The 128,053-nt window shown below is 37.4% G+C and overlaps 2 protein-coding genes across 3 annotated transcripts; one reads left to right on the forward strand and one right to left on the reverse strand.

Moving 5' to 3' along the window:
- Positions 1 to 3,854: 3,854 nt before the first annotated feature.
- Positions 3,855 to 82,461, forward strand: LOC135799097 (limbic system-associated membrane protein-like). Of its 2 annotated transcripts, none has more exons than XM_065312115.1 (7): positions 3,855 to 4,355; positions 24,073 to 24,395; positions 75,338 to 75,507; positions 77,146 to 77,247; positions 79,506 to 79,632; positions 80,657 to 80,947; positions 81,450 to 82,461. In XM_065312115.1, exons 2-7 carry the CDS (start codon positions 24,323 to 24,325, stop codon positions 81,563 to 81,565), a joined length of 879 nt encoding a protein of 292 aa, XP_065168187.1. In that variant the 5' UTR covers positions 3,855 to 4,355; positions 24,073 to 24,322; the 3' UTR covers positions 81,566 to 82,461. The 2 variants fall into 2 exon arrangements, with proteins under 2 accessions (XP_065168187.1, XP_065168188.1); XM_065312116.1 differs by having other exon boundaries at positions 79,524 to 79,632.
- A 340-nt stretch (positions 82,462 to 82,801) lies between these two features.
- LOC135799095 (zwei Ig domain protein zig-8-like) lies at positions 82,802 to 95,293 on the reverse strand. The gene is made up of 6 exons (XM_065312114.1): positions 94,360 to 95,293; positions 85,848 to 86,047; positions 85,412 to 85,513; positions 85,126 to 85,234; positions 84,608 to 84,892; positions 82,802 to 84,179 (listed from the first exon to the last, which is right to left on the reverse strand). The coding sequence occupies exons 1-6, from the start codon at positions 94,466 to 94,468 to the stop codon at positions 84,049 to 84,051; spliced, it is 936 nt and encodes a 311-aa protein (XP_065168186.1). The 5' UTR covers positions 94,469 to 95,293; the 3' UTR covers positions 82,802 to 84,048.
- Positions 95,294 to 128,053: the final 32,760 nt, after the last annotated feature.

Here is a 128,053-nt window from a genome sequence, read left to right on the forward strand (position 1 = left end):
GCCCCTACACTTTGGCGACTTGACTTACACGCCGAACGTGCCCGCATCGCATCGGTTTTCTACTTTTTCCTCTCTGCCGGCGCCCGGCGCCTCCGCAATGTAAAGCTTTCGCTCGCGTAGCGATCCAGATGTTCTCATTGCTCTCTGCGCCTGCGATGCAAAAGGATTGTACTCGTCGCTAGTGGTTACCCTCTCTTTATAAATATTCAAGGCGTGAATGCCGCCGTCATGGTGTAACTAAACATTTCGACTTTCAAAGACGCTCGAGTTTTATTCGTTTAGTTAAGGCAATTTAAACGTTTTTTTCTTCTGCTACATTTATAAACAAATAAAATAAAATGTAAAAAATTCCAACAAGGTCACGCAATCACCTAATACATGGCAATTTGCATTTCATGTAATTTTTAAAATTAGCACCGCGACTTTTGACTTGCGGAAGCCGCGGTGAGGTATAAAGTTGGTAAGCATCCAACACTTTGCAGCCAATGCCACCGCTTTCTTTTAGTCTTGCGCTGGCTCCCGGGAGCGGTGAACACCGCGCAGAGTCTTGATTCATGTTTAGCAAAACTGTGAGACGGTGGCGCGCGTCCCCCTAACTGCGCTCCGTAGAGTAATTTAGGAAAGCGTGCGTTGGCGCACCATGCAGCGCTTTGCAATCATAAAATTCAACCTCGAGAAACTTTCACGGGGATTAGTTTAGCGGATGGTTTTTCGACGCCTGCCGGCTACATTTCTCTAGATGCAATGTCACTTATTTTAACCAGAATTATTGTCCGAGACAAATAATGACCGCTGGGGCCGAAAGTTTTCCACAAACTTTTTTGGGATTGTTTCAAATTAAACGTTATTTTATATATTTTAGTGTTAATAAAATACAAAAGAATCAACATTTGTTGGTGACAAGTTGAAAATGACTTTAAATTTGTTTCTAACAATTTAATCCCGTTTTCTTAGCCGGTAGTTTCTGACCCTAGAAACAATTAATCAGTTTTAATTGCAATGTTTGTCCCTTCCGTGTCCACTCTCCCAGAAATAAGGTACGACTTCTCATTATTCTACTTTAAGTAAACTCCCGCAATTGTTGTGAGTGTTTCGAACTATTTCACTGCGAAACCCGAACGAACTCATGATTACATTCACGACTAAGCCGCTTGAATTTTACCTCATTGCATACCGGATCTTACCAGAACTAATAAAATTTATCTTGGATTAATTTAAAACCAAAAACTTTAATATTAAGACATCTTAAGTAAAAAGCACGTAATTAACAGTTATATAAGTTAGGAGTTTTTTTGCTGTAGGGAATTTTATTGGTCCGGTTCTGATGCATGAAGGTCCACAAGGGTTGAGTACACATTCCCTGCGCATTCCAACGTCGTCGTTCGTCCATCCCAAGCGTGGACAGCCGAACAAACGCAAACGGGTTAAACGTTGAAATGGCACGAAGGTCAATTTGCAACCAATTTCCATATAAATGAGAATCCATCTCGTGTCCCCGATGATGTGTACCCCTTTGCCTTCGTCATGCAAACGTAGGGCATGTCTGCCCTGTGTCCTGTGACATTGACTGAGCGTTAAAAAATTACCACATTATTTAACTCCAGACACAATTAAATAGTCTGTCTTCTCAAATTAAACAAAAACCGAAATAAATGATTAATTTTTAATAAATAAACGTGATTTACTTGTGATTGATGCAAACACTCTGTGAGTAAGCACTTAATTCTAGTTGTGGACGCGTTTGCATTCGAGAAAATTCTATATAGTCGAAAGTTATCAACGTTGTTCTGTTATCCTTTCGTCGGTTTGTCGCAAAGAGCTCTTTGTTCGCGCGCGCAGAACTACACACCACTAGCCGAATTCACACCGACGCGTCCATTTATTTGCAACCAAATTAGATAACTGCGCGCGGGTTTCAAACGGATTTTGCATACATTCACTGAGTATTTACTTAGTACCACAAATTGAGATACTCAATCCGGGCGCATTCAGCACTTCCAGGGATGCGGATATATGTCAGCGTTACAATGACTGAACAGTACTATAGTGCCAATATTACGATTCTAGAACAATATAAAATAAAAATAGCAAATGCGTGTTTAGTTGCCTATATTATTTGATTTATACGATTGAGATAAAGAAACCTTTTCTATTGGTTTTTTTTTTGCGTGCAGAAATTAAACGTGCGGTTATTTTTAGGATTGTGATAAACACGTAATTGCAATTTCATAAATGACAGGATTGTCGCGTTGTTTCGTATTTTAACCATCGATAAGCAAGTTCCGTGACGCGTCGTTTAAATTGAGTTTCGACGTTTTTAGCGCAACATGTTCGCCGCCTTTCCCCCGGTTGTTTAATCTCGTTTTTTTTTCCGGGACCCCTTCAGGCGAAGGCTTTCCAAAGAGGGGATTGGAAAAATGAAATTGTTATCTAAATCAAAATCTTGAATTGCTTTGTTTCATTCGGGGCAAATGCCAAAACAAAACAATAAAAAATACAAAACAAATAAGATAAATATTCGATTTTTTTGGTGTGTTTCTTCATTAATTTTCTAATGTTGGCTTTGATAATCAATTAATTAGTCGATTTTGACACGAAAACAGTCGATATGAGTGAGAAAATATAAAATTAATGATTAATCGTTTGGCGCCCCAATTAATTCCGGATAAATTAAATACGTTGTGCAAATATTAACTCGATATGACATTAATTAGTTTTGTTTGTTTTTAATTCAGGTTAAAATCAATAAAAAGGAGTCGCTGTGTCGCACATTAGGAAAATAATGAGTTTTTGATAATTTTTGCTTAATTGAGGCATATTTACATTAAACATAACCCAACTTAACACAACATAACCATAAATAAACACTAATTATAATAAATATAGTGTTTTTAGTGAAATAAATTAAGATTGATCAGATTGTCGTGCAAGAGGAAAACGAAAGCGGATTATACGACCCTTGATCGACATCAAAACGACGCCCTTTCACTATCTACATCCCGCCAGATACTGCAAGCATTTTCGACACCTTGCCGCACATGCCACAAAAGATGCCGAAGACGAAAATCGTCTCATCGTCATTGTCACGTTTTGCATTTCGAATTAATCAAACACGTTCCCCTATCAACATGATTCACTGTAAATAGTTTTGTGCAGCGTTTTACCTTCCCGCATTCAGATTCTCAAGCGCAAGAAAATTCCGATCCGGAGAAATTGTGAATTGTGCGCCGAGCGTCGAATGTAAATTACAACCCATAAACACTTTTGTTGCCGCGACTGGCAGCCGGAGCAACGAACGACTGAAGGAAGTCAGGATGTTAATTATGATTAAAGGGCTTCATTTGCGTTGCACGCAGTTGTACGTGCTGAATGGTCGGTATTCGGTTTAATTATTCTTTGCGAGCTCGCGGCCCGTCGAGCGGTTGCTACAATGGCATCCTGCTGTGAGGATGAGAGCAGCGCCAGCGCAAAAGGACAAAGACTTTTCAAAGCGCACACACCTTTGGTGATCATTTTAATTATGAAATGCTCTTTTGCCCCCTTCTTATAATAATTTAATTATTGTTTATCAACAAGATGGTATGTTAAACGCACAGTGTTTTAATTCAAATAATTTTCCTATGCGATAATAAACAACATCAAAAACAATAAATAATATTTTGTTTATTTTTGGTATGCATGAAAATTGCGCTGCGTAAAATTCCAGGCTCCAGGCAAAGGCGAAAGGGGTACACACACAGCAGCAAAAAGAGAACGCGGTAGGCACGGAGGTGGTACGCGCCGCCGCCGCACGCCGCCACCGCGGCGCTGACGCCGCGAGAGGCTGGGCCGCGCCAGTTGATCGCGGTCCGTCGCGTATCACGTTCGAATTGCCGCCGAGCATAAACCGCCGCCGCTGCCGCCACCACGAGGAAATATCAACCAAAAAAATTCACTTAAAAAACTGTGTCAATCAATTAATCGCATAAAATAGTGAATAAACTTAATCAAAATACAAATTATAATCTACATCAATAAATAAATGTTTTGATATGTGTGCAATTGAAATGTGTATTGATAAATGTAAGAGATGTATAAAGACATAATTGAATTTAACTTTTTATGCAAAGAAATAAACAAGTTCCACGCCGGTCGTCGTCTTGGTTCTTTTGTGTTCAACTTTGCCGTGCACAGAATTCTGAAGTGATATAAAGTGTTAAAGCCCTGAGAGGAACAACTATTTCAATAAAAACTTTTTTCGTTTTGTTGCTATAAATAAGTTTGTGATTTCTGCGAGTTCGGAACTGAAAAATTGGATTTGAACAATTCCTGAGGCGACTAATATTTTGGATACATTTTAAATTTTAGTCACGCTGGTAAGTAATTTATATTTAAATAATTCTAATGCGGCTAATATTAGTTCTCATCTTTGTAAAGCAACTCTTGAAAGTACAACTTGGCTATTGGTTAATGCCAGCCACAAAACGAATAGTCCTACAAAACGGATGAAATGAATGAGTACGCAAACGTGTTTTAATTAAATTACATACAGTTATCTAACGGTTATGTGGCGCACATCTCTTGAACTTTTTGCTCTGTATTTATTTTAATTAAATTTTCCTCGGGTTGAACTAATGTTTGATAAATTTTAATTTTCAGCGAATTTCAATAGAATCATGTATGTAATATGTAATATAAGATTTATTTTCACAAAATAGAGAATTGAATTAAAATATTTTATTTAATTGAAAATTGATCAATCAATTAGCTTTAATATGTGTTGAAATGGACTTTTTAATGACTCTAAATAATTGATGTGCAATTAACCGGAAGGGTGTAAATTCAATTATCTCATCTGATTTTGATTGGGATGAAAAAATGAGAGTAAAAATTGTATTTTGCAGCAGGTAATCAATAAGTCGTTACGTTGTTATTGCCGGCATAACATCGTTACGCGTAAAGTTCCGTTTCTTCACCTCGTTTGCAACACCAGCGCCGACATTAACACAATCATACAAATAGTTGAAAAAAGAGTGCAGAAATTGTATGAACATTTCCTGCGCACGACATCGAAGCATCGTGGCATCGGATTAGCCATTAAAGTAAAAAAATAGAAACGCACACATGCGAACATCCGCGCGCACTTCTTCTAGATTGGGTAGTTAGTTGCGCTCGGCGTCGAGGCGAGTAATGATTGATGACTTTTAAAACGTTTCCTTCATTCCGTCGCCGACGCCTGCGTCGCGAGAGGCGAAAGCTCGACGGATGTTGAAATGTTATATAACCGACCGTGTTGCCCGGCGCCTCCACTATCGTTTCCTTGCTTTTTTATTAGTTTTTTGGTTTTAGCACCACCATCAGCGAAATAAATGGCTTATTTAATGTTTAGAATATAAATTTCAACCATATGTTTCAAAAATTTTAATAAAATATTTAATAATATTAAATATACTATTTTTACATTTTAAGCGTTATTTTAATTTGTGACTAGAAAAACGTGGTATAAATGTGTGAAAATTGTTATGGACACTTGGTAGATGCGTATATTACTTTGCACACTGCACAGCTTAATAGTTCGTATGTAATTAATTACATGGACGTTTCAGTCATAACGTAAATATAATAAATGATGCGTTATCGCAGCTCGACCCTATTACCAGCTCGGCGAATGTATCATCACTGCATTAATAACATCCCTTGGCTATTCCATACGATTCTGATGTGCAATATGCATGAATTTAAAGCTTATTTTGCATTCAAATGAAATTAAATTGATTTTTTTAAATAATTTTAGGCCAAATGCGGATTAAAAACATAAAAAAATATATTTAGCTGTCTAGATAAGAAAAATCAATATTTATTTTCGTAAATATTTTTGTAAATATGTTTAGTGCAATTTTGGTTATGTTTTGATATAAATAAATAATTTCATTATTAAAAATACATTGAATATTTAATATTTCATGTAAATATATGCAATATTAATGTCATTTTATCTATAAATGACAATTTTTATTTAATTTCAAGTTCTATTAGGTGCTACAATACCAAAATTCTTTTTTTATATTTCCTGCTTGAGCTTCTGTTGATTTTTCTTATTTCCGTCTCCCATGTCCTGTTCTTGTTTTTGTTTATTAGATTAAACCACTCACACACAAATCCTCGAAGCCCTTGCAGATTGACCCCTAGCTCTTCTAACGCTGATGACATTGCGAAAGTAAACACACCGCACGATTTCCGGGAAAGCGACAAGAAGCAAAGCAGCAAATGGTGCGCGGCTTGCGGGCATCGCAGCGCGAGCAATAAATAAAACGCGTCGAATGTAGGTTAATTGGTTCTTTGACACATATTCCTCCCCGGCGTGGCGTATATCTGCGCGCGTATGCGTTATGATGGTATGTGGAGGGTGGCGGCATTTCTACGTGCAGCGGTCGAATAAATAAAGGAAGCAGAGCGAGGGCGATAAGCGCGCAGCGCTCTCGATTGCGCGATGGAACGTCAATAAAAATGTCGAAATTCGATAGAACTCGAATGATGTCGCGCTTGATTTCACGATATCATGAACACACTTATCGATACTCGAATGAAGAGTATTTCTGCAAGCGTAATTAACATATATTCGGAAAATAAACAAGGTATCAAGAGTATAAAATTATTACTTTTGAAATATATGCAAAAATATTACTTTAAACGCTTTGATATTTAAATTTTATGGTTGTGATACTTCAAAACAACAAATTTACATAAAATGCATAAAATTTCGCGTAAAACTTATCACCTTTATATTTATTTTTAAAAATTTACAAAATCGACAATTTTATTTGTTTAAATTTACGACAATTAGTGTTTATTTTATAGTCCGTGGCTCATTGTTGTAAGCGCAAACCTTAAACGTGTTCAGTCATCAGCGCCCAGCGTGTTGCACCCCATCCCTTTGTGCTAATCCGCATGCCAACATGCGTATAAGCGTACATGCTCAACATGATGTTCCGCCATGGTCGACCACCGCCAGCATCGACCACCAGCATCCGTCAGCTGGCCGTGATGATTGATTGATTGATGTTTCGGGTATTATGACGGCGCGAAAGACTAATGTGCGCCAAGAACGAAGTCCCGCGATGTCGAAAACTGGCCGAAAGCAGTTGTGTTACTTGGTTTGACAATTACCACCATATAGGTATTAGATAAGCGACTCAAACGACGTAAATGGCAAATCAAGTAAGTTTGGCCACGGATAATTGCGTGTGCAAGTAGATTGATTAGCATCAAAGCAGAGCTCTGAGCAAACAGTGTGTCAAACGATAATGTGTATCAGTATATTAAGGTAATGGTAAACACTTTGATCATTAAACATTGCTAGATATACTATTAGTGATAATTAATTATATTTTAATAAGTTATATAGTATAAGTATATCAGAATTCTGCTTTGAGGTGTCGGAGTAATGGATATAGCAATTACTATGATTGCGTTCTTGTCCACTCACGTTTGTAACACAAATATTGTGGGCGTCCAGCTAGATGCAAACGAGATTTTAGTCAGAGCGGATTTAACACGTTGTGCGGGCAGTGCTTTACACCTCATCGTGTAATATTCCATTAGTTGCTTACACCTTTCACAGTAGAGGACTCATCTTTCAAAGGAATTAAATAAAAATTATTTTATTCATCAAATTAAATCAAATTTCAGCAAAAATACATTTATTCATGTTTGTAAGTTTGGTTGCAGTAAAATAGAAAATATTTATAGTTTGTGTAGGTGTTCATAGATGGCGCTACATGTTTATAACCAATTTTATTAACTATTTGTCCAAAAATCACAAATATTTGAATGAAATTTGAATTAAGTGTTTCATGTTTCGCTTTGTAAAGCAGCACAAAACCCTCCTTTGCGCCACTTGACTTGAATTAATAATTTGTCTTCCAAAGTGAGCACAACATCTATAAGACATTATTAATTATTATAATTAATGGCGTATCCAGGTCTGTGGTACGGCTTCCGGTCTCGGCGTTTTCGCTTCATTTGTTCTCGTGTGTGAAATACCCGATGCATCGTGCTAGCAGCCATGTTCGCCGATGCGTGTATTGTATATTATATTGTTAAATCTGCTCGAAGTAACCGGCTCGATGCCGTAAGCTTTCGGCTGGCTGGCTGTGCTGGCAGGTGGACGCGCCGGGGCGCATTCATCGCGCACGCATGATTAAAACTTAATTAATGACACCCACAGCGAACTCAATATCGTCGCCAAGCAAGCAACCACTCGAATCATACATTATGTTTACATTTAATTCGCAACAGTTAAATTTATTTAGTTGTATCTGTTTAATGTTACAATTATGAGTGAATTAATGTTGGGAATGATACAAATTTGAAATAATTTCGTGGATATTAAAGGGTTTCGAATTAAATTTCACAAAACAGGTAGTATTTGTATTTAGCTTGGTAAAACAGTCTGTTGTTATATTGGAGCACTGCCACCTGATACAGTAATTGGGTGTTCGTGAATGCCGCTTTTGTGCTGGTCCTTGTGCTGTTTAATAGTTTACAAGCGCAACTGATGTGCTGCCTATAAAACAAGGATTTGATCGAGGATGCATGAAAACGGACGGTTAATTTATGATGAAACTTTGTACATTTTAGATGCATTAAATTTTTAAGGCATCGAAACATCAAAAATATCATAAAAATTGATTTAAACTCAAATTTATTTTTTTTTCTGGTAAAAATACATCGAAAAAATTGATCCAGACATTTTATATTATTTTATTCATACATACAGACCACAAAAACAACGTGAATGGTAAAATTGTGTTGAGTTATTTCACAATTTTTTAACTTTTTGTTGGAATATTGACATGACTCTTGAAGCGATGCACAAAAGAGAAATGAAGCAGACATCACGCACACGCAGCCGCTCGCCGAATGCTGTTAGAGCCTCCATTAACTCGGAAGACTCTTTACAAAGTGTAATCACGTTTTAAATTTCTTCGCCGCACGTCAATGGCACCGCGGTGCAGAGGTGATGGTTTCGGGTGCGCCTAAACGTTCGCTATCGGGTTACACATTATAACTTGCCATTCAGAAAGTTGCGTCATTCATTCTATTAATTGACACATTTTCATCGCGTTCGTTTGCTTTCACCCTACGCCGATCTCGGCAGGAAATTTTAATGGGTCTAATAAAATTACCTACTCAACGACACATTACCGTAATGAATTGAATTATTAATCAATCGGCAATTCTGTACTATTATTAAAATGTCCTATACTCTTGCTCAAAAACACATTATTTATATTTTGTAGGTATCTTAACAATTAATTTTACGAGGCGTGCATGGACGTGATAGAAATGACGATGGTTTAGCTGGCGGAGCATTAAAGTGCGGATAATGCTCCAATAACTTAGCAAACTATCGTTGCAGAGCGGACGCAGGATGCACAAACGACTTTCCATCGCCGGCGAAGAACATAATTTCCTGAGATCACTTGCGGTGGTGGTGGTTCTGTCAGCCAGCCATGAACAAATGAGCTGCGCGTTTTTAATATCCTCGTGTGATATTTACGAATCGCGACGACTACACCGACCAAAAAAAGCATTAAAAACAGATTAAGAAAGGCGCTTGAGCACTCGATTTGCATTTGCACGCTGGCGGATCGCCGGAAAGAACAATCTGCCATTAATGATCGCGACACTTTCCGGTGTGCGACAAGCACCGCTAAGGCTGCCCGATTGCGGGGGCGTCTATTAACATTCTTAATTGTGAGGCGGAGGCGCCGGGCGATGTGCAGCGCGCATTAAATCAGAAATATGTAAATTTTACGACGCTACAGAAACAGCCAGCAAGCGTAACGATTCTTCAGCTTTGTAAATGACCTGCGAATTTGACAAATTGAAAAATTTTATAACAGATACTTATGTATTACATTCTGTAAGTTCATGTAAGTTAATTTTGCATTCGAGCGCAATTTTAAATTAAAGCACTCGAGTAAGTTCAGAAACTTGAAGCAGACTTTGACTAGCGACGCATTTAACTCAGCAAATCTCTGGAGAATTTGGTCGAATGCAAGCCTCAATGATAATCGGCGAAAATCGAACAGAATATGGAAACCGACGGCGCGTTTCCCCAAATTTACGTCCGCCGCGTTCACCAGCACACGCTAGCCGCCTGCACAGGTAGCGTGTGCGTGGTGCGCTGGTGAAGGAAACTTGCAAATTGTTCCAATTCTCGGCAAGTACATTATTGAATCGATTAAGCCAGCGTTATCGCGACCGCAGTCGCCGAGTTAAGTTAATTAGCGATTGGCGGAAGTCGTGCCAAGGAATTGAAAATGAGGCTGAACAAAAAAGTCCGTCGATTCGCATTGGGATTAAAATACGATTTTTATTGCGACGCACATGGAATTCTGATGAAAATACAGTTTATTATTGAACGTTGAACCTTTAGATGGAGCCACATATCAACCGATGTGCGAATTTCGATTTTTGAGACAAGAAGCAGTCGTTGCGCGAGCCAAATAGTGGTAATGCTCGTACAATTTTCGGTTTAACGCTGACAAAAGGAGGCTATTCGGCAAGGGGCATATATTTACTGTGTGTGGATTTTCCGCCCGTTCGATACACACATATGGATGGGGTTAGGCGAACAAATCCCAGAGTTGGCCGGTGACCAAATCGTGTAGTTTTCGTATTATTTTTTATTTATTCCGGTCTTATATTCCGTTATATTCCGGTGCCAGCCGCAGGGCGACTCCCATCACTGCTGTCCGCCGACGAAAATAAACAAAATTTATTTATATTAATTACGATTTTTCGATTTCGTCTTTTCATCAAAAGCAGAAATATTTATTAAACCCACACAAATTATTACATTCATTAAATAAGGCATAACGAAATGCAAATTAATTTTCCAGGAGGTTATGAAAATTTTATACACCTACTAACAATTAAAAATTTATTATCAAAACAGGCTAGTAATGTTCATATTGTAGGAACAAAGCAACAACGCAAAAGATGCGTTTGAGTCACATGTGTGTATGTGAGTACAATAATTAATAAAACCCGGTCGCCTAGTGCGCAGCCCATCTACCTACATATTCTCATTGTCCTCTCGGCGTCCTCATCGTCCTTGCGCTCATGTGTTCATATTCATAAACGTCCTTTACGATGGCCTTCTTTGCATCATCACACATCTCATAACCTGTTTGTGCGTCTCTGTCCTTCAGCATTTCAGTTCTTACATACGCGGGTGGATTCGATACTGGCGCCCGCATGATTGCTCCCGGGATGTAAGCAAAAGTGTAAGCGGGGGTGGACGTAATGGTGATGTGGTAATGGCGCGCGCTCATCGCCACCGCTCGTAAACTTCGTTTGCTCCAATTCGTGAATTTCTATTAAAATTGAACATTTCGCTGTTTTGCGTGTCAGTTTGTGTTATGATTATTCATAATTGCATTTCGGATCGCAATTTTAACCATGCGGAAGATACAAATTAGAAATAAATTAATTATTACTTATTAATACGCATTACTAATAAGTATTTATGAATTTAATTTAAAATAAACATAATTTTTTATCGTTTTTTTTTTTTGGATTTTTTCCCGATTAATTTAGTGTTTGTTATTTTATTAGAAGTAATTGTGATTCATGATACGTTTTTATATTTATTAAACGTGCCTTATATGATTATGACGCACCGGTTCACATGCATGCTGCTTTGATGTCGTCAATTTAACATCCTGCTTTATGGACAGCAAAAGGTTGTAAAAGCTTTATATTAGCGAGCTTTATACGCGCGTCAAGTTGATACGCCCAATGAGCAACGAGTTATGAGCGAATTACAACAAAAAACATATTAGATCTTATCATGATTTTTTTCTCCTCCGAATAAATTCCGTTTAATTGAATTCTGATTGCACTCGGCTTAATAAAGTGGTATTAAAGTTCCTTTAGACTAGTTCCGACCTCTCGACTATTTTGATGAAAATTCTTCTTTTTTCACTAACGCACACAAAACGGGAATGTTTTCCACGATCTGGTTGCTAAATGAACAAAAGATTTTTATTAAAATTTCATAAAGCGCATAAGCCCCCCGCTTGTGGATTCTGCACCAGCATTCATCCATGATGGCTGGATATAGGGTGAGCAGATGATAGGCGTGGGATGGATACTGGCACCGGCGAAATGCATTTCGTATGAAATTGGAAGCTAAGTGAAGAAACCTTATACCGTGAACGCAACTACTACATTATTCAAAATCGCTTCGGGCCGCACGGTTCAACCGACTTCCATCTGGACTTCCATCCCGCTTGCACTCATTACAGGACTCATCTCCGAACTGCTGGCCAGAAGAAGGCATTCAATAATGTGCGTGGATAACACGGATAATTCCCGAAGGCGGCCGCACCCCTGCCTCTTTTGCAATTCTATTCAATCCGGTTTTCAACCCCTCGTCCCCGCAAATAGGCAGTTGGGGGATAATTCATTCGTCTATTTTCTATTCTATAAATTCAATGAATTGGTGCTTATGGCATGACGATGGCGATGTGGTGTGCTAAAGAGGGTGATTAATTTCCGAAGACTCCCTTGACATTTATACACACCTCAGGACAGTTCTCCAATCGTGGTGGTAACCTAACTTGTTGGGAGTGAGGCCTCAACCCTCAAAACTCATTGGAATTCTACACCAAGGGAATTCGGGAGGAGTTGAGGAGTTGAGGTTGTTCCCTAGTCAGTACACGCACTGTATACCTACATATTATGTCGGAAACTAGGTTTCTTTCCTTTGTACGTCCGGTCTAGTCGTGTTGGTGAAAGAAGCGCCAAGGATAAATCATGATGCGTTTGGGTAGATGGAGTAGGAGGGTTCGGACATCAAAAACCGACAATGGAAGCAAGCAAGAAGGAAGATGGGAAGTCCCTGCTTCAATCCCTCCAACCCTACTTATACAGAATGTCTTTGGGATCAACGGTCTTGCACTTGATACTCCTATCTTCATCTTCATCTTGAATCAGATAAATCTCCACGGTTAAATGTCCAACCAGATTTCTTCAAATCAAAGCACTTCTGTGGTTCTCATCAAATAGAAAAACACTATTTGAAACATTTGGTAGAAATACAAGTAGTAAGAGTTGATAATGTATTGTTGTGGCTATTGTATCCAAGCTTGGATGGGCCAGTGGAAGAATAGAAAAGGGTGTAGACGAAGGCATGCGTAGTTGTGGGTGAAACAGAGGAAATGCGTAAATAATGGGGGTTCGCGGACCTTTCGACTTCGCTTAGTCGACGATGAAATATTTCTTTCGCGGCAGCAAACCTGTGCCGGTCATGCTTTATTGAACGAATCGATGAAATCCCGGCTAGAAAGAGCGTGCACCAAAGTCAGTCGAGTAGATCAACTCCGGGCGCTCTCCTAACCTCGCTTTTATTTTCCATTTTATTCTGGCGCGCGCGACGGGTTGTCTGCATCTTCGATAAATTCCGAGATGGACGAAGGAAAATTGGGTCGTCATGCGCTCTAATTGAAAAAACAAAAGAATCCGCGCTGTGCAAATAGTTCTTGGAACATGTTCAAGGCGTTTGCAGTGTGCAAACAGACATTACACATTGCACATTGCAATCTAACAAAAAATTATTTTATTATGTCATAAAATAACCCACTAGGAACACTAGGAATTTCACGACTGTGTAATAGTAATCATATTACGTTTAATTTTAAATTTTATTTTTTATTATTTTACGCCTGGATGTAGTGAAGTTGTTGCAAAAGTAATTAAATATATTTAATTAATGCAACGCCATTAAAATAACCATTAAATAATTTCAAACGATTTGAGTCAAACGTGTTTCCTTAGGTGCTTCCTTGCTTGGCATCGTTTAAATATAACAAAAGCCGTCGTCGTCGCCTTTGTGCCTTTTTCCACCACGCCGTAATGCAATGCGCTAAGAGATAATGTCTAGGTGTCGTTATCCCGTAACAGCAACATTGTCGTCGCATTATAATCGATGCTTACACAACGAACTACCCGTGCTACGAGCAGCCCCCAGCTCACCAAGGACACGCTACATTAAATCTCTCATTTGATAAACAATTTTCCTGCAGGATGCCGCTCGGTTGCGCTGCTGCCTTTCAAAACACTTTAAGCAATCTCATCTCAGCATGCATACAATAACTAACATAACGTATAATAATAAAAATAATAAAATTTAACGCTTCATGCAGAATATTGATTTAAATATTTTTTAAATTTATTTTTAATTTGTTTGTTTTGTTTTTAATTTGTGCAGAAAGTTTGCAGTGAATTGTTTCGTATTTTAAATTTGCTTATCTTTGGTGGCCAATTAAAAGTTTCCACTCAAGTTTATTTCCCGCTTTGTCGTCGATTGTAAAAGGTTTCCAGCTGCGCGCCACCTCCACAGAAACTATTTAACAACCAAACATAAACATCAGTATACACTGTGTTCGGTATAAATTAGTTCATTTGAAAAATATATAAACAAACATAAAACTTTTAACCGAATAATAAAAGTTTTATGTAAACGTATTCATCAATGAACGAAAAAGTCATCTAGGACGTTTATTTTTCTACCTGTGTTGGCACTGGAAAAAGTTTCGGAAAGTTTTGCCTGCGCAACGTTTGCGCGTAATCAAGTTGTATTGGAATTTCCCGATTCGGCAAGATGCAAGGACATTTATTTAAACGGCGTCCCCAATGTTTGCATCACAATCGCGGAGGGCGCGAGCCGCGTACAAAAACAACCCTTCTTAGACGCTGCGCGCGGAAGAAAATTGAACAATTGGAAGACTCGTTCCGTCTCTGATTTGATTCTGTTTATTCCGTATATATACAAATAAAGTTTTATTTCTATTGGTTATACGAAAACAAAACGAATTCGGCGAGTATACCCCAGATAGCAACTGATAAATAACACTTCGTGATTTTCTTTTTATTGAAAACATTCTAATTTCATTTTTTTTAGTTTTTATATTGATTGAAGCACGTGTGAGGGTATCATATGTGGAATTTCCGAATTTGGAATAAAGCGGGAATGTTATAAAATCGAACTGTCAATAGTTTTCCATCAGGATTGCATTGTCGCGCACGTCGCAAACATTTTCCCTGCTTCTGAATTTAGACTCCAGCCACGTTTGCTTCTGTTTTATCCTTGCACGCGATTCGTAAAAGCGCATTCATATTTAATAGTAAATTGTGTTGCATTTTTGCTGCTGACGACAAGCACTTCGGTTTCATTCTCTCCGCACATGTGAAATAATATTATAAATGTGAAAATATATGTTTGTGCTTCAATATCACAAAAACCACTGAATAAATTTTGACCTAATTTTGCAATGTTATAGATTATTAATCAGAATAACACATAGGCTATTATTTGTGGTAAAATTTAAATTAAAACCGTGTCAAAATTAGAAAATTGTTTGATTTTGCAAAAAAAAAGTTTAGTTTTTAGTTTTTTGAAGATAATCTTTTAGTGTAATTCTCGTATGTATGTGTGGAGATGTTTCAGGATGTGTGCAAACACACGTTAATTAAATCTGTTACTCTGAGTGGAACCCAAGTTAATTACAAAGTGCACGCACAGCCAAACTAACAAATAGGTACAGCAGGGCGCCGTGCCCGCACGAAAATCCAAATTTCGAATTTGACTCGAAGTAGGAGTCCCAGTTCCGGGGCGCATTAATCGTACGCTCCTTACGTATGCATACGTTGTAACTAGTTGTTGATCTTCGCATGCACAAGAGCAATCCATAACTTGGACCGAGTGCATCAACAACGCGCCGACGGCAACGGCGACGTTTCCAACTGCAACTCGCTGCTGAACTTCCCGAGTCGAAAGGGTAAACTCTAGTGAACTCTTGTTGTGAACAACTAACTTTCTCATCTATTGTCCAACAGCAATTTATACAATTAAAACTTTTATTTTTACTTCATCTTCGTTAAAATTACAAAATCTGTCATTTTGTTTATATCCTAAACAAGTTTTGGGTAAGATAGGTATAATCATGCGGAAAATCAAGCGAATATATTGCAAACTTTGTGCGACTCAACAAAATTGAAATGAAAGACATTGAAACACACAGTGCGCTTCGGTACGTTTCTTGCATTGAACCGTGTCGCGTCACGCTTCACCCGGCAGGACTGAAATTGTCCTGAGGAAGAAATTTAAATACAGCCACTTTGTGCGTATGGTGCACATCTGTTTTTCAGCGTCAGACTCACGCTCGGTGAGTTTCGTTAAAATTTGTCTATCTGGCAACCATGGAAAAAATTAACCTAAATTTTTATCTATTAAAACATTACAAAACACATTTTTGAAGTAATTATATCTTTAAAAATGTCAGAAATCATCTGAAAATATGTGAATTGCTGGAATTAAATTGTTGGAATTGCAGAGAATGGTAAAAATGCTACAAAGAATGCAACGTTGTACAACGTTGTACGACTGCCATTTAAAGCGTGTGAATGAACTGCTAATGGAAAACGATTAGATACTTATCGCAAATGTAATTTTCACATTGAAAACGCGCATTACCACCTCGGCACAAAGACTCGCATTCCGCATTTTTCGCGTGAAAGTGGGAAATTGAGTTCGTTTTAATAATGTCATCATTTTTCAGACATTCCGACATTCCTAAACGGTATAAATATGTTATTAACTTGACAAGAAGCAAGCAATAAAATATTTATGAAAGACATTATATGTTCTATAGCTAATACCTAGTTATTTATTATGCTCTTTATTTTTTTGTGGAATTTTTTGCTGTTGTGCAGTGAAATTGGTCAAAACGATGATTTGCTTTGGGAATACAAGATTGCCTTTTGAGAGTTTGCCAGACATTAGACGAAAACTCATCAAGCTCTAAGCATGAGTCATCGGTTAAAGTACACACCAAACACTACTTAACTATAAGACACCAACTCTAACAAAAATATCAAAATTTTAGATAATTTTATTTCTGTTTTTGGTAAAATAAAACTTTCCTTATCTTTTGTGTGAGCTGGAAATAAATGTGTCTGTGTTTCTTATCGCTCAGTATCCGTGCAAACAAATGTCGGCGAATTGGCGTATCACTCACTGGGTGCGCTCTAGCCGCCCCCGCATCAAGACCTGTCCTGTATCAATGTGTCTCGGCTGTCTCGCGTGCCTCGGCGGCGGCGTTAGTTGTATTAGTTTAGAAACTCGCGTGTGGTGGGGGAGTACGCGCGAGTGGCAAGTGTGATGAGCGCAATTTGTAACATCAATCACGGTGGCTGACGGTAATGCAGCGCCTCGCACTCGACCTCGCGCGCTTCAAGTGCGCATGCAGAGCTAGCTACGAACCGGGAGTTTCGGAGCGCGCCAGATAAACGCTGAGATATTGCTCCGGAGATGCGGACGAGCATACGAGAGGCGAGCGGTAGCGGAGGAAACACGCAATAAAGGAAAACTTAGCAACGACGGCGACGACGTCGAGGGGATACGTCAAAGTTGCTTTAATAGATTGGTCTTGGAGTTTTACTGCGAATTTTTACTTTTGCCGGAAATCAACACTTATCTTGACTTTTAGCTAACGTTAAAGAACACATCAGTGTATTCTGCGTTGTTGTACACATTATGTTTGTTAAATGTCTTTATTTTTATTTTACACATTCATAAATGAATACGTTTTGTTAAAAAAATAATTCTGTTTATTACTTTGAGGTTTTTGCCATCAAACCAGCTCATGTTTTAATTCCACAACTTTCATAACCATGCAAAGCCCGCCGGTGTCCATTACTAAAGCACCGAAAATGCGAGCAAAGCGCGACTTAACCGCACAAAACGATTTAAATGTAAATTATTAAATTAAAACGCGCTCAAAATGTAAAACTATTCTATGCTCAACACAAGTATCAAAACCCCAATAAAAAAGCATAATATTTATTTATATTTAATAAAATATTTACTTTTTAGGAAAATTTTAAGTATATTTTAATAAAGCATTAAAAATAAAGCCAAAAATAGCAATATGATACTTTAGGTATTTATATTATACCTACCAAAAATATGAATATCATTTTATGATGCCACTGGCGGTCGGTGATAATTCTGGTGAAAATTGCAAGAATAATGCATGCATTATTCACGTGAGTGCCCGGCACCTCCACCAAAACCGTCCTAAGCTTATCCTCGCAATCCCACCACCTATGCACACTATTTGAATAACTAAAACTCCACAAAAACTAAATAACTCGGAATTTAAAATGTGCATAACTTAGTTTTCGGGGCGCTTCAACTATTTAATTAAAATCGTATTTATTGCTTGCGGTATTTCGGCCGAGAGGTCATTAAAAAGAATCGGACGCTGTGTTTCTGGGCAATTTAAGCTAAACAATCGAGCCTTTCGCGAATGCATAAGTCATTTAATCCGTGCGGGAGAGATTAATTCCGCGAACATTAATAATTCGTACAAAAGCCCAGCGCAGCGCCACTCTGCGCAACGACGACAGCGCATTAAGCATTTAATGCCTGCTTTTTGTGCGTATGCTTTAGTAATTTTGAAAATTTCAAAATTTGATACATTTATTAGCTTGCTACGGATAGCAAGGAAAAAATTTAATTAAAATTGTTTACATTTTGCAGCAAATTCAATTAAATCATTTCGTAGGATCAATATTTTAATAAAATGATTTTTACAAAGAGAAAAAACAAAATCAATAGTCATATTATTTGTGTAAAAAATATTGACAAAAAATGACAATGAGAATTGTGCAGTTTTTTTTAAATTTGTTTTCTGGTTTAATTATTAGGTTTTTTTTAAATTTTTGCAATGCTGTACTTTGCTAGTTAAAGTTTCACATCCTGTAATATAATAGCCAGGCTCGACATAAAACAGCTAATTAAAACAAAGTTATGAAACGAATAATTTTTCTTCTTTATTAAGTGTCAGGATGAAACAACTAGAGCTTACTGTCATAAATTATACGCCAATATTTTCTACACCATTTTTTAACTATGAGATACTTTGATTCAAAATTTTTATTTTTTAATATATGAGACATTTTCTTTAAAAAATCAATAATTTTGCATTAAAAACGACATAATATTAAATAAAATACTTATAAATGCTATAAAAAATATGTTTATTATACAAATTAATCTGTATTATTAAAAAGTTGGCCAGATTTGTAATTTGGTATTGTTAGATTGTTATTTATTTATGTTTAATTTACAATTTAAATATTGATATAAAATTTATAACAGCAAACTATAAAAGTATTTATTTATATTATACTCAATTAACTCTGTTCTTTTTTTTAATATTTATAATCAAAAACCATAATACATAAAATAAAATACATTTATTAAAAAATTAATGCATCAAAATATAAAACTTTTAGTAAACAATCAACAAAAAAGAAATAATTTATTAAACATGGTAAAGTAATAAACTAAATTATAAACTAAATTATTCATATCCGTGTCAATGTTGATTTTTCCTGAAACAACGTATATATCGCTGATTGATGTAAACACAGCGAATTAATCCGTAGTAAACTTTCGGCTCTCGAAATGTGTAATTTGTGCTGATAAAGCTGGACACACTGGTTTGGGTAGGCAAAAATGCGCCCATATCTGTGGCAACCCGTATACAACACAGGCGCGCACAACCCCTGAACAGAAACGTATATAAATCAATAGGTTTTAATAGCATTAACAATAACAATTTTAATTGGTTCCGCACGTCGATTACGTTTTCCCACCGGCTCGAATAATGGAATGAAAATGCCGGTAGCTATCGCCGGACCGGGCATCCGTTATCAAAAACGATGCCCGGCGCCTCCACACGCTCAATTTTAGAATACAAATCAGTTCGTTAATGCAACAACACAAGGAATAACGTTAAATAATTTAATAAAATTTTATTGTATTGTGAATTTTGTTTACGCATCCGTAGTTCCGTTAATTAGTTGCGCAAGCTTAATTGTTCGGTTTGCATTTTCTTTTCATCATTGCCGATGGCGTCATCATCATTAGGCTTCGTCTTTGCGTCGACGTTGGCAAACGGATATCGGGGAAATTTTCGGTCCTCTGATTTTTATTCAATTAAGAAGCGCCCTAGGCTACAGGGTGCGAAAAGCTGCAAACAAACACGCGCCTCCACCATTCAATACACGAAATACATTAACCTGATTGCCCCCGTCGGGTTGCGGTCGTCGCAGTCGTCAACATCCACCGAACCAAATCAATATTAATGAGTTTCTGTGGCCCGTGCGCTACCTCATACATTTTACGGTTTTTTTTCGTTTCACAGAGAGAAAACGGAAGTGAATCAAACGTGTACGGCGAATTCATTGCGTCTGCAATATTCTGTTTGTATATTGTGCGCTTATAAGTCATAAGGGAGTAGAAAACGGAGTTTTACTTCGGGCGTGTGTTAATAAGCTACGATAAGAGACGCCTGAAGCAGGTGAATGCGGGTTTCGCAGAAAGTTAAAGGCGAAGGAATCAAAACACAAAGCCGAAAACACAAAACAGAAAATACAAGAACAATGTTAATTAATTTTCATTCATAAATTACATTTACATTTGAAAATTGTGTTTTTTGAAATAAATAGTATGTTTGTGCTTGTATAGAATTGATTCAGTTAGATCTATCATAATGGGCGTGTGTTGACTAAGTTGATTATTTCGGTGACGTGACAAACAAGCCTCTAAAGCATTCACAGAAGTGCGTCACTCCTCATTACACAATAACATTTGCTGGACCGTTTACAGTGGCAGCGGCTGGGCGAGTAAACAAATAGATATATCGGCGTGCCAAAACAGACGCATTATTCATCTTCGCTCATCATCCCCGCGGCGAATGTTACCGGAACCGCTTTACTTCTCAATATCTCCCCGGAGATTCCAGACAGAGATACTTATGTTGCTGACAGAGCCAATAATACGCACCTATTGCAATACAATACCAACATTGTCAACGGTCCTTCATCAAATAATATTAATGGGGTGTTGTGCGAGGGTGGAAAACTAGGCGTGACGGCTGACACGCGCCATCAAAATGTATATTTTGTGATGAAGGATAAAGTTGTGTCAAAATTTGACATACTTTTGTGATATTTTATTTTTGTATGCTTCTGTATTTTAGAAAGCTTTGAATATTTGTAAATATTCGCGATATTTCTGCTTTTCATGCATTAGCATGGCGTTCGCGCCTCTGAGATGGGAATTAATGAATATTTATGAACCGGCACGTGCGCAAAGACATATTCTGATAAATATTCAACCAATTCTGTATTCTACAAAATCCCTTGTCGCTATAAATAAAAATCTTTAAAAATATTGTTTTCACTTGTAGTTTTGGTAATGGTATGACATACCGTAAGTAGCTTTAGATGCGTGTAATCAATTTGAAGCATGTTTTGCTTGCATCCTCTTCTCTGGGTATAATAACGTTGCGCAACATTTGGTTGTGGTCTAAAACCCTCCTGCGTCGTATGTAAAATCCCACTCCACATTCGCGTTCCATTTTCGCAGCGTTTCCTTCCTTCGCCGCCTGCATATTTCGCTCGCCTGCTGGCCTAGTTTGAGTTTCACATTTCTACCCCCACTGGCGGAGGCGCCTCCGCCTTTGCTTTGAGTCATACCGCACCGCCAGCAATGAGGGCGACGTGGCGGCGTGCGTGCGAGGATTATAATGCGTAGATATCGTTCGTACATTGCATTATTATTGCGCTGATAATCATCTAAATTGCAAAGTGCCGGAGCATCATCAGGCAGGCAAGACGTCGCTCGTGGGCCGTCGCCCGCTGCCGCGGATAAGCGTATGCTAATTAATCCGGGTCGACGATTCAGGCGGGCGACGCGCCTCGAATCCGATATGAGCGATATGCGCTGCGTGCGATTATGCTCGAACGGAAGCAGCGCGCCACGGAATTGCGGGAGACGCTCTGCGGGGACAAGATGCTTTGTCATGTTCGGCGCTATATTGGCGCGTTTGTGCAAACGTATTGCGCCTACTAATAATCCGGCGTATATTACGATGAAATGCCGGCGAATCGTGATGCATTATCGAGCATTTCCAATCAAACGCGCCCGAGACCAACCTAGGTCGACTCTTGACTTCACCCAGCATGGTGTGAAGGCATTTTTATTAAATTTCCGAACCTCCTTCAACACTTTAATTCAAAAAATATTTTTTTTACTAAAATAAATGTGTTTTTAATTATTTATCAACTGTCAGCGACTACAGAAGTAAAATAATATGTAAAACACTTTTTTATAAGTTAATATAAATAATTTTATGGTATGCAACCAACTCTACGTTTATTTCAACCATGATGCTTATCTGGATGCTCATCTAACGGCCCTGGACGTTTTCGCACGTCCACGTTTTCGTTTACTACACTTTTACATCCACACTGTCGCATGTATACGATGTAAATATTCCATTTTTGACTAGGGCCGTAAAAAGTACGACGCCGGACGAGCGACGCATAAAAGGTTTAATAAATTTCGCATATTATAACAAAAGTATTATATTTTTATTACGTTTCGTGCATACCGAGCAAGCCAGCTCTTTTTACACTCTACAGTCGGTTCGAAAACAAATGCACCTGCACGCCGCAGACGCGCAAAAACTACGCACCAACTGAAATATCACACACTGTGTTACCGCACGCCGACTGTTTGAGGGCGAAACGAATGTGCACACGTTTTTCCACAATGTGGAAAACGATGTCGTAACTAACGCCAGAAAGGCAGACACGCTTGACAGCGCTGAGGAATAGTGGCGCTCGCCACCAGACGACTTAAATTAATCTTTATTAAAAAATGTCCTCTTTTTCTCCCGCAATATTCTTCCAGTGTGGTTTATATTTAATTTCTGAGTTTGTTTCATAACACAAACAAAGTATAATATTTTATTTACAATGTAGCTGGAAATAATATTATAAATTAAAATTACATCAATGAATAAATGCGGCGTTACGAGATGCAACAGTTATGACCTCTTACGAAAGTTTTATCTTGCAAGTGAATCCTGTATGATTCGGATGATGTAAGTCGGGTTGATGCGGTGCTCTTCGACGCTTGTGCAGAACGTAATAAAGTTTATTGTCCGCTGAGATGCTTTCACGTGCGGATGATGATGACGGCATCATGCAACGCGCTGAAAATGTGCTTTCTACCTAGACGAACATCAACTGCATTCACAGTGTGGCAAACTAGGGAAATTCACGAATATGCGAATAAATTATATTGTAAAAGCTGAAACAATGAAAAATACAGTTACAATGTTGAAATATAAAAGCAAAGTAATTCAATATTAATAATTGTTATTTATAGTGAAATAAAATCAGGATAAACACAAAATACATAAATATTTGTGTTTAAAACTAAAGATATTCATAATTTTGTATAAATATTTTGATTGAATCGTTTTCCTGTAGATTGGAATGAAATTATTTCTTGTTTTGCGGTTTTTACGTTTCACTATGCAAAAATGGGTGTTATAAGAGTGGAAATATTTGCGCATTAATGCATTGCATCGCGCGGCACCAAGCACAAACAAATGTGCGTGCATACAGATAGGCACGTTAGCAATAATTGCAGTTGCGGAAGCACGGCCGTTAAATGGCATGCGTATAATCGATGGATTTATTCACCGTAGAATGACGCGAACGAGAGGCGAGCGAAGCGCTTCCACATCATCAATATCCAGCGCAGCGCCCGCGCCTACTCTCTACAATATCCAACTTTAGCAATTTCAACCGATGATGTGCATGGGGATGATGCTGCCACAATATGAATTACGACCATGATGAGCCCGCTGCCGCCGACGATCAAATGTGCCGGACGCGTTGAAAACGTGCCGATCGCGCGCTCGCCGAGTCGATTAAAAATCGAACAAACAATTAATCGTACAAATTGCACGCAGAAAACCAACGAGTGATATTTGCCGCGATTCAGAATTACAATGCGCGCTGCCAATAGTTACGGTTATTGTGGATATCATAAATCGATTCGGTGTGGTTTTATGTTTAGTGTAATATCACTTTAAACAGCATTCTGGTGGAGGTAATAATTTTTGAATGTTTGTTTTAATGTTGCAGATTCTTCAAGTGAAATTTAGAAAGTCACTCAGCTTGAATTTGTGGTCGGAAACAGAGGGATAAAGGTGAAGTAATCGGGCGGTGGTTTTTTAGCGGCGTGGAAAAGTGTTGCCAAGAAAACGAAAGTGATTTCGGCGCAAATTTCTTCGCGCCAGGAGAGTGACATGAGTGAATTCCCCAGCTGCAATAAAGCCAACGATGGCGCGCACGCCGGCGTGTTAAATAAAGGGTAGTTGGATAAACAGCCGTCATGGGACTGGAGAAATGGCCCTTCCTCTTCGTCCTGCTTTGTTTGCGGATGCTGGCCACCATTAAGGCGCAAGGTTAGTGTTTCTACTACTCCGGTTGATCTCATTTTTTCACTGCTGGGTAAAGCAAATCGCTTAGTGGGAAATCTTTTTCAATCTTTACATTTTTACCTCAAGAAAAAAAAGATTTAAAGACTTTTTTTTTACAAAATTCAGAAAAAAACACAAATAGTATCATATTACAACATAAAACTGACAAAAAACTTAGGATTTTATTTTTTACAAAAATGTACATCCCATTAAACACAATATAAATCATTGTGTATACCATTCGCATTATTTATATAAAAATAAATGAGCGTTGTTTAAAATGTTTTCAAAAAGGAATCCGCACTCATTTACGCTCATTATTTGCAGTTAATTCTCCTATTCGTTGTTTTTATTATGTACGCTACAACGAAATGAAATGATGATCTCATTTTACTGAACGCTTTTAATTCCCATTTGGTAATGATAATGACGAGGGAGGCAGGCGGAGGGTCAGAGCGCTATGCAATGCGTTTGAATGTTGAGGATGTCGACCAAATCCCCGCTGGCAATTTGCATCAAGGCTCGCGCGCAGAGAAAAAAATTAATGCATTAGTACAAGCTTGGCTTGAAACACACCTAATGAATGTGAATATTAAAACGCAGCACATGTGCGGGAAATTCACACATGCTAATCAAAATACAAAAACAAACAAATTTCGTTTAAATTTAGGGCAAAGCCGACAAAATGAGCTTCGGTGAGCTTTCAGGACAAATTTTGCATGTTAATTACAAATTAATGTAATTAAGCGTTGATAAGCAACGCGAAAATTACATACACCGATTTAATCTTTAACATTTTGATGTAAAATTATGTTTAAAAAATCTAAACCGCCTCTGAAGATTTAGTCGTCGGTTTTGGGAAGGACCGGAGCTCCTTATAGAGATGTCCGACACCGGCGCCACTCCTGATAGTCGAAATTGCGTACTTGGCCAAACCAGAATCTAAAATCTCGTATCTGGAAGGACCAGATAGACAAACAGAGCGCGCGCTCGTTACAAACCCTCCGACATTACACCGACCGCCGTTGGCCAACTTCGTTTGTTGGTCGTTCCTCGCCCGCGCACAGCAAGGACAATTGTCTTCCGATTTGCATTGCCAGCGGTTGATTTATCGTCCGTTCTCTATTAATCCACCTCGCAGCAATGTGCACCGCCCTCGATCGCATTCAAACACGATGCGATGGTGGAGGCGCCGGGCGCAAACACGCGCGTAGTTTGTGCGCCGTATAATTGTTCCCAACAAATGTGTTGATAATAGTTTAATGAAGCCGTGTTAGGAGTAACCAAACTGTAATTTTAATTAGTAGTCGTATAAATACAAATTTAACAAGAAATAACGTCAAAAAATAAAAAAATTAAAAAAAATACAGGAAACGGAAGATGATATCCGTATACCAGCTTGGGTTTATTTTTGGCAGGTAACCGGAAACACATCAAAACCCGGAAATTACCTGGACCAACATAACCAAAAAGTTCATTTGGTAATTTGTAACTTCTTTAGCCTGAAAACAGAATTCTATGCGTGGAATATGTGAGAAACATGAAACAGCAACCAAATTTCAGCGCTGCAAAGACTAGTTTACTTTCCGCGAGACGTGCAGCATCCCCTGCACGTAAGACAATGCACGAACGTGTCGACAGCCGAGGCGTGCACATTATATTACCATGCACCATCTGTCATTGCATTAATTACCGTCATATGTTGCGCGCATATTTCAGCATCACGTCGGCGCCACGGCGTAAAGCCGTTGCACGCTTCCGCATCATGCGGAGCTTTCATTGCCTTAAGCTTCATGGAAGTCAATCTTTTGCTGCGCGTAAATTTATATTAAACTAGACATCAACTTTAATAATGCAGGCTGACGAAATTACTCAAGACTAAAAATTTATGCACATTTTTAACATTTTGAGAAATAAAATTATGATTTATTTTTGTTTTTTTAATACGAAAAATATTTAATGTTTTCTAACGTTGTTAATTTTCTAACTCACGTTTTATTACGCTGCGCAGATGTAGAAAATAATTAAGTAAAAAGTTTTGCCCTGCTCGAAATAAATTAATAGAATGAAACAAACGATTTATGAGCGCTGCGTTTGCGGGCCGAAACGTAAAAAAGTTTGCCGCGACTTCCGACGTTCGGAGAACCGAACTAATTTGTTCTCAGCGAGGACTTTCCACTGTTTGCGCGTTCACTGTTTACCCAGCCACCATATACATCGCGTAGCGCAGCTAGGCCAACGCAAAAAAACTTGAAACGCACGACAGTTTTCAAATTTCTTTTACTGCGACTGTGGAGCGCCGTCAAGAACGACGGGCGAGACGAATAAATTATACACGCTTGTGTCCTCAAACAATTTTTACTACAATGCTGGTCCCTTTTCTTTTTTCCGCTTCTTGTTTAATTCTACAACGTCGCGCGTTCACATGTTTAAACACCATACTTTCCCAAAAACTCAAAAAACGTAATTTTTGTTTGGCTGATTTTTTGCAGAAGTTTTATTTGAGTGTAGTAAAGTAAATTTAAAACTTTTCCTTTCGTTTACGATTGGAGGTCTAACGCCCGATCGTTTTTCTTCGTCGCATGCGCTCAAGGCAAGCAGTACGGTTTTCATTAAATATTTAAATGTATTTGACTTTCGAAGGTAAATGTGCCGAGCGGTTGCGGAGGGTATGCTAAGTGGTTGCTTTCTTCACGCATGTGCGCATATAGATTTTGTGGGTAAAACTCACCTTCGGGGAGTTTTCATTCAACATTTGACTTGAGGCTCAATGTGTATGAAGTTTGGAATGCGTATCTTCTAATAATAAACAAAACACATTATTAACCTCAATTTTATTACATATAGAGTGGAAAACAATGAATTTTTATAAATTGTAGCGAGAGATATTTTCAACACGCTGAATAATTGACATTAATTGAATTGGAAGAAACCGCATGCATATTTGATATTTGTTCAAATATGTATTCCACGCGTGTTCAATTGTTAAACTCGTACAAAAATATTGCAACAAATTGTTCACTGAAAATGCTGCACACTTTTAATTGTGACACTTTATTATGTATTTTAGTGAAATGCAATTTCCACAAGTTGGAATAATTGCATTGGCTTCAATTCATTAATGTTTTTGTGTTGGTATTAATTAAATTAATTGTTAACTAGGGCAAAACTACAGGCCATCCGAAAATATATATTATGTATCAATATAAAATTACAAAGTAAATTTTTAACATCTCCGAAAGCAGTCAATGAATTTTCAATTCTTGCGGGCAAAGTTACTTTTACATCATCCATGATATATTCGCGGACGTTGAAGGAGAGAATGTGTATGAGGAGGAGTAAAGCCTTGGCGGTGTTTTCCTTTATTTTATCTCTCGCGCTGTCTGGAATTTGCAACAAAATTGCCAATACACTCTGGCGCCCATATGCACCACCTCCTCACACCCACCCACACCACACCACGGCACGTATCTCTATCATACACTCTGCGAGTCAATACCCGGAGCCATCTCACATGGTCGTGATAAAACTCTCGTCTCGTATCCATCCGCATACAAACACTCACTCACTGGTTCGGCACAAGTTCTTTAAATCACCTCTATACTGTTGAATGTGGCACATGCACTCACACTGTGCTGTGGTTTTTCTTTCATGCTGGCTCTTTATTAATTCAAGCAGACAAAATAAATACTGGTTGGCGTCTCATCTTTTTTTATTTTTATTCATGTCGAGTTTCAAGATTCATACATATCAATGAAGGAGATATTAACCACAACGTTAGACTTTTGATTGAAAATAAAATTTTTCAAAATAAAAAAATAAATTTTTTGTTATTTTTATTTTGATTATAAATAAAACATTATTAATAATTAATTATAATTATTTTATGTGTAATATTTTTTATAATAAATTTGTCTATTTCTCTGACTATTTATGTTTATCATCGTTAGGAAAATTTGTGAACCGTTTTGTTATTGCATTTATTACGATATTCCGGCAACAACAGTAAGCAAGCGATGCATGCAAGATTTATGTGTGTTGTGTGTATTAGATGCCGGTGGCGAATGCCGCGACAATATGTCATTTTTCATATTTTCCGAGGGCGTCGCGATGCCGCGGTGGTGCCGAAGACGCGTGGTGTGAGCTGCCAGCGGCCGGCGTGCGATAACAACGTTTTGCTCGCCGATTCTGCAACAGGGCGATAACATTGCGCACAACAAATTCAATCATTCCACCGCACTGAAGCGATGTTTTTTTTCGGCGAACTTTTTTTGCCTAGAAAATTGTCAAGTCAAGAAAACTCATATCAAAAGCTTTTCACACTTTTTCACAAATTTAATACACGTCAAGGTGTAATACAATATGTTTCCGAATAAATATTAGTTCCACAACTGAAAATTACAAAAATTAAGCAGCGCGTATTTTTATCCGAAAAATTATCGTGCTTTTAATCTAAAATAGTAAAATACACAAAACTGCTGAAAATGGTATATACTCAATGAATTCCCAGCGCGATTTCGGGTTAATCACCCATTAAAACGCTGGGAAATTAATTTCCATCCGGATTTTTTCGTTTTGCATTTCGCATTCGTGCGTAATTGTGCGTTCCAAGCGCAATAATATGTGGTTTTATTTCGGAAAGCAAACGCATGTTATCAACACGCTCGCATCAATAGAGGGACACATAATAAATGCAGCAATAAAACAACGCGGTTGGAAATTAAGCACGACGACCGCCTTCGGCCAAACTTACACGCGGTTCATAATTGCGCGTTAATAACCTGCCGCACGCGACCACCTCGTTATTGAATTAATCAGCAATGGACTGTGGGCATGAGTCTCAATTAATGCGCATTCCTACCAACGGATTCCAATCTTTATTTGGACTAATTTTAGTGTTTCCTTTTTTATAAAACAATAAAAACCTGTCTATCTTAAGGAATAGTAGTTTATCTTTGTGGTTATGTCATTATGTCACATGTTTATGCTGTGTGTACACTGAATTAAGCTAAATTTAAATGCGACGGGCTCATCCATCTTGAAAACTACGCGACACGTATTTGTCTCAAGCACAAACATTACGTTGCGTTTTCCACCATCGAGTTGAGTTCGTTTTTTTTCCTGTGTGGTTTTTGCTTCCTTTCCCGACATTTTTCCATTATGATGCGCTTGGTATGTGAGGCAATTCTTGTGTTCGTTAGTCGGGTCGCGTTTCGATGTCACCGCCGCCGCCGCCGACCGCGTATTATCTGCTATCGTGTTCGTATGGCGCTCATGCCAAGAAGTGGCGGGTGGCGCGCGCTATGAAAAATGTGTGACAGAAATGTGAATGATAACAAGCGACATGCGGCGGACGAAACGAACGAAGTGCAAACATTCGCGCGCGCGGGTACATCGCACTCCAAATGACATGCAAACACAGTGGATGACTTTGTGGCATGCTCCTCGAGAGTTCTTTGCGGTATACGTGCGCCACATGCCATATTCACTCGTTTTTGTCGGGTTGAATGTGGAATCTCAATTCGATGAACTGTGTTTTTGCATGCGGAGGAAGAAAAAAATTGTCGATAAAGTTTTTATGTAATATTGCTTATTATAGATGATGCGTTTGTTGTTAACCGCTAAAAACTCGTAATCCTTAATTTTGCAAACTTTCGGTTAGGCGTAGGAGTTTCCGGGTTGGAAAGCGGTGGCAATTCAAAAGTATGCCCCCGAATATCATTGAAAATCTCTTCGGTAATTGCAAAAGTTTCAGCAACTATTGTTTGCGCTGCGGATTGTGTCAGCTCGTAAGTCGGCCCAGCCGACGCTTCTTCGGCAGCCGCTGCTGCATTCATTTCGTCTTTCCTGTTTCATTGTGCAGAGCACAGTGTGCTTTGACGCAGTATTATACAGCGTCGACCGCGGCCACTATACCGCGATGCCGCAGTAACTCTAAAGTTTATTTTGTTGCGTATCGAAAACTCTTCAAGCGCATTCGTTCGCGCAGAGTGCCGCAGTTTGGGTTTTCGGTTCATTACGCGCTGATTTCTGCACCACGACTCCTGAAATCTTTTGAAATGCCACTTTGAATGAATCCATTACGCTTTTTGCTTGGCTAATATTTAAATTTTTATTTTTTTGTTTTATTTTGTGATTGTGATGTCGTGTAGCAAAAAGCAAAAAATTGTCTGGAAGAGTCGCCTTGTTTGTGCTTCTCTTCCCATCGCATTCCTGTTTTTCATTAAAGGTGTGTTTGCTGAAGCGTAATAAGCAAATTAGGCTTTTGTTGTTTTGTTTATTAAAAAAAAGTTGAGCCGAGCACAATATCCCCTTCGCTGTTTATAAAATTAATTAAAAACACAATTGGATTATTCACTCTTATATCGCAGATTTTCCTCAGCGTTACACAAAATATTAAAAGAAAAAAGTTATGTGTAAAATGTCACCAAATGCTACCTACCATACGCCACAATATCTAATCACGACGCTTCGATTTTGGTCGGGGTATTAGGTTTTCTATTTGAAGAAAATATTAACAATAGGGATTGTGCTGGAAATTCTCGCACTGGAGCTCTTATCTGTTTTAACAGCGTGACGCTCGCTATAGATTTTTATTAGATTAACGTAGTTATCTGCGGAGCGTCGCAGCTGCGACGCCGACGGCGAACGCTGAAAACTGAGGCGGAAAAAGAAAAGACGTGAATAAAATGTCGACACTAGCAAAAGTGATGCGTGCGTACACAAGAAACGAGGAGCGAATGGAATGCCCCCGAGAGCACTCGCTTGATGCGATTGCAATTAAACGCAACAAGGAGAAATCATCGCGTGGAAATTTAATTTTCATTGGATTTTCCCTTCGCATTTGCGAGAAGTAGAAATATAGAAACATAAAAACATTATCGCAGCGAATTAATGCGAATTTATACCGGAAAATAGAAACAAAAGATTATTTTGAATAATTTCTCTAGAAGAAAACAAGAATTGAAAATTGCAACAAAAGTTATTGACCCGAATAAATAAATTCCAATACGATCCTTTTTTTCTTTGCCTGAGTCACGATTATTCCAACGACTGATTTCATGGAATAAAATTCCGGAAGTAAAGCGAGCAATTTCACTGATTCCTAAAAAATGAGGCTCGTAATAAATTAAAGCATAAAAACAAGCAGGAGTATCAAAAATAATTTAATTTCTTGCCGTTTGTAATAAGTTGGCATTGATTTTAATTTTTTTATTTGGTAAATATTTTCGCTTGGAATGCGACGCCAGCCAACAAAGCTTGACGTAAACTTTATTCCAATTTCGTTCGGTATTATTTTTTTATTATTACGCTTGGGTAAAGTCCACGTTTCTTTCGCTCCATTGACTCAAGATCATTTGAACAGAAACAAAAGGAATTGAACCAAAAAAAATATTATCGTGCGAGCAATCATCATCATACATTTCAAACCAGATTTTACGATTGGTATTTTTTAAATGTTTAAAGTTTTAAAAATAAATTGCATAAATTTTTTGCAAAAAAATTAAATTTGTTATTATTAAGAAAATTTTCTATTTTTTATACAATAAAAGAATGTATACTATGCAAAATTACAAAAATTGTGTTTGATGATGAATGAAAACGAAATAAATTAAGTAATATATATTTTATCGACCAGTAAAGCAACACAAAGCAACGAAAAGGCAACACAAAGTAAAATACGAAATGATGCGCCGTCATTCAGCAGATCTACCAATTTATTAAAAGCTGAACATTGCAAAAGAACAAACAATGAGTGGATAATAAGCAGTGAGTAATAAGTACCCGCTTGCAGTTATGAAATAAAGCACAATAAAACAAGCTTTAATTAAACGGTGAATATTACGGTGAAAAAGTTTACAAATAATTGCACCTGCTCATAGACGTGTTCAAATTGTGAAACGGAGGTGTTTTCATTGAAAGCAGAGAAGAGTTGAAGAACGAAAATTTCAATTACTGTAACTCAGCTCGAGCCAGCATTGGCAGTAAACCCACAAACAATTACTTCCTCGAATGGTGCGAGAAACGAACGTTGATTCCTATCCTGCGGGAAAACAGAGATTTACGCTTCTTGGATACCAACTGCAATTTTCCAACCTTCATAAATCAAAACAAAAATATCACTATCAGTAAAAAATTATAAAATATTATTAACCATGTTTAAAGTTTTCTAAACTTTGTTTTCTTTAATGTTTATACCTTGATCTCGGAAAGATTTATTTTGAAACTGGTTGAGTCATAGGATGCATCTCGTATGTTGTCTTCTTTTGTCGGATCAGAGTGAAGGATCAAGCGCTCAATGAGGCTATATCTCTGTGTCTGCATCTGCTCTGCCAGTGCAGTTTCTTTTAGATTTTCAAGCGATTTCAGAAAATAAAAACGCTCAGTTTTCCTCAGTAGTAAAACTTTTTTATAAAAAAAATAAAAAATACGATCTCGGTAGCAGAAGACGATGTAATAAACAAGTAAAAATATCTTCACTTAATTTTCGATTTCAAAGTGACAATCATAAATGGCGAAAAAGAAAACATCCGCTAACGAAGTAACCGATACACACGATAGATGGTGGCGGAAATAAACATTGTAACCGTAGACGGCTGTCTTCGTTACGCGACGTCAACAATAATCGATGATTGATGATTCGACGCGATATTATTAATTAAGATTGCCATTCTTTCATGCTCGTTTTCAGCGTTTCGCAATTTTTCTCCAGGCACCCAGCGTTGTTTTACACATAAAATACGAAGATGACATGAAACAAAGCGCGAGAACAACCAAAATGACTTTAATATTAATATTTATCCAAAATTTCAATTTAAGTTTTTATCCCTTAATTATTTTTTCAAACACCAGGTGTAAGTATACTCTGAATAAAAAAAACCTAAAAGACAACTAAGATACTCGTACAATTTCCTTGAATAGACGTTGTTGCCGTAGTTGGATTTAGTTGGGCCGGAAAATCCCATTTTTTGCGTACCTTCTCATATACGTCGGCAATATATTTGCCTCTAGCATAGCAAAAGTACGAGAACTCCGCGACGACTGTGGGCTGCTCAGAAAAAGTACACAATGTTAGATAATGCGGACCGTATACAAGAATATACAAGAAACTACAAGCCGCATGGCGATGAAAACAAGGAGACATCTTCGGTGCTGACCTACTTGTTCCCACCGCCTTTGGTTGTGGGTGCTTCTGGGAAGATCTCCGAGTGGATTCGCTATTTCGGCGTGGGCGGCAGGCAGCCACGTGGAGGGTTTGCACGAGTGGCCGGAAAGTGTAACGAATGTAACGAATAACAAGCGGGACGGATTATGTCCACTGAACCATAAACTATTCTCAGAGAATAATACCTACGTACTCCCTAGAAATGTAAAAAATCGAGTATATTTTTAAATTACTTAAATTGAGTATTTAGAGTTTTCTGCTTGGCGCTTATACCACAACTCAAAGCATTAGGCATAAATTATAATAAACCTAAAAAACACAACTATGTTGAGAAATAACATAATTTATTGTAAATTTCCTCCCAGGAAATGTAAAACACTCCCAGTATATTTTTAAATTACTTAAATTGAGTTTATAGAATTTTTCAGCTCGGTACATATACCGCAACTCAAAGCATTAGACATATTTATTGTAAATTTCTTTTCAGGAAATGTAAAAACTCAGAGTATATTTTTAAATTACTTAAATTGAGTTTTTGGAGATTTTGCGCTCGGTGCTTATACCGCAACTCAAAGCACTAGTCATAAATTACAGTAAACCTAAGCTATATTGACAAATAACATAATTTATTGTAAATGTAATTTACAATTGGAGCGTTATTAAGATTGACATATCCCGAATGCATGTTCGCAGGTTTAGTCCTGTATTAATTGCCTCAGACCGGCCGCAGGCAGCACACCTGCCGATTATTATGCAAATTAATGTAAATCAATTCGCGATTTTGCAATTTAACAAAGTTCAGCAAAATTATAATTCGCGAGATCGCTATTTATGCATGCAATGCGCCGTATTTTCCGTTTTAGTTAATTTGCCAGTGTTCATTATGCAATATAATGATAATTGTTACAAACGCAAAGCCGCGTCGAATGCAAATAGTAGCCAACCAACCAGTCAGCGTGGGTCTCCGGTGTCGTATGCGCTAAACACGCGGCGAAATTTAGTTAAACAGCGCGCGCTTGTAATCGAAGCATTGTTTGTTTTATTTCGCCACTCGAACATTTAAATTTCAGTTATTAGAATGGCAATTCCCAAATACAGCTGAAGAGTTATTTCAAACAAATATGTGCAAATTGGTATTCACTGCCGTTACATTAGTATGAACAGTATTCCAATTGTTATTTATTAGAGTGATAGTTATTGTTTATTAATAATACAAACCACAATGGTTGGTAAAGTGGGTTTAATTGTATGCATCTAGTAAATAAAACAAATTTTAATATATTAAGCTTCAAGTAGCTGCTAAAAGGAAAGTTTTTGTCACCCCGTGACTAAAGACCGTGACTAAAGTACTTTAAAACACTTTTTATGTCTTAAAACAGTGAAAATTGGCGTTTTAAAAGTAAAAATAGAAAAATGAAAAATAAAAACACTGAAAAATCTTTTGATAAAACTAAATTTCATCTAAATGGCTATAGTTAAAATCTTCATATCATCTCTTTCATATTTTATTATTCGGATTTATATTTGCGATATTGCCGGAGCTTTGATTTGCGACGGCCGGACTCATTCCGCGGTCGCTTCTTAGCGATTGCTGCGCAGCTCTTAGCGCAATAAAAATGATATGTTGCCCGCCTTGTCGTAATGCAAAACCATGCGCCCTACGTTGTTTTGTTAGTTTTCCCTGGGTATTTTTCTGTTCGGCTTGCCTTCATCCGTTCTCGAGGCTTGTGGCTCGCCCGAGATAAGCAACAAACAGCGAAAGTACGCCGAACGTGCACGTCGATATAATTCATCGTCCGGCCTGCCTCGGAATTCCACATGCGATGAGATATATATGTGGACGAGGAACATTTTACGATAGTTACGATTTAGTTTCGGTCGCGCAGAAGAAAGCCACTGTCGGGTATATAAAGTTAGTTATTACGCGACATAAAATAGTTCGGTTTATGATTCAAGAATCTGTTTCGTCGTTTTCGGCAAGAACAACGAATTTTTACGACAAACACGATTCATAGTTTTGCAATAATTTATTTTCATAAATTCAATTTGTTTAGCTGAAAGGTTGAAAAATGTCGAATGTTTGAGTTGTGGTATAAGTTTTGAACATATTGTTGTAGTAACGTGATTTTAGTTAAGTCAACTAGTTGTTTACTGGCTTAGTAAGGAACCCGTATAATCGAATAACAGTCTAATGAAATATTAAGATCGCGCCGTTTATTAATGACATTGGTGTACCTGAGCTTCGGCGGTTTCCTCGTAAACTTCGACATGAAAGCGCTAAATCTGCTTGACTAATACGCCCTTTCCGAAGCTCTTTATTCGGGTATTAGCGCGCGATAATAGTTAACTACATTGTAATGTTTCGAGGTTATGAACTAACTAATATCATTACATTTTTTTCCAAAGAATTTTCCTTTTAAAAAGCTTGTAAAGCTGAAGTGCGTGGATTTTTTTTCGGAACAAGTAAGTACCCCGTTTCTGGCACTTATTATATTTGGTTGTTAAGGATATGGGAAGCGATCTTCATTGGAAGTCGTTTGCGAGCAACGCTGAACTAAACGTCGAGCATTTCGTCCTTAAACCCACTCGCTTTGTCGACAGAGGAGCATATACATTCATTTCGCTTCCGTTCGCGTGCAGTCGCGGCGGACCGTTACGATGAGATATTTCCTTGCCGAAATTGAAATTTAGTCAAAGGTCGATAAAGAGATGCCTTCAAGGGCTTGAAGGTAAGATATCTAGAGCGAAAGCAGCCAAGGGGCGTGAGTATAAAAAATAATATGAAGTTGGAAAGCAGATGAAAATATATGGGACATATGTTATGTTGGCATTAATTTTTTTGTTTTCTTGATAAAAATTTTAATAAAAACAAATTTTTGATATTCATTAATGTCAAACAACAATGCTATCCATTTTCAAAACTCCGGTGGCATGTTCGATATTATTCCCTGGCGTTGCAACATGTGAATGCAAACAACGTTTGCAAAAAAAAAAGAACGAGAGAGGAAAAAATCCTCGGAGGGAAATGTGAAAAATATTGCTCTTTGGTGGCCTATTCGTTGCTCGTTTTTTGCGGTCCGCGGTGTGCGCTGCCGCAAATTATTTATGTTCATAGTCGCAACCAAAACAAATAACTTTAGTGCTTTGATAATGAGTTTTTAAAATCTTTGCAAAAACACTTTTTGTTGATTATTGCAGTTGACCTTTGTGTTTTCAATGAAAAGTGCAATAAAAAGGCTTCAGACCCTGCTTGAGGTTTGCTGGAGAAATTAGCTGTAATTGGGTTAAACAGATTTAAACAGTTTTGGGGTAGTGGAAGTTTTGCTTTGGAAATTACACCCTTTTTGGCCCCGGCTGGCATGGAGCGCCAAACCAAAACGATTCATTTGCATTACGTCTATCTATATCTAACATACGTAAAACATACATATGCATATCGCGTTGAATGTACAGAGGACTACAGACAACGAAGACCTCCAAGCGAACCCGCTCTCGCCGCCTAATGTCCTGTGAAATTCGCGGATTAAACGCGTTACTTTGCCGGGCGCGCAACTTTTGGAAATCTGCATGAAATGTTTCCTTCCGAGTCTGTGCCAAACCCAAACCCAAACGACTACAAGTACACGAACAGAATAATACAAAATAAAAAACAAAAATATTTATCAACGTTTTAAAAACTTAAAATAATCCGTTATTTTCTTAATTAGTGTTGATTAAAGGTAAGAAAATGAGACGATAATATCAAACGATTTTTCTTGTTTTTTTTTTGTTCAAAGGTTATTAGTTTAAAAACTCCAATAACCTACACATTGCTTGGGTTTCATCTTTGTGGCGGTTTTCAGTAAAGTCCTCCTACAGTCATCCTGCGGCTAAATACGCGCAAATCTTGTTTGCTGTAAAGCCCCACGCGAAAGAAAACTTCAGCGAAGCGCGCAAAACAAAAACTGTTTTGAAAACTTTTTAATCCTTTTCGGCGAACGAAGAGCCGTGAGTAAACCGAGCGGGAGGAGCACAGAAGAAGTAAATTTTGCTCACAGGACGACTACGGACTTTGAGGCTTTACTTTCAAGGTTTTTGAAAATGGAGTTTCTTAATAAATACACTGTGAACTCGTCCAAGTCGGACACTAAATAAAATTTATAGTTGATTGGAAAAATTGGAATGAATGTTGAGTCAAAAAAGTTTATTTTTTGCTTTTTACAGGTTTTTACTTTACTTTTACTAAAATTTTGTTACAAGGTGTGTTAAAGTATAAATTTTACCTTTATTTTGCTTAATACTTACCAAATATATTAATTATTTACGTTTTAATTATTAATTGGTAAATTTTAATTTGATAATGTTTGTTTACCGGTACAGTGTTTGATGATAATGCAAGTTTTATTACTTGAACGCTTAGCTTGAAAGTTTACGCAGCAGCTCGCGCAAACTTTCAAACAGAATAAAAGTGATTTGTCGAGAAACGAATTTAATATCCAATTAACATCATTGTTACCATGGCGGAAGAGTACGCCCGGTTGGCGGCAGTCATGCGAACGATCAACGCTGTCAAGTCTCGGCAAAAGCAAATAACTTTTATAAAGGTAAAAGTTTATCGAAATTGGATACATCTTAATTAAATCCGTACAATATTAAGCGAGCTTGTTTTCATCCATTGTTGCTTCACGCCGCGATGGATTTATTTTTTACATTATATTTCATTATGTGCTTTTGATTAAACTTCTTAGCTCCTGCAATTTTTTTATTTATACGGTGAGTAAATCTAGTAAGAAATGAGATTCTACATCTGCAAGTTGTAAGATGTGGATTGCGTCAAAGGAGTTGGTGGTGGAGGCGCCGGGTAGTGTTCGTGGTATTGCCGCCGAAGGCGCTCGCGCGCGGTTTAAATACAAAATGAGTTTGCATTTGAATAGGTAATATATGCGCGTCGACTTATTGAAAGTTCTCGATTCGAATTACGGCCTCGGAGGCGGTCGGATTCAAAGACGAATGCTACCGCCAGCGTAGGAATGAAGAAATAAAATTAAAGCAGGCAAACCTGATGAAGAAAGGAACGCGAAATAACACGCGCGGCTAAATGATAAAAAAAGGCAACACGCATGCGTAGCATGGAGACTAAATGTGACTTTTCGGTCGGCTTCAAAAGGAAATCGTCGTAATGGAAATCGAAGGAACGTGCAAATCCTTCCATTCGCGTAACGTAACGAGATAAGTTGCACACATCCAACATGTGATCAAGATAAATCGTTTCATTATTAAGTGTATATCTCCTCTACCTACTACCTCAGTGTGTGATTTTATCTCCAGAGATAGAATCCGAAGGATGAGGATTTGGTGGAAGCAGTATTTTTAACGTAACGACATTTTGAATATTGCGGTGTTCCGGTGAATCGTGTTTATTTTAATGCTGGGTATAGGAACGTGAAAATAGACGCAATCGGGCTGTAGGAGGGAAATAATCAAAGGTGGAATTGTGAAATCTGAAAGATATCAAAGACTGTATTTAGTGGCCGGGATTCGGGAAAACGGATAACGGCGGGAAATAGTTACGACGACCTAAACCTACAGTGCCATAAATCTAGTTTTCGCGTGCGCCTCTTTTCGGCGCTCAGCCCTGTTTCGGGATGTTCTTTGTCCTTTTATTCGCGATGCATGCGATCCACCAACATTGCGGGTACTCATTTCGGATCTCGTTTAGTTCGTGCGAGCGTTTGCAATACGCACGCTTGCTTTCGAGTTGGTTTATTGCTGAATTGTTTTAGTTTTGGTTAGTTTCACGCAATTCTATTGCTGCGATTGTATTCTTTTGAATGTTTCAACTGTAACAATTCAAAATTCATTTTTTTTGAATATAATTTTGAGGAAATTATTTATTATCTATTTTTGTTTGTGTATGTGTGATATTTAACGATATGGTTGTATAACTGGGTCATAATTCCTGCCAAGAAAGTTTGAATTCCTCGCAACAAACATAAATACGTCTGGCGTCCCGAGCATCCCCTGGCACGCGTTAATTTATTGTGTTTATTCGCGCGCGCCGCCCCCGCCCAGATCATCCGTCCGATCCGCGTTCAAGCGAACGGACAAACGTCCGTCTGTCTTGAGGCGTCGCTTCTTTTCGGCCGCCTTCGCGCCTTCGAACTTTGCCTCGTAATATTTAATGGCCGCGCATAAATTCGCGCTTTTGCAGGGGCCAAAAACACTCGAGAACTTTTGCTACCCTTTATTATTTGTGAGTACAAATTGCAAAAGTCATATGTGTGAGTGACTAATTAATTTATTTTTATTTAAAGCAAAAAGATAAAATATTACTCAAACAAAATTGTTTTTGCCGTATCATATAAATAATACAATAATTCAAGGGTTTATTGATGTTTAGTTGATATTTAATCATGATTAACGTATTTTTATAACCATTGTTTTACCTAAAAACACAAAAAATGTTGTAAAATAATAATTAAATGAAGCGTAGATAAAAAAAATTATTTTTATTGAAAATTTATGAATGCCATTGGATTTGAAACCAGTTGAATATCATTTGTGCACAAAATTTATGAAAAAGTGTCTGGATTAGTACATAATTTGTGAAAAGCATTGTAGTGCACCATTTTGCAATCGGACAACTGATAGGATTGCGTGCACGCCACAAAGCGGAAGGACTGCAAACGCATTGGCGATTCAAACACGCCATCGATTCGTGAATGCGTTTGCGGTACATATTCGCTTCTCGCCGCTTTACAAAAAAATGTTCAATAGAAGAGCCATGCGACGTGCATTCTGTTACAACATAAAAATGCAACTTCAAACTAGAATAAAACTAAAACTAAAAGCATCATACAAAACCGCACACAATTTTTTTTGTCAATTGTCAATTTAATTAATTTTACCCTGTTACAATGATATTTTGCTTAAAATTTTAAAACATGTTTTTTATCGTTTTATGCAACATTAATTATTTTTATCATATAAACGTCCAATGCTTTTAATAACATTTTATGAGCGATCTCCATTTACCGAATAAATATGCGTAAGCACGTCGCGAGTTAAATTCTCCGTTTTTGTTTCATTTCGAGTAAATTTCAACGCATAGGCATTAAATATTTTTGACAATCTTCTCTTGCTCCGGGCGATGTGAGTATCAAGCATATTTTGTTTATCAGCGTTTTATCCTGACGCAACACTTTGTATAGACACGACTTTGCGCTCGCTTCTAATACATGAGGGGCCGGAAAAAATGTAGCACAAATTTGTACACTGCTCCCGCGTCCGGACAGAGCTTATCTTCACATTTACAAAAATACGTGCGGCTGCGCTTAGGGCAAACAACTAAATAACCAACAACAGTGCAGCGGTGGAGGCGCCGGGCGTTGCAAAGTAAATTCGGAAGTTGTTTTTATCTTGCGCCCCGCAGAGACGTGAATAAAACTAAAAGAGTATAATATGTGTGGTGTAATATGCGCCTAGTTAAATATAGAGCAAAATTATGTTGGCATTAATACGCAAAAAATACGTTTTTCATTCAGTTAAGCAAATAAAAATTGTTTGCGTCTGGACAAGTCGTAAAGACACCACAAGTGCGCAACCTCGCTCTCGAGAAATGAAGAAAACACTTAAAGCTCATTTTCTCACTTTCGTTGAGACATCATTTTGCTTTCTGCAATTCTAGAAGCTCGAATATTTTAACAGCAACATTAAAGGTTTGCCTTTTATACTGAACATTTTATTATTCATTCTCTATCTGGGCTGTAAGTTTGCATTTTCGCATTCGTATTTTATGTCTGTAATAAAATGATTATTCTTTGTGCAGCGTCTCCTGACTTTGACATAATGATGTGGCCTTACTACGACGCGCTTCAGACAGCATTCGAGGTTTTTTGTGAGGTTTATTTGGTGAAATTTGTTGGGCGATAGTGTGACGATGACACGAGACATGAAGCGATGCTTATGAAGCGTGCTCCAGACAGTTTACACTACGTACAAATTATCCTACGTTTTATTAAGAAGCAAAAAAACGATAAAAAATGAGTGAAAAAAATCTAAGCGTAAATACGAGAAGAAATTTTTTTTCTTTGCTTTATTCTATATTTTAATGTACTCTTGACCTTAATTTCAACTGCTTGCTGCTGTGATTACATTAGTATGCACTTTGATATTCAAATAATCAATTCAAACTAAGCTAAAATTTTGGTTTCGAAATTATCGTATGTTTTACCTTTGCGAGTTGATTTATTTAACCCGTCAGCTGCCCGAGCTCATTCATCAATTCCCCCAACGACTCATGTTCATGTCATGATCGTATAAATAAACCTAAGATTTTCGACAAAGCAAACGGAATTTAATTAACGGTTTGCAGTCGACGGTCGTCGGAGGGCAGCCGTTTTCCAAATGCGTTTGCCTCTACACACACATAGATTTATCTGCAGTTTACTCTCGTGGGTGTTTGTGTGTTGGAGGTGGTTTGCGGCTGAATTTTCCTCCCGCGTCCTCGCACGATCTTTCGATGCCGTCTCCGACCGCCATTCACTCAATGCCGGCGGATTCCGACGAGTCCGGGACTGATCCGGGCCGGCTCTGACGAGATTAATGATTTGATTCTAATGGCATTCGACTGGCAGTCTTCTCGCGTCCGCTGCGTGTGCGTCGCTCGCAGCCTTTCAGAAGAATTCGACCGAACTCTACGCCGCCGAAAATTAACGTATACGCATTGCTTTGCTTGGAACCTCCTCGGCGATTTTCGTCTGGGTTCATCTCATTTCGTTTTCGATAGCAATCACCAATCACCAATCGTCTCTAATTCTGATAAATCGAAATATCTCAACAACTATCCATCAGAAAACGCTTTATATTAAATATATTTAAATAAAAATCTGTTTGTAATTAAAAAAATGAAGATTCTCCACACTTGGCGTTTGACACAAGCATGTGGGATATCATCGAACAAGAGTAATTGATCGTTTTTCGTCTCGCATTTCGAATGCGCGGCGTGAGCGCGTTATTAATGTCTTTGTTAACGCCTCGACCGACACCGTGCCCCGACCATAAATCAACACCGTGCTTCTCACTCTCAGCGTCTCCCAGAGCACAATGATGTATATTTGCAACATTCGATCCGAACTCCCGCCCTGGACTCGGTTCATTTTTCATCTGCTGCTGGGGATCGTCTCTTGACCTAACCTTAAAGTGCAAACAGCGTTCAGGACGATCGTGAGTAATAAGCTATAAATGACTAATAATGGTCTATAAAAATCTTCCCGTCCATAGGAGTAGTAATTAAAGCAAAATCTTGATATTAAAATGATTGGCTAGAGTATTGGCGAGAGGATGTAATTTATGTTTGGAGAGGACCACATTGGAGGATGCGGTTTTATCACGCGTTTTCTATCCGAACGATATCGGAGACGGTCGTAAATCTCACACTCTTGTCCTTTAATTCCAGCGCCAACAGCAAGAAGTGCTAGAATAAAGAAGATTTAGATTACAACTATTCTAAAGGGAATTAAACGTGATGTATTTTTTGAAATATTGATTAAATCGTGTGTGGGCTACCAAAGTGTGTGAACAGCAGGGATAAATTGACAAGTCATAAAAGAAACAAGCACGTATTTTCTACTGTGTGTTAAAAATAAAAAAAAATTTTTAAAGCAAAAATTTAAAATTTTGGCTCAAAATATGTTTATTGTGATTAGGAAGTGTTTTAAACGGTTTTCATGATTTTTTATTGTTTTCTGTGTCTAAGAAAGGTGTGATTCTTCTCTGTGGCATCACTTGGTGGAGATCAAAGCGTGTTAGACGCTTTGAGGCCTGAAAGCATTTCGCACGCTCCATTTACGAACGCGGGGTCCATTCGTGAAATGGCGCGCACGTCCCCCTCAAGGCGCTTGAGCATGCGGTGGAAAAGAAAACGCAAACGGCAAGTCCACGTGCACATGGACTGTAAACTCGCCATACGGTTTTCCGGGCTATATCACATCACCTACCAGCCTACACACGCTTCGAAACCTTGAAGATCTCGCTGGTGCTGCGGGTGGAAAGATGGCGGAAACATTATTGACCTCTTGTTACCACCGGCGTTCGGTTGTGGGCAGCTGGGCGTAGGGCAAACGTTGCGTGAATCCCTACGCGCGCGAATCCTTGCGTGTTTACTCTTCCAGTTTGCAGTTATCCGACTGTTTATCTTCGCTCTCGTCTTCCGTAACTAACAAACAAACAAGTCCGGCACGAGGTGCTCTCATCAGTTAGCAGTTAGCGCGCGAGGCCGCGAGAACTTACGGCGGGCGAGTGGCGCGCAAGTGGAATTTAAGAGGAGCATTGCGGTTTATAATTAAAGCGGGTCGCCGCCGTGGTGTCCAGACGCATGCGGAATCTTTACTCCTCGAGTGTGGAGTCAAGTGTGGAGTGCACTTGCCGCACACTCATCCGGGCTCTCTTCGTTCTTCTAACAATGTGTGAAGTGGTTGGACTGAAAATGGAATTTCAATCGTTTTTAATACTGGCTCTTCTAAAATATTAAAATATTAACAGTATTAACAGAAAAATATTTATTTGAATATTTATCACTCAATATTATCAAGAATCATTTAAGTTATAATTTTTATTCACATTTTACCATTTAATTACTTTTTGGTTGGTAAAAAAGTGTTTTTATGATTGTTTCAATGTGATTTTTGTAATTTTGAAAATTTGCAACACAAATGTTGGCAGAGAGATTGCAAGAAATGTTGGTTCACTTTGTATTTAGGAAGGTTTCCAACTGCAGCCGCGTGCTTCCCACAAATCTCGACATAATTTCGTCGCGCAATGATTTATCATGCTCGCGTCTGTGAAATGCTTAATCTCCATAGTAATTTACTTTAGTCAAGATGACACTGAATTTACGACCTACTGCATTTATGAGATAAACTCCATTTATCTTTTCGCAGCGAGCCCCCGGACGCCGCGAGAATGTGTGTAGTGCGCGGCCGTATGCTCATGTCTTTTTCGTCGGTTTTCCGCTTTCCACGCCCCCGCGCCAAGGAATACAATTAAGATTGCCAGCTTGATGGCGGCTACCATCGCGATTCTGTGACTCAAATACAATTCTAAATGTTGCCTGCGTTTAAAATTAATTTTAAACGTGACTTTAGTCACGAAGCAAGGAATTTTGTTTTCCTAACACGTCATAAATTACGAAACTTTTTTAAGCTTTGCGGAGAGAAATAAAAAAATACTTTGCTGACCTGCATGCTCAGCGGTTTGGTGCGCAACGAATTTCCGATCGTGTTCCGACTGCCGACTGAAAAACACTCGAGTCGAGTTTACTATTTCACTATTAATTCGCGGTAATTCACTCTCAATGTAAACCGGTTCCCATGCAAGTCAGCAAATTTGGAGGGCGAAATTAATTAAAGCTTTTTATGCGCTCGCGAACCAGAATTGCGAGCTCGCTTTTTGGCAAAAGGTATGAATTTAAATCACCTTCTCACTTGAAATTGCCGATGGAACATTTGATTATTGCCAATAGCTCTGATTGCCAATATCGGGCTCGTTTTATATTTAATTTGAAAAAAATCAGCCACGAGCTGCATTCTAGTCATTAATGTGCATTTTATACGAGTGCACGCTTTATTTTTGATTGCGTGTCGTCCGTTTCGTTAATTGACGATTTAATTTCGTCCTGTAATAATTGAATTTTATTGTAAACATGTTTCCCATCTGATTGTTATTCAGAATTCGATTGTGACAAAATAGGTTTTATTTGATTACGTAGTAAATTTATACAAAATAATTGATGGCGCAATAAATAAACATATTTTTTTCATATTTTTGCCTGAAATAAAATTAAATTGTGTCATTGCAAAAAATAAAACCCAAAAACTCTCTCCACGCAGAAGAAAATCGTTAAGGCAACTATTTGAGTGGTGAAGATATTCATTAAATAATGTTTTGCTCTAGTTCTTCGTCGACGCGTAAATCAATTAGTGCGACCCATCTTGCACCCTCTGCTCTTCAGCAATCTCTTTATGCAAGTGCGTTGGCGCTGATTATGACTGGACACGAAGGCATTTATACGACGTCGAAGTCGTTTATTCGAACGTGCAAAAACTGACCGAACGTGTCGCTTGACCGCTCCTCGGCCACGTTTCGATAAAAACTTTTCAGAGCGTTTAGGTTTTACAGCGGGGGCCGACCTTTGAACCGTCGAAAGCCGACGCGGCCGTTCGTGAAATGGACCTCGAAAACTCTTCCATTCCAAAACGACCAACACACATTTTTGCCTCACCCGCCGGGTCAACAAGATTTTAACTCGAAATGTTACGTGTTACTGTAACAATTTTCGACGAAGTTGACTTTTTATAGGGTGTGACAAAAATAATTATTTTGGTTTATGTTTGGTGTGTGAATAAAGCAGCGACAAGACAGAAAATGTATGAGTTTGCCGACAAAAACGACAAATTTGTATGTTCGTACTATTATGACGGTTTTATTATTCAATTATTAAGGATTCTGCTCGCATGCCGACGTCGCAGCAATTAATAATTTAGGATTTTGTACTCTGTTTTTGTCCAGAACCCTAGACGCGTTGACAAATTGTTTTTGAATTTCAGCAACAACATTTCACAACTGGTAATTACACTGAAAACATAAATATTTGATTTTAATTTTGTCACAATGTTAATTTATTTCAATTATTCCGCTTTTTTATGAAATAAAATTGTCGTTTGTGCGAAGATAAATGAACATGAAAAAAAGATCCGCAATTATCGCACTAAATCGTCTTGGAGCGTCGTGGCGTTGACAAAAATCCCTTTGATATTTTGATGCCTTTGAATTCGGCGTTTTCATGGCGCCCGACATAAACTTCCCTCCATTATCTTCCTTCCGCTCGCTTTCTTTTTTCCAACCGCCTGCGTTTGACCCTTGGTCCAACTGCGTCTCACTCGCGCTTGTTATTGCATTCCCCACGGCGACACAAAGCCCGATCTCAATCCCAATTTCATTCCGAACTCTCGCTGCGCTTTTCAATGATTTATTCGAATATTTTTCCTCCAAACGACAAACGCCGACGCACCCGCACACAGTGCGAACAATATTAAGCCATAAAATCGCTGCGCGCCCGAGAAAATCGTTTAAAAACAAACGAAATGCGAAAAACTGTGCGTTTTCATAAAATCTGAAGTACATCTCACAAACAATAAGTCCGGGATAGTTTCTAGGGTAAATAGACGCACTTAGCATAAACTTTATTTTACAACCGGGAGATAAAATGATAACAACCAGTTTTAGGCTGGAAATCCTCGGGTTAATTCCGGGCGTGCGCGAAATTTTTGAAATCTTTTTGCGCCAAGACAAAGTTTTCGTGGTGGTGCCACCGAAATTGCTGTTCGTGTCGGTGCGTCTCTTCGGGGGGTCGTAAAAATTATCTAAGCCGTTAAAAACAAGCGCTCGGAGATCGGTGCGCGCGGTTAAAAATTAAAAAGTAAAAAGAGAAATGAAAGCGGATCGTAAAATTTTCGGAGGGAAAAACCTTTTCCATCCGCGCACGCGCATTCCATCCATTGTGCGGATGCGGACGTTAATCAAATTTGTTTTATTTTCGTTTTCTCAGCGATGCCAACTTTTTCGCCTGCAGTCAAAAGGCTCAAAGAACTAGCGCAAAGTTCGTTCCATCTTTCATTAAGTTTTTGTTTTATGCAGTCATCCTCGTGCCATTCATTTAACTACATCCACTTCGTCATCGTAAAATTAACTAGTTCTTTGTAACTTTGTAATTTTTACGATGGAACATTCAGCTAATATAAAATTAAACTTGGCTTAGTTTTTAAAACACCGCGTTTATTTCCATTTTCCATAATTACATTTTAATATAAACTTCTTGGTTGCAAACTTTCACATCTGCGCATTCCCCTTCAATTAATGTTTAACATCGCATTATCTCGAGCGTGCTGCGCGGAACTATAATAATAGATATTATAACGAATCGAAAAAAACAAATGACAAAATGGCGAGAAATAAGAAAATGGAATAAGAGTGTTTCTCGCGTTATTAGTCCAGTCTCTACTACGTTTACTGCGTATTATAATAGTAACGTGTAGTGTGGAAAGTTTCCGTGTAAAAAGGACGATAGAACGCACTCACTCGCCAGTCATTGTCGCCCCAGATATTTTCTAATGTCCTGCACGGCGCTCATTTCAGTTTCATCTCACTCAACACATTTGTTCAACGACCGCCGTAAAAGCGAATGGCACTTATTACATACATTCTTTATAGAAAAAATTTCGCCACCAAAAGGCGAAAAAGTATATAAAGTTAGGGGGGCGCAACAAGATAATGTGCCAAAATGGACACTATGACACTTAGTAACCACAAAAACCAAAAGTGTCTATTCACAGGTTTATATTTCAATGTTTGTTTTGTTTTTTGTGGATTTTGAACACAAAATTTCTTCTTTTCATCAAAAATTTACTTTTTTTATAATTTCTTAAATATATGCGGGTAATTTGCATCGGTGATACTCCGTTAGCTCGATTCTAACATTGGCTACGTTATGTGTGGGATGGCGGTTTTCCCGATTTGTTCGACATGTGCCTAGATCCAGGCAGGCAAGGACAAGCGACCACGGCCAGCTGCACGAAACTCGGCTCGTCGTCAAATGAACTAGAACTAATCAAATTTCGTGCGGGTACTTAATGCCATTAAATGCTCCACTCGACTAAACCGAAACTCTCTAACTCGCTACCAATCATTGGAGAGTCGCTACCAATTTAGCTTCAAACGCAGTACGCACTACTTAAACACAAACAGAAAAAAAAAATCGAACAAAAACTAAATTAAAAGTTATATAACGTGTTATGTATTCTAGAACAAGTAATTTTTCATTTGTTTAATGTGGTTACACTACTTTTAGCTTGTTTTAATGTCAGTGGAGCAGAAAGTAATTTGCGTTTTAAGCTGCGCACTGCGAATTCCAGATGATATTTTAGTCATTCCATGGATGAAAGTTGGGGCGCTGTCTGTCTAGCCGGAATATTTTAATAGAGCCGCCACACTACGCCCTTCTTTTTCATCTGCTTCGCTCATCTTGGTGACGTACGAAGAGTGTCGGAAGCGGCAGAGGCGGCGAGGCAGTTGAGCTATGCAAAGTGCACTCGAGCGGGGGCGAAAAAATCACAAGACCATCATAAATTAAAGAACGCTGGCACATTTAGGACTCAAGCTATATGGGCACCGCCCCGGGGCATCGAAAAGGGGAATCAACTTAACCCTAACTACTTCGGAAGCTACTACCAAGCCAATTATAGCATAATCTTTACATGGTGTTGGAGAAATAGTAGCAAATATTTTATAACCTTACTAGTTTGTCTGAAAATACAAAGTTTTTTGCTGGTGAGTTCTTTTAGTGCGTAAATTTCGACAAATTTACAAGCGGAAGTTATAAATTAACTCAAAATATGCTTTTGAAAAATAACTGGCGGCGAGTGGAAGAGGACAATAAGAAAAAGTTGGCGGCGCAACTTGGCGCGGCAAACGATGAATCGGCAGAAATTGTTATGATTACATGGGGCACATGTCGGCCGAAGTCAAGGAGCTTATTATGGCAGAACGCCCTGATTTATCAACGTCTGTTTTTGCCCGCTCCGGCGCCTCCGCCAGCAGCTAGCACTGAAATATTCCGCGTTTTAAACTCTTTCTCTCGCTTGCGCGCACATTTTTTCCAAACATGTTTTTAGGTTAATAGAGTTTGAATATGAGAAGGTTGACTTACTTTATAAACTTTGCTGCTCGTTGTGCTTTCTGCCGCCGGAATAAGCTGGAAAAAAGTTTGAAAAAAAATGCACGGAAATGTAGAAGATGTAAAATGTAATTAAATCGTCACAAGGTACTTAATCAGCAGGGTAGTAGTAGTCATGGACCTCCTCTGGCTAAGTGCACTCTCTCGCACAGTGAGGAACAAAAAGGACATAAAGTGTGCACGAAAGAAGAAACACTTCTTAATTAGGAGCGTAGAATTAAGTACCGCTCGTGCGCAAGACAAGAGATTGTAAAAAAAATTAAAAACAGCGCATTGCAAAAGCAAACTTTCGGCGGGAATCATAAATTGTAAAACTCCAAATGAAAAACTTTCATGCAAAATGCTAAAAATTTATTTTTATAAAATATATTTTTAGTTTTGGTGTAAAAGAGTTGTGAAACTAGAGTTAATTGTATTTAAGTGAATTAAATGTGTAACCTTGCGCTCGTAATTTCAAAATTGTAATAAAATCCGCCCGAAGGATAGACCCTAAGCGTTTGCCGAACCGTCGAGGACAATTTGGCGACGCGTAACAGCCGCTATTAGGAAAATCTGAAAGCTGTGGACAGGACGCAAATATCAAAATTTACACGCAAACGCGTGGCCGCAGGGGGCGCATGATTGCGCCTAAATATATCCGGGAATGCGGTAAACAAGTCGCAGCCTACACCCCCGGGACTGGTTATTAACGAATACACTTGTTAACGCAACGCGGCGTGCTGGTTGATTTCGTCCTTTATTGGCAGACAACGGGTCCTCCGATGGGACGACTTTCACAATATTGAAATCCGGAAATCCGGAAATCTCCACTAACGCAGTGGTAAAAGTAAATTCCACTAGTACTATTTTGGGTGTTTATGTTCACGTGAAATTGCGAGGGTAAACCTTGGCGAGATTTACATTTTTAAGTGTGAGGGCAAATTTGTAGGCCAGATTACGGAGACGTGGAAACTCATAAAAAAACAAAAACACCGGAAGACTAATGCCATTTGCGATAAAAGAATGAACGACTTCATTGTTCCCTCGGCGGACTTAAAGGTTAAAAGTACAAAATCTCAAACAAAAATCTACCAAAAACTTCTAATCTAAAACCGATTCAAAATAAAAATAAAAATTTCACGCACGTATATTTTTTGCCTTATTTTTCCATTTTGGACAGTTGGTATGCACAGTTCCATCACACATAAGCTTTAGTTAAACTTTTGGTGGAGGCGCCGGGGCAAGCGGAAATTTACATATAGAGGAGTAATCTGGGAGCCCGCGAGAACTTCTTCTTTCTCAGCAGTTATCGTGATTTACACCTTAAGCCCTGAGCATATTCTCCCTTTGCGCCCGCCCGCATAATATAAGGTGAATGCCAGTTTCTCAATACTTTGGCGCGCCGCGATGAAAACCAACTTTGGTCGCGTTCCAGGGCGTCACTCAGCCGCCGACGGGACAAAAAATTTTAAATACAAAGGAGCGCGAAACGAACCGAAGGAAACACAATCTTGAAGTCGTGAAATAATGTATGGCGTAAAGTTTTTCCGCAATTTTCTTCCGGTTCTCATTCGCCGCAGCATCTTTTTTCTTTTATTTTTATCTTAAAAAATATGTTATTTTATAAGTTTGAACAAATTTAACTTTGCGCAACCGTGCAAGCGTAGAGCGACAAAAAACCGAGAGTAATAAAAAAATGTCCTGAATCTTTAAGAGAAAGTGGAAAACATAGACAGGTAAACAAGTTGGCATTTAGTGCCATTTTTTATTACAGTATTTTTATGTTTATCACCATCAAGTTGTTTGCGTGGAAAATGTCTAGTTTGTTTTTGCAAACACTTCGTATGTAAAGGAAGAGACTGAAATACCTGAGGCCATATTTGTGGTACTCTTTGTGAATACTAAAACAACGTATGCGTAACAATCCTGAGTGCGACCACATTTGAGATGCTTTGGGTAATTTTAGCAACATGTTGCTTATATCTACCATTATGACTCAGATAAAAATAGCAAAAAATGGTTTAAATAGCTTCCCATCGGTGGACAGGACGTTTTAATATCGGAAGAAAGATTTTAACCTCTTATTTCTTTATTTTTGTTGATCCGCTTTCGTGCGACGTGTGTTGGCGTGAGTTGGAACGCAACGCACTTGGAAAACAAACATAAAAACGTTTATATTGCCAATAAGAGGACCCAGAACCTTCGGAAGGCAATGAAAACGCAAACGAAAGCGAACGTTGGCGTTGTTTTCGAATTTTGACTTTTTATGAAACGAACGCACAATAAAACGCGAACTAAAACGCGTCCCGAACATAAAACAATATTGAATATCAAATAATCTTATTGAAAACAATAAAAATCGTCGCCATAAATAACTCATATAAAAAAGTGCAAGTTTTGATTTTTTTTTGTGAAAATTTTGTGATGTTTTAGATGAATTTAGGCTAAGATTAAATTAGTGGCTGTAAAATAATATTTTTCACAATTAATGATTGTGTTCAAAGGTTTGCACTTGAAGTAAATAAAGTTTGTTCATTTATTCACATTATTTCTTAATGTTTTTACTCACTGGGCTGGTAGTGTTTCAAGCAGAGAGCAAAAACACAAAATGAAAACTTATCGCTTGCGCACCCTTTGTTCGCCGCGCACGCACTTTGTCGTATTGTGCTGGGCGAAATAAAAGGAAGCGACACCACGCCAAGTTGCCAAGTTTATTGTGAGTTATAACCGCGGGGAATGTTTTAATACAAGTTGACACAAACGTGTAAAAATGCATGCAACAAAATAACAAAACATCAATTCACACTTTAAAAAAATTTAATATTAAACATATTACTTACTAATATAACAATACAAATTATTGTGTAGCTAAATGTGATTGTGGGGATTGGTATTTCCTTAATGGTCTATAAATAGAGCTTAAAAAGTTTATAATTACGCACTTGTGAGTGGATATTTTCGTGACTTATGCGCACGGCTCGAACTCAATTCCAGATGGCAATTTCAGATATTGCCAGAGTTTAAGACGACAATCGTCATTATTTATTTCGGCAATTACCTCCGGGGCCGAGTTACCGCGTTACACGAATGTAATTGAGCATTTACAACTCGCGCTAAAACATACTCGCATTCGCTGCAGATTCTGGCTGGATTTTACAACAATCAAGATTCAAACTGCTTAAAAGTGTACTTAAGACGCATTTGGGATAGTTTATTATAAAATATATCATATTCCTTCACTTGATACATATATTCTGCTTGATTTAACACCAATTAACTCGTAAAATGAACATTTTAACACAAATTGATATTTGTTTCAGGTAAAAAACGTTCTAAGATTAATTCGTGTAACCAGTGAGTTTTTCTTAAAGCATTTTTTCTATAATTTATATTTATATTCATCTAAAAGCAATGGGATGCAAACATGATGAACGCAACTAACGAATATTTGAGCAATTTGCTTGTCTAGACATCAGACGCGCCCCAATTTTGCGCGAATACGTCCCGCACACATCCATCACCCCTTAACGTTCTTTCCGTTCGGATCGCGCTCGCCCGGAGCTCTCGGAGGACGTAGCAATTAGCCAAGCAATTAGCGATGATTTCATTTATTGCGCGCTTAACACGTTTGCACTGCTGCTCACCATCTGTCTCTCCTTGAATCGAATTTTTTAAAATAAGAAATTTAAATTTATCAATATTAATTGTCTATTAATAAAATATTTGAGTTTAATTTAGTTAAATTAAATGTTTTTGTTTCATCTAATTTTTTGTTACGCATAAAGATATTTCTTTATATTTTGTCTTGTTTAGCTTTTTAGCATTTTATCCTTGACTTTTCTTGCTTGGCGTTTTGTGTTTTAAGGTCGTTTTTCTTCGATGCTTCTGACGATGTCCTTGTAGCTCTTTGCTTCCTCTTGCATTGCGTCGCATAGTTGTTTCGACAAGAAGGCGTTCGCCTTAATTAACGCTATTCGCCGCCATCTCGCTGGCGGGCAATTAAATTAAAGCGTATTTATCGTTAGTGTGCCTCTCTTCCGGCTCTTGTTTTGCCTTGTTTGGCTGCAATTTGTTGGCAGCATGTCAGCTATTCAAAAAAGTACTAAATTTTTACAATGAATACAACAAATTTCTTTACAAATCCCTAATTAATAACTCGATTATAATAATTTTCTGATTGTAAATTTATTTTATATTAAATTACACTAAAAAAACTATTAAATTTTTTTAACAAAATAAAACACACAAATTGTTTAATTTCTCTAAGTTACGAGCGGTAGTCCTCGCAAGATACATAATAATATATAAAGTAATTTGAAAGAAAAGTTATAGCCACTTTATTACAACGAAAAGTTCCTAATACAAAAGCTTTTATTACGCTTGAAGTACGAAGCCTCAACTTTGCAGCCGTAAATTAAAATGACGTGACACTATTTTACTCATGCTTAAACGTTGAACAAACGCTACGCGTATATTAACCACTTAAGTTATACGTTTTCCGCGTATTATTAACTTAACTCTGCTATTGTTTTCATTATCTGCTTTTATTTTGACGCGTCGAGTAACGCCACCAGCGCCAGCCTCCAACCGAGTGAAAGTAAATCTTCATGTGGAGCTTTTGTGCTACACGCCGCACCCGCGCTTTACACTTTTATGCATTGTACTCGTATCCTACATTTGTTTCTTGACGCCCGTGCTCCTCTCAACGTCGTTGAGGCTTCTATTATAAAGAAACCGTGAAACGTCGCGGGGAAGAAATCTTGTTCAGTTGTTCGCCGAGATCCGAGAATGTCGCGAACGTAATAAGGAAGTCGTGAAATTGCCGTGCGCCGTGTGCCGTGTGCAGGAGGACGATAAGTCGGTTATAAAGTAGGATGTGGCTCACAATGCGATACAATGCACGGATTTACGGTATAGTTACATTAGAGAGCGCATTGCATGGAATTCGAACTGCGGAAAGAAGAGGCGTTTGAAAACGGTTTTCGACTTGCTGTCAAATTACTATCACGTTACTACATGTTTATATATTACAGATATTTTTTTATACACAATACTGCTAGTTTTATTTGTTTGAATTTTAAAAATTTAAATTTTTTTACTTGGTGTAACGTTGCACGCATGTGGATGTAGGTTATGTGTGTAGTTCCGTGTAATTTATCTCAGCACACGGGCGATACACGCGGGAGGCAGCAGGCACACGGGCTTTATTTGGACGTATTTAGTGCGACGTTTCGAACGCCACGCGCGACGCCGTGGAACGCGAAAAAATACGCCCGACACCCGGCGCCTCCACCAACGCCCGGGTTATGTGAGAAGCTTTTGTTGCGCGTAATAGCTTTCGTTTAATCTTTTTTATGGCGTATATGGGAATTAAATGTACTTATTTACACGTTGGGTGTTTTGTGCGTACCATGCAATACATAACTCTAAAGATAATATATAAAAACATATTACGATGATGCTGTGTTAGACTATAACAGTGTAAATTAGGACATTTTAAAGAGAATCCCATTCGATCGTCCATTACTTAGCAGATTGCAGCCTGCACTTTAACGTAATCCAATCAAAATGAATTTATGTGCGCCACGCTCTCGGCAGTCGCGGATCCGCGAGCCTTCGGCACAACCCGGCGCCTTTGCCATTGGTTCTATAAAGCGTGCGGCCGATATAGCACCGACAGTAACGAACTACTCGGGCAAGTACCTTCCGAAATTGCAAAATTATACGACGACATAATCATTTCGTGTTGCCAGTTGCTGCCGACCGTCCTACATTTAACGTCTCCGCTTGACTCGCCCTCGAAACGCTTCATCTCGAAGCATTATCTTGAAAGGCAATTTTTACAATGTTATCAAACATTACACATTGCACAATAAAAAATTGCACGTGCCCAGAGTGTCAAGTAATGTATTTTCAAGCGTTTTTAGCCGAAGTTTGTTTCCGAAATTTTATTCAAATGATCCATTCGGAGCGCATAAAATAAATAAGGAAACTCATTAAGGCGTCGTTAAGTTTTAGTGGCGGATGCGTTGGCGTTTATTCATTATTACCCTTTTCGCTTTCGTTGAGCCGGTTAGCCTTCTTGAGATTAAGTCGTTTACTCGTTTATTCTGCAGTCGTTAAGACCGTCCACTCGTTGACTCACTTTTTAAGAAATTTACTTTTTTATATCCTTTTCCTTTCTAAACTCATGTAAGATTTATCTGGGCTCAAAATAAATGCGTGTTTTAAATTTTTATAATGAGAGCAAAATATTCTCGTTAAGAAAATAGCGGCAATCTGCTTTAACGCTTAGCATATTTTTGTGCGTCGAATTATTTTCACATTTTCCGAAATTTTCTCCATCTTCATTTTTCATTTCCCATCTAGTTACCTCGTTGGTTTCTTGCGCTTTTACGCACCGCCCAGCGTGTCCTTGAATCCTTTTTGCGTGCTAACCGAATGTAACATTCATCTATTCCGCTGCATAGCGTCCGCTCATTTTCGTTTCCTTCTTTTTTTCGCAGGCGTTTTCTTCTCGTTTTTTCGCTACCCTTGTCGCTCCACTTTTCGCTCCACCCTTCTGTATGCATAAGCGCGCGACTTTAAGCATTTCCATCCTTAATATAAGTGGCCTCTTCATCGTTCAACGTCAACGTCTCGACGGGACGATTTTTTATGTCGCAAAGCCTAAGTCTGCCGGCGCCTCCACCACGCGAAAAGAGCATCTTTGCCTTTTTATATTTATTTCTTTTGCTTAAACATGTATTGCGCCCGTTTATGGATTTGTGCGCTGGCGTTTCCCGTTTACTCGTTTCGTTTCGTTCGTTAATATTGCGCAGCTTAAACGAAACGACTCTACTGCGTGGCCGGCTTTCGTTTACGTTCCTTATTTCGTTTGTTTTTATATCGACTTGGAGGCTGGTTTACGATGTGACGGAATGAAGACGCGAAACACACTAGGCAAGCGACAATCATTTTATGATTTCTTAAATAAATGGTTATCTGTTTGAAATAGGTATATACAATATGTTCATAGATGTCCGCTTTTAAAAAGCTCCAATCATAAAAATACTTGAGTAAATTGCATGACAAACGAGTACGTTTCGTGAGTATGTTGTTTTAAGTACTCACGCAGGGGTTTGTTTAGAAGCTTGACTAGTTGAATCCAATTGCGCGTATCATATGTCCGCGCACGCCACTTGGGGCCCTATTAAAACGCGGCACTTAAACAAAAGGGCGCTCCTGTCGTTCGCCATTATGCGCTTGTTGTTCGAGGATAAGTACGCATATAGGGGTTAGTCTACACAATTTGTCACTAACCTTGGGCATAATTAACCTTAGAAAAGCTTCATTATTTGTTAAATTTATGTTTGAAACAAAATTTAAAAAAAAATTGAAAATAAAACAAAATCTTTATTTTTTAATCAGTAAAATAGTGAAACTTTTAATCATTTAAATATCTATTAAGTATAAAGCTTAAATTTTAAGGATTTTGTCTTTGCTTAATTCTACTCTATTCTACTCTAGAGGCATGAATTTCATGTGATTTTTGAAAGGCCGTAAAAAAATCTATGAAGAGTTTTACCATCCATTTTTTTAACACTTATTTATTAATGTTTTGAGAATACAAAAAAAATAAAAATTGAAAAAAGTTCAAAATTTTAAATTCCAGCAGGTGATAAAGTGGGGGGTCCCAAAAAATTGGCACGTGACCGTACCCATGATTTTAGCCCTCCAAGTGATATGAAATGAAAAAAAAAAAGATTGTTAATCTAGAAAAATGTCGCAATGGAATGAACTACGGACAAGTGAAAAAAATTTTTTTTTACAAAATGGCGACTGTTTGAAAAAAAGTGATTTTTTCACCCTTGTTTTTTGATATACTAGATTTTTTTTGGAATATTTAAAATCAGAATTTAGGGATAAGCGTAGTTCATTCTGAAGAAAAGTCTATAAAGAAGACCCTATAAAAATTTCAAGTAAATCGGTTCAGTAGAAGTTGAGAAATCGTGGGTACCGTCTCAAAAAATACAGTTTCGAGAAAAACAAGTTTAAAGTTTCGCGTCAATGCGAACCAGTATGGATGCCGCGTCACCAAAACGGCTATATCTCGGAAAATAATTTAAATTTTGAAAAATCCTCTTGTACACGTATTCTTGAATAGTTAAACTTTGAAAATATCAAAAAAAAATCGATTTTTTGAAATCTCTAGAGTAGAATACCCTCTTAATACCAATATACACTTTGTTCATAAAATCATAAAATGTTCAATCTTTAGATACAAAAATCACAAACATCAGTTCTCAGTTTAGTCTAGATTTGCATCCCACATACCTATTGTATTAAACAAATATTATCTTTCAATTTCATTTAGATCCTTGTTTTTCTGCCTCTCTTGAAAAAGCGTCTGTTGATCGTTATATGCAACGCTTTGTTGTGTTTAGCATGCGTAAGTGACTAGAAAATTTCTGCGTGCAAACAAAATTTGCTCAGTGTGTTTTTATTAAAAACAAACGCGACGGCATATGCCTGCGCTGTAAAATGAGTCGTTTGCCGGGTCAAAACTGACAACCTACGCACATGCCAATGAGAAGGGTTGTTGACTGCGCTAAAGATGAGTGCTTTGTTGGTGCGCCGGTTTAAGTGGACGCATAAAAGCCACCACACACATCGCGCTCGCCTTTTATGACTTATAAATATTCAGCGCCACCCTTGTGCTCGTGATCTTGTGTCTTTTAAGTGTTTAGCCCTTCAATGCTTTGTCTATGCTCGATCATAGTTTAGGTATAAGCTGCGCAAGTGCATCTACTATATTAAACACGTCTGCACAAAATTTATGTTAAAAATTTGTACATTTTACACTAAAAAATGAGTTTTTAGTTTGAGGCAATATTACATGGATTAAGATCTAAATAATTAACCGAATGTATTGATTGTTTGTTTACTGATGCCGTTTATAGAAGATAGAAGGCAAAACCGTTCGCCACAATCTTGCTGTTTCGATGTTGCGCCCAATTTGCATTCACAAATCCTCTTAACGTACTAACTTTTGCCAGCCCTTGCGCGCTCCACTGCACTTGACGCTGGGCGGCCTTTAAGGGGCTTTCGGACTAAGGAAACCCGTTTTAATGCGAGTCCTAATAACTAAACATCTCGTTATCCTCCAACACGCAGCGATTCAAATCAAACCCTAAGATGCACAAACTCTAAAACACAATTATCTCGGCGTCCTTTTATCGCCCGCCATAAATATTAAACCGTGTGCACTTTGCAAACAAACTTTGAGTTGAATTTTTGATAAAAATATTCGACGTCTAGAGTAATTCGCATTCACCGCTGCTTGCCATCATAGAACACTCAAAGTTTTGGCGGACAATTTCCGCATGTAAAGAATGTCCCAGTTAAGAATAGAAAAGTTTCTTCAGGCTCAATATTGCCAGCAGGCCAACACGTACAACTACTTCCTCAATGCCGATGCGCTTCTTTTCTCATTTTGATATTCATCATAATGGTTATAACCGCAGCGGGGGCGTCTCGACACGTAGCATCGGTTTGGCGTTTTCCGCGATATACGCCTTAACTTATGAAACTTCTAATCCGTTATTTTTCGCATATCCGATCCGGGAGCAGTGCACGCTAATTCCAGCCGACGGAATTTGCGGCGGTAAGAAGCGGCACGAAGCCGCATATAAATTTCGCACACGTACGTCAATAAATCTTTCATTATCGGCTCGACCGAAAATATTTGACTTATGAGCCGCGGCGTGGCCAGGCAATTTTCACAATTTTGCGCGCTCGAAGATGGAAGATAAAATAAATTTCTTCCAGACCTGAATCTAAACTTTTATTTAACGTATAAAAGTTTTAAAATTTTATTTTTAGTGTTAAAAGACCAAAAATATATTCATCAAACTAGAAAAGTCTTTACATTCACATAACTCTATAAAAAAAGTTTGAAAGGAAGCGAAAGCTCTACGAACGCGTCCGCATTTTAATTAAGTTCTTAATGGTGCGGTTCTCGCCGGAGTGTTGCATTGCGCATAGTGCGTACTCTTAGTCTCTGCATTCGCAAGACAAAAATAAAAAATAAAAACGCACGCGTTTGCGGCTGCATTTGTATGGTGGATGGCGTGATAAAGAGAAATGCGGCTGTGGAGGCGCCGGGCAAATGACGCCGCTGCGTGTTTTCAATTTTCTTTCCTTCCTGTGCGCAATTCTTCTTCGCTCTTCAGTTGCGGTGGCATAGTTCGCGTATATTTAAATGTGCCTTAAAAGATGCGCGGCCACTCGTGCGTTTTGTGCTCTGCTCTTATTTTCCGACATTCAGCGCACGGTTTTGATTCGTTAAAATTTAATTAAACGTGCGCTGCATGCCTCTTAGTGGCGCTTGCAAATTATTATTTTATGCGCGCTGTTTTCGCCCCGCGCGCATTTTTAATGAGAAATGAATATTTAAGTCCTGTTTTGTTTCCTCTTTAAAATGCCTCATCGTGTAAGTATTTTACGGCATTTTATCACTGCATATTTCACTTAACGCATAAAACTCTGAGGAATGAAAAAGGAGGAAAACTAAATTATATACCTGAATGGCGACAAAATTATTAGAAATATATAACACGCTTTAATTCTTTCTTAAACAAAGATTAGCATTACTAAAAAAATTGTTTATTTACTTTTATTTATATTTGTTTCTTGATTTATTTTTTATGAATAACGTTCTACTGCACAAACTTTTTTTGTGGGAGCGCGTGTGTCAATCACACTTGGGACTTGAGCGTGAGTAATGATTACTGCCGTGCTCCTGCAAGAAGTAAAAGGACGCGACTAACCGCGGCCGCCTCTACTCTTTGGACGTAATAAAGTTTCATGCGCTCAAACGACTCCACTATACTCTATCCGTCGACCAAAAGTTTCCACTTACAAATTCCCTTTTATTTGCGCGTAAGTACTTTATGTTGCTTACCACTCAGCCGCTACCTTTTTTGTATAATCCCCGAACACACATTTGCAACTATTATTTTCAAAATAATATAAATAAAACTAAAATTATCAATCTATAATAATTTATTTTGTTTGTGTTATAAACTCGGTAAATTTACTAAAATTTACTATATTTTGGTAAATACCTTTCATGCAGTTGGGGTCAGGCCCCATCTAGTTGACTCCAGGTCACTTCAAGTATTTGGACTCAATATCTCCACACTGGTCACTGGGCAAATAGTGTTGACAGGGACGAAAGCTCGGCGGAAAGTTTCACCAGCCGGAGGATGCACGCGCGTGGCAACACGGATTGCCCAACTTTACTAAACTGACTAACTAGTACCGAACTAAAATCACCGACATCGAATGTGTGATCAACCCGACCGAACGCAACTCGACGATCCAAAACCCGTAACTAGTAATTGCAAATACCAAATTACTAATGAACTAATAGGGATAATTTAAACAGAATTTAAATTAAAATACTAGTGTGTGACTGCATCACGTCAATATATAATAAACTTTAGTGTTTGTAACATGTTTGATTTTACAACGTTCCTGGGTTCACGTTGGACATATAACTATCTGATGATGCACCAGTTGCAGCGTTTAGTGATTTCTGTACACACAAGGAACCCAGAAAGAGCTGCGTCTAGGAACGGTAGGTCCGTGCCAACGAGGAAAGTTTGCACGTGCAACAGCGCAACATGCATCCGGCAATAGCGTGGCAGATAGGTGCGCACGAAGCTTGCATTACGTTATATTACCGCCACTAGTGGTTTTTCATCGTGTGCACCAAGTCGTTACCGTCCGGAGACTAAACTGCTCATAGTGATCCTAAGCTAGAACATGAACACGCGCTTGTAGCGGCAGCTCGGCGATGATGGTTATACTCATGCACCTTGTTTGCTTTGCGAGAAAATTAAACCAGTTAATTAACATTTTAGTACTCAACTAAATCACACCAAAACAAAGCAATTAAAAATGAAACTCGAATATCGTGCACATTTCGTGGATATTTAATAATATGGTAAGTGTAAACCCTCACATGGGGGACACACAGGTAGATGGTGGCAGTTTTGACGAGAAGTCACACGTCAAACACAAAACGGTGCGTGCTAACGTAGAAAACACGAAATTTCCATTAGTTTGCCGAGACTTGAATGGCCCACCTCGCTCGGAGCGTATCAATGCGCCCATAAACCTATAAACATGAGCGCTGGCATTATAACAAGTGTGTATTATGCTTATGCGTTGCCGGCGCGTTTACTTCCGACATGATCGATGCCATTAGCAATTCCGCTCGGTTCGCAAACTCTCGGCGGCGGCGGCGGCGACGGTAGATGTTTAGCACAATGAGCTCAATACGTCAACGCGAATACCTGCCAATCATGTGCACCTCCGAGTAAATAAAGATTGTATTGGTATTAAACGACATTTTAAAAATGTGTTTTAAATTGATTTTAAAACGTTTTTCTATCGATGTTTGTATTTGGATTGATCCTGTTTATATTTAGTTTCATACACATCCGGTATAGAGCCTTAAGGACTCTCGACAAAGCTTTATAAACCCGATGAGAAAATACGGCGAACGTTTACTCAGGTTAACACAATATTTACAAGCAAAAGTAACTCGGCTGGCAGCGTTGAATAAGAAAAAAGCATGCAAAAAACCTGAAGAAAAAGCCCGCGGGAAAGCCACCGACGTGTATTCGCGCGCTCCCCGGACGGATAATTTGGTGTGGAATAATTGATTGGGTCTTTTGTGAACGGTCGCGTTCCCGTCAAGAGTTTAAAACCTTCTCGTCACGTTGATAGATTGATGAATGTTATATAAATAGAAACGTATTCTATGCAAACGACATTTGTCTTCTATTAGCGCATTTTTGCTTAGATTTGCTTCCATGAGAAAAGAAAAATAATAAAAAGGAAATTAAATGTAACAAACAGATACCTGAGGACTAGAGTATATATCGATGGAGTAATCTAGGATATGACCTTTATATCCTTTGAATTTTTGCAGTAGTGCTATCAGAATTGCTCTACAAGCAAACTATTTCATCACTTTTATTTGATCACATGAAAAGAAGATTGAAGTGCACAATAAATTGCACCGTCTGCAGTCACAAAAGCATTAAAAGGACAAATATGTTTTCTGAGAGAGTCGAAATACAATATTGTCTCCTAGCAACGTCATCATGTTAAGTTTAAAAGTCAGAAACTTATTAGTTTATGATAAAAACTTAATTTTCTAAGTTGTAGCATCCAAATAAAATTTTACAATTCTTTTATTTTGTATTTTAAACGTGTGTATGATGAGTATTTAAAATTTTATACTTCAGTTGCCGAGAAGTGACTTTTAAACGCAATAAATCGTTCAGCAACCTCTTGAATGCGCGCGGAAATGCATAAAATCTAACATAAAACATTCACAATTGCTCATCTCATCTCTCAAGTACGTACCGGCAGACGTGCTTCGGTCGTCCACATCGAGCGAGGGCAATTTGTCATAAAAAAGTTTTTAATTAAATTAAGTAAAACCGGCGCAGCGCGGCAATTCTGCTTTCTGCCGTTGCGTTTGCGCTTCGACAACATGCCAGCCAGAAGGACTGCGTGTGCGAGTCGGTTAAATAAGAAATGAAAGAAATAAAAGAAACGCGAGGAAGATTTATAAGCGAAAGTATGAGTTATTATCTGCGGGCTGTTAGTGCCTGTTTCGTATTATTCGACCCTTGCGATGAAAAAAAATATACGAGCAGGAACGCACAACGAAATCGAAACGAGGAAAAAAATTGCAAGAAATAAAGAATAAAGGACTTAAGAAAAAGTATCCTGTTTAAAAGAGTATACAGACTATTCAAGAGTGAAAAAAAATTCTGACTTTGGAAACATGTTTGCTGTGCATTCTTGTATTTCGTATTTTAGTACAAAATTATACCGAATTGGTAACAGGGTTCGTAGGGTTAATAAATCCGTATAAAATACGACCGGGTGCAATTTGTTCTTTGCTTTTTTTTTGTCCCGAACTCCAAAACGGAATAATAATTTCCAATGTTTGAAATGTAAAAATTGTATATATCTACGCATATTTCTGGCTTTTTGTTAAATTCTTATTTTCCGATTGAAATCCGCTTTGTTTTCTTCGACTTCTCCGTGGAATTATTAGGATTTGGCATGAATTACGAATAAGGCGTTTGGCCGACATTGAAATTTATGCAAATACATTTTGCAAAATCCTACTTAGAATAACACGGACTTTCGGTTTGTCTTTGCAAGTCTTCCTGGTGTTTTTACTACGCCGGGGCGCAGGAAAGTCAAGGCGTCGAGACGTCATGGGGGTGTAATGAAAATTGAGAGGTTTAAAGTTCGCGGGTGGTGGCATTCGCACGTGCCGGAGTGCCCCCTCGTCTTTGGCGTCTCGTAAAATCATCATCGCGCAACTTGCGAACACGCTATTCAACGTCGGCGTTAACTTAAACTCTTTGCTCAAACAGCAATTATAAATGTAAATGTAAATGCGTTCGGTCGATGCGTTTCCAAGTTTCCCAAAAACATACAGCTTGTCGTCAACGCACTATTAATTTATATAAAACTGAAATTTTAAAAAAAATGTTTTAAAAATTAAATTTTACTGAAAATAAACTCTGAGCACTAAAATATTTTCTTTCAGAATTATTGCATTTTTTTAAGTTTTAAGTATTGTAGTGCTTTGGTTTGTAGCCGGTTTGAAGAGAAAACTTTTAGGTTGTTCCTGCTATTTCCTGCGCGTGACGTCGAAGTCGACGAAGCGCACGAGTTTGACGTTTGCGTTAACAATTTTGGGCACGAGCGACTGCCGGCATGTTGTCGACAGAGACGCGCTTTGGAAACGTGGAAATTAAGCGCAACGAGAAAGCCTATTGACACAAGCTGTCTAGCTGGATGAGCTAATACGGAAGGGTTGCAGGCGCACGTTCCATATTCTTCACAAACATGGCGGATTAACATGCGTCGTCACAATTTCTTGTATAAACATCCAATTAGATGTTCACACACAATATAAAAGTTTTTCGCACTGATGTGTCAGCCAAATGCATTTCAATGGTCAAATTTTATGTCAAATAAAAGATTTTATTCATGACACTAAAAATTTAATCTTTTTTTTTCTTCATTTTATCAGTTTTTAAGAATTTTTTGCTGTAAAAATGCAGCAATTTCTTAAATTTTATGATTTTGTGCTTTTTTTTTTTCAAAAAAAGTTTGAACCTAGACAACAGCCTTAAGCATCCACTGTTCCTATTTTGAACGCTCACAGATATTGCCTCCCAATATTTGGATATTGCCGAAGTTTTACATCTCGTTAGTTCAACTTTGCCGTCGTTTCTACGTCGGGCGCATTTGTTCATTTATATATTTCGCAGGGACGCAGCAGGCCTGCAGGGCGCACTGAAACTTTTCCTTCGAACAGTTTCATATTACAAACGAACTGATCAAGATTACCAATGAGTACTAGAGATGTTTAACAATTCGCCTTCGTTGCGCTGGAGCACGGCCCGACTCTTTCACACTTTCCACTTTCGGATTACTTTTTCTTATGCGACAACGACGAAGGCAATGAGAACGCAAACGCAAGCGATCGTTTGAGATAACTCGCTGCCTACACTTCAACCTTCTCTTAGCAAGTCTTTGATGATATTGATAAAAACCAACAGTGACGGCAAGCAGATTCCATGGAAACTCTTTAATATTTAAAGTGCTGTAAAATTTTATTATATTATACAAGATAGTTTTTGAGTGTTTTAAGAATTTTGAAATTTTAGATTTTAAATTTTCGAAACTTGTTGTAAAAGTGAATAAAAATTATAGTTTGTTGTTGAAAGGTTTGTAACGTATGGTGGGAAGAATTTCCGAGTTGAGAATTTGACCCAAAAGTTAGCTAAACCAAAAATCAAAGTTGCTTGGAGTAAAAAAGGACACGCGGAGGCACAAAGTTGTTACATGATTGGGAAAGTTAAAGTTTTTGCCATGAAAAACTTCCAGGAAGTTAAGGACAACTTGTGCAAGTGTTTCAAATGTAAAAGTAAAAATATTGTCATATACATTTTATAAGTTTATCAAAGAATTTTTATTCATACTTTATTTTTTAAATTAATAATTTTCACAAAATTAATAACTTTTAATACCACAGCCACAAAAATTTAATAACATAAAACAAGAAATGCAGTAAACTTAATATTATGTAAAAAAACTAACGTAAAAAAGGTGTTGAGTTCCACTACGACCAAAAGTTTTCTATTTCCTTTTAATTTGAGTGTCCTCTTTACTTTGCACGTTTTTACTGTGTCTCCCACTTTTATTTCATTAATACATTTTCAATGGAATAAAAACTTTGCCATCCAAGTTTTAACAATGTTACTTCGTTTCTTTTTGTTTTGTAACGAGGCACGAGACACAACTCGTACTAGAACCATTCGTATTTAGATGGAGGAAAAAACGAAACATAAAGTTTTCTTTACGGCAAACAGAGCTAATTATAGCAAACTATGGCAGAAGGAATCAAAGCAACTAACTATCCAAAACAATAATAGAGTAATATAAGCCAATATTCAATCTGGAAAACAATAAAACTATAGTTTCTGGTTAAATTACAAATATAGCAGGAATAAAAGTTTATTTTGCATCAATAACAATTTGGTATTTATTTAAACAGTTTACAAAACCAATATCTGTCTATGAATGTTTAATATTAGATGTAATTGTCAACAAAATAAGTTTTGAGCATTGTCTTTTTTGCTGACTTCAGAAATTTCATCGTTAATGTTATTATTTGTTTTTGATTGTTTTTGACTTATATATTGCAGTGGTATTTTGCTCAAATAGAGTGTGTTTTTCAAAGTTTTAATTAGTTGCTGATTTATTAAACAACAAGTACTATAAACGAATAAAATTAAAGTTTTAATATTAAAATTGTTTTGAATTCTGAAATAATATAAAATATTTTCTTTTAGGCAAATAAAATCTTTCTTAAGAACTAAAAAATATTTATTAAAATGCTAAGAGTAAAATTTATTAAACTGAAGCATCATATCGAGAATTCCAGTCACCTTGATTCCAAGTCAGACCGAAATTCTCTTACCCGCTTAGCTCGATACAGCCCGCTTTCCGTTTTACAACAATTATAGATGGATTAAACTGTTTGCGCAAACTATTTAGGTCCAAGCAGTGTGGTCGATTGCTTCGTTCTCTTCATCTCGCCCCATCCTGCTCTTAGACCTTAATTCATCCTTCGGTTGTTCCTTGGCGGTGCGGTTTGCGCGCTCCAACAACCAACCGTCTTAGGAAACCGCGAGCGCATTAAGTCATTATTAAATTTCGCTTTGCTGCATCTCGATACTAAATCACATGCATAGATAAGCATAAAATTTAAATGCAGATTATTACAGTTAAATCACGTATGTTGCATTGTTATGAGACAAATTATATCAATCAATATGTAGGAAGTTGTTTTAGTTGTTGATGGTATCGAGTGCGGTAAATGCGGAACGCCGAGCGTTGAATATCCTAATGTTCAATGTGTTCAAGTGGAGTTAGAAGTTTGGATTATTCCGTTGTGCGGCTGACTTCTGGGCCTGCTCGTTTTGCTTAAATATGTCTGCGATGTTTAAGCCTTGGAGCGCTTTCCGGCAAACTTTGCTTTTCGCTAGTCGAAGAAATTACGAGCAGCACTTAAAGCTAACTATCTAATTATAAAGTTATTGTTTTAGTTGTTGTTTGGCTGGCCATCGAAATTTTTTAATAAACCACTGTTCTATTAATTTTATAATATTAAAATATGAATTTAATTTTATCCCAGGATGTAAAAATCTAAAGAAAAGTGTCATTAAATATCAAATTTAATTTTGGTATGAAGAAGTTCACTATTAGTTTTTATATTTTTCGTGACTCAACCTTCGAACACATTGAAATATCGATTTGAAGACATTTTGACTGTCGAGCACATACATTATGCATAAATCCCGCAGAGGCGCCGCTCACAAGTAGCAGTATAAGGACATTAGCCCTGTTTATTTAGCTTAACCGGCTCGTTAAATTTAATGTCGAATCAGATAAGGTCGCATAAGTTGGAAGTTGTCGAGTGCGTTTCCCCCAGTTGCGTCGTCTTGATATCATGTATCTAATGCGTGCGGGAAGAAAAACCTCGCTTGACTGCGCGTTGATGGAGTCGGAATACTCGGAATTGAGCGAAATACTTTGTATGATAATAAAGGTCAAAAAGGGTGTCGGATCGTAATGTCATCTGCATTGTACCGAAAGTAGGTCAGGGACAATACTTGATTATTGTGATCGGCGTTCAAAATAAAAACAACAACACAACACAAATCGTAATCAAATAATATTTTTTGCCGATTGTAGCAAAATGCAATTATTGCGGAACTAAAACGCTTGTCACCTCTCATTGTAAAAATGACTCGTTTGGCGAAAATGCGAGGATCACCCGCAGGATAACCGAAATGATTGCGTAAAGCGCGCACGTACGAGCCGCACGTTTCCACTGCATAGTAACCAGAGAAGCGCGTGCAATACATCATGGTGGTGAAATACACCCTGTCACTTTATACCAAAGCGTTCGTAGAGTTCATAAATTAATCAACATAGCCACAGCGGAATGTTCAAACATTTGTTTGATATCTTAAGAATATATTTACAATTTAGTGTTGTTGGCAACTATTTTTCCTTTTTCCTTTGGGTTCATAATTTTTATACTGAGTTTTCACACGCATGTCAGGGAACAAATAAAGAAAAGAAGAAAATATAAAAGGAATCATTGCGAAAAGCCTTTGGCATAGTGTTTCCTTGAGGAGTCAGTGTTACCGCAAAGTTGACAACTAATCAAAGTTTTTACTTCACTAGTACCCGCCGCACGCATGAAAAAGTTGATGCGTGCGTGTCGTGCTTTCCTCTACAACTTTTAAGCCTCTGATTTAATGTTATTTCTGCACAACATCGTGTTTCCTTCCTCTTTCAGTTCCAAGAAATGGAAATTCTTGAATCAAATTAAACCGATATTATGTTCACGATTACTTCTAGGAACTCAATAATTAAAATAGACGATTTTGGCCTTGTACTTAATGTGTTTATTGTAATATTTGTGATGGAATTACAGCAATAATTGCGTCTTCGACTTGTCCAGAATGTAGGCGTTGTGCTTGGTAACAATGTGCCTTTGTTTGCTCGCCATCGGCCTTTGTGTCAATTCGCTAATTAGATTTTCGTTTTGTTGCGATTGTCTTGCGTCATTTATTGCATTATTAAATGCGACTTTCATGCTTCGCATCGTTTCCAGAACTTGCCAAGGACTTCGCTATTGGTAATCCCGCGGCTTATAATTGGATTATTCTTTGATTCTTAGTACGTGAGCAATTTTCTTTTTAAAAAATTAATCACTAAAATATTTTTGTCTTGTTGCAGAAAATTCTATCTTTATAAGATAATTTCGATTAATTATTATGAAATAAAAATTAAATCCTTACTCAATTAGGTAAATATTTGATCATGTAGAGAAAAAAATCTTCCGTTTCATTTCTCTCTAATTGTATGACTGGAAATGAAAGAATTTAAATGGGTTGAGCTTCAGTAGCGCTTTATTTGTAGTTGAACCGCTCACTAACTGGTAAATAAAAGTTTAATTTCTAGTGTGGAAGCTAAAAGTTTCACTGCACTTGATAAAAAATCCGATTGGCATGTTTGCCGTGTTCGAGATTGAGGTTGCAGTTTGCGAAATCATGAACACGAGCGCGCGCGCGGACGAAAGTCATTAATTTCATTAACAGCAACGTAGCAATCAGTCTAAAATTAATTAGTTTCAATCAATAGTCGTTCTTTTTTTCCAGGCGTGTGCTGTATTTGAGTTTGAGTTTCGTTACCGGTTTGAAAATCGACCATGGCGTCGCCCCCTTAACGATGTATCGCGTTCAAACGCTTTCGTTTGAGCACCGCGAATTCCAACTTCTGTCTACTTTACCACTTGCACAAAGTTTGATAGAAACTCATCACTAACTACAAACTAGAATTTGCTTGATTAAAATTATACGATCGAGTATATCGTCGAATTTATTTTTAACTTATGAATTCAAAGTTTTTCGAAAATCTGGCGAAATCGAGGGGTTTACTAATTGAATGAAACATTTCGTATGAAGCTAAAGTCAAATGTTCAAGAGGAAAACTCTGGAGGAGTCTGTAGGGAATGGGCAGCCGGAAAAAAGAAACAGAACGTAAACGCAAAAGTAAAAGCAATAAACCTGCAATTCGATTTGATTAATTGGTCGAACGTCTCGGCGAGACAAGCGCGTTCTAAGTTTTTGATTTATTTGTTAGGTAATTGCTTTTCATTCCTTCCTTCTCTCAAAAAATTTACTGCCTACACTCAAAATCTCTAAAGATTTTCAATTGGAACCACAATTAATAAACATATACTATTTTTACAAAGTTGTAGCAACTTCTATTGTTAATGTTTTTTACTGCGCTTGTTTAGTTTTCAGTTTTACTTAAGAACCAATTTATTTCAAGCTTCTTCCGACTTTCCGCGAGGAAGAGTCACTGTGCCACACGAGTTGGTTCTATATTGAAAACAATAAATTGTCAGCACTCTACACAACCGTTTCACTAGCGCGAAGATTTTTCTACAATGCCATCCTACTTTTCACTATTACAATAGACAATGTATTTTCAGTGTTTCGGCGAATGCGAATAGTTTGTGCGCATAGCACGTTGCTCTCTTCCGGGTGACATATAACTTAGTTGACTGTGAAAAGTCGGAAGTTATTTTTATCGTTTAAACGTTACAGGATAGCTTTTTTTCCTCGCACGGATACAAATGCATAAAAACAAATACCACAGAAACATGTGTAATAAACTCAAAGGAAAATCTATGAACGTGATGTATCAAAATTGTATTATATAAGAGCATATTGAACGAGTTATATCCAAATAGTGTTGTCTTGTATTTCATGCAGTGTTTTTGTTTCTTTGTTTTCTTTGTTATTGCTCTTTACTGTTTGTCATTGCGAGTTGCTTTTTAAGCGAGAGTAAAGTACGCGTTCATAACGGATGTTAATACGCTAGTCGCCTTTTATTACCAGCTTAGTCTGCGCTTTTTACATTTATTTCGATGCGTTTGTTTTAGCGAAAGAAGCGTCAGTTTACTTTGCGTCGGTTATTGTTGTCTTGTTTTATACTAAAAGCGGATCAAGTTTTTATTGAAGCGTTAATAGCTTTCGTTGCTTATTGTTTTCTCTAAAATGATGTGCATGCTGTGGAAAGCAAATGTTGTTTTCTATACAAATCAAATATTGTAGTAAAAGCGGACGGTATTTGTGTTATTGTTAAATGTGGATTGCCTCGTTTATATTGCAGTAGAAGAGTAAACCCAATAGTAAACTATAGTAAATTTAATAGCTTAAATTTCAAATTTAACTAGTTTATTTTATAGAGAAATTTCCGTAGATTAAGACTCTGCGATTCGTTACTTTCTATCTCGTTTAGTTTACGACATATTCGCAATTAAAATAAATAGTCAAAAATTAAAAAATTGCAATTTTTAGCATATTCAGTTGTGGTTTTAGACCTTTTACCCCATTAAATTAGATTAATTTACTATTTTATCTGATAGAGAATTTTTCATTCTTTCATAATCAGCAATTCGTTGCTTGCTATAGCTTTTAGTTTAAGAGATATTAATTATCAAAAATCGTCGAAAAAGTATCAAGCACACCCTTGGCAAGTTTATCTTAAAATTAAAATTTAATCTCTCAGATTTCCGTTTTAACGATCCTATCTGATAGAGAATAGTTCGTAGATAAAGACGCCGCAAACGGTTCTTAAATATCTCTTTTAGTTTACGAGATATTCGCGATTGAATAAAATGGGCAAAAATTGATAAATGTCACTTTTTAGCACTTTTAGTCAAGTTTTTCGACCTTTTACTGTAGGAAATATAAATAATTTATATTTTTATCTGATAGAGAATTTTCCAATCTTTCATAATCAGCAATTTGTTGGTAGCTGCCTCTTTTAGTTTAAGAGATATTAATTTTTGAAAATCGTCGAAAAAAAGTATCAAGCACCCCCCCTTGGCAATTTTTTCTTAAAAATGAAAATTTCATCTCTTAAATTTCCGTTTTAACTATCGTATCTTATAGAGAATAGTCCGTAGATTAAGACGCTGCGAACGGATCTTAAATATCTCTTTTAGTTTACGAGATATTCGCGATTGAATAAAATGGCCAAAAATTGATATATGTCACTTTTTAGTATTTTTATTGGCGTTTTTTACCTTTTACTGTTGGAAATATAATTATTTTAGGTATCTGACGTAAGACACGGTCAAACATATTTGTTTAAAATACGAGTATTTTCGGTCGAAAACAGAGTCAAACTTTTTTAGATTAAATATTTTCTGTCAAAAGACAGGGTCCACCTTTTTTGTTTAAAATATTTTTGGTCGAAAGACAGGGTCGAACTGTTTTCGTTAAATTATTTTCGGTCGAAAGACAGGGTCGAACTTTTTTGTTTAAAATATTTTTGGTCGAAAGACAGAGTCGAACTTTTTTGTTTAAAATATTTTCGGTCGAAAGACAGAGTCGAACTTTTTTGTTTAAAATATTTTCGGTCGAAGGACAGGGTCGAACTTTTTTGTTTAAAATATTTTCTGTTGAAGCACAGCAACAAACGTTTATGATAAAATTATTTTTGGTTGATTCATTTGCAACGTTTGTTGCAAATTTAAGAAGAAATACTTTATTTTAATCCATAAATATTTAGATTAAAAAAGTACATATCTTGACTTTATACTCTAATTACTACCTAAACAATTAGTCTTATAATAAAATAGTGCTAACATAAAATACTCAGAATCATCAATTCTTTATTGTTTTGTTATAAAAAGTTCAAGTATTAAATTTTTATTTTTTATATCAGAGACGATGGAGAAAATTAAAAATTCAGTTTATTGCAGTTTTCTTGCAAACTAATAATGCTAAAGAAAAACGCTTTTCAGTATTGTATTCAAGGTAAAATTTTGCATCTAATCCCATACAAAAAATTTATGTTTTCTATAATTATGTAATTACTGAAAATGGTCAATAACTTGAAAACTAATAATCATATCGGAACAAAACCTGAAAAAATGGCTTTCTTACACAATTCTGCACCTAGTTGGTAAGTTTCAAGAAAAACTGTACAATGGTTCAATTTACTCGGTACCGATTTTCACCAGATTTTTCCAAAATATTGATGTTATCGGAAAACGGACTGCATATCTTTCACCACGTTACAATTCTCTATTGATTGCCGTTTTTCATTTTCCTCTAGCTTAACTTTTAATTTTTAGACCAAAAAGTAGTCTCTTGATGATTTTTAGCAAGTTTTTGTCAACTGTATAGAATCAAAAAACTAAATCTGCCATTTTGTAGACGCTTGTTATGGCATGAAAGAAATGCAAAAATGTTCATTGTAACTTTTATAGTTTCCGAGAAAATTACGTCGAAAAATTAGTTTTCACTACATCAATTTTTTTATTTTAAACTCTTATTCGATATAGATATCCATTCTGAACATTTAGCCGTTTTCCGTTTTTGATTATCTTTATTAGTTCTTGAGATAATTTGCTATTAAGTGATGTTGCAAGTACATGTCGCAACTAAATACGTCTACAAGCCATGCCCTTAGTACTATTAAAAAGGAAGTTGTGTAAATAAGCCAATTAGAAGCGGCACTAACTAGAAACATCATTTTTAATAAATTTAAAAATTAGTAATTAAAATGTTAGACGCCTCCACCAAATATTTATTAATTAAATTAATTTTTAAAGAAATTAAAAATTGATAATTTTTATTGTTGATAAATAAAGAAAATAACTTTACAAATGAAGTATTTAAATAACTTTTTGTAATTTGACCTAAAATTTAAAAGATAAACGTTAAAAATTGAGTTCAGTAATGTAACTCGGTTGACAAAAATAAAATCGTCTTAGGACATGAACAATGAGTAATGGATAAAAATCTTACTAAGATTTATTGATAAGAATTAATTGTTTGATTAGAATCTGAAAACAGAAATTAAAAATTCCAACTTTTAATTTTGAGCATAAAAAAGAGAAAAGATTTGACTTTTTTAGGACAAAATCTTTTCATCGATGTTTCGACATGAAATTATTTAACCAAAAAAGTTCGGCCCTGTCTTTCGACCGAAAATAATTTAACCAAATAAGTTCGGCCCTGTCTTTCGACAGAAAATAATTTAATCAGAAAAATTTGGCCCTGTCTTTTAACAGAAAATTGATTTAACACAACAATTAAACCTTGTTCATTGACCTAATTAATATTTAATCATAATATCAAAGCTAGTTTTAGCCATAAAATTAATAATTTTGACAAAAATAGCTAAGTTTCAGGACCAATTTTAGAGCAGTTCTAGCCGATTTAGAGGAAAGAAAAAATATACATCTTATTAACTAACTATCGAACTACAGCTTACCCTTAAAAAATTTTTAATTACTCTATTAGTTCCGTAGATATAGGGTGTTTTCTGAAGCACGTTTTGACCAATTGTGAAAAAGGTCGATATTTAGTGATCATTTACGGGCAATTCCAAAGGGTTAGAACGTTTAAAATATATACCAGCCCTTGAATGTCTATTCAACTATATTATCACATCAAAAAAACCTAAATTACCCTGTTAGTACAAGAAATACAGAGTGTTTTTGACAGTCAGTTTTGATAATTTGTGAATAATACACATTTTTGATTAGCATTTTAGGGCACTTCCTTTAGCTTTAGTGAATAAAAAATAAATGCACAAGTTAAAGGGTTTCTTGAACTACAATTTGACATGAATTTACCTAAAATTTAATTGTTAGTATAGGAGTTGCAGGGTGTTTTCTTTAGCGTGTTTTGAAAATATTGAAGAATTGACCAGTTTTGACCATAATTTATGGCATTTTTTAAAAGAATTGAGAAAGTAAAAATATTGCATGTTATATAAGGTCTTTTAATCTACAATATATCAGCAAACCCTGAATATTACTCCATTAGTATGGGAGATACAGAGTGTTTTCAACACTACGTTTTGATTAATTTCAAGAAAGAAGCATTTTTAGCGCGCAATTTGGGACAGTTTTTGAAACTTTACAAGAAGCAAAAAGTACACATTGCAAAGGGCGTCCTAACCTACAATATGACATTGAAAAACATTGAATTGCTTTTATGGTTCACAAGATATAGGGCGTTACCCGCATCAAGTTTTGATAATATAAGAGAAACAGTAGGCAGGCGGTATTTAAAACAAATAGCTATGTTACTTCACTAATTTTTTAATAAAAACTTAAACTAAAATATTTTTATTGTACATATATGATGTGCTAACGAGATATAAATTGCTTATCTTACATGTGAAAATCATTAAGATACCGAGTAATCCAAAAAATAATTTATCATATAAACTAATATTTACGACAAATGTTTCCATGATCCTATACATAAATTCAACATAAAGTTACTTATTAAAGCTAAATGACATTAGAAATATTTAAATCCATGATTTTGATATATTGAGTATCAGTTTTGTAAATGTGTAAAATTTGCGAACTGGATAAAATTTACGATGCGTATATTTTTCGCATTTCGACATGTTCGCTGCGCACAACACATGGACTAATCGAAGCGTGACATTAAAATATACGCGCATCAAATATCATCGTAATTCGTTAAATTATTATTACTACAGCACAGTGCGTGGCATATTTATTAATTAGCATAAATATATCAATCGCACCGGACACAACCGCACAGTACAGCGCACAAATGATAATTAATTTTCCGCTACTCACGATATCCAGTAAAATTACTAATTGTATTCGAAATTTTCTAATGGGAACAATGAGCACATAAACGTATATGGAAATTCCTACAGGTCTTCAAAGCGTTGCAAGTCACCTCATTCTTATTTTCGTGTTATTCATGACTGTACTTTATCACTCCTTTCAGTTTAATGCTAAACGATTTCTTTATATTTTAGATGCTGATGCTGATGCGCCGGTGGAAGACATAAACGACATCGGAGCGTCGTACCCTCCATTTGAAGGCCCGCCCGTACAATTCGCCACCGAAAACTGCACGGTGACAACGTCGCAAATAGGATCGACGGCTTTTGTCCCTTGCGTCGTTAATAACATTAGAGAGGGAATTGTGAGTATGAGTATATAGAGTAACACTTTATTTTTTAATATTATTTAAATGACTTGTAAAATGTTAAAAACGTCTTGCATATAATCAAGAGTAAAAATTTGCAGTATTTTTAACATTTTATATATAAAATTTATATAACATTTGTACTAAGTAGCAAGGTGATATGTTACCAAATGCAGAAATTGCAGATTATTGAACTCGAAGAACAAAACACTGCACAAACAATAAATTATTAAATATTTAAATTCAAAACATCCTGCATAATACATGAATATTCAAAATAGACGTGAATATCCAATGAAAAACATTACTACATTTTGTTTGGTTCTCCTGCAGAAAATTCTTAAATTCACAATTGCTGCGCACAGTGCACCAGAATTTGTTGCAGCTTGCAGTAGGAAATTCTTTATCCTGCTATAAATGTTTCTAGTCTACCGAGCGTTAAAAATGCAAATTTACGTTTACTGTATTCTCGTATTCCAGTAGTATGACTGTTATACATTGTTTTCAACATCTTTTAGTATTTTTAGATGTTTATCGAGAGCAAGACGTTGTGCATGAGTTGCAATGCATTAATAAATTATTTATTCATCTATACTTCAAAGTTGCGCAATAAATTTCACGCAGTAATTGAAATTATAATTTTTGTTCATTTACGTTAATAAATCACTCTTAATTACGTAGCAAGTCCTTAAAAAAGAGCACAGAATTTAAATACGTTTAATTCTGGCCTCATGGTAATGATTGCGCTTTGTAATTTAATTTAATTGCCGTAATGGATCGCGTAGTGTACGCAAAAAAGCGGTGTGTGACATGGCGTTAGACATCACCGAACTGAAATTGCAGCCTTAGGAACGTGCCACCGCTACCGATTGTTTGAAATGCACTTTTCTGGTGATGGACAATGCGCAGATCTAGCAGATTTCCGGTTTTGTTGAGTCGGTAGTAGGCAGTGGCGTAATTGAGGCTTTGTATGTGCGCAGAGAAATCGCGTAACGAGCACATTAGGTCGACACATTTTCGCGAAAAACGCGCACGGCCAATCTCTATACGTATTCCCAAACGGGTAATTCTTGCTTTTTTTCACTTTTTCTATTAGGAAGCACAATGGGCCATTGCATTTTAAGTTCGTGTCGTTGCCATTTGTTTAAAAAAGTTGTAGAGAAAACAAAGGGGATTTAATTTAAATCTGCACGTAAATGCAATTTATTTTGTAGTGTACAAATTGTTTATTAATGCATAGATTTAATATGTTTTATTTTATTTTGTTGAAATATTTATACAATAATTTTATTACTGCAGAGAATATTGTAGACATGTTAAAACAAACAAAAATTGCCTTTGATGTTTATTTTTGGGTAAATTTATTGTCATCAAATTGTTTTCACGATGTGAAAGTAATTCTACCGTAGGAAGCATTAAATTTCATGGCAACTTTAGGCTGCTTATGCAGTAAAACTGTTATATACTCTAAAAATTAAATTTTGCAAAAATAATTTCATTATTCGTAATTTTTTCAAAAATCAGCGGAATTGCTGAAACTAATCATAATATAATTATTCTTTCTTTGAATTCACAGTAAAAATGTGTCAGTGTGAATATAGATGCTTTCGTAATCTTATCGCATTAAAATTGCAGGTGTCCTGGATAAGGCGGAAGGATTATCATCTACTTACCGTCGGCCCGACAACGTACAGCAGCGACGAGCGCTTTCAGGCGGTGCACATCCAGCACTCGGAGGTAAAATTTCTATTTCATTAATACTACATTCGAACGACACCACCTACCTACGCCCACGCCTCGTAAAGTTCGCACGGGGCATAAAAAGCGCGCAGAGGCACGTTGAATTTTGCATTCGGCGCGATTTGCATTAGTGCCGCTAATCCATGCACAAGGATTTGTTGATGCCAATTGCCGTGCGTTAAGCAGCTATTCAAAACATACCCAGACGAAAAACACAATTGAAAACTTTTAAAGTTCAGGAAAAATTTATTTTATTGCAGTTTTAAATCGAAAATAAATTTATGAATAATTGAATATAGAAGTTGGTAATAAATGTTTTAATGCCGTTGTTAAATATAATTATTGATTAGAAATTACGTTTTAGAAGTTTGTAGTCACGAGGTATCCGTTTTGTTATATCGCGTGGATATAACACACAATGAAATTCGATTTGGATCAACATTCATTGGGGTTCTTCAGTTATCCCAAACGAACTCTGAATGCGCGTACTTCAAGCGGACACTCGCGGTCCCGACGCCATTATTCCACTTAATCGAATATCTAGGTATCTCCTTTCTCCAATTTCTCTTTCAATTTTCACCTACATCCACTAAAATATCTAACTAAAAGTAAAACTATTGTGTCTTTTCATTCTATTTCTGTTTTTGTGACGCTGTAAAAGAATAAAAACGCAAACGAGATAAAAATCTCGACACACACACACACCCGTTTCTCTGTGTATAATTGTGCTGATACAGAAAGTTATCAACTTCCGGCGCATTGTGCTCACCCCACATCTGTTCACGTCACCGCCACCGGCCACTGGCTGCGAATACAATGAGACGCGGTGTGTGGCGGCGCGCGGCGCGAGATGAGAAAGCCGACGACACGATGCGCACCGGCCATCACAGGATTTGCAATTGTTGTCGCAGCCCGCCAGCCCGAGTGTCAGAGACTCGAATGGGTGACTTAATTGCTTTTTCCCCATCGCAATCGGAACGTGCCTACATGTGCGCGCCGCAAAATGCCGAATAGTTTTTCGCGTCGTTTTACTGCCTTCCCACCTCATCGCACTCGCATTTCCATTTTCTATTCGTTATCCGTTTGTTTGCTTGACCATTTTGTTTGTGAACGTCGAAGCAATATGCAGCAAGGATGCATTTTGTTTCGTTTCATTTTTTTTATCCAACCCAACACGTATTTATTCACAAATAAACAGCGTTTTGTTACGTGTGAACAAAAAAAGTGAAATAAAAAGAAAACACGTGACAAAAAAATATTTATATTAAGTTGGACAAATAAAGCTTTTGTTCAAGTCCTGGGCTGAAAATCAGCTTTTTGCGATGAATGAAAAACCAGCTCGCTTAATTATATGCATTTTTTTCTGTGTTTTTTTCCAACGGGTATTCGTTTTAATTCCGACTTCTTTACGTCGACGCACAATTCTAATTTTTCTCCGCGTGTCCTCAATTTCTGCTCTTAAAATTCCTTCTAACATCCTCACGTTCCGAGTTTTTTTTGTTATTTGTTTGTTTTTTTGCCCCCGCACGTTCGCGGTCGGCGACTTTATCTGGAGCGCCGGGAGTAGTTTGTCTGCTTTTCATTAGTGAGGCTTAATTTGCAGCTAACACAGAACTCCATCGTGACATTCAAAGCTCGTGCAGGCTAGCGTTTTCAACTTTGCTGATAAAGCATTATCAGTTGCCTAACTCGTCCACTTATTTGCTGCCGCAGCTAGCTGGTTCATTGCGGTCGTTCAATTATATCGGTTATAAGCCATTCTTTGCCTTGTTATACCGAACCAGGCTTCTTCTCATTCATTTCAGTGCAGTGAAAAAAATATATATAACAGGCGAAAAAGCGTTGTTTCAGCGGATTTGCTTTCCTTACAAACTGAAAACTTTTGTTCTAAAATATTAACTCTTTAATTAAGGAAGCCATGGAGTAATAATGAATTTTTAAATTAACATCCAAGAAAAAATATACGAAAATTTCATATTTTTATAAACAATACAGAAAAAAACAAATTTTACTTAAAATACCTTTTTCTGAGGAATTTATCAACTAGTAAAAATAATTTTATATAAATATAGAAAATATAAAGAAAAAAAACTTGATACAAAGTTTTAACCTGAACTTTTCATCGGAATATTTAAATATTTTAATTTTTAATCAACCAATTTAACTTTACTCTTGCAACTTGACACCTACGTGAACACTGAAACATGACATTAGTTATAGAACTTAGTTTGAATTGAAATCGTAACGCAAAATAGGTGTTTTCTTTCTTTCAGGACTGGACGCTGAAGATCAAGTACGTGCAGCTGCGCGACGCTGGACTTTACGAATGTCAAGTGTCATCGCATCCGCCGACGAGTATTTTCATCCAGCTGAACGTCGTCGGTAAGATGCCCTTTTTACTAATTTAGCATTCGAAGCATGCCATTGCGTCGTTCGTCACAGAACTCTTCCTGAAAACTTCAGAGTTATGCGGAGCAGACTTGAATTCAAAATTTAAACTTTTGCATCGTTTTTTGTACGAATTTGTTTATTGTATATTTATTGTTTATAATTTGTGATTTGGAGTTTTGTGAGTTTTCTACGCGTGGTTTGTTTGGCTGCTAGTTGGAGTAGTAAAGATATATATTGGCGCGCACTTGGCAACGCGAAGAAGAAATAAAATAGAAAAACGCTTAAAGTAGCAGCTTTTATTTTATATTAAAGAAGTTTCGGGCGGGCGGGCGTCGTTGTCGATGGTTTTAAGGACATTACTGCGTGTTACTTCTTGTTCTATTGCTTCGGCAGCAAGTTGTAACATTAATAACGACGGACGCTTTCAACTTTCGCCCCGGTTTCGCCTCCATTCGCCCGCGATAAACAGGCAAATACCAACACACAACTAAGAAAGAAGATAGAAACTAGGAAGTTGCTTGTCGGAACGAAAACGAGTGCGGATTTAATTAATTTGGTCAGTGGACGACTTCTAAGGCTTGATGCCGGCAATTACACGCCGTGAATATCAATTAGATACGAGCAGGCAGGCAGGGAGCGAGAAAAAAAAAACGAAGCAGTAAGCCAACGCTTTTCTGAAAACGAAAGTGAAAAGTGGCCAACGCCTCAACGGGAAAATATTAAAGCTGATGCCAGCATTTGTATACAAATGGATAAACGAATAACAGACTGTGCCGCGGCGAGAGTAGAATAGCAAAGCGGATAGAAAATTCACGAGAAAATTCTATACAAAATTCAAGTCGTGTTCTATACACTCTACTTTCAGTTTCGATATCCTTCGGACGCAGCACAATAGAAAATGAAATCAATCACTGGAAAAAAGTCGATATCTGCCAACAAACAACAACAACAAGAATGTAGTAATACAGGACCGGCTCAAATATTAAAACTATGTTTTTTCTTCTGTGTTTTTTAGAGGCGAGAGCAGAAATATCAGGACCAGCTGAAAAATATCTCAAACCCGGCTCTGGGTTGAAATTGCAGTGCACAGTGCTACAAAGCACCGAGAATCCAAGCTACGTGTTCTGGTATCACAATAACAGAATGATCAACTACGACGTCGATCGAGGAATCAATGTGAGCACTGAATTGACGGCGAAGACAAGCACGCTGACGATCACCAATGCGGCGACTAGACATTCCGGAAATTACTCTTGCGTGCCCAGCAATGCCCAGCCAGCTAGCACATATGTACATATACTCAATGGTAAGCAATTTAAAATGTTTTAAAATAAAAAAAAATTAAAGTTAAAAATTACTTTTGAAGCAAATTAACGTCAGAAAGTAAAAAGTTACAGCCATTCTCAATAGTGTATGTTAATTGTCTTCGATTTGCGCTGTCTTCTTGAAATATACGAGAAGACTGTACATTTGCGGTGGGCGATAACGATAAAGTAAAGTTTTAAACAAGTCGAGCGCTACAGCTCCCAATGCAGAAACAATTTGCTCCGCCAAAGACTAATAGGAGTTGAAGATAAAGACGAGTTGTAATATCTTTCCAAAGTCCGCCCCAAACGAGTTTCAGTCTTGAATTACAAACTTTCCGGAATCGAAATTTAAAATCTAAATTTAGTTGTGACTAAATACGAAGCCTTTTATGAGTTTAATCAGCATTCACCTGTTTGATCATCGTAAATCCGAGCGAAATCCGCGTAAAAACTTGTTGACACTCTTTGGTCGCACAGATTAATCCGTGTTTGTTTTTGCAGGAGAAAATCCAGCGGCGATGCAGCACGGCGGCCGCGGATTATCCTGGCTGCAGTGCAGCCCATCGTCCTGGCTGCTCATTATCGGCGTCTCACTGATCGTCGCGCATCTGTCCTAGTCATCCAGCGCTCTCGCATTCGAAACAATCAACAAGCGACAATTACATTCAACGTTTACTGTTAACATAAAATTAACCGCATTGTTCTTCAAACAAGATTAATGTTGGGCCGAGTGATTCAACTCAAGTGTAGTTAATTGAGTGCAGTGCAACAGCAAATACTCGACGAGTGATAAACTTTAGATTTGATTAAAATTAAAATATTGACTGTGTGATTTATTGAATGCAGAAAAAAACTTCCGGCCATCGCGCGTTGGATTTAATTGATTATGATTATATGTATGGTTTTAATAATACATACAAAGTTATAAACTAATCAATTCTTATAGAAATAGATTGAAATTTAAGTAAATTTAAGTAATGAAAGGAAACACATGTGGAATTTATATACTTAACACTAGCCAGGATCAAAATAATGCATGGATGCAAAACAAATGTGTTTAACTGATGTTACACTACCTGATAAGAAAGAATATTTTGTAATGAAGAAGTTTAATTGATCCAACAAACATTATATTGATAATAATTGATGTTAAACAATGAAAGCGTTTTTTTAGTAATGTAAATAAAAATTATTAAACGTGACAATTTGTGAAAGTTCAATCAAACTCATAAAGGAAGACATAACTGAAGTTTTGTGTATAATAAACATTAATAAATTTCTTCACAAAAAGATAATATGAGCTACAAATAAGAGAGACGTGCATAATTCCTAAATATATACATGTATACATGTCATTTTTAAACATTACAAAATTGACTTATCTTTAATCCATTTTAACGACTCTCATTCAGTACTGAAACATCAACCAATATTGTTTTTAGCATCACGATTGTGATTACAAAACTTGAAATAAATGAACAAATTGTTCCATGCTGCCGTTATGATACTCATCAGTTAAAAACCAAAATGGGAAATGTACTCTATGTTTATGTTTACATACTGTTAATTAATATTGATATTCGTAATGGTACTGATAACAATTATTGTGAAATGACACGAATGCCACACGAATGGATGACGAGCGGGCGAATTAAAAGAAAAGCTAAATGATAATTACATACATATATAAATATACTTTAATAAATAAATATGGATTAATTAGGCATATACGGACGTATGATAAAAGAAACATTTGATTAGTTACATTGGAAACAAATTAAAACGCGACGGACAAGCAAAGAGATTTGATTAATGAAAAAATATAATAAAAATGATAATTTCACAAAATTAATCCATGACTGAGTTTCATATGTTAATAAAATACATTATTTTATAATTGTTTATTAACAATAATAGTCGGTTTTATTTATAATATGTTTGTATTAGTTTTAAAATAATGTTGAAACATAGATAGCGCCAATTTACTTTAACTAAGACTTACTTAGAGTTTTCCAATGTTGTTAATATTATATAGATAATACTTATATAATTAATTATATACATACATTCCATTATGTACTTATAACTATTATATACATGTATAAAAATTTATTTAATAAAAAATATGTAAATATCAAGTACGTAAATGTGTTTTTATAAGATTTCCAGGTGTCGAAATTAAACGTCTACAAATAATTGAGAAGATTTCTTATTGCCATTCATGTTTAAGTATTGTTACTTAAGATTAGACGGTAACATTGCAACAGCAAAAATAATAGTCAGTAGTATATGTTAATATTTGTCCAGGACGACGAGTAATTCGTATGTTATTATATTCTTTAGTTGTCTTCGAAGAATATTTAAACAATTATGTTTTCTATCGGCCTAAGTTGTAAGATGATATGCAAAAATACACACGTTTATATTCTGGATGCAATTAGATTTGATATCTTTATATTTATATATTATTTCAATTATTGTTTTGTTAATGTACAAACATTTATGTTTTTTTTGTTTTAATTATGGTTAATGTAAAATTAGTTGATAATCTCACTTAATGTTAACTTCTCGTACCATTCAATGGAAGGACATGGAATTATTTTACCATGCTTAACATCAGGTTTATCAATATTTACATTAATTAAACGTATTGATATTAAAATATGAATTTGAAAATTATTTTAGTTTAAAATCAAAAAATTTGATTTATTGAATAATTTTAAATAAATTTGTACGATTATTATTTAAATATTGTTAATAATTTTCAAATTCATACAGATAATATCTTGTCATGAAGATTTAAAGTTAAGATTAGTCTTATTTCAATATTAGCAATAAAATTTAGTATTTACGTTGATAAATGGAAATAGAAAATCTACAACATTTTCATTTTTATAGTTTATTAGCGAAACAACCATGATAATTGTCATTTTTCTTTCATTTTTTAAGCTAATGTGTTAGTTTGGCTTAATTTGAGTTTGTTTTGCTTAGCTTAGTATAGCTCTCGTCATTATTATCCGTTTTGATTACATTCCTGGCATATTCCAGCACTGCTAGCGCATTAACATTCCATCCATTCATATTAATAGATTTAAAACGGTCATCTGTGCATTATCACAGGTAGCAGGACATACATCACCAGCAGGTGTTGTTTTTGTGTACTTTGTCTTGAAGAATGCGAGGATGTAGATGAGTTTTTGCTTCCGTGCTGCATTGCAGCTGGTTTTTCACCTAAAATTAATCAAATATTAGTGTTTATAAATGGAAATTTGTTAAAAATTTTGTGAAAATATTAAATATGATGAATTGGCCAATTTTTGCGTGTAAAGAAATTTAATATTTTGAGTTACATGCGGATTATACGCATCTGTTTGAAACTGAATATACAAACAAACACAGAGGAGGCGTACAAAGGGATAGAAAGGGATTAATTGCTATCGATCGGTCGTAAATAACAACACGAATGGTCATCATGATTTGTAATCTCATGTTAAATAAATATACTGTCTGTTACGGTGAATTATTTAATCAAATCAAAATGCTAAAAATTTTCAATAAAAATTCTATTTCTACAAAACTAACATAAAAACTTATTTTCATCTAAGGAAATTGTATAAAAATAATCTTTGAATATACAGAGAATAAAAAAGTTATCTTACTGTGAAGGACGTGAACATTGACACTATCCGGACGTGCGTTTGACGGCACGCATGAGTAGTTTCCGGCATGGCGAACTTCAGCGCTAGGGATGAGTAGCTCGCTGCCTTGCCGCCCGTGGCGCACCGCCGCCCCGCCGCCCAGATCGTAATTGATCATACGATCGCCATGATACCAAAAGATATATTCCGGCGCCTCTGTGCTACGCTTCAGGACACAGCTGAGCAACAGCGGCGACCCAGACTTGACGATCTTATCCGGTCCGCCAATTATTTCAGCGTGCGCTTCTAAAAACCCAATAACAATATACAAACATGTTTGAAATGTAAATTATAAACGTAAAAATCCTCTTTGTACTTTACCCACGCAAATATTGCTAAATATTATTTCAGAGTCCTGATTGCAAATATACCGCATGTTGTTTTATTTATTTTAAATAAAGTTTACGCGTTTTGACACCCTATTTGCACTGGTTGCAAGTTGGATTGTGATTGCACAGGGCAATGCGATGCATACGAACCTACTAATTGTAATTCCACATAAACACTCGCCGGAGGATGGGAAGACAATTGGCATTCGTATACGCCGGCGTCATCTGTGTCCACGTATCTGATGTGCAGCGACCAATCCTGTAGGGGGGTGTAGGTGGATTGTCAGCGTTCCAATTTCCATTCCAAATTCAAAGCAAACACATTCCGTGCGGATGCGACGTTGAAATCACAAAAATTCAACAACAAAACATTAATAACGCAAACACTCGCAGCCGAAAAAAAAAATAAAATATTGATGTAAATATTAAACATTACCTTGCCACTTTTACCACTGCGAGCGAAAAATCTGCTGTCGCTGCTGTAGGTCAACAGACCAAAAGTTAATATTTGATAGTCCCGTATCCGCTTCCAAGTGACCTGACGCGCAAAAAAATCTCATTAAAACTTTATTATATTGAAAAAAAAACGGGGTGGAAAATCCCGACAGGGTGGCGCGGCCAATTCTTATAATAAACGATCGTTGCTTTCACAAAGCACAGAAAAAAAGGAAAGAAGATAAAAGAGGTTTTCGGTTTTTCTATGACGGAAATTAATCGTTGTTACCCCAATCTGACGAAATCAATTGTCTCATTCCGTTTCAATAAGTTTTTAATACTTTTTGACATTAATAGCACAATGATGGGAAACAAATTAAACGAGGATTTATGAATTGGCAGCATTTCATTAGTGTGAAATATGAGTTTATACTTACCGTGCAATTTCCAATATCAGTAACTTCACAATGAAGAACAGCCGTCGTCCGTGTTTGCGCGTGAACTTTTGTGTGATTTGGACTGAGGAAAAACCTGGATGGTTTTACATCCACGGTTTGATACACCGAATTTGGTCCTGTGTCAAATTTGTGATTTTTACCAAGTGCTGATAAGAGATCATCTTTGTCTTTATCTTTATCTGAAAAATTAAAGTATATTTTGTTAGTTGCGACCTCTGCAGTGAAAATTCTGTACTGTGAAAATCAATGCGAAATAAGGACGAAAAGGAAAACGTTGGAGGATTGTTATGTTCGAAAAGTATGCGATAGATGGCGCAATGTGTACCGTTAGAGGTTTAATAGTCACGTTTATTGCAATTTTTACAGTCGGCAATAGAATGTTATTGTTTTGAAACTTGTTTACAATTTTAACACGCCTGATGTCACCTTTTTATCTCTCGAATTGGATATGAGAGTATTTGCTGTACATTTAATGTTCATTTAGACCGCCGTCGACAAGATCGTTCTATCGCTTATTGTCGTTTGCGCTGAAGGTTCAGCCACACTGTCCGCTGATAGCAATAAATGCGATTGCGTTCCGCGGTCAGGAAAAACCCTTTGCGCTACACGCCGAATGTTGTTGCTTCGTGCCACGATGCTGTTTTCGGGCACATTTTATTGTCACCATTAAGACGGTCGTTACACCAGAAGCCCGCGCACGCACACGAACGTGCACTATTTAACTAGTGATGAGGATTTTAAATGTCATGCCGCAACATACGCGTTCGAAGCCATCGAGGCGCAGAAGGAAACAATGAAATACACAAATGTTGAAAGCGCGCTGCGTGAAACACACAAAAGTGCTGCGGCGGCGGCGCGGATTAGGGGGTTAATGAAAGAGCGCTAGCCGACAATAACATATTTAATTAAGCGGTTTATATGTTTGCTTAGTTTATCGAGCGTGATACGCGAATGTACGCCAAATGCTGCTGGCGAATGCCGGTCGCGGAAATGCGAGGGATCGCAAATTGAAAAACAAGAAAAAACCGCATGTAAACACGTAGAGACAAAAAAATAAAATAAAAATAAATTGAAAACAGAATTTAAGCGTTAAGAAGTATAATACTTAAAGTATGATTGTTTTGATTAAAATTTTTGGTTTGAGAAACGACAAACAAAAGTGAAGACATTACATAATCTCGTCAGTATTGAAATGTAAATATTTGCAGGAGATATTTAAACATTTGTGTACCAACAACCATTATTTGCGCTCTAACAACGCGCCCAAAAGTAGATTACGCTTTTTATAAATATTAAACTCATGTAAACAGTAATAAATGGCTTCTGAAGTAAGAGTTACGCCTAGCACATACATATTTAAACAGAGCCAAAAAATATCTACCAACGGCATTGTCTTTCGACTATTTCAAGTCGCGGTTTATGGTTTAAGTTAGTTTATTGTTCTCTGAAGACCGAAAGAAGAGAAAACGCAATGTTTGTACAAAATATAATTCAAAATGTAAAAAAATGAACAAAAACATTTCTTGTAATCGCAAAGTTATTAATTTAGTATAAATGTGGGTATAAAATATGTAAATGTGTTCACAATTTGTTCAGAAACATGAAACACGTAGTAATTTCGTCTGAAAAGTTATATTTCTCTCGAAATTTAGTTCATGACGATAAACTTCCAAACGCCAAGAGCTGAATCATTCAAAAACAGATAATTTTAGTTTTTTCTATTAACATATTCATTTTTTTTATTGTAAAATTATTTATTCAGTGTTATGATTATATTATTGCAAATATGAAAATGTAAATGTAAAGCAATACCCAAGGATTAGCTGATGGCGCAAATGGTGATGAGATAACCGGCTGAATCCTTGCGTTGATAAGAAACGTATGCAATACCTGAAATTTAGACAATTTGCACCACCGCCATTTTGTTGGCTTGCTCTTCTCACTGCCAATACTCGAGTATACCAACCACTCTACGAAAATGGCACGCGAGCTCTCGTCGCGCACGAACCGAAAGTAATTATCGTTAATTGGCTTTACCGTTTGTTAATTAGCTTTGTGTACAGTGTGGAGATACCGGCGATGCAGGAGCCTTATCTTGTGTACCTAGGACTTGGATAATCTAATGACAATGCACAGAGTAATCAAAGCACGCCAGATTTAAAGAACATTCTTTAATCTTTTTTAAATACTGTTTAAAATACTACACAGTTAAAATTATGATAAAATAAAAATGTGTAGAGTCGTATATTGTCTTCTAAAGTGTTACAATGTGAATGGGTAAAGTTAATTATAATATTTGTCGGCGCAATTGCAAGAAGCAGATGATTTACGGACTCGCAGCGAACAATGTGCAAGCGTCAGGACTACAAATGATATGTACACTGTACATACATGGATATTCGAGTGCGCAACTTTTCCGGAATGCGCTTTTCTATAGTTGGTTCGTCGCATTATTTCTGCGTAATCCGCTGGAGGAAATTTACGACATGTATGCAACGCACGGGATGAAAATTCTAAATTTTGTGATTAATGTCACTTTGTATTTATTTTCGCTGTTTCTATGTTGATATTTACTCCAAACAGAAAACGAAAACAGGATTGATTTGCTGTAAAATTGTCCAGCAGTAAAACTAGTAATAAAAAGCGCACAAATCCTTATTAGATATGCGTCAATCCGCGCGAATGTACACATAGTCATGGAACAGTTGAAGGGAATCAATTTTGAAACGCTCCACAAACAGCCAACGACTATGGGGGTCGTTGCGAACGTCAGCGGCGACAAACTTTTCCAATTTAAACTTGCCACCGCTCGCCATTTTATTTCTTTATTCTTCGGCATGCATTTTTTAGTTCGCTCTGCATTATTTCATAGTTTCATCATAATTTAACACGCTGCCTGCCGTGTCATAAACAATTATATTTGCTGGATTTTACTAGATTTCATTTTGTATTGAAATAGATCAAAGGAAATGTTTTTAACACAACATATATAATTTTATAATTAAATTTTTGTTGTTGCTATAAAGAAAAGTAATTATTTCAAAGCTTTTTTCCTATTTTTTTGTTTGTCTTGTTGGTGCTTGCGTCAGTTTTTCTAAAACTGCTATAAAAATGTTAATCAAATACGATTGTAATTGGAAAAGTGGACAAAAATATAAGCGACGTTATAGAAATGGCAGAAATAACGTGCGCAGCGTGTTGGCATTCGGCAAACGCCTTTTTGCACGAGCCGTTAAACGTGCCCCGAAATATAGATTAGCACGCCGAAGAGCGAGATATATAACGAGTCGGTTTTTTCTTTGCCCGCCATGGCGTGAAATCAGGTAAACCCGGAGAGACGACGGCGCTCTTCCGCAAGCCGGTGTGTAACGCGACGGTCGGGCGTTTCATTGTCTGTGCCATTATTGCCTTATTGGAGCAATTTATCGCGCACCATATAATGTGTCCCGGCGTACTCTTCCGTCTCAATCAAGATCGAATCGTTTTCTATACATCCAACACCCGACGCCTCGCTATCTCACCATCGCGGCCCATCCAAACTCTCGGCTATGAAATAAAGTGCTCGCAGATATACTGCCATCAATAAAATACAAACAAATCTTTAATTTAACAACCTCAATCCAAACACAAAACAAAAATTGTTTTTATATTGTTTTTAAAGTAAAAATATTAATGTTTATTATTTTTTATTAAAATTTTTAGTGTTTTTGTAACAAACAGTATGTAAGAGTTGCCTTAAAATTCGCTCAACTGCAGAGTCACCGAATGATGGCTTCGGTGGTGGCACGTCAGTGTTGCTTCATTCTGGGAGGCGTCCGGGTTGACAACGCCATTGCTCTTCGCGTCCAATCGCCATCTAATATCTTTCGGGGGTATCACGACCGACATTAATGGAAACGTAAACGTAAACGTAAAAGGAAACGAAGCACCTCGACCTCGTGGTTCTTGCCCAGCGAACCTCCAACTGGTTCAATACGCAATCTTTATCCGAACCTTCCACCTCGTCCATTTGCTTCTCATATATCAAATATATCAAGGGATGCAATCCAATCTGTCTTGCTCACAACACGCCCGCTGACGTGCTTTCAATGCAACGCCGCGTAAAACTAATTAGATTTTTCCGCTGACGGCACAACCTTCTTCAAACCCTACGTCAAAGCTGCAAGTAATACAAGCTGCAACAGGCCACTAAACTTCTGTCTATATATTTAATCAACTTTACGCATTAGTCATGTTAATATGACAAACAAGCAAACACCACTTTAGTCGACGTAAAGTGTAAGGGTGAGCCAACATCTAAAGGACTAAGTACGCTTAAGTAAACAAACAAAAGAGGGTAATTAGAAATTTGAAACACCCGTTACAAGACTTGCACACACATTCGATGGCGTTTATTATTGGTTTCTGTGCTACAAAGGAACAAGATGCCTTAGAACGACCCCGATACACAGATGGCTTTAATAATTACAAATTACCGAAGACGATTAATGCGCGGAACGCGATTCTGGGTGCGTTGGACCGCAGAATGGCCGATTCGCACCCGCCATTTTGGTAGAATTTCCCGCTTTGTCCGAGATATTGACGCATCGCCGCGTTTACACACTTTGACGTGTATGGATTACAGATGTAGATACGCAGACGCGCCCACCACACCGAAATTAATTAATTTACGTTCGGATGAAATAACTCGCATGGATTGGGTAGAGGAAATTAATTAGTTTAAAAATTGAGCGTTTAGATGAAGCACGAATTGTTTTTTGAAATGTTCTGTCGGGAACATGTGCACGTGTCTGTAAAGTTTTCCAAACCACATCTCAAATATCATAGACAGTAAAAGTTTGAAGAGCACTTTTGAACGATGAACTGGTTTTTATTTCGCCCGAGGAGTTGGTTCTAATCTAGCTTCGGTTTCCATTCTTTTTCCTATTTTTGGTCCATGGCGTTTGGCTACGGCTACACCGAGTCAAAAGCAGCTCGGTACTACGTGCAGATTTGATATTCCGGGCATGTTTGGGACACTAGTTAGAAAACTCGCTGTCGAATCGTTCAAACTCAGAAAGAACACGAACTGCACGCCGGCACTGATCGTGACTGCCACGTCGTCTTCCTTCCTACAGTTTCTCTCCTTATCTGTCGCATTCGAAGACGTTTACAAAAAAACTGGTGGAAAAGTTAGAGTCGGCCATGTGTACGCGGCGACAAAAGTTTGGTCAGTAAGTGAAAGGATAAGAGATAAGCCAAAATTTAAGATTCGCCGCGTAGAGATGAGAAACGCGAAATCTAAGGTGCTGCCAGATCACGCCGACTGTCCGCGCTGTCAGTTTGTCGCGTCGTGAATTGGATCTGCGGTTGGTGGCCAGAGGCCAACAATGTGTGCTCCAACTCTTCGAAAGTAGCAAGTTCCGATTTCGTGTGCGCGGATTGGAGTGAGATGGCGTACAAGTGAAGGAACTGTACGAAGTGGCAAAAGCAGAAGGCGGTAAAGCCAATTCAATTGAATTCTATACCTTCCAGGAAAAATTGGGACTGGGGAGACATGCCGATGTCCGCAGCACGAAGCCCCGGACCCTTTTATTGGTGTCGGCAATATTGATTTGACTAATACAATCTATATCAATAAGCTGGAATCAATTTTGATTGAAACGATACGAATTGTGAATTTTGGTACCTGATAATTGCCATTTATATTATTTACATATGTTTTTGTTCTTTGGTTGGCTCATTCTAGAAATTTACATTGTTAAATCAGTATTTATAAATATTGAAAGCATAATTAAAATACGTATTGAAATCGTGAATGATGGCGGATATATTGATTGAAGCCAATTTTTTGAAGCCGACGTTTAATTGAGGTTTTGTGGCGCGCTGTGGTCCGCAGGGGGAAAAAGTCGAAAACTAGAATTTTATTACGCCGAATATAAATTACCTATGGCCGCTTCCCATCGACGACAAATTGATGATGACGCAGCGGGATCGCCGCATGTACATGCACTTTCCGTTTGCGCTGCAATTGATAATTGAATTTCGCTTTCGCCACGCCGTCCAAAAAAAACCGGACCGGTTTCAATCAAAATGCAATTATAAAGTGTAATTATTTCCATACAATAGAGAATTAGGTACTAATGCTAAAACAATAAAAAATTGCTTAATTGTTTTATGCTGTAACATGTCAGAGATAAATTTTGGAGAATCAACTTTTTGTCGTTGGAAAATTGACTAACATCATATATCATCCCCCGCTTGATTGTGAACATGTTTTGCATGCCGTTGGTGAGAGCGTAGTCTATAACAAGAGAAACAGGCGAAAAACCGATCGCCAACAAGCCTAATTCCAATTTAATAATTAGCTCTCCCTTTCGCCGTTCGTTTACCGTTTGCGCTGTTGGTCAGCAGCCGTGCATCTCGCCACTAAACAAAACAACTTCTAATTTATTACGGTCGACCTCATACGTAGTATAGCGCATCTGTATGCTTGGCGCGCTTAGATTGTGGTCGGCAGCCCGCCTGGGACCACAAAACTTCCCTGCACTTTTTTGTATTCACGCCTGTGTTCACCGCGCTTATTTGCCCGCATGCGGAAACTTTCATTCTGCAGTGTGCAATGGCTTGTTACGACCGAAACAACAACGAGGTGATATCCAGAAAATACTTGTACGACATATTTCTGCTTGTTTTTAAACTTTCAAGAGGTGCTTCAAGCAGCTCGAAGTAATTTAAGCTGCAGCCAAGAATTTTTAAATTACTTACAAATTTAACTTTTTAATTACTTACATTCCAGGTTTAATCACATTTTGAATTCCGTTTCAAACAAAATTTGCGGTTTGAGAATAAAATTTTGACTATGGTGGTCGATGAAAGCTTACGTTGCACATTTATGGTGCAACAATAAATTGCAACGAAAAGCCTTGCGGATTCATGCGATGTGTGGAAGTGTGACCCATTTAAGTCCACCCATCCGCTAACCGAGCCAAAAAGACCAACGTCGCGTGATCCTAAGAATGCTCGAACGCCGAACGCCGTTCTAAATCTTGTGCGAATACATTTGATTAAATTATATCTATCTATTTAAAATGTTTCCTCGCGCGGCTTGCTCAGTGCAATTCGAGATTTACTAACTTCGCTCCAAACGCTGAGTCGGGCAAAGCGTTTGCACAGAAATTCAATAATACAACTTCTTAGTACTGCGTACTTTTGGTAGTTTTGTAACTTTTTGCTCGAGATTCAATTTAAAATGCAAAAGCAAGGACGAGACGACGAATATTTCATTCGTTATGAGACCATCCGGCTGCCATCGACGCCCGATTACGCTTGACTTGCTTGCGAGGTGAATCTAAATAGTTCGACGGCTGATAGGAAATCGTGGAATTCATTAGAGACGCTTTACAAGACGTAAACGTCATTCGAGGCGAGAGACGAGCGTGCCGTGCAAGCAGCAGGTTCGCGGTTGGCTAGATTATATCGCAAAAGTATCTATAGATTAGCTGGCGGAGTGGTTGAACGTATTCATGTCAGTTTCGAGGAGTTTTCCCGGCGGGTCTCCAATGCCGCACCAGCGCGCTTCATGTATAATTTGTCATTGCAATGCAGTACGCCTGATCACTCTGTTCGATATTCATTATCTTGGCTTGTTCGAACGCTCGCGTATGGTGTTAATTAAATTGACATGGCGATTTAAACGGATTTTAAGCAAAGTATATTTATTTTCTCTGTAAAACGCTGTTATATCGATTTGTAATTTGAAACCTGGTAAAACCGACCAACACAACTCTTATACATGAATATTTGTTATTGGATATTAAAAATATTGCGTTATAAACACAAAACAACAACAACAACAACTTTACAGTCGTTGTGCTGCGACAGGAAATGAAAAATGAACGAATCAGAAACATCTGTGTACGTATAAATTAAAACAAAATAGTATCAATACGTTTGAATGCCTGCAATGTGCTTGTAACCGTTCATGTTTCACATGGTAATATATTTCTATGGTGTATTTATGTCAAACGTGCGTATTTTGTGGCTCATGCAAAAATTGATCGAATAATTCGAATTTTGTACGTGTGCAAATTGCATTTTCGAAATATTCGCCTAAATTTCCAATAACGAAGTTCACAACGTTCAGATGGGGCGCGTAAAAACGTCTAAAATAATGCAGCAGCGTCAGGTCGCGTTTTCCAAGCTTTGCGCTTATTAAATTTCCCCCATCCCGCTGCGTTTTCTTATTGGGCATCGGAAATGTTCAGCTCGCCCAACAATTTTTTGCACAACGTCACGGGGACCACGCCAGCCTGGAGAAGATACCAAGTGATTGACTCGCAACTGAAATATTAATCTTAAAAAATTCTGGCAGGTCTTTCAACTTGATATTTTTTAAGAACAAAAAAAAACACCCCGAAGCATATTGCGTTGGAAAAAAAAACACGTTAAAATTTTTATTAGCAAAAATAAACAACATTTTAAAAACATCTTGAGAATAATAGGTGTTTACCTGGAAAATAACGATTTAATCGTTCTCTCCGTCGATGGTTACCATAAATTCCACCGCAGCAGCAAGTTGCTACTATCACCGTGAAGACGATCCAACTGTGCACAGTCATGATGATGCCGAAACTCGCTCTCCCACACGCAATTATCCTTCACATGTACAAGTTTTGCTCAACAACGGAAATTTTACACGGAATTTTCATGTTGCATGCAACTTGGCAAATTGAACTCTGAATCGAACAAACGTGTTGTAATCAAAATCGTCTGCAGGACTACTTATTATGTAATGTTCACAAAGGGGTGAAACTTTGGCGGGCACACTGTTTTGGCACTTTCCAATTAATTAACCCGTTGCACACTCAATTCGCACTGACGCACGCCCGCACCGTTCACACATGCACAAATCAAACTCGCGCGCTCACCGGTTCAATCTCAACGTGATAAATGCTTGATATTTCCGGCAATTATGCAATCAGTGTAAATTGATTAAGTCATTATTTAAATATGTGCGTTGGGCAATAATTTCACACTTAATATATGAATTTCTTATGTGTTTTACGTTAATTTCTGTTTAAAAACACATTTTTTGTAAATTTGCGGTTGATATTGAGGAAAAAAAGAAAATAATTCAAAGGTTATGTGAAGAATGTATGCGTAAATAAGGTAAAATCTGGTTTATAAACTTCCCGCGACAGTTATAACCGTTTTCCGCTTGCAGATGGATTAGAAGCACAGCAAACTTCAAAAAAGAGTGTTGTACACTCAGCACGTGAAACACCATTTGCACAACATCCACAAGTTGAAGAACTATGTAGCTGGGAGTTTGTCAAAGTTTGACATCCTTGCCGCAGATTTTTCCGCGTAGTGTTTTCGACACCGTGCAGGAATGCGCGTGGCGTGGCCGGTTGCGTTCTCAACGTGACAGCGTCGCGTCGACGACTGGCATCTCGCGGCGCTGCGATGCGCTTGCGGAACTGCGTCGACCTTTTCTAACCGGCGCCTCCGCCAATATCCCCAGTCGGCGCGCCGCGAGCGTCGCCCGCGCGCTTGGAAAGTCATCATCGTTAAAGCTGGTCCGAGGCGCCGTCACCTAAAAGCCGACACTCTTCGAGTGTGCAAAGGATCGCAGCGTGATAGCGCTGATGGCGCATGGAAAGGATGCGATGCGCGACTCAAAGGGTTGCTGTCGCTTAGACTGGACGCGCCCGGCGTACATCCTGCTTGTTAATTATTTATGTTTGTTCTTAGTTTAATGTTGTCAACAAATGTCTTGGAAGTTTCTCACTCTGGGCGAAATTGAGAGCTGTCCTTGGCTCTTACGCAGGCCGGGCATTGTTTTCCGGCAGCTGATGGTTATAATGGTCCGGTTGACTTTAATATAACTCACAAACTTTTCAACTTTAATCATTCCAGTCATAAAATATAATTGACAAGGTACAATTTAATCTTGTGGCTTGTCACACATTGAAAAATATTTTTATACATTTCTGTTATTATCTTGGAAAGATTTTCACGTTTGACACGACGTCGTCAGAATATCCACCCTCTACCTGTCTCAGAAAGTGTATAACTTTGTCTGGGGGATGATGGGGACGGCGCTAATAATATCCGTGAACGACAGTGCGCACCCCTTCTTCAACGATGCGTTATGATCGTCGATTTCGCCGTCGATGCCTCAATAGACGTCTCACGCTCTCACCGTACACGCGCGCACGTGAACATTTCCGGACACGTACCATGCGCCGCCTCCCTACACGCATATTGTGGGGGTGCGCGGCGGTAAAAGTGCCGCTTCGCTCCCTTCAATGATTTCATCATTTCTCTTTCCACTCGGTGTCGGCGGACGGAGTGCCAAGTCGAAATTACAAACGTTTCCTTTGTGTATTATCGAAATCAATTTACGTCCGTGTTATGAGTATCATTCCAGACGTCGAGCGCTTAAGGTTCAAAGACAAAAACGCCGAGAATGGTCGTTAGGAACTTTTCGGTAGAGGGGCAAAATTGCCTGCAAGAAAAACAAGGAGAAAGTTTTCGACTAAAGTTAATTTCGTGTTTTAGTCATAAAAATGTTAATATTTACTGAAGTAAGGTATTTATAGAAGTTATTATAACTCATTACAACTCTAGAGCTGTAAATATATATTTTTAGTTGTGTAAATAGCGTGTTTATTAACAAAAATCATTTTAGCAGTATTATTCCACTGCATCCGATGCATTCAGAAACAAGGGAGTATCGCATTCTCTTCCAGCATAAAATCACTCAAGGGAATTGACTTTGCGATTATTTTTATCGATTGTTCTCGTTGCTGTGCAACTGTGCATCTGTGCAACTGCAGTTTTACCAACACTGCAACACAATATTGCAAATTTCAACTCGCAATCATCGTTATGCAACCGCGCAATAACTGGTTCACACCAAATATATTCCACCTCATCTTCTGGCGATCACTCAACGCCTACTCGATATTCCGCGCGTAATTGAAATAATTAAAGTGCTTCCGATCGTGTAATGAGTGTGTACATTGCATATAAATGCTCGCCGGTGAGTGCATTCTCTGGTCTTAGTAGTATTTTTTTATTTCAGCACGGCGCAGCGAACGAAGAAAAGTGTTCGTTGTGTATGGTCCGCAGAGCGGAAAGCGGAAAGCTTAGGAAGTTAAAGAAAGCACTCTTATGCATTGCTTCCTAAGCGCACAAGCTCCGGAAAACGGCGAGCGCGGTAACGCGCTAACAAAACTGATCGGTAAAATAAAATAAGAAAAAGAATCGGCATGTTGAAAAAGTGCCCCATCGGACGGAAGTAAGCGGTACTTATTATGTAGAGGAATTTAACAGTTTGTCGCGTTTAAATAACACCCAACCGGATGTGCAAAATTACACACTAAAGTTCACGCGATATTTTAATAAAATAAATTGTTGCGGATCCTAAATTATTTATTAAAGTGGCACACTCGACTCGTTTTGTTGTTCTTATAATATTTATGTGGACCTCTCCAAAAAGTAAATATTTATGATCACATTTTGGGGTCAAACTAAACAAGCCACCACTCTAAAAGGATTATAAGAGGTCCTTCATGAATATGTATTGATAGCGCGATGAATTAAGTAAGTAAATATTTGTGCAGTGTTGGGCCGTATATCAAGACAAAAATTACGAGGGATATTTCCGCGTCATCCGCATATTTTTGGTATTTAATCAACCGTGACTTAAAATATTCGAAAAATTATTTATGTGAACTTCCAAAAAACGCTGAATTGTTATTGACAACTCGCATATAACATGCGATTCGAAACCGACAACCCTGTAGCGATGCGAAACATAAAAGTTTTATTATTTCCAGACGACATGAACGCTGCCACCACGCAATTGTTACGATTGTGCGGTAAATCTGCCCGCACTCGCGCAGATGGATAGACAAGAAATATTAAAGTCGTAAGAGACAAACCGCAATTTTATCGACAGCTGAATGTTAAGTGCAATATAAGAAACGTGTGTGGTGTGTGACACGAATATAATCTTAAACTGTTTCGAGCACGCGCGTAAAAAACGTTCGCTTCGAATGTCAAAGAGTAACACGAGACAGATGAGATGAGAGTGTCAAAGGTTGAACATTTTTTGCTGTATACAACAATAAAAACAAAAACGTCAGCAAAAAATAAAATAATAGATTTTGCGCAGAATGTGTTTTCTGTTTAGTTATGTAGTCAACTTGGCGTTAAAATACATGTGAGGTTGTTTGAAGATTTTGGCGCATTCTTGAATAATTCCGTTTTGAGATTCGCGAAAACATGCTCAAGAATTCTCACGTTCCGCCGTTGAATTTTACATTTTGGTGACGAACAAACTCAGCGAGTGTAAACTGGCTTTAATTTTAGCACTAAGGACTAAACAAATGTTTGACGTTTATCGTGGAAATTGTTTATCACTTTAAACTTTCGGATGTAAAATAAAATCAAACAAGCGTCGCTGGTATCATAGATGCTACTTAACCCAAATTCACATCTAACTAGAAAGGTTTATGTTTGAGTTTATTTTAATGGCATTTCAAGTTAATACCTTTAAAATACAACCGGAACGGCTCGAAATGAAGCACTAATTATAAAACGGTTTAAATTACATTAAAAGTGCCGCGCATGGCCGCAAGGTACGAATTGCGACCAAAAAACAACGAAAACAAAAAACCGCAATGAATGGGGCGAATAAAAAACGAGCAAAGACGTGAAAAACGTATTATGCTGAAACGTGCTAGCAGAATAACGAGTTCAAGGTTTAAATTGACAAGATCTAAAATATGCGAAACACCTTTCAGCTAAAACAAGAAAAAAAAACATTTTATTTAATTTTTATGAACATTATTCAGGAAGAAGAAAAAAGAAGATTAATAATAAGGAGAATTGAATATTACTGGATTGGAAATATTTTTTATTGAAATAATATATTTGTCGTCCCGAACAACACGCTGTTGTGAAGCTCTTTTTGCAAAACCCTCGCTGCTAAATCTACTTCTCTAGTTATTTGTTTTTTGGCTGATGGAAAAGCTGGCAAAAAGGTTTCACATGAAGCGAATACTAAATGTAACTCGCACCGCACGGCATCGAGGGGCCGAGGGCAAAATGCAACCGGAGAAAAACGCGCCCCGAAACGGCGAATGTCAACCGTTGAATGCGGCGGCGAACGAAAACGCGCGACAGCTAATCTCCGATATTAAGATTTATGCATCGGGAATTTTAAATATGTTGCTGTAGCCTTAACCAGCTCCCAACAGCCAACACCAAAACACTCTTACACCTGTATGTGTAAGCTGCTACATCTGCTACACAAAGAACGATCATGATCACGAGTTTACACAAAAATATACTGTGTGCTTCCAAAATAAATCAAAAATTTAAAATTTACTTGTTATTACGACGAAAACAAAACATTGAATATTTTTCTGTCTGTAAATGGAATATAATAATTGTGTTTGTGTTTATTTTGTATTCAGATTCGCCTGTTAACATTTAGTAAAATAAATCAGTTCGTGCATGCAGATGAAGTATGGGCGATTCAGTGGAAATTACATTACGCAATATTAAATTACGTTTTAAGCACAATAGTACACTGAAAACACATTGCGCATTCAAAGACTGGTCGTTATCAGTGCTCAGGATAGCAAAACGAATTGTTATTCGCTGAAAAGTAATCAACACACATTGATAACCTCAAACACATGCTCCGCATTGAAATCTAATTCAAGCGCTGGTAGATGGCGCTACTTGTAACAAAATAAGCAAAAATATATATATAAGGCATTCAGGTGGATGGTGACAAATAAGTGTATTATATTCACATTTATAGAATTGCTCTGTTATCGCTGTGTAAAGAGAAAAAATCAGACGATGGCAGCCCGTCGAAGTTAAGCTTGTGGAAATTATCGGAAAAAATTCCCGGTCGAAGACAAAAAGAAAAATGACTCGACGTTTTCCACAAGAATGAAAACCTTGACGTTTTGCGTCAAGTCATTCCGCAAGAATGATTTTCTGAAGCAATGGCAAAGAACTTCACATTCACATATGCTGGATTTACCGGATTTACATTCGGACAGGAACCGAATGGAGATTTCCTGCGAGACTTGAAAACACAATCGAAGTTTCAGCGTCGGCGAGTGGATTTATTTTTAGTTGCATATAAATTGTTACAAATTGATGCATTGCACATGCGGTCGGCTTGGTATCGTCAGCCATGCGTTTAATATTTATGGACTGAATGACGCGGTGTAGAGTGCTAATGGCATTCATTATGCGCACATGCCCAAGTGGAAAATTTCATGCGCGGATGGGTGCGACATCAATGCGCCGCGAATCAATGCAATTTTCCCTACGAAATGCTCGTTACCGACGATTTTCTGCTCTCGAGTGTGAAAACGCATACTGACATAATTATAATCAGTCGACGTGTAAATTAAATATTTTTTTTCAGTTTTTGGTTGAATTTTAGCGAAACTTTTGAAGCACGTTTTGCTCGTTGCAGTCTGATGCAGAATACAGGAATGCGTCTCTATGCAAACGTGGAAACATCGTTATTTAATCCCATTTTCAACTTGTTGATAGTCTGAGCGGATTACGTGCGGACCATCGCCCTGGCGTTAGCGCACGGCATACGTATGTAAATTAAGAAGCAAAAGTTTCATGCGGGGAGGCAAAATTAAATATAGCTTGGTACGTAAAATTTGTGTTGTAGGTATTAAGCTGTAGGTGCTCTAAAATATTAATAATTGCGTAATCAGAACAAAAATTACGTTTTTTGCAAAAAAATTTTTTTTTCAATTTAAGTTTTGTTATAATAATTATGCTTCTGAAATAATATTTGTGGAAGTATGATTCTATTTTGCTTTTTTAAATAAATTATTAATTGTATTGTTTCTATGAAACATTTGCGGAATGAAATTAATTAAATTCTTAATTAAATTACAATACCTAATTAAATTTTCCTAGAAAAAAACTGAAACAATTTCAAGAATTAAACGATAATATAATTAAATATGTTCAGTGATATTCTGAGTTTTGCACAACGCGAACAATTCCTAGCGTCTTGCGCGTTTATGTATGACACAGAAAGCGTGCGGTGGGCGAACGGAAAAATGCATGTAATTAAAACTTTAATTGCTCTAATAACTTGCCTGCCTTCGCTGATAAATTTAATGCCATATTTTGTCGCATAAAAAGCCGGCAAGTGAGGAAATTCTGTAAAACGCTGGTATTTTTCTTTGGACTAATGTTGCTTGAAACAATCTTTCTGTTTTACGAAAATTAATTTAAACCATATTTCTGATTTTATTTTTATTTATATTTTAAGATTTGTTTTGTTGATAAATTGTGTTTTAGTGTTAATAGAGTTACTGACCAAGTGGAAACTGAAAAGTTTTGTTGAAGTAGAGATGACAGGACAAATAGTAGGCGGTTGGATCCTCGACGTTTTGCACCAGACGTTCTCTAATGATTACAGATGGATTGATGGTAAGATTGATAGGGGGATTGATTCGTACAGGTTCGATAAGACATTGATAGATATTATGTTATAAAATGGGTTAGCGCAGATCTACTAGTATATTTGAGTTTTCTTTTCAGTATATATTTTTAACCTATTTCCTAAAATAACCTTGAAATAAATTCTGATGTATACACATGTTTGAAGCATTTTTTGTTTTGTTTTCAACTTGTTCATAGCGTGTTTCACAAAATCAAAAACGTCATTTGGGAAATTACCGTTCATTTGATATCAATTCACACGGAAACTGGAATGTAGCCACGCGTAAAAATCATATTAAAGTAAAATTTGTACCCTTTGATACTCAAACCAGAAATAAAGACAGTACGCTTCGTTTAAACAACCTAAATGAACCTAAACAAAACAGAAAAACAAGAAGATATAAATAAAACGAAACGCGGTAAGTAAAAAATCATAAAACTTTTGCTGTAAAACAAAATTATCTACAACTTTCCAACACTTTTTACTTGTTTCCTCTTCTTATCTACTTGTATAATGTGTTTTGCAATTCAAAAATACAAAAAAAGAAAGAACACACCGAAAAAAAACGCAGTAAAAGTTTTGCGAAACTTTTAGTAATTTTTATTAATATAAATACGAATAAAAACAGCGTTGATAGAAAATGCCAATTAGAGGTTCCTCTAGTGGTAATAAAAGAAAAACATTTGAAACATTTGTGAAAATGATAAACTCAGTTTTCTCAGGCAGTGTTTTCGCAATAATTTTATTTTATTTTTTCTACAATTATGACGTTTCTATTCGCTTGGGTTCTTAACGTTGTGATTTCAAGTTTTCTCAACAACTATTCACTTTACCATTAAGAGCGTCCGTTTTTATTGTAACGTTGTTGTGCGGGCAGGATTTATTATGAAACTAATATAAAGTTGCGACGTTGCAATTGTTGTGGAAGAAATTCACTTGAAACTTTCCGGCTGCTTGCGTCCACAATTTTATTTATTGATATGCAACTCAAAGTAAATAAATATTTCCTTCTTAATTATAAAATAAAATATAAATAACAGAGTAGGGAAATTGAAGAAAGTTAAATGTCGATTGCGTTGCATGCCAAAGTTGTAACAAATTAGGCAATTTCAATTTAGCTCCAAGTTTCAATTTATGCGCCGTCGGCACATTCGGCGTCCCCACGCAAATGAGAAGCAAATAAGAACGTAGAGCGATCGCCAAAGAAATGGGCTATTTTATTGTTGCGCTGTAAAGCCGGGCCGAACACATGGCTGGATGTTCCCGGGAGCGCGAATTTCTCGTTTTGGTGCAGCCGGTGCTGATCTGCCTTTAAGTCACTTCGATTGGGTTGCGACGTCCGTCCGCGTTTTATGTGCGGGTTACAGCCCGGCGCCTTCACCACGCCACCAGCCTTGAATCTTCGGCAACTCCGAATACGCCAGCCGTAGAATTAGATTGATGAAGCCAACAATCTTTTAGTTCATTAGTATTCGTCAGGGCGAGCGCAATTAAATGAGAAAAGATTGGGCGGGCTGAACGCGACTGCCCACATCGCGATCGATCCGATCGTCAGTCGTATGTGTGTGCACTCGACGATCGTAACGAATTTATTTCCAAACCGAAATGCACTTTGTTTCGGTACAAGGAGAGAAGACGGTCGAGAGGAATTGTTTGCCGAGTTTGCAGTTAATGGATGCAAGAACAAACCTATGCGGCGAGGAATAATCTCCACCGAGACGAAATAAACCACCATGAAATATAAGAAAAGCTTAAGGGCAGGAAGGAAAATATTGGCTGCGATTTTTTTGTGGCCGGAGCGCTCGCGCGTCTATCGATTATCATCTGCCCTGCTGGCTGAAAAGCAGTCGGCGGCGCGTTCGCCTCATTTATTAAGTTTGCAATTCAAAACCTCCGACAATCTTTAGAGTGCGCGTGCGAGTGAGCGAAGTTTCCCTCCTTAAAAATTTCCGCCGCGCAGAGAAAAAAATAAAGATCTGCACGATTGCGGCCGCAATTACAACTTGAACTTGAATGCTAAAGACGTTACGCTGACAGGAAGTCTTAAGCACGCTGGGACACCAAAATGGAGAGCGAAGGGTTGAAAAAGTGGAAACGCCTTAAAAAGGAAATTCCATCTTGCGTATAGAAAACGCGCGCTCATAAAAAAAAAGTTTCGAAACGTTGCGTTGATTTGCCTAAACAAAGCCGACAGTTTATTATGAATAATGCAGGGTTTGTATGCGCGGAAATTTAATAAACTGATTTTTATACGCGCCTTTGTTATTCTCATTCAATTTGTGCCAATTTCACAAATAAATTTTTAGGCGTTTTAGCGTTAAAAACAAAAACACAAAAAATTCGGCTGGTGGAGTCGACAAAAACAAGTTCAAGGAGTAAGTCTCTGACGATGCGAATGTGTCTTATGTACGCACTTGACTGGCGAAACTCGTAAAGAACGAGGAGCTGCCGAACGACCGCAAATGTGTAATTAACCTTGAACGCGATGATAGCGCGCACATATAATTGAGGCTCTAGACGCCGCCGCCGCTTTGACTAATTCCCTTCATTCCGCCTTCGTTCCATCTTCCTCGACACTCGAGCTTCAGTCATTCAACGAATCCGACGCGCTTTATAGTTCGATCATTACATTACCAACAGCGAGCGGCGAATTCTGTGTTTGCGTAGTCTTTATTCAAGTCAAAATGTTTCCATTTCGAATCCGGGATTTACTCCTATTTTCACAACAAATTAAAAATGCTAGAATAGCATATTTTCAAACAATTAACCATTCACCGGCAAAAAAAAATAAACAAAACGCGTATTATGACAGTCGAATTCAATTTTGTTTATTTAATATGCAATTTTGAATTGTTCAGCAACAACTGTTTGCTTTTAATAGACGTATGTATTAACTCTGCGTTTATTTTTAGATTTGTTTGTTTTAATTTTAAATATAAATACATTTAAATAAAATCTCACGTGAAGATTTTCACTTTGTGTTGCATTGGTTTTATTTAAAGAAAAGTTTAACTTTGTTTGTTTATACTTGTTTGTATTTGCAGAAGCTTTATTCAAGTTGGAGCTTAGTTTCAATATTATGAATATAAATCTGAGCTAATGCGAATTGTATGGACCTAATGCTTTGCGCAAATAAAAGTCTGGCACGAAGAAGCGTTGCGTTCGTTGTAATAATATCAAAAAGTTTTGCAATTTAATGCAACAACATTAGCGATTCCCCGAATTGTTGCGAATTTTCGGGCGTGCATGTTTAGCTCAGCACCACGGTTGCTCAACCCTCTTAAACGACCATGCCTCGCAACAGTTTCTGGGTTCATCGGGCGAGCAGAAACTTTTGCTTTAGCAAAATTAGCAAATAATTGCGTGCTGTACAATATTAGACTAAACAAACTCATAAAGTTTTAATTTAAATTCATATCATATTGACACCAGGTCATACCAAATAATAGATACTGTCATTAACAAACATAGTCGTAGATCTTTTGTTTGTAATTATGTAAAGTTTTCCACCTTTTACCTTGGAACTACCCGACGATAGGAAAGTTTACAGAAAAGTTGAAGACACTTCCGTTCAGTTCAGTATTAATAAGAGCGGAAAATTTGCAGTAATAGAACCGCATCCCGCCCTGAGGAGGCGCGTGTATATTAACTAATTAACTAACTAAAGTTTTAATCTGCCGGAATGCCTGCGCGCGACTACAGCCAAATTCGCATGCACCCTCGGCGGTAGCGCGGCGATAATGTCTTAATAAGTTATTAGAAGAAAAGGACGATGCGGGGGACCTTTGTACTGAAAGTGTTTACCCCTCTTTATACTTTGGGCCCTGTAGGGAAACCGGAGATTCTTCATCTTTAACATTTATGAAGCTCCAAAGGTGCCAATAAGCAAATATTACACAGAGTTTTAATGTTTCCCAACAGGGCATTAATCATGGTTATTTTAAGACTATGGAAACAGATTGTAATTTATTTTTACTTACACCAAAAAATTTCTTCTATTTTGTTCTCTAGTTTTATTAGAATTGCTTAGTGGACTTTCCGTATTACCGGATAGATCCTGTCGTAGGCGGCGATGCGCACAGTGTATCTACTCGTATAGTTGGGCGTCGTTCCGCTCCGGGGCGCGAGTATTATATGAGCAGTAAAGTGCGATAAGTAATAAAGTAATCGAAATAAAAGACTCCTGCCCGGATCTCTTCTGCTACACTCGGCGCGTTCTCGAACACATATGATGAGATGAAACATTCGGTAATAAACCGGCGGCGTCGGCTCGAAGCACAATAAAATAGAAGCAAATAAAAATAAGTAAGGACGTAAAAGAAACGCAAGTGAAAAGTGGCAGCCACGATAAACCCGACGAAAATATCATCATCATCATCAGTGTCCCAAAATTATTCGTTTGGTAAATTTTTTATTTTTTAACTTTATAAATAGTTGATTTGTTTGTTTTGAGTGCCATTGTAAAAGCTGGAATCTTTTCGTCAACTCAAGCTGGTGTCGTATTATCCGAGAGTACCAGAGAAGACTTGTGCGTCATTCCGGAGAGAGCACGTAAATACAAAACGCGATTACAAAAAGACAACGACTTTATCAGCGCCGCATTGTGTGCTGTTTGTGAGCGCGCCTTGTTTGCGATAGCGGCTAATGTAGAAACGACTCTTTCGATTACTTAAGTAATCAATTTACGTGTGTTTTCTACTGAATTCAACTAGCGTTCACATATGCTATCTCTAAAGTGCATCATGAAATTTACTGAAATCTATTTTGTCTTTATTTATTTGTTTGAAAGCAAAAAAACATCAAAAAACGCAAAAAATAATTTTTTTAATTGATCTTTTAATTGGAAGGTTATTTAGACGTGATTCTGCAAAAGGTAAACTAAGCGCAAGAATTCATCCGCCCGAACATTCATCATAGTTGGTTGGCACGATACATGAAGATAACTCATTGCGTAAAGTCGACATAGTTGGTTAAGCTTGGTGAAGTTTCCCACAAACTTTCGAAACTAGTTTGTCATAGACGGAATGCATGCATGCCTCCAAACCATGTGAACAATTTTATCAAATATATTAACCGTGTTGATGAGCTGCGGATCCTCAGCGCTCAAACTTTCTTAGCTTATCATAATAATTAGTTTTTCGAAAATAATTGTCTCATCCGAGTTAATATTACTTAAATGTTGGTCCGAGTTTAAAGTTTAGTCATTGGTCAATGTCTGGCAATTTATTTCCCGGTCGCCGGTTGGTTCGATTTGTTTTTCAGACGCCGTATATTTTCCTGTCGTTTTCAGTCTGGCGAATTTTGCACACAAGATTCTGCGGGCGGCTTCGGTGGCGGAATCAGAAGCGTTCACGCTTGGACGCCGCTTTTATCTCATCAAATCACAACCGCCGCAGGACAAACCGAAAAGCTGTGCAGCCACCAAGAAAATTAACCGGATCCCCAGGACGATGCAGGACGACGCGGCGCGTGATAATAAAACGAAGAAAAAGAGTGCCAGGCGACTGCGACGCACTAAACAGGCACAAGAAACAAAAAAAAAGCGGGAATCAAGAAAAAGAAGAAAAATAGTCGAGGTGGTAGGGGAAATGTGAGGCAATGAGGAACAAAGAAACGCAAACATTCCAACCGCAACGCAAACAACACTAAGATGGTGGATGTAATAGTCCAAATTTAGTCTTAATACGTCCCAATGTGTTTCATTTTGCTTCAGGCAACCCAACTTACTTTCACCTAAAAGTTTATATATAAAAATATTCATTCTAAGCTTTCAAAAACATTTTTGATCCTTGTGAAAGTAAAAACCAAGTGTTATATATCTACTAACAGCAATATTGTACAAAGAGCAATAAGAAAGTTGCAGTGTGTTGTTGGAAACTTACCTGCTCACCGCCATATAAGCGAAGTTTGCTGTTAGTGTTGTCTACATTGCACGCTTTTAGCCGCGCAACATCATTAACGCGCCGAAGTAGCAAAACGCAGCGTAATGCACACAACTAGCGTCTTTGCAAAAGAGAAATACGAAAAACTGCAGACTGAACTTGAAGAAACATACAAGTTACCAACAAAAACATACTTGAACAAGTCTTGTTCAACTAGCAAAACACACGACTCTCGTTTTAACTTCAAAGTTAAACGCTGAGCGGATTCTACACCCACACATATTCATTGATAGTTCAAACAGTTTATTGTTTTACGGTTTGCCATTTAAACATGAAAATGACTGAGTTAAATATTTTCCTGCAAGACATTTCAAGAAGATTCTAAGCTGTGGAATGATATGTTTTTAATGAATGCTTAAAATGGTTTGGAGATAATTAAAAGAAAAATATCTTTTTACAAATGTAAATGAATGTGTAACCCTTTAAAGTTTTCATATTTTTGTTGCATGCGCTTCTGCAGTTGCAGCAAAGAAAATGAATAATTTAGAAAATATGAACTTGGCATAGCTTTCACGCTGGCGTTGACTCGAGATGGAATCCTGCAAGTTTTATATGTTTGTTAAGGTGTGCGCAGCGAGCAGAGACTTTTGAAGAGAACCGAAAGGCGAGGAATTAAATGAGTTTAATGATACACAACTTCCACCGACATTCATTTCAACGCTTTATGTAATTTAATTTACTTTTGACTTTTTATACATCTAAAATTAATCAGTATTAATATGTTATTGTATTTATTTGTAATTTTTGTTAATAAATATTTGATAAGTAATAAAATATTTATTACCATCGCGTTTCAATTACGTGTTGGAAGCGTTAGTTTCAATAATGGGCAAAATCTATAAATTGTTGGCGCTATACATGCCGGTGGCACACTTCGCCGCCCCCGAAATTGCATTCCTCATTCCATTCCGGCACGCATTTATTATATCCGCAGCTAACTGAATATTATTAACGGAATGCATAATCAGGATTATTCAGTTGCATCCTGACAGGTTACAATCAATATCCAGCATACAGGGGCGGCAAACACGCATATGATCACAACATAATACAATTAATTGAAAGCGAATGCACGTTAAATCCAATGGGATGCGCACAATGCTTGAATGCTTCGTTGATAAATAATTGCTAACATCCGGTATGCTGTGTGTGATTACTGATTACGAAACGTAATGTTAAGTATAAATAATAGATGCGCGCGTGGCACGTCAAGCGACTTGTTTTTGCGATTTTATCTCCTATTTTGGGCGCGTGGGTGGACGGGGTAAATGTTTGGGCGCGCTGTGTAATTGACTCGTTCGCTCAGCGGGCGAATTTGTGCGTTTGGTCGTTTTCATTGCGAAAAGCGGACAGGAAATGAATAACGTTTCGTCTATTTATACAGGAATCAATGGTTTTCATTCAGTGCTAATATAACACACGCAATATCCGACATGGCGCACCAAACAGACTAAACACAGGTAGATACGTACTTTGATGTCATTGTAATTAACGTATTTTCAACATTTACCTTTTGAATCATTTCACTTCATTGCAATTGAGTTAAAAAATATTTGTTGTATTAAATTTTGATTTAAAGTAAAAATTATGTAATTTTATTGATACACGTTTCATATCACGTTGACTTCTTGTATTTCATAATTGGTTTCTGATATATTATGATATTATATAGTTATTACGAGGTGAAAGCTATCAAAGAGCAATATAACATGAATATAAAACGCCAGCCACCGCCGCTACCGGATGCGACCGTCATTTCCATTTAAATGGCGCGCGCTTGCCGCCTCCAGCTTCGACTAGTTGTACAACAAAGACGATCATACTCGTCGCAGCACCGGATATTGCCGACTCTTTTCTTGTACTGCGCAACCTGGGCAAGCGAAGAGAGAATCTCGATTTCCTGCACAACTCACGACGACGATAAACGAACACCCGTCTTGAACTCGCACTCGTACGCCTGCGATTTGACAAATAGTTTCGGCATAAGCAAAACGCCTCGCTGCCGAGGTAAAGAATGATTCCGAAATGCAGATCCACAGATATACGTGTCTGAACGCGTATTTATCACGCGCCGCCGTGACATCAACAATGCGATTGTAAACTCAAGTAGAAATCGACCCCAGGTGACAATTCCAACGTTTCTCCTGGCAACGGTTTGATAGGGTTGGAAGGCGAAAAAGGGGTAGCCAATTTACACGGCGTGCGCGCGTTTAAAACGCATCCTTATCCCGTTTGAACGCAGCGGCGAGAAACCTTTTTGGGGGCGGCGAAGACGACTTGTTCGTGCAAAGGTGCGAATAGAAGGGCGATCGATCCGCTGGCTTCATAGTGCCTCCCTATTCTAATAATAACGCCGTAAGGCAAAGCGGATGGTAAAATATTGCATAATCGAAGATTGGGAACAGCGGAGGTGGCGGCAGCAGCAACGGCATATGAGGTACACGTACGCTTGTTATCGGGCGGATTGTAAAATGAGAGCGCTGGAGCTGGAGAAAAATCGTTCGCGGAAAATACGAATAATGCTAAATCCTACAAGTGGTTCACCTGCAATCGGTATTTTCATGGCAAAGTAGACCACCGAGGGCATAAAAAATATATTCCAGATAAGGGTGCGTGCAAATATTGTATGCATTTTAATGGTCTCTACAGTATTCCACAGTTTATTCACCTTTTATTTATATTTCAAAGTAAATTAACAAAATTACGAAGAGAAAAGTTTAAAAATCAAAAATTAAATAAAAATTTGATTTTATTAGTTTTTATATGATCTAAAGATTGGTCTAAAAAGTTTTTAATAATTACCGTTGATCAAAATAAAGTTCACCAAAGCCATCTATATATCTATAAATAAATCATTTCACATTTTCCGACTTTCTCTATATCCTCATCTTCGCAGCGGAATATTAAAAAAGTTTCCCGGCTACTTATGCAAACATATACATCCGTGTACAACTGTTGAGCCCACTTTGGCAACTTACTACTTCAGTTTCGTTCCAACTTCTTCATTTCTCGACTTTTTTCCGGCGCGCAGAGCAATTTCCACGTTTCCCTCTTATTTATGCTTCCACCCGTTTGTTTATTTTTTTCTCTTACATATGTTTATGTATTGCGCGAAATTGCCTAGCGGCAAAGTTATTTATAGCTCACACTCGCGAAACAAACTTTGTGAAATTTTCAATATTTCAATCTTCGATTTTCTACGCAATTTAACAGCAAATCGTTTGCGTTGCGCAAGAAAATCGAAATTAAACAAATCGTAAACCGTTTTTTGTGGAATTAATTTGGATACACTTTAATAGGGTGTGAAGATGATCTATTTAACGATATTTAATACATTTGTAATAGAATGGAGTACTTACTTAACGCAAATCTCCAAGTTTGATCTTTCCTTGAGCCTTTAAACGTCTAGACACGTTTTTTCCACATGCTATCAGATACGTTTTCGATTTGCAAAAGTTGCGCACGGAGAAACTTCACATAATCCCAGAGAAAATATGATAATCTTATCCGGAGCTGAACAGATGAACAGATGAGGAGCTAAACCACAAAATTGATTTGAATCTGCATCACAAACATTCAAAATGTGAAGTTTCAACATAGCAAAACACCCAAAACACTAAAAAATCAAACATAAATATTGATATACTATAAAATTATTAAAATGCAATAAAAAGTCTGGCCACTTTGTGTTTGAAATTATATGTTATTTCAGTTATCAGTATTAAAACTTTTATGTCTTACCGTTTTCAACTTGATATGTTAGCAAAAAAATGAAATAAAAACGAACTGAGTTTCTTCTTTGACGTGATAAACCCAAAACACGTTCCCATATTTGTAGCTATCACCCCCGCAGTTTATACGGTTTCACCCTTCTTTTTGCGACCTCAGAATGCAAGAAATCCGACAAGATACTTTACATATTTATTAAACTCGCAGACATCAGACAGACATGAATGAGCACATTAAAGACTTGCACCTTGGGTTGACGGCTTTTACGCTTTCGAATAAACGGTTCCCCCCACGAAATTAACGGATAAAACGTTTTCAAAAGCATTCTCTCAAAATGGATGCTTTTAAATCGTTCAACTGTGCAAATGTTCCATGCTACTCTGATTGCAAATTCTAGGGATTAATAAATTGACTTTTGATGCGTACTCATGTGCAACTATTTGTTAAAATAACAAAAAATAAAATTTAATTTATGAAGAGTAGTTAGAGTTATGGGTTTAAAAATCAGTTTTAGAATTAAAAAGGAAATCGTCCTTTCTTTGTTTGTTAAAATTATTTTCGGGTATTATATTTCTAAGAAGGAAATACATTTGAAGAATTAGTCCAAAGCAGATATCAAGTATCTCATCAAGAGCTATATGAAAATGGGCTTAACGAATCGAATCAGAAAGAGGGATGCTGCGCAGAGCGGCGCACAAAGCCAGTAATAAACGAGGAAATTAATGAACGAAATATCCAGAGCTGGGTCCTATCATGAAACGCAGAAATAAATGAAGATGAAATCAGAGACGCTACGAATTTGCTAAACAGAGGAGAAGAAATCTGAAATTGCTTTAAGTATATTTACGGTAATGCTAAGTCGAAAGTCACAAATGATGAAACCAAGCCTTAAAAGAATGCGCATATTTTTCAAAACATGAACGTGATTACCGCAAAAGTCTTTCAAAAAGTTTTTATGATTATTCCAGAACAAGTTTTATTTTAACAGCGAACTAATTATGGTGAAGCATAGATTTATGCAAATATTAAACCAACAACTTGACGAGACTTGCGAATCGAGCTTCTTAACTTCCACGAACGCAGCAGTCTTGAACTTACCACATCATCGCAACTCAGCGTGTAGTAACGTGCTATTGTAGACTTGACATGAAAGCAAAAATAACAAACGCAGCCTGCTGATATCCCATGATGAGTTGAGCAAGCGATACAATCAGTAGAGTGTGGTAAATGTAGTGAGCTACATGTGCGACGCAGTTTGACAGATACAAACGCAGCAATCCGTCCGACATTGTGTTTACGCATTGCAACAGATTTGCATACCTCGATTAGCATTCATCCTCATTGGTATCAAACAAGGGGCGTCATACGCATACACGCACTGGAAATTTTAAATTGTTACACAAAGAGTTCATCGCATCGAAAATGTAATGCTTGCTCAACCAAAATGGCTGCTATTTGCAGGCTCAAATTGTAAACGTTTTTGTGGATTACGCCAAAAATGTCTAAGGCAGCATTAATAATACTTGCGGGGGATTAGTGCAACATTACGCATTAATAGTTGGTCATCCCCTTGGCTTCTTTTTCATCTAGTACTTACTTTTTGTGTGCAGTTAGGGGTGGATTGATCTAGCTTGGACATCGTTACGGATTTTCTAATGTCCTTACAGTTTTTGTGTCTCCGAGATTCGGGATATTTTTCCTGTTCTGCTTCAAATAATTTCGTTCCGGCTGTAATTTCAAAAAGCTGTTTACTCGTCCTTGCCTTTATCGGATTATCGGTGCGGTCAAAGGGAAAATTAAGTTTGTATCTCTTTTAAAACCGCTAACTCCAAATAATAGAAAAGTCCACAGATATACACCAAATGTATTTATTTAAGAAAAATATTATTTTGATGGTTAAAATTAATTTAAGTTATTATTGTGGGTATTAATGGTAAATTTGTTGATAAAATAAGAAAAAGTTAAGGAAACATTCAGTATGTAATGGCATGAGCTTGAAAGCCACCCCACTGATGGCACATCCCTAATTCTAAGCTTATTTAGTGCCCGATGACTCAACCGAATGATACACACTTTAGCCTCACACCCAGACGACCACATAAAGACACCGAAGTTGGCCTTAATTAACCACCCCGTACCAGGCGCACCGCAACTATTATCGTAAATTAAACGTTCTTCCTTTTTAGATTTATCCCCTTCGTATGCTTTATACTTTCGCCACGCTCACCGCGGGCACGTGCTGGCGTAAAAAAATGAAGATCCATTTGCGTCGTCTTTTTCCTTCTCTTGCTTCGAGAGCATTTGTCTTTACTCTCGTGACTCTAACAGTCGGTGGTTGGTCGAGTTCATAAAAGGTCCGGAAGAAAAACGCTGCGCGCGGAACGGAAAACGGAACGAAAACGACAAATGCGATGAGACGAGCACTGCCACCAGAAGGATTGGGATGAGCGAAAATGTTATTCCGGTTTTTGCTTCCGGCGCGAGCGCAGGGACGACATTTATTGCATTGCATCGGATACTAAACGGGGAAATAAAGAATTGTTCAAGCCAGTTTTAAGTGCGTTCGAATGTCGAGCGATACAACAGGGAGAACACCAGCACAGCGGAAGAAGGGGATGTTTAACAGCCGGTTTGCTTTCAATAATTTAGAAATGCTGGAGTAATCAACTTGGAACAATCGATTAAAAAAAATATTAAAAAGTTAAAAGGAAACAAAACTATAAATCAACAGGATATTAAATAGGTTAGTTTATTAAAAACACGTGCGGATTAAATTTGCATTAAACGGTTAATTGCAGTTATTGTATGGATCAATAATGACAATGATACTGTCCGATTCGTAAAGTGTATATAAACAACACTGGGCGCGCGTTTATCGAGCTCTAACAATGTTATTTACATGGATTTTAAAATTCAATTGCTCGGAATGAAACCAAACGCGGTCGGCATTAAAATCGCACTAATCTAATCGGGAGGAAAATTTTGGGAAATGAAATCCTCGACGTGCCACAATCCGGTCGGCAGTAAAATCGAAGCGGACGCGTCCGGATCACGAGTCACGGAGTTTTACGCGCTCTGATTCTGCATCCCCTTGGCGTTTTAAAATCTATTAACGATTTTGATACTAACTACACAATTTCATTGACATGCGTAATCGGTAATCCGTTGTTCGTTAAATTGGTCAATTCAATTGATATTCTACTTCAAATCCAAAAAAAAATTTTAAATCGAAAATTTTATTTCATTTTATTGCAGTTGTGATTCCGGAATGAAAAGTTTTTGTCTCTAATCTTCATTCATTCTTGTATTTTAATCGTCCGCCGGCCCCACACTGTAAATCAACGAGCATGATGATAACGCCCAGCCTCCGTCGATGCGCGTTGCGATTTCGAGGACCGAGGCCAATCTTTTGCTTTGTCGCCCCGGCCGTCTTCCTCCTTTCACTTCCTGCTCTTCGTCTCAACACGCATGGGGGCGATCGCACACATTAAGACCACCGAGATACGGAAGCTATTATATGTCAAACGTTTGAAATGTACACTCGATGATAACGACAACGGCGGCGAGGCGAAGGATCACAAAGCGGGCGGCCAGAGCAAACGGTGCCGTATTTCATTCTTCGCGCGGCTGCCGATGTGACAAAATTTAATCGCACATAAATTCCTGATACACCAACACCGTGGAAATAAATCTTTAGCACGCGCCGCGGCGTGCGATTTTATCGCATCGCCAACAACGGCCGTTTACGCCTTCCTCCGCCGAAATAAGCCGCAATAAAATGTAAACAACTTTATTATAAGCAAACCTGATACGTACCTACATGGTTACATCACATGCAGACAATCGATTCACTTTTACTACAAGGAAACATAATTTTATTATCGTCTTGTTTAGAAAAACACATAAAAAAATTGCAGCTTAAGCACGAACTGAAAGTGAAACAGTTTGTTTCTTGATAAAAAAAGTTCAAGCCTCAATTTTTTGTTTTTTGTGTGTAATAACTTTAAAACTACCATAACTAGACGAGTATAATACTCGAAAAGTTTGCTCCAGTTGACAAAGTTATAGGTACTTCCGTGCACGTTGCTTAGTCGCGAAAACGACTCGTAATCGAATCGTGAACTTTTCGCTCGGCGCAACCCTGGCGCAATTCTGTTTTGCGCCGCCGTTAGGCTGTATCGCATTATATTATAATTGTTCCGCGCGCAAATTCCTCTCAACACAAATACGAACGCCAACATAAATATGGTCGCTGCGTCGACATCGCAGCGCAGCGATATGAAAACGTAAATTCGCCGCTCGCGCTTTTAATGCTCTTAGAAAAGTTATTCGACATCGTCGGGGGCGTCTTGGTGGTTGTCTTCGGACGACAAGCAGTGTCTATAAGAGAATAATGCAGCGTATTTTATATAAAGTGGCAAAAGTAAAGCAAAAGCAGTGCGTCGAGGCAAACGAGGGCGAATTTGTCTGAGCTAAAACTCGCCCGATTGCAATGAACGAAACGAAGCGTGCGGCGTCTCTCTAGTCTGCAATAAATATATAAAACACTTATAAACGAGCGCAGTCTGGCATACTAATAAGCTTAGCTCATTTTTCAAACTTAAATTTTTTTTATTTTTTCGTCTCAAATGCTTTTAAATCACAGTCCATTGCAAATCCACAATTTATCACATCACAAATGTACTTATTCATATTTTTTTCTAGTTTATTTAAATGCAGATAAAGAGATTATTATTGATTTCTACAGAATATGTCCTTGAATACTCAGCGCGTTTAAATAGTACTTCTCTCGAGCCCTAAGGGCAAGATCCCAGGCGAAACTTACACCCTGCATTGCCAACGCGCGGTTATATTTGATTAGGCGTCGTCGAAACTGTTGGCCATCGTTTGTCTAATGAAATTAATTTATAGGACCGCAAACGGACCGAAATTACGACCGGCCGCATTGCTCGCATGGCCGACGCCTTGAAAAATCGCGACGCGGGCCGTCGCCGTCGTCGGATAAGATTTACACAGTTAATTACCATAGTCGAGTGGGGCTGCGTGCGCGTCGCGACGCCGTTTAATGCGCCCCACTGCCGCTACCGCGCGTTTTCGGAACAAATTGCAATTGCGACAAATGTACCAACTGTGCATTTGCGGGGGAAGCCGGCTGGTGGTGCGGTTATGGCGGGATAATGTTATATTTTAACTAAAAGGAAAAAATTACGAGTTTTTATGTTAAATCTATAATATATAATGGAATATAATATTGTATATAATATGTACATACAAATTATTTGGTTATATTAAAGTTTAATATGCTAATTCACTGTTGTTGCATATTTATTAAAATTAAAGTAGGTATTAAAAGTTGCAATAAAGCGGTTTAACATTCAAGTTTACCATCGTTGCATAATGCGTCATAAAAATGTTTCCGGTCGTAAAATTTATATTAAAACTAATATCAGATAAAACGATTCATTTATTTGGTAATTTAACGTTTATTATGTACAAGATTAAAATACTTTTTGATTGGAAGAAGATAACCAACAAAAAATGCAGAAATAATTTGAAATTTTCCATAAAAGTTTTATTTTGTTAAAGATTTATAAATAATTTGGTATAAATCAAAATTGAACGCAAAATTCAGGTAATTCTCGGTAAAGAACAACTTTTAAAATATTTTCTGATGCATTACGTAATTAATTATTAAAATTTTCTTTCAAATTTTGTTGTAATAATTCAATTTTCCAAGAAAATCATAAAATTTGAAAAATGGAATAAACTTTATATTTTTATTTTTATTTTTATTTAAATGGAATAAAAGCCGATTATATAATATATCATTACTAAAAGAGAGTCATTAGTCAATGCAATATCTAGTTTCTCTTGTATGACAAAAGAAACTTTGTATTGATTATATTTTATATTATGAATGCAAGTATGTCGTAATCAAATTTTTAACATCATCAATATTTTTTCAATACACTTTGCCCTCGTCAAGTTGATGCAGTGTGACGCCGGTGAGGCTCAATGTGGATGGAAATAGCGTGTGGGGAGGAAATGCACGTCTTCATTACGCCACAATTGAATATTCATGGCTTCATTATGAATTCGCTCGATTGTGACATAATTTGTGCCAGTATACATACAATGCATTTACTAGCAATACTGGTTGTATCCAACTAATTAAAATTATATTCAAAAAGGTAAAAACCCATCACGAATTCTATATTTATTCGATTCAATTAAACAGAAATACAATTAAATGCAGAAATAATAATTGTAAAATGTCCTAATTAAAATGCGGCGTGTTTTGTATAAATTTCAGCTATTAATGTGTCTGTATGTTATCTAAACGGACTATTACACTAATACGAAATTAAACCTGTTCCACCCGATAATTACCTTCCAGTAATTTGAAATGTTTTGATACATAATCTTCTTTTTTTATTGAAAAATTACTAGTGCCACTAATGCGGAGATTAATATAAGGAAAATTTATTGGAAGAGCAATTTGAACAGCTTCCAAACGACAGCGGATTGAAACCAATTTATCCATTTGATATTCCCAGGCAGCCAATAGAAATTTCACGTTTTAATAAAATCCCTTCCGGGGCGCTCGCCACCACCGCGAAGGAGTATGGCCATCGGCCAGATTGATATTTCTCTTTCATAATACCTTCCGCACGGGCTTCTTGCAAGATTCGGCCGGGGCTATTCTATTTCAAGAGGCAATTCGCCCAGACACCTACCGTTTCGGTTCACATTTGTCTAACTTGCGGACATCTTTCGGGCGTTAGAATTTCACCTGTTTCCTGGGACACCTTAAACTACTTATATACAATGTGTCCCTGGCCAAATATAACCTTTAATAAGCTTTATATATAGGCAACCAAATATACAAATTAATATATCGTTTTTAAATGAATTTTTTTAAAGCCAAATTAAAATAAAATAAGTTTCAGAATAGATTGAGTTTGATTACAGTTACTGCAGGTATAAGTTATATATTTAACACCGGGATGTACCAAATTGCTATTACCTATCTCCATTACCAATCCGGTGTAAGAGTCAGCATGAGGTATGGTAGACATTACGTCTGGGAATGGCCTGCAACGGGGGCGGCGGGCGCGCAAAATCAAGTAGCACATATCCGGCGTCTTGACTGGTCCCATTTAAATGGAAATAGCTGTACCAATACGCATATAATACTAGAGGTGCTAGTATTGCCTTATTCCCAAGGGTATATCACCTACAAATAGGTATAATGATATTTGTCAGTTTCATGTATAACATTACAGCTGTAAATTGAAATTGGCCCGTAAAATGCATAAAATTGTTAATATTTCAAATTACATTTACCAAAAGCTAAATCTACTGTGAAAGCAACCCTTTTGAACAATTACAACGCCCATTGCAACAAGGGACAACGACAGCGGCGAAAACACTCGACTTCACGGTTAACTAACCCCCGGCAGTCAAAGGCCCATTCAGACAACGCCACTTAATAAAATCAATTCAAGATGTTACTATGGTATTACTATGGATGGCATTGAAAGAGGAGCTGAACCTCGAGTCTGTACAATGCACAAACTCCGGAATCCTTACATTTCCAACACCGCCGACATCGCTTTACGATTTAATTACGAAGGGCAATAAACGCGCCGGAATAAAGGGGTGCATATTTGTATGAACATAATAGTAATATAATTAAAGACAATAAAATAGAAAAAAATCAAAAATTATTTTAATGTTTATTTTTAAACAATTTGTATGCGGTGCAACGTTAACAACCGACTGATGCATGACATTAAGGACAATTTACTGCGCGCTGTTAGCGTAACACACAAGCATATCAAAATTAATTGTCGTCGCATGGTTCAAGGCGCAATTGTTGCGCGCACACCGTTTACGCTCGGACCGCATCGCATTACGAGTTATTTAATGCTTCGTGCATCTAATCGCTGAATTCAATTTGTAATTTGCAATCGCAATTGATATCGCTGCGCCGCACGTCAATTCAAACCGTGTATAAATTTCTCGTATTGCGCCTTTAGCGCAATTAATACCGGCGAGGCTTTTATCCACATAGCATTAACAATGCTTTTATTTCACTGTGGAATTACCGCGTTGCATTTAATTTAAATTTCTTTTTGCCAGCAAGACAAACGCGATACGCTTTTGCACCGCACAAACTGAAAAAAAAATTGCTTTGCTAAAAACTAAATTCTTTGCCGGGCGAAAAAATTTAAAGCTTTCTTTTCCGCGCTTACGCTTTTGCCGGTCGGTCACATTCCGCTACGCGAAGAAATCCACTGCGCACTCGGAAACGCACAGCCGAAGGTAAAATTAGTCGCGTAATTAAGATGGATTAAGCGTTCGTATAAATCTCCGCTGTCACCGAAGGCCCGAGCTGCATTACTCGCGCACCGATGAACTTATTCTTTTCTTCCAAGCTGCGCGTTTCTTACATTCGTGTACGGATGCGCCCTATACATTTTGCTCTATCTTGGCGCGCAGATTTTTTCCGTAATTAATGCGTTATTAAAGCATCTGCAGATGGCAAAACGCAACTCAATATCGATCGTCGCACGCAAAAATTCATTAGATACTGTGTGTGCAGAGTGGAGAAGTCAGCGTCGACTGATCATTCATCATTCTATTAGCGCGTCAATGATTTCAGCCATTTTGATTTTTCATATTTTCTCACAGCGTGCGCCGAGGTGAGCGCTTTGCGCAACATTCCACGGACAATAATTTTCGCATTTTCTCCCCGTTTCTCATCTTTTTCAACACACACTTCAACTCCACTTATTACCGACGCCAGGCGCGGCAGACAAAGGCGGCTCTGTCTTTCCACAATAAATTATGATTTATTTACCTCTCGATGAAAAAAGGCGCTAAAACACGGGGGCGAATGTGCGAATTACTCTTCTATAAATTGTAGCGGGACGCTCGCCTCCACAAACTGACGCATGCATATTTTACGGCCGAGTGCAATAATAACGAACGCATTTCGAGAGCTGCGCCGAAATTGCAAAAACAGCAGCCAGTAACAAAAATATACACACAGCAAGCAGGAAAATTGTAAGCGTAAGACACACGTAGAACACATGGGGGAAAGCGCGATGTGTTTTGAGAAACAAAACACAACACGACCGCCACCTCAACCACTATAAATGGAAACACAAACGCGCGGCGGAGATAAAATAAAAAATATGCGAATGTGGAAAGGAATGCGCGCGGCGTTCGCATGCACAATAAGTGTGAGGATGTGCGCTCGGCGGAGCAAACCGCGAAATTTCCACTCGCAAAAAAATGCGGAAACGTGTGCAAATCACAATTTTGTCTACGGCTTTTTATCCGCGTGCCGTGTGTTATTCGCATTCCACGAACGCTTCCGACACGCGCGCTACAATGGAATTTATGCAACAAATCCTCGCGATGAAAAAATCTTGATACAAACTACTAATAACAGCATGTATACATTTTCACATAGTCACATGTATCAGAATCTATTATTTAAAAACAACAAATTTTCTCCAATTTGTGACTAAACGTAATCCAAATGTACGCTGAGAATATCTAGGTGTGTGATTGAGTAGTCATTACTCTTCGCTAGTCTTAGAAATGTTTCCGGGAGCAATTTTGAAGGTAAAACAATGGAAAAATGTTTTGTACAAACAGCCGACGATCTTTTACAAATGCACCTAACTAGATTGCTCTTTTTCCCAGCGCGGACGCGTCCCGCATCTGTTTGAATCCGGAATCCGGCGTAAAACAAGAAGGCTGGAAGCAATTTGTCAGCCGAGTGAGTGATGAGGCGAGCTCGTTCATCACTCCGACTGGAATCCCGACGGTCGTGCGTGTGCCCAGCGCCTCCACCACACCAGCATGGTGTTTCTTATGCAGTACGACAAGGCGTGTTGATAAACAGGAATCTATGATATTATCGGATACATTTTCTTTAAAATAAATTTTTTTAAAGAAATGTTTCTGATTTCGGTTAAATCTTTTACGTGATCGTTAATTTAAAAAAAATTTAACTTTCACACACTTGAACCAATCTTAAATCGTAAACGACATAAATTATATCTAAACGCAGATGGTTAACGATTTTTATGAACCTTTTGTAGTGTGTGGTTATGCTTTCTTTTAATACGCTCTTTATGAATATGCTCAGCAATAAAAATTTTATGTCAGACGCAACATAAAACTTGTTTTTCTTTTGTGCTTGCGATGCACGAAGCTCTCGATAAAATAAAAAGTAATAGGTTGCAAGCGTTTCCGGTCCCATAAACGCCACGCAAATTTAAATGCACATTTGACTCAAGTGGTTTGACCAACTTTCATTCGAGCAATTCAAAATTACACAAATAAAACGCCATTGTTACAGGCGCAATTTTAATTAGTTTCGTGCTGAATTTAAACTACGGAACATTTCGACGGAACACAAACGAAAAACCAAAAAGTTGGACGGTTTTCGGCATTTTCTCGACATCCCCCAAATGCTGGCGAATGATAATTCGTTTGGGATAGTTTCGGCCACGTGCGTCCAACCTAAAAATATCGGATACACACACACATGTATACTTATACATTTATTTCGTGGTGTATTCTTGTAGAGCCTGCGAGAGACGTTGCTGGGAAAACCAATTTCGACTGCGTTTTCGTCTTCTTATAGTTCGTGTATTATCAACTCATTGACTTGTGGAAAGACGCGCCACTAGAGAGCGAAACGGAGGAAAGGACGTGGGGACACAAGGACGAAACGTTCGTGGTTTGGCTGGGAGGCTGGTTGAGTCAACGCCGATAGCAAACGCGGAAAACTGCTTAGTCGGACGAATACTTTTTGTGTTTTTAGCACTTTTCGGAATGCATCACACGTGTAGACATTCGTAGGGAAGTTTTTACGTGGGACAATATTAAGAGCGTGAACAGTATGTACATTATACATAACACTTGCAAATTATATTAGAAACATAAGAAACATAAAGTGTTTCACTTTTTTTTTAAAGTAAATTTTGTATATTTTAGTGAATATTGAAAAAAACACAGAGCGTGTTATTTATGGTTTTCCTTTTTTGTGTAGAGTATTACTTTTCACGTTAGGTCGCCACAATTTTCCGCATCAATTTAACGTCAGGCGCGACGCCTGTTTGCGCCACTACTTTCGCGGCAAAAGCCGGAAGTTTTGTTCGAGAGTTTGAAATTTATTCACTGAATGCTCTACTGCGTTATGGGACATACAGTTTCACTTAGTTATACATATACCAATTGTTACAGAAATGAATTTATATTTTTCTTTGTTACTTTTAATAAGTTTTAAAATTGTTTGTTTCCTGAAAAAAATCTACTCAGAAATTTATTTCTGTAACAAGCTTTATATTCTGAAAGTTACGCAGGTGCCAAGCGTTGGTATGATAAAAGAAAGAAAAACAGTCAAGTGGTAGGTGTAAGAATGGCATTTTGTCAAGACGCGTAACCACAACAGTTGACAAAGCGGCAAAAACAAAAAACCCTCATGTAACTAACAGTAAATTTCTTAAAGATTAAGAATTTTCAATTTGTTTCTTTCTATTGTTTTTGTTTTAAAAGAAAATCGTAATTAAAAAATTGAAAAAAATGGAAAAACGAATTTTTTTAAGATTTATTTTGTGTATACTCGTATCTATATAATTCTCGACCTCCTGAAACAAAAGAAAAACATGAACAAATTCCCCGTCACCTGTGGACGCGCATATAAAACTTCTGCTGAACGCCACACGCAAGGATTCCACAACGACAAAAGAAGTTGTGCACATGTTGTTGCGGGTAGTTTATTTACGCTCCACGGCGTGTTTTCCATTTTCTCGCCGATATCAAGTGTGTATACTCGAATAGGTAGTTGGTAGCTGCTGGTCACATCTTGGCACCGAAAACTTACACTAACTTTCCTACCCAGCAAACTGCGCTCGGGGTAAATGTTAGTGCGTTAAGCGAATTTGTGATTTAGTAAACCAAAAATGCGATATAGGCGAGTTTTGCGTTATCTTGCGCCGGTGTTCAATCTTTCAACTCCGCCTTTGCTCCGACATTATTTCTACTTAATTGCTTAAAAAGGTACTTAAATGTGACGTACGATGAGGTTATACCGAGGCGAATGCCAAAGAAAAATAACGAGGTCATTTTGAAATTTAAAGCCATTACAGCTAAATATTTTACCACAGGAAATAAAATATAAAAGTAAAATTTAAATAATTCCAATGGTTTTTGAATAATTTGACGAAATCGTGACTGCCGTCACTAGTTGCCCCCGCAATATAAAAGTTTTATATTATAGCACAAGGCAAGTAACTCACGTCGAGTTTCGGGACTTTTGGGACTCGACTCGATTTACGATTCCTCGGGATAGTTGTAATAAAATTCAACCGCCTGAACACGAATAGATCACAATACGCGCGTCCTCGGTTTCGAGAAATTTTATATTGGCTTGCGCTTTTTCACTTCGCGACGATACAAAATTAGTTTAAAGAAGGATCTAACGATAAGATAACAGATTACCGAACGCTGCGCAGCGCATATTATTGCGTAAAAGCGTGCGGATGTGCGGAAAGCTGTACGGATTTTCTTTTACGAGTCGAGTTTATACGGATTTTGCAAAATACGTATACCTTGAGTTCAAAATTCAGAATCAAATACGGAAAGTATTTTTATTTTAATGTAACGCACACATTTTCACTGGATTATCTTGTTTTGCACAAATCATACGGATTTTGTAATGTAGATGGAAGTATAAGTATAATGTTTTGTAAAAAATTAAGATTTTTTGATGAATGTTATTTTTTGGAGCAAAATTAGGTTTAAAATAAACGCATAAAAGAAAAGAGAGAACAATGTAACAATGCGTGGGGGTCGCGCCAACGTCCTTTAACAATATTCGCGCGTATTTTCGCAGCGAATACGCGTTATTATTATTCGCGCTTAATGGAATTACGCTGTGTCGCGATGTTGTTCCATTGCCGCTCCGGTTACCGCTGCCGCCGCTGCCACCGTCGCCGCAGTTGTTGTTGTTGCTGCCCGTCCGTCATGCATGCGGCTGCAAAAGCTGACGATTTCAAAGTGCAATTTAATTTCGTCGTTTCGCCCAGGCATTAATTCGAATGGCCGCGTTGGAGTGACACTTTTGTGCACAACAACAACTACACACAATCATTGTATACATAGTGTCGCACAAAAAAACACCAATTTAAATTTACCACATTTACATTTATATTTACAACTCATATTAAATAATAATTAATGTAGTCATCGTTTAAAATGTCATTCTTAATTTAGATTTAGAAAAACTAGTTAATATCAAAACTAAAAATAATTGATAAATAGGTCATGATAGAGTCTATGCTAAAAGTAGCACATGTCAGCGACAGGCTAAACCTATCTTCTCAAAGCCTTGTGAGATTTGAGACTCAAAGTTCCGCACACCCACATTCAGAAATAATGCAGTCGTGTTCCAACATCCCACACTATACTCATCTATTCATCGCAGTTGCGCATCCGCCGCAGTGAGACGGGGACGACATTTTGTGTTCTTTAATTAATCACCTTCGTTTGTTATAAATAAAACCCTTGGTTAGTCCTATTTCTATTTCTATTTCTACTCATCTGTAATTCAGTTCCAGGTATAAATTAAATTTTCATCCAATTAAAACATTTTCATTCGATTTTCGGTGATGTAAATGTAATTTTGCGTGTGGGCTGAAGAGAAAAAAACGGAAAGTTATAATGCGTACTCATGTATTCATAGGAATTTCACACTTGATGAAATCGCTCCTTCGCGTTGCTGCGTAAAAGGAAGAGGATGGGCAAATAAAGAATATGTTTGAAATGTGCTTGGCTTTTCTTCTTAGCGCCGTTTCGTTGAAAATAGCGGAAGATAGCGAGAACGCAATGACGAGATAGGATGAAACAGTACAGTAGATGGGGGTGTTTTTCTTGGTGAAGGGCTGAAAAAAAACTTGGGCCAATTTTTCTCAACTTGTGCGCAGTGCCTCATTTCGACGGCTTTAAAACGACGCCTTGGAAGCAGTCTAAACAATTTCAATGAGGGCAACAGTCTAAAACTGGTAATGTTTTAGTTTTCTTCTTTAATTTTTTTTTTAGTTTTGTTTAAATTATACATTAAATGATAATTACTATGATGAAAATAAAACTTATTGGCAATTTTTTAATGAATCTAACCCATTTTTGAAAGGTTTTGATCACAAAAATGTTTGTTTTATGTTTAAACTCACAATCTTCCCCTTGATTGGATTATCCACCTACATACACCTATCCATCCCTGCGGATATAATTAAATTACGCTTCCGTGATGTAACTCGCAGTTCCACTTTTAGCAAAAACGCTCATGTGGAATAACACATGTACAAACATTAGCGATCCACGCAGGGCGCAGCTACATGTGCATAGGCAAAGAGCATAAGCGGAAGGATAAACACAGCGCGTTTACTCTTTAGATTCTAAATTACGTTAAGACGCTGGAAATAATCAGCTTATGCGGCGCAGCGCCGCGCAGCACCGATGAAAGCGTCGAGATTTGCGTGCGTGTTTAGCGCGGATTTCGGTGTCGCCGCCGCACGCTGTATCGCATCATACGAGGCATTTTCCGATTGATATCATGTGGATACAAGCCTGCGGCCGCTGCCAGCGGGTGTAATCATTGAAATAAATCGGGCAGATGATGCATATCAAAGAGATCTTGCCGGCAAACATGTGGAAATGGAGCGGATTTCAACATGTTACTCTAGGTTAAATTTCAAACACTACTAAAACACTAAATAAGAGTTTAATTCTTCAAAAGCAAATTTAATTAGATTGCTGATTAAATGATTAATACCTGTGTGTAAAAAATTAATGTCACGCTCTACATTATTCCAGGCAATCTGAGTGTGAGTATTAAATTACTGCACTTGTATAACACACACGTCCACTCTTCCAGTTGTCCGCCATTTAAATAGCGATAACTGCCAACTATGAAGTGCGCCGGCTAGCGCACTAACCGGATAACAAGCGCTTAAAACGCCCGCAGGGTGTTCTTTTGATGGACATTATCGGCGGTAATCTGGGCGCATTTTGCGACGCGACGCCAACCGCCTTTCTACCACCTTCGTCGCTGTCGTAATGACCGTTCCTTCATTCCTTCACTTAATTAAATGAATATTCATAAGTCGTTGTTTTGCATTGTTAGCATTCGCTAACCTCAGACCGAATGTCACCTTTTAACAAATAACTGAATTGCAATTTCAGTAATGTCTAGACATCATACATTTTTATCAACGGGTTAATGAAAATGCATAAATCTTAATAAAACCATGCAGCACTCAAATAATTAATTTATTATAAAGAATGACACGAAAATTGGCAGTAAAATAAATGGTATTAGCAGGAATGACTTGACACATTCTTGTTTTTGTATGCCTTGTGTTATTTTATGTTTTTGCGGTTGTATGGTGATAGTATGTTGATGTTTTTACAGCAAATTTCCCACTAGACTTTACCGACGACCCTTCAACCGCTTGGTTGAGGCTAGTCACTGAATAAAACACTCTGCAAAAGTTTTGCTATCCTAGTCTAAGAGGGTTTTTGTCTAAAGTTAGGTTATCCTTTATAGTTTGTCACAACATTATAGTTATATAATCTATAGCAATGATTATAATATTATTATAGTATATACTTTCAATATAGGTGAATAAGTGATAAAAGTTGGTATTTATTTAGTAAATTTCGTAAGAAATGTAATATTTTATTAAAATAATAAATTATTCAAAATTGTAACACTTGGTATGATGAATGTCGGATAGCAATATGTTTGGATGGTCATAAATTTCGTAATGTACTGGGGGTGTAATGACAGCGACAATGCCCACGCACCCCAACAGTTGTTCTTGCTTATTGTAGAGCATAAATCATTCCATTTTTTTACATATAAATAGCTTTACGTAATACGTACACGTACCGAAAAATTTTTTTCTACTTTTACCTTTAAAACGTCAGTTTTTAACGATTTTAAGACACAGAAAGTGTATTTTAACACGAATGGTCAAAGTTGTGATTAAAGTACTTTAGTTACGGGCTTTAGTCACGGGGAGGAGCTTGCCCCGGCGCATAAATCGTTATTACTTCAGATATGCTTTAAAATTGTATTTAATTTAAATAATAATATCATGCACGTGATGATGTCAAAGAATAATTTCTACTTTTTCCATTGCAATTATTATCAAATAATATTCAAATAAAATGAGGCGTGTTCCAGTCGAGAAAACATGTTTCTCTCGCCTCTGTGCATCTACGTGTGTCTCTTCAAAACGTACTCATCTCGTTAGTCGCTGTTTCGCATAATTCCAAAATACATTTCCAACGTATTGTTCACCGTCAGCAATAAAGGATACAAATAAAACATTAATGAATTTGCCCTGGCCTCGGCCAAATTGCGAGCCAAATGCTATATTATATATTAAAATGAAAGCCAGTGGCGCAAACGCACCGGGAGTCTTTTGTGTGCGCTAATTGGTATTCCGGTGGCGCGGTGAACATGAAACATATCGGCGGGTCTTTTTCCATTTACAACTTGTATTAATACCATGATTAACGCCGTGATAAAATTAAACTTTTCATGTCACACGAAACCTTCAAAATGTTCACATTTTCAATTGAAATTGCGAAAACATAAAGTTAATTATTATTTAATTGTCAAAAATTTATTTTGTAACTTTTTTGTATCATTAATATTTGCAGCATTGTTGACTAGGTCGGGGTGCAATCCAATATGACCTCTCTTCTTTTCCACTGGCGTTCACGTTCGTAAACCTTCCGATGCTTGCCAATCGATAAACTTTTATTATATCTATACATTAGCCCCGGGGCACAGCGTGCACAAGAGTGACGAATATATCGTATATATTGCACAAACTGGAATTAAATTAACTTTATTGCCGGTTTGCTTTTACGATACGCCCGCTGAAAAATTATATTTTTTCATCGCTGCGCTTAGATTT

Source organism: Atheta coriaria, unplaced genomic scaffold (genome assembly GCF_025399875.1).
Source record: "Atheta coriaria isolate IRGN ID8LTWV9N9 unplaced genomic scaffold, Caltech_Dcor_3.1 hic_scaffold_9_pilon, whole genome shotgun sequence".
NCBI lineage: Eukaryota > Metazoa > Arthropoda > Insecta > Coleoptera > Staphylinidae > Dalotia > Dalotia coriaria.

What these genes read in the sequence shown, in the direction of transcription:
- LOC135799097 (XM_065312115.1), top strand. Translation starts at nt 24,323, where the DNA reads ATGGGACTGGAGAAATGGCCCTTCCTCTTCGTCCTGCTTTGTTTGCGG. An exon ending in GGCCACCATTAAGGCGCAAG is followed by an intron (nt 24,396 to 75,337) that starts GTTAGTGTTTCT and finishes TTTATATTTTAG; the next exon opens with ATGCTGATGCTGATGCGCCG. An exon ending in ATATGTACATATACTCAATG is followed by an intron (nt 80,948 to 81,449) that starts GTAAGCAATTTA and finishes TTGTTTTTGCAG; the next exon opens with GAGAAAATCCAGCGGCGATG.
- LOC135799095 (XM_065312114.1), bottom strand. Translation starts at nt 94,468, where the DNA reads ATGACTGTGCACAGTTGGATCGTCTTCACGGTGATAGTAGCAACTTGC. An exon ending in CTGATATTGGAAATTGCACG is followed by an intron (nt 85,514 to 85,847) that starts GTAAGTATAAAC and finishes TTTGCGCGTCAG; the next exon opens with GTCACTTGGAAGCGGATACG. An exon ending in GCAGTGGTAAAAGTGGCAAG is followed by an intron (nt 85,235 to 85,411) that starts GTAATGTTTAAT and finishes ACCCCCCTACAG; the next exon opens with GATTGGTCGCTGCACATCAG.